The sequence below is a fragment of the Fulvia fulva genome, chromosome 4 (assembly GCF_020509005.1).
Source record: "Fulvia fulva chromosome 4, complete sequence".
Taxonomy (NCBI): domain Eukaryota; kingdom Fungi; phylum Ascomycota; class Dothideomycetes; order Mycosphaerellales; family Mycosphaerellaceae; genus Fulvia; species Fulvia fulva.
Genome location: NC_063015.1, coordinates 412,330 through 545,989, shown reverse-complemented (window position 1 = coordinate 545,989; position 133,660 = coordinate 412,330). Strand labels below are relative to the sequence as shown.

The window sequence follows — 133,660 nt, the reverse complement described above, 5'->3', positions numbered from 1 at the left end:
GACCGTATCTAGGCACTCCTAGATACGTAGGAGGGGGAAGCCGTTTTTAGTAGTTACGGCGTTTAGGGCGCGATAGTCGATATATATACGCTACTAGCCGTCTAGCTTAGGGACAAAGAGGACTAGGGATCCCTAGGGTAAGGACGAGACCTTAATTAGTCCGCGATTAAGGAGTATCTAGATCTAGCGAGCCTGTTCTCGAAGCTAACCCGGGTTTAGACGGTATACGGGCTAGTTAATAGGTCGAGCGTTACTAGTAGGGATAGTATAGTCGAAAGCTCTCTTCCGTAGGAGTCTAGCCGGGAGCTAAGCTCTCTAGATCTCTAGGAAGAGATTAATAAACGTCTAGAAGACCTAGTTACCTACCTATAGTAGCTAAGACTCGTCGTCTAGGTCCCCTACTATAGCTCTAAGGCGTTCGTATGCCTTATCTAAGCCGTGTTCCTCGAAGTCGATGTTAAGTAGAGTATCGTCGGGGAGTTACCTAAGCGAGTAGAAGAGCTAGGGTCCTTCGTATCGTATAGCGAAGTCTACTAAATATATAGAGTTGAACATTTCTAGCTCGCCTTCGTCGTCCTTTAGGTCGAACACCTTAGAGTACGACCTAATCGTATAGTACCGGCTACGCCGGTCCCGTAGTCTAGTAGAGCTAGACTACTAGTTTACGTTAGGGTTGACTTCCTAGAACTACTTAAGGCCTAGGATAAGGTCAAATCCTTCTATATCGATAACTCTAGCGGGGACTATGTCCTACTAGGTGCTAATCTAATATAGTAGAAGGACACCCTAAGTAGAAATAATCTTCTTACCGTTTAGGAGGACGATCCTTACTAGCGGTAAGTCCCTAAAAAGCGATCGGGGGAGTTACTTCGATTTTCGGGCTAAGAGGTATACTTTAGAAGCTACGTAGTCTAGGGTAACCTTAGCCCGAACCTAATTAGGTCCTAGGCGGGCATCGATAGTAAAGAGCCCTCCGCCTATCGCTATTAGCCTCTCTATCGTATAGTCGACCTCCTCTTTAGTCTCCGACTCGGGTTCTTTAGATAAAGACAATACTCTATCCTCTTCTACTTATGTCTACTAAGCCTTACCCTTAGTAGCTAGGGTCGTCCTATCCTAGTAGGATTCTCTAGGTAGGGGTATAGAGGCGTCTAATAATCCTAAGTACGTCTACCTCGATCGAGACGTCTTAGACTCTATTTTTTTAGCTTAGAGTAGTCGCGCGCGAAGGGACCTGTCTTACTATAGTTATAGCATTCGTCTAAGCGCCCGGAGGGGCCTCTACGATTGCCTCGCCCGCGTCTACGTCCGCCGCGGCCTCTACCGCGGCCTCTACCGCGCGCCGAGCTACCTAAGTCGCTCCGGAGAGCTATAAAGGCTTTAGTATCCCCGTCTACGAACTTCTCGACGGCTAATATTATTACGGCTAGCTTCTAGTCTCTTCCGCGGCTAAGATAGAGTCGCTAGTCGGCTATAATAGCCTACTAGAAGTAGACGCGGATATTCGTATTAGTCGCTCGGAAGTTACGATTGTCTAGTTTAGCTAGTATATCGGGCTTTAGGCCGGCTAAAAACTTACGTAGGTAGGTAAAGTTATCTAGTAGGGGAGTTATACGGCTCCTAGTTAGCCTAAGCGACCTAATAAAGGTCCTAATACTCCTGGTTTAACGGGTAGTCTCCTACTTACGCTAGATCTACTCCTAATAGTCTAGGTCGACTATAAAGTTAGAGATCTACGTAATTATATCGTCGAAATCGCCGTGCCTAAGATAAGGGGGTTTTAGGCGCGTTTCTTCGATAGCTTTAAACTATAACTAGTTAAAGTCGCTACTAACGAAGCTACTAACGAGCTCTAGTTTCTCTAGGTCGGAAAGGCGTCGTTTAATAATCTATTTCTTATTTAGGCTAATCTAGGCTCTAATAGACGATATCTAGTTAATGTACTCGTCGTTCTAAGCGTTAGACTTTAGAACAGGGGGATCCCCTATCCTAGGCGCCTTACCTCTACTAGCTAGCTCGTTATATAGGCCAAAGTTATCTTCGTCTAGGTAGTCCGCCCTATCTATCTCCGCGTCGCTATCGCGGTTAGGGCGGCGGTACGACCGAGTAGCTAGGGGTATAGCCTAAGTAGCCCTAAAGGTGTCGTTTAGGCTAGTAGGCTAAGCCGCGTAGTTATTGCCTAGGGCGCGACTATAGGCTAGGCCCTCTCCGACTAGATAAGTAGCGAAACCTTACTAATCCGGTAGGTAATAACCGCCTTAATTAGGGTGTTAGTTAGTATCCTCTATACTAAAGGTTTAAGTAGCCCGCCCCGTTTATAGGAGCTAAGATAAGGTTAGTAAGGTTACCTCGCTTAGCTTTAGTACTAAGGTCCGACTAAGGCGTAAGTTGGAGACTTATAGCTTAGGAGATTTTCTTATAGGCTAATTTAACCTAATAGAAAGGCTGAAAGAAAGGGAAGCTACTAGATGTGAGAACCTTGGCGAGTGTGAATCTGAGATACAGAAAAGCTACCTGAGAAAACTCTAAATACAAAGCTGAGCGCCAAGCCGGCGGTGTGTTCGGATAAGAACGTCACACGACACCACTACCCTCTCGCCCTGCTACATCTTCACGCCAACTTGCTCCCGAATGCTTGTCACCAAGGCAAGCGAGCTCCAGCACCATGGCCAGAAGTCATCCTCATCGATGACGTCTCTGAATAGCCACCGCCAATCGCCGCTGTCCTTGTCCACAACCCAACGCCATTCCTCGACCTTCTTAGGACCTTTGCTTCCAGGCGTCATGTACCGCAGCCACAGTGGGTTACCGTCTCCATCCACGTTGCCTCTGAAGATGCGTTTCTTTGCAAGTGCTGGCTCGACCTCGAAAGCGACCATGGCGGCAAGAAGGTGAGCAGCGTAGCTCGGATTGCTCTGGAACACCCCAATGTCGGTCCACTTGGGATAGTAGGCCTTGCCATGCTTCAGCTTGTAGACAAGGTCTTCTGCAGCCATCTTGCGAGGAATGCTGTCCTGTCGAGTAGCTGCGAACCACTTCTCGAAGTCTGCGACGTCTGTGGCGAAGTCGACGTTCTCGATGAGCTCGAACATGATATCGTCCTGCATCTGGCTGATCTGATACTTGTCGGCGATGCTCCAGGCTGACACAGCGTTCTCGAGATTGCTCCAGTTGATTATTGGAAGCTCGGCTTTGAGCATCCAGACCGTGAGAATCTTCCACGCCTCCAAGTCGTCCTCAGGAAGATGCAACTCTCCGGCTAGGTCCTCCGCAAATCCACGAGTGAGGGCACCTATGAAGAAGCGAGATGTACGGCATAGAATGCTTTGGGCGATGAATACGGTCGTGATGTTGGGCTCTGATCCGATGCAGATTTTGATGAGCCGGTCGTTCTGCATGGACTGGAAGATGTCCTCCATCATGTCGTCTTGTGGTTGCATCTTGGGAGTTGGTGTTGCGGCGGTATTGGTTGGGATGTTGATGTTGTCTGAGACGAAGTCTGCGTTGCTAGCTTCCTGGGGATTTCGCTGTTGTATCGGTGGATGTGGCGAGGAGGATGGAAGTGAGGGTGAGGAGTGATGGGTTTATACCGTGAGTGGAAACAACACATCAAAGTGTCGTGCGTTACATTCTAGTCAACATGACATTAGTGAATCTCCAAGTCAATACCATTCACTGCCATTCACTGCCGGTCACGCCGGGTCACCATCCATTCACCTGTCAATCATCTCGCCGCCGACAACTCACATCCCATCTCCTCCACCATAAATGCGATCAATCACGCGGTCATCTTTCTTGGTCCTTTCGAGCCAGCAGTCATGTACCGTAGCCAGAGCGGCTTGCCCTCCGCGTCACCGTCCGTCCTCATCGCTCGGTCTTTCAAGTCGCTGTTCTGGCCCACCTCGATGCTCGCAGCCAGGATGTCCGCCGCGAAATCGTTCTCGCCCTGAAGGTACTTGAGGTCGCACCAAGGAATGTTTCCAATCATGACCTCGATCATCAAGCGCTCCGCATACATCTTTCGGGGCATCGTGCCAGTGATGATCTGCTCGAAGCGGTCCTTGGAATCTGCCGTCCAATAGTAATACACTACAGCACTGTCCACAAGCTCGGCCATGACATCGTCCTGAAACTGGTTGATTTGGTACTTGTCACCAATGTATCAGGCCTTGGTGAGGTCTTCTTGAGTGCACTCGGCGAGGGGAAGTTTGTGTTGCATGACCCATGAGATCAACACTTTCCAGCCTCTGATGTCGTCGTCTCTGAGGAAGATCTTGCCTTCACGTCCCTCCGGGAACTTTGGGTTCAGGGCTCCTTTGAAGTAGTCTGAAGTCCGCAGGAGAGTGCTCTGCTGGATATTTATTGGTGTCGTCTCTGAGGCGATGTAGAGCTCAATCATACGGTCACCCTGCAGTGAGGCGAAAATCCCCTCCATGCTGGTCGATGCTGATGTCATGTTGATGTCGTGGTGCTGCCTTAAGTTGGCACTGTTTTATGAGGTGATAGACGCGAGTCTGTGGATATGGACGATTGTCGGTCGGGCTGCGTGAAAGTAGCGAGAGATGGTGCAGAGAACTCCAGAAAGGTGCCGAGCCGTGATATATACTTCCATCGGGGGTGTTATAGATTAGTGAAGATGTGGTGTCGTGAGGCAACAACGCGGCCAGTGAAGAGTACGACGTACAAGTCATTCACACGTAGGTGAACAGAAGACATCCGGGGAAAGGCTCCTTGTGGATTCACTTCCATCATCGAGAATGAATATGCCTGGTGAACGGCTTCAGTGCGCCTTGCAGTCGTGTTGATATAACAGAGCCTGCATAGCTAGCAGAGCTTGAACGTCTTTTAAAGAGTAGACTACTTGGAAGCGGCCTCATCGACCCAGCTGTTCCCCGGATGGACTTCTGGGGCCACGCGTCCAGAAAGCAGGCTCCGGAATGTAGCTACACTCGATACCTCTCGCTGCGAGGAGCTCACAATCGCGGGGTGCCTCTTCATTAGTGTAGAAATATTCATGAGCAGGAGTTTGTCGCGCTTTAAAGTCCGTCATGGACGAAACTGAGACCAACTATCAGCAACATACCTAAGACAAAGCCGTCCAAGACAAAGCCTTGAAATTGTCCTTCACGGTAATGTCATGAGACAGAACTGGGCATGGTCTCCAAGTTGCACTCGAGTGTAAACATGACGAGTAGGAAGGACAGGGCGTTCGTGATTGGGGAGGGAGGTCGTATCGATCTGGGATCAAAGTTCGGTCGGGCGACAAACGTCGTCCCAGTCTCGCATCATTATCGTTATATCGAGCAGCCCACCTATTGGAGAGGCCGCTGTGCAGTCGAAGCATTCAGCCCTGTCATATAAACTCCACCCCCTGAAGCGCGATAAACCTATGATCAGTTCCCGGTCTGCGACATGCTGCTATACCACTGCCCACTCTCATACCGCGCCCAACCCCACTCATGCATCTTCCTTGGCCCCTTGGTCTCCTTCGTCATGTATCTCAGCCACAGCGGCTTTTCCTCCTCATCCGCGTCAGTCGGGATGTATTTCTGCACCAACAACGAATTCTCCTCGACCGCAATCGCTGCCTCCAATATATCTCTAGCATAATCGTTGTCTCCTTGGAACGCCGCAAGATCGTTCCACGACATGCCCTGTCCCGCTCCATCCTTAACCCTGATCATCAACAACTCCGCAATCCACTTCCTTGGTAGCGAATCCGGCGTCGTGTGCACGAGAACCTCCTCGTGGTCCTTTGGCGACCAGATAGCGTTGAGACCGACCTCGATCAGCTCGGAAATTAGGTCGTCTTGGAGCTGGGTGATCTGGTACTTGTCGGCGAGATACCATGCGGTGACGAGATCTTCGTTGCTGCAGTCTTGAATAGGAACTTCGCCGTTGATCATCCAAAAGTTGAGCACTTTCCATGGGGTGAGGGAGTCTTCGGGGAAGGAGATGGCGCCTTCGAAGCCTTCTTTCATGCTCTTGCGTTTGAGGGCGCCGCGGAAGAAGTTGAAGGTTTTGATCAGGATGCTCTCTGGAACGAGGAGCGGAGTCGTGAGGTCGCCGATGCAGAGCTTGATTTGACGGTCGTTCTGCATTGCGGTCAAGGTACCGTGCATGTCGAGTTGGGACGCCATGATGTGTGGTTCTTGTCGGTGGTGTGAGTTTGCTGCTTTACCGCGGAAAAGGGGTAAAACCTACGCCAGCAAAGGTGGTGGTCAACAATTGCTCGGCCGGGATCATGCCGAGGATATATAAATTCATGGTGGGTGCAGATATAATAACACTTCACGTTCTTTTGTATCGTCGCAGCAGCAGCATTCGAAGTAAATGAATGGTTCAACAAGCCAATCGCATGTCCAAGTGGCAACATCGGCCCTCTGTCGGCTCGACCTTCATTTGCAGTGGAGGTGGAAGACTTGGAGCCAAGACGCACGAGAGCCTGTGTCTCGCTCGACCTGCAGTCGTACGCGAGACTGAGACCTATCATCAGCAACATATCCAAGACAGCCCCGTCTAATGCAGGTCTCCTTAATCGACGTACTATGAGACCAAGTTGTATTCAAATGCAGGCATAACGAGAAGCAAGGACAGGAGGTTCGACCCAGAAGAAAAGGAATGTCGCACCGATCTCGAATTGAAGTCCATGCCAGAGCAAGAGTGCCGGTCAATTTCATGGCACCGTATCGATTGAAATATCGTATGAGCCGCATCCATGACAGTCGTCGTCGCGAACGCATCGGGAGACGGAACACATGTACCACATCAGCCTCGTCTGCTACGAGCCATAGTCTACTCTTGCCCCATCTCATTCACTCAGTCCCGGTCTCGCGCGTACCTCCCATGCCAACCCCCATCCTCATAACTCGTCCAGCCCCACGACCTCATCTTCTTCGACCCCATATCCCCAGCCATATACCGCAACCAAAGCGGTTTCCCTTCCTCATCTCCATCACACGCAATCGAACCCAGGCGCAGCAGAGTCTCGTTCGAGCCCATGGTATACCGCCGCAGCCAGCAGGTCCGCCGCGTACTCTTCTTCAGCTTGGGACACTTTGAGATCCTGCCACCCGATGCGAGAGCTTTCTTCTTCATCCATCATCTTGCGCATCAACATCTCCGCGTACACTTCCGGGGCAAGGCGCCCGCACGAGTATGCCTGAGAAGTTCCATGTATTTCTCAGCAGTGTCGACGGCTGCGAGGGCGTGTAGGAGAAGGGAGAACATGATATCGTCTTGCAATTGGGTAATGCTCATGTAGTCGGCCAAATACCAGGCCTTGAGAAGATCAGCATCGTCGCAGTCCTCGTAAGGTGGCAGTCCGCGTTCAGTCATCCAGAAGGTCAGAATCTTCCAGGCAGTCACGTCGTCATCTGGCTTGTGGATGACGCCGTCAGACTCCTTGAAGCCGCGTTGAAGAAGGCCGCGGAAGTAATCGGAAGTGCGGAGGAGGACGCTCTCGGGCATCTTAAGCGGGTTTGGATCGGTGCCAATGTAGATTTCAATCATGCGGTCGTTCTGCTTGGAGGCAAACACGGAGTGCATGTCGACTTCGGCTGGTATCGGAGCCATTTCGAATTTCGGTGGCTCGGGTAGGATTTACTGGAGGGAGGTCCTAGAAAGAGGCTCGCTGCTGTTTGGCGGTGCGTTGATGGTTCGTAAGAAGTGAGCTGTCTGTGGAAAGGGCTGCAGCAAAGGGAATTGTAGTGGCCAAGAGATGTGCTTCTCGGGCGGGTAACTGATGATGGTTCCCAGAGAAGATGTGCAGCGAGAGAATACAACTCACGCGCAGGCGTGTCTCGCTTGACATTAGACATGCATGAAGCTAAGATATATCAGCGGCGGACGTCAGACAAAGCCTTCCCAGACAATATCCTTGTCGGACTTCAAGTCGGCATCTTGCACTTATCGCAAACAAAGTCAAAGTCTTCAGCGCTTGCCAGCTCAGGGGTGATGCCATGGCACATAGTATGTTGCCACACATCACACACACCACAAGCGACCTGCGGGGCCCCATCGTTCAAATTCCTTCCTTGAGCCCCACAAACAGTGCAGTCGAATTCGAAGTCACTTTGGCTGGAGCCGATCGTGAGCAGCTGCGCACTCTTGGTGCTTTGCGGTTCGATCAGGTCGAGTAGGACCTTCATTCTCTGAGCAGAGCACTCGAGCACGGACTTGATGTCGTGGTCGACCTTTGCGTTCTTTTTCTTGCGTCCATCGAAGCTGACTTTGTCGCTTCTGGCCTTGACACCGGTCTCGATTGCGGCTCTGAGGCTTGTGAGGTCGCCAACGAGTAGTCCTGACTTCCAGAGAGATCGTAATAGGCTCTCTGTGAGCAGACTAACCTTGGCGTTGTCAGACGCATTTGTGTTCATCGCAGCATGGGGAGCATATGTAGTCTCCAGCACATGTCTAGTGATGAAATATGACGGTGTATTGGTCCCTAGCAGCGGCTGGAAGAGCATCTCGTTGAAGGTGGCTTGCAGATTCGAGGCCAAGAATGGCTTGATCGGCAGAACGAATTGCTGGAAAACAGGTAGCGATAGCGGCCGAATGAACTCGGTGAAGATGGAGAACAGCTCCGAAGCGTCCACGAGGAGTGCTGGCGCCACGGAAGCAAACCGTGTGAGTACTGTCAGGAATCTCTGTCGCAACCGTATCGACTCCTGTCCGCCGAATGCTTCGATGGTGTGTCCGCTGCTTTGCTGCTCCGACAACTCATCCTCGCTATCTTCTGCATCCTCTTCATCGCCAGAGCCAACCTCAGACTTGCGACTCTTGGTCAAAGGTGCTGTTGCGGATCTCGATCTCCGTATCTTCCCTTCTTCGCTGCCAGGGGCATCCGAGTCGCTGTCAAAGTAATCGCCATACTGACTGTTGTCGATGTCCAGCTTTTGACGCTTCGCAGCGGGCTCCTCTTTTTGCTTCTTGGGCGGCTTTGGCTCGGCTCTCCAGATTTCAGGAAACATGTTCATGCTCGTCTTGCTGCCATCAGCCATTACAGCTCGCATGATCTTTCTTTGGTTGTTGCGTCCATGTCCAATCGTGGACAAGTATTGGCCCAGCATTGTCTCCGAGAAGTCCACGTCTTGCTTTTCCTTCGAAGCTACATGCGCCTCCAGATCTTTCTGCAACACATCCAGCATTTGGTCAAGCCAAACTTTCCACCTTTCCCATCTTGCTTTGTGCTTGACACTGCAGTTGAATGCCCAGCCTACTACTGCCCAGAAATCTTCGGCGTTGTTCCAGAGAGATTGTGCTTCTGCATACTTGCTCCTTATCTGCCCAGGTCTTTCCCCTTCATCATCACTTGCGACATCTGAATTCCGAGTTCGTGATCGTTTCGATCGCTCGCTTTGCGCTCGTCCTTTGGTGAAGTGAAAGGCATTCTTCAAGTCGACGTCCTCTGGATTCGTGGTCCTGCTTAGTTGCCGCAAATACCTCACGGCATCATTCGAGGCAGCCTTGTTCTCTGACTTGATGGTCTTCGTGTTGAAGGTGGGGTGCACCGTCAATGTGGACTCGAGTGCGAGATGTTGTGGTGGCGGTACGCGTGAGACCGCGTTCGTTTCCAGACCAGTCTCCAGCAATCTCGACTGCAATGCTATGGCTTGCGAGTAGAGGCCTTCTTCCAGCGAGATAGCAGTTACATCAAGCATATATCGTGGGAGACCTCTCACTGTCCGCTCGACTCGGGGTTTGACAGCAGGTTGTGATGCCGGCGGAGTCGGGAACATGTTTAGAGGCGCTTCATCGACATGTATCTCTATGCCACCGTTCGACTTGCGCTTCTTCGCAGGTGGAGGTGCTGTTCGTTGCTGGTTGTTGCTGATGGACTGAAGTGGCTTTCTCGGCGTGGTGTTGTTCTTGGAGATGGAGTGTTTTGTGTCAGCCGGCTGAGTCTCTGCTAGTGGTCGCGATCCTCGTTTCGGCGGCATGGCTGGTGGTGGGTGAATGGATGTTGCTGTGCATTGTTAAGAAACAGAGAGAAGACGCGAGCGCGTCGATGATGTAGCGCGTTTTGGGGTCAGTCGTACATTGATGAGCATCAATCAATATTCAGTGGAGCCAGGCTTGCCGAGGAATCCGCCGACGAGGAGTTCCCTCTTATCGTCCTCCATCTTTCACTCACAAATCGACAATCTTCAGCTCCATCGCGATCATGCAGCCGCCTACCTGCAACGACTTGTCCGGGATGGCCGTCTCGCTGTCAACGTGATCAGTCGGCGATGATCTGCTGTGACATCTGGTCGATCCTGTCAGCTATGCGAATAATACGGCTCTCTCGATGCAGTCCGGAGACGCATGTCACCTCCAAGGCCAGCAGGCGCGTTCTGCACTTGCCAGCTTCGGACAAGCTGCTTATCGAGCTGCAACCTACTGACCACAGGCTGGGCTTGCATACTGGGCGCATATGGTAGGCAAGAAGTGATTCATGTACGCCCTCTCGCGTCATCTCCTCTCTTTTCGACTGCCCACCTTACTGACCACAGCCCACTGGTGGTGCTTCAGGCATTGGCGCAGGTGTGGTCAAGTCACTGGCAGAAGCTGGGATACAAGTCACAATCGCGGACTTGAATGCCGTCGCTGGCGATCAGTATGCAAAAGCGCTGGCCGCAGAGGGCCACGAGTATGTCTGTATCGATGTCACAGCGTGGAATAGCACTACTGACTACGAACAGTGTCGACTTTGTACATATGGACGTGACGAGCTGGGCGTCCCAACTGTCGGCGTTCAAGCACGCACTTCAGGTCTCTCTCACCAACAACATCGACATCGTAATCGCCTGTGCCGGCATAGCAGGCGCCAACATGCTCCAAGACGCTCCCTTCACGACCCCGACCACTTCAGAAGACCCTCAACCACCAAGCTTTCAACTCGCCATGATCAACGTTGATCTCGTAGGAGCAATGTACACAGCAACCCTCGCAGCCCACTACTGGCAGCAGAACCCACCCGCACCGGGAGCCGACAATGTCCTAATCTTGATCGCCTCAAACATCGCCTACTACGCCTCTCCGGGCTTCACAGGCTACGCAGCCTCCAAGTGGGGTGTACGCGGCATGTGGAAAGCTCTCCGCGCCACGCCGTAGTTTGAGAAACTGCTCAGAACGAATCTGCTGGCTCCACATATCGTGAGAAGTCCTATGACTGCTGGACTGCACCCGATCGTGGATGCGAATGGATTCAAGTTGGCGGAGATTTCGGATTGTGTAGAGTGTCTTATGCGGATGTGCTGCAACGAGGAGATCAGTGGACGGGCAGTGGAGGTCAATCCGGAAGGAAGCTGGTTCGATCTGTGTGATGATATGGAGGGTGGAGATGGTGTGAGAGTGTTTAATGAGCATCACGAGAAGGAGACGAAGCCGCTGTTTGAGTTCCTTGAGGCTCCGGACATCAGCATGACCTAGATCGAGAAGGAAGACCCTTCCGACGGCTAAAAGAATGTCCGACGGCTAAAAGAATGTATACGGCCCCGCTGCGATTCGAACGCAGGTCTCCTGAGCACAGTCCGTCGCTAATCGAGGGAGTGATGGGATTGTTTCGTGGATAGAAGAAAATGCCCGGAGGCATTTGCTTGTATGCACTAATCTCACATGTGTCAGGTATGCTACCGCTGCACTACAGGGCCTTTCGTTTCGTGACGGCGGATCAAGCACAGAATGCATGTATGTACCTTTACCAACCCTGTCTGATGGTATTGAAGTCGTTGACAGTTGCATCTTCGCATGTCCTCCATCGTGGCCCGTGCGTCGGCTTGTGATCAACCATATCCGACAGTCGTCCTTGCCTTGCGTCCAGCGCCATATGATATGGAAGTACATAACAGCCTCGCTAGTATCTTCCAACACAACGTGGTCCCATGGTGCAGCGGTCAGCACATCTGGCACATATGAGGAGAGGCTGCTGGTTTGTACCGGCAACCTGCGAGTTCAGGCTCACTCCGTTTATTGCACTTCCCCTCGCTGGGACTGTGGTCAGAGGACCTGCGTTCGAGTCGCAGTGGGGTCGGTCATTTGATTTTTGCTCTCGTGTTGTACTTGCTTGTTCGTCGTGCGATCCCTGTGTCGTGGAAGCGATCGAGGATGCAGGCAGCGGGTGCGTTATGGTCACGGCTAAGGAATTCGAGACGGTCCTTTGCCTTCGCTATCGTTGTGACTTGCTCTCGAGTGGGCTTGGTAAGCCTTACGTGATGTTCGAATGTTTTGGACTGTTTTGAATGTTCTGTCTGACCGAGCGAGGCAGATCTGTGTGTGTAATGGCCGGGTTTTCCTGGAATGTGTGTATCTGAGCAGACGTTGTCGACAACGACCTCATCGTCAAAGAACTCAAAGATGTGATACCACCATCATTTGATGATCGCTATCTATCAGTATAATGAGCAGAAATGATCGACTCAAGTCTCAAGATGACCACGTTGTCGGCATCCCATGACTTTTGCTGGCACGCTACCTCAACACTAGCTGCCTGAGGCACATCATTATGGAGACAAGAAAGACCACTCTCTCAGACCACAAAGAAGTCGGAACAAACCAGAACAGCACGAGAAGCATTCAGATGCATGTATCGTCCATGTCTCGAGGTGCGGTTACTGAACCTTTGCCCGACCGGCATGCCTCTCTGCTCTACATAGCCTCGGAGCCGACTCCGTCTGATCAAGATCTACTGCCTGCCCGGCGGAATGACAGGTGGGCATCCAGGCTGTGCCGGAGGACTTCCAATGACTTGTGCTACTCGCTTCTTAACCACAGGCTCTGGAGCCGGCTCAGGCATACGCTTCGTTGGCGGCGGAGGTGGTGCACATCCCGGTAGTGCTGGAGGGCACCCAACTTGTGCTTCTGGCTCAGCGGCTGGAGCAGCCACGGCTGGTAGTCACGTTAGATGAGTACACTGTGATGTGGTTAAAGATGGTGTTCATACCGAATGCTGCAAGAGCTGCTAGAAGAGTGAAGGTGACTGAGCGCATTGTGCGTTGTGTGATGTTTCCAGAACGTACGATCTTAAGGTGTGTGCGATGTGATGAGAAGATAGAACCTACCGTATTCTTCGCGAAGGGATTATGGTTGCGATATGTACAAGATCGAAGATTGAAGATCAGCACCGGCGCGCTGACGATGAGCAAGGCCAAGCGTGGGAATGCATGCAGTCGCGAGACTGCTGACCATACATGTGTGACAACAAAGCCGATCTGAAAACCAGAGCAGTATGGTAGCGTGCGATGGACATCTGCTTGTCAGTCTGGAAGGACTCCCCCCAAGGTCGCCACCAGCAATTGGTTGCAGTCCTCATCACGGCATGCGAGATGATCTTATCTGATCCCTATTGAGGTGTCGATCTGCAACCTCGGTGTTGGTGGCGGCCACTATCGTCATCGCATGTTGCATCTTAGCGTGGGCAGAGCTGTTGTTGGTGTGCTGATGATGTGGGAGAAGCTGCCAAGGTGTTTCGTAGCGAAGCCGGCGAAGTCTTGGGCTAAAGATCATTGGCTGCGGCCCATCCCGTTGTCACATCTTGGCAGAAGGTGTAAGTGAAGGACTTGCCTCTTTCATGTGCTCGTACTGCGTTCAATATGCATCGGACATACATCAAGCCTATCGCTGATGACAGAGCTACATCTTCATACCCATATCGAGTAGGAACCAAGGCAGCGGCACGATTACGGCCGATGAACAAGCTCATGGGCCCACATGAAGCTACCATGCAAAGCTCGGCACACAATGGAAGCATGAATTGTGAGCTACATATCTAGCCATGATTGCGGCGTTCCCAACAATACGCCTACTATGACGGTTCAACCGTGGATCCAGTTGTAGTCCTGGGTGAGGTGGTGAGTTCATCTCACCATCCATCGCCGTGAGCAGTTTTCTAACTGTTCTTGCAGGCCGAGTGGTTATGGCGCTGTAAGTTGATGCTTCTGGCTTCAAGTCACTGGCAATGCTAATGTCTATCCAGAGTTTCAGGCAGTGAAAACTGTGCCGATTTGGTTCTACTAGTGGTGTGTAGTCACTGCAAACTGTGTTCTCCTGATCACAATTAATGCCTTTCGAAGGGTAAAACCGCGGTAAGCATTGATTCCATTGATTATCATTCTCAATCAAGTGTTCGGTGACTGATTATCTTCCAGTGGGTTCGAGTCCCGTGAGTACTCTCCAAAGCGTTAATCCGTTGATGGCGTTGTTCTAACATCTGCCAGACCCTCATCAACATAAGCTTGAGGCTTTCTTTTTTTGCCATTTTGTCGGACTTCACCCTCCAAGTTCAACGCATGTGACAGTCAAGGCTTTGATATCCTTTTGTCCATCTCTGCGGACTTCACGACGACCACTGTGACTTGTGCTAATATGTATATGTCTTGCTGTGAGTATGTTAAGTGCTGCTTGAGGTCGACATGTGCTGTAGCGTGGTGTAGCTTTTTCTTTGTGTTCTACCTGGGAGCAGAATGTCCGTGAACACACGAGGGAGCTGACTAGGCGTTGAGCTACCGTGATCACGCACCTCTCCAGGTATCAAGGCAATGAATCTTCCAGACGTTATGGCGTGGAGCTGATCTGGCATGTACTCGCAATGAGCCCGGAGTACATGGACCGGCTACCAATTTCGCTGAAGGTTAAGTCCTCCTTATGTCCTCGAGTCATGATAATGCCAAAGTCATCTTGGAAGATTCACGAAGTGGTATCAGCCATTGTATTGACCTACCAACTTCACATCTGGGCCACCTCCTTGCTCGGGTTGACCCAATGATGAGGCCTCCCTCCCCCAATGCAGCATATATTTGAATTGTAGAAGACGCTGCCTAAGCTGGCACAACTGCTTCTCTTCCCAGTCTGTGACTGCGAGACATCCCAAGGTGGCGCAAGACAAAGTGCCATACCAAAGGAAGCGATAATGATCGTGGTTTGGCAGGTCGTCATGTTGAATGTCTGGAAACAGATTGAGGTTGTGCTGGGCTGGACGACGAGAGAAAGATCGTGGGAGGTGAATAAGAACATGCTAGACATAGGTTCGTACTTACGTTAGAAGATCTGAGCGTGTGCGTCTTCGAAGGCGTGGCACAATCGACAGATTGGTCCGACCTGTGGGTATGGACATCATCTCGACGGTCAGTGTCGCGGCCGTGTACAGTGACTGGATCATCACTGGCCCTCAGCGAACGCTCGGAGGCCTGATTCATGGTACATCGACTAATCATCTCTGCCGAACTGCGTGGCCACGGCTGACAGAGCACTCGGCTTGCCTCCAATCCGAAAGCAGCATGCAGGATATCCCATGAATAGGGTGCATCTCGCGCCAAGATGGAGCCTGGCGCTCAATCAGTACATCACTCTCCTGAGTAGCACAGCAGTACCACCGTGCCTACGATGCCATGGCATATAAAAAGTGCTGCTGCAACGTCAGACATCTCTACTGAGTGTGACTCCAGGGAAGATGCAGCCGCGGGTGGCAGACATCAGTCTCGCGTGGGACTGCATAGTGCTGAGTTCCTGGTCCCTTCCAAGGCGTATGCGGTGTTTCCAGCTGTAGTACCATCACCATGCAGTGGTATTTTCCAACGTTTTGTGTCCATGAGTGACACATCCTCAATCATGCTCACGACATCTTGTCACGATTTGACAGACTACGCGGTATATATGTGCACCTCTTACACCCATCCATAAGCAGCCTGTCGTGCTTAGTGTGAGGGTACTGCGCCGTGGTGGCTCTCCTGTGTGAGCCGTGAATGCCGAATTCCGGTCGTTGGTAAACATCATATCCTAAGCCAGCCATCGACGACTCCGGCATACTCTGGAGAGGTCGATGATATGCGGATGATCCTGAGTGCAGAAGAAGTCGCGAACTCGAAGTCGTGCGTCCGGGGAGTCACGAAAGCATCCTCTTTCCCATCGCAAACTCTTCATCCACATCTCCACCACCACAGTTTTTCTGCGCCTGCAAGGTCCTCTCGCATGGATCGATCTGCGCCTAGACCACGGACGAGGTCAGCAGCGCGTCCAGCCACAGTCGGAACAGGTAGGCAAGCGAGTTCTTATCGCATGTGGGCAACAGGGAAGCACAATTTCCTCTGCTATCGCTGCATCGCTTCCATTGCTCTTCCACTATTCGCTGTCTCTCCTGCACAGATCTGTACTGCTATCCCAGCGTTCCCAATATCGACAGCATCATTCACAGCCGTATCAACACCACAGCCTGTCCCGGGAGGAATACCGTACCACCCACCAGAGCTAGTGGTTGCATCATCTGATAGCCCGAGACATCACCAGCGGGGTCACGACTGATCACGAGGAGCGGATTGAAATCTGACACCGGTCCCTCAGAGCTTTCGAGCTCCCATCGCTCTACAGGATGGCCATGTACGAACGTCGCTCCTCGATGGAGGCTTTCGAACGAGCCTCGCGGACGCAGTCACCGTCTGGATCTGAACGACGAAAGCTTTCCTTCAACCCGCTTGGAGAATGGACGCCCGAAGTCGTGCATCACGATCCGCCAGTAGGAGCATTCGAGGTCAGCAAGGGCAAGAGGATAGCACAAGTCGCGATCGCTTCGGTATACTGCTTGTTCGCGGCTGGGGTAGTGTTCGGCTTTGCTGCGATCAAGCCGGTCCTGATCGAAGAGGGCGTCTACAAGGACAAATGCACAAAACACGAGCTGGAAGACAATGTCTACGTCTGCTACGAGCAAGAGCTACGACTCAACCTCATGTTCGCCATTGCGGCAGTCAGCACGAACGTATGCGCTTTACCGGTAGGGACGGTGCTGGACAGATATGGACCTCGAGTCGCGAGCATCATTGGCTGTGTATTCCTCTTCGTAGGTGCACTGCTTCTTGCGTTCGCTGCACAGATTCCTGGCGATGCCTACATACCCGGCTACCTCTTCCTCGCGCTCGGCGGACCATTCGTCTTCATCTCATCCTTTCAGCTGAGCAACACCTTCCCGAAGCACTCAGGCCTCATCCTCGCCTTACTGACTGGAGCCTTCGATACTAGCAGTGCCGTCTTCCTGGTATACCGCCTCATCTACCAAGGCACGAGCGGCTCCTTTACGATCCGGAAGTTCTTCCTACTCTACCTCATCGTCCCAGCCTTCATCCTCGTCATGCAGATCTTCATCATGCCCGCAAAATCCTACAAGAGCGTTGGCGAACTTGTCAAGCAAGCTGAAGATGACGCGCAGGATGTGCACGATTCCGACGAGGACATCCAGGATGAGGTGCAGCGACGGGGACTCCAGAATGCTCGCCGGGAACATCGGGAGAGTGTTGTTTCCGAGATCTCAGAGTTGTTGGGCTCGAAAAAGGCAGATCAGCACGTTCAGCAAGAAGAGGAAAAGGTCAAGAAGAGTGGTGTTTGGGGTGCGATGCATGGGAAGACGGCGACTCAGCAGATTCTCAGTCCGTGGTGGGTCTTGATCACCATTTTCACTATGGTGCAGATGTTGCGGATCAACTACTTTGTGGCCACCATCAGGACTCAGTACACCGATATGCTAGGGTCTGTGCACAAGGCGAAGCAAGTGAACGAGTTCTTCGATGTTGCACTACCTCTTGGTGGAGTCATCGCAGTACCTTTCATCGGGCTTGTCTTGGACCATACGAGCACGCCCTTCGTGCTTGTACTGCTGGTATCCGTCGCTACCGCTATCGGCATATTCGGTGTCATACCCGAGATGTGGGCATCTTACATGAACATCATCCTCTTCGTCATCTACCGACCATTCTACTACACCGCGGTGTCCGACTACAGCGCCAAAGTGTTTGGCTTCGTCACATTTGGCAAGGTCTACGGCCTCATCATCTGTGTTGCTGGACTCTTCAACTTCGCGCAAGCAGGCCTGGATGCGCTCACGCACAAAGCGTTCCACAACAATCCGATCCCGACCAACATCATCCTACTGACTGTGGCCTTCGTCGTCGGCATCGCGCTCGTTGGGTACGTGTGGCGAAAGAGTATCACTCTGCAAGAAGACAAGATCAAGGAAGAGGCGGATGAAGCCAGAGAAGTGCTCATGCCAGGTGCAAATGGCACACAAGTGAACAGGCCGCACGGACACGAGACGTATGGCACGGCATGATTGCTTGAGCGAGATTTTGCACAAATTGTACAACTTTGGGTAAGGGGAAAATGAGTGTGGTTGCCATTCTGGCATTGCACAGCGTGGTGTTACTGAGCATTTGACTGGTGTTGGATGCATGGGAGTATTGATTGCTGAGAGTGGTTACAGTATCACAGCAACATGTGTAATGATTGAGATTGCTGGTGGTCGGCAGGTCTGAATCGAGATTGTCAAGATGAGCTTGCGCTGACATCGATCTTACAGACACAGCACTCCTGGATCAGACTGAGATCACAGTCGCAGCACTTTATACACATCGACCTCATGGCCAAGTCAACCTTTTACAATCAAACAACGGACTGCTCTCCGCTGCCTGTTCGTTTCAGACCCACGTGCAGCGGCTGTGGCGGCGTTAGCGAGATCCGCTTTGCCCAATCATGTCCTGGCTTTCTCACGACGCGCCCTGACTCCAAACACGACTCTTTTCTTTCTATTGTCGGACAGCTATTGTCGTACTTCATACGCGCCCGCGCAAACACTCTCTACTGGCTGAGAACACCCGCAGCATGTCGGCAGGAGGCTTCCGGACGACTTCAAACCTGGTTGCGTGCTGGTCCGTGTCGCTGCTTGCTGGCCCGAGACCTCACACAAGCGTATCGAGTCGCCTGCGACACTCTATACTCAACATGCCATTTTCTAGGCCCGGCGGAGCACGATGAGGAATAGCGATGTCTGGCTGTCCATGCGCCACACGATGGGCTCCGCACCTTCTTCACCGTTTCGCGAAGTCCACCCAAGACCCGCTCTTAGGCGCGACTCGCTGGAAATACTTCTTCACGAAATGACCACGTGATACACACGCCATGCTCTGCCATACTGCGAAATATCGTATACAACCACGCGGCTCTGGCGCGGTCGCCATTCTTCGCGCATTTACGGCGACCTTCTTTGTGTGTCGTGTGCTTGGTGGCGATCGGGACTGAGGTGGGCTTTGACTTCTTGTATATACCCCATTGTCATCTTTCCATTGTCCCTCTATTGTTCACTGCGGGGGCCGCAATAACGCTCATTGTACCCATTGTCGGCACTCAAGGATATAGCAGGCACGACCGCGCGACTTCTATTCCATTCTGCATCCGTTCAACTACATCCAACAAGACAGCAACTTCACGAGCAACCTTCCATACCTCATCTCTGAACTCCTGGCCGGCCCAGCTTCACGAGCGGATCCTTCGTCACCTACGCTGTCTTTTAACCACACACCGAAGCAGGACTTCTCCAAGTACATGCCCAGTAGCAGCAACACACCAACAGCTACAACCACCACCCATATGCACACCGCATCCACCACGAGCACACGGCACACATCAATCATGTCTTCCTTCAGCAAGGTCATCGCACTTGCTGCGCTCATCTGCACTCTCGCTCCTTCCGCCACAGCACACAGCTGGATTGAGGAGTACCAGGTCATCAACGCCAACGGTTCTTACTGCGGTGCACGTGGCTATTCGCGAGGATACGTTCCACGTACAGACCCCACGTTCACAGGCAACAGTGACATGTGGATGCTTCCTTCGCTTGAGGCACGAAATGACGACGGCACTGCCCGTACACGAATCAACTCGACCGACTCTCTCTGCCACCCGTCGCAGCGAACCCCAACTTACACCTCGGCATACCCTAAACTCAAGGTCTCTCCAGGCGACTACGTTGCCATGAAGTACCTTGAGAACGGCCACGTTACACTTCCATGGAACATCACAGGCAAGCCATTCGGTGGTGGCACAATCTTCGTCTTCGGCACCACTCAACCATCCGATGACGAGAAGATTGCCGATGTCATGAAGTGGAACACCGAGGGCACTGGCGGTAACAAGAAGGGTTTCCTCATGACCGCACAAAACTACGACGACGGTCGATGCCACCAGCTCAACTGCGGTGACATCTCCCAAGAGCGTCAAAGGCTTGAGCCCAACCACGTCGCCGACCAGCCAACTTCCGGCGTCGAGGACTGGTGTGAGACCGATCTCAAGATCCCCGAGACCGTCAAACCAGGCTCCCTCACCACCTACTGGGTCTGGCAGTGGCCTACCAACCCCAACGAGGACTGCAACACCCCAGCCGGCAAAGACGAGTACTACACGACTTGCGCCGACTTCGACGTTGTCGCAGACAACTCAGCCGCCGAGGCTCCTTTCAGCGTCGGCGCCGGTGGCAACCCGCGATCTGTCGCCGTCTCCAACTACAAATCCCGCACGGCCTACACCGTTTCGCCGACTGCGGTCCTCCAGGAGCACAACACCGTCGTTGGAGGCTCCATGCCCACTGTCAACCCTGCCTTCGTCAGCGCTTGCTCCGTCCAAGCCTCCGTCATCAAAGCCGGCAACCTCGGCGTCTGGCCAGAGGTCTACGTCCCGAATTCCTGCGACGTTCCCACCTCCTTCGGCACACCCGCCGCTTCGGCTTGGAAGGACTCCGTCAAGAGCGCGTATGCTTCATACACTGCTGGCTCATCATCGGCCTACAGCTCCGCCTTCGCCGCTGCTGGAATCCCAGTCCCGAGCCGAACCCCCTGGAACGCCCAGGCAAGCAGGACCGGCACGCAGGTCCAGCCTACTGCCGCCCCTAACGCTTCGCCGGCTCCTACCGGCTCAGGCAACGCCCCGGCTCCAAGCGCCCCCGTCGCCACGGCTCCTTATGCTAACAGCACAAGTCCCGCTGGCTCTGAGGCGCCTGCTGTTCAAGTCACGACAATTACGACCGTTCTCGTCATCACTTCGACCCTTCCGGCTGGGCAGCCGGTTCCTTCTGCGTCCGCGTATGCATCCGCGCCGAGCAGCGAGACACCGAGCACCTTTGCGACCGCGCCTGCTGGCGTCTCTCCTTCATCATACGAGGGTTCGCTTCCAATGCCAGCGACGACACCAATCGCATCTGCTTCCGCACCTGCACCAGCGCCTGCTGACACCAACGGCATCCCGACCATCTCGACTAAGGCTGCGTCTGCTTCGAATTACAGACGCCATGCTAGGGATGTTAGGCGCTAAAGCTTGAATGGGGTCTCTTCTTCCTCTTTGATAGATGGCATAGACAGGACTTGATCGCAGGTAGATCTGAGTCTTTGTATGACTTTTACGGCTGTTTGGATGTTGGCATAGCATAAGCAGGAAGGGGCACTTTTAGCGGCAGCTTTTGGTTTTCATTTGGATACCCATATAGAGCAACTTATGCATACGGACTTTGGGATTGCAATTTTGAACTTCACTTCTCCTTTCCAGCTTCCTACCTATACTCTTCACAATCACGTTTCAGCTCCAATACCCGCCCTTGGCTCATGCTGACGTCTCATCTGAAATGTTTCGTTCTGGTATCTCAAACTATCCTCTTAACACAATGCACTCCAATCCTATCGTACCGTTACACCACCAAACGCCAACGCTAATTCATCTCACTTTGACCCCTTCTGCTTCTTGTTGCTCTCCTCGTTACCCTCGGCCTTCGCTGTACCAGCACTTCCCTGCATTTGCTCTGCAGTCGAGCCCTCCGACGCATCACCCGCACCATCTGAACCCGGCTCAGACTCAGGTTCGGCCTTTATAGAAATAGCCCAAGCTCGAATTTGTCGCTGGAGAGGCGACTTCACAGTGCTGTTGCCCGCCTTCTCCTTCGCATTGGCCTTCACCTTCGGACTAACCAGCTTGATCACTTTCATCGGCCGTGTGTCAGGCTCAGCTTCTATGATGTACTTGATCGAACTCTTCTCTTTGCCGCGAGCGTACTTCACTTGGTCTTTAGCTTGCGCTTCGTCCAATATGTCAGTCGCATCGCTGTCGTCATCGCGGTTTTCGAAAGCCGAGTCTGGTCTTGGTGTCTCAGGCGACTGATCGTTCACCGCTGACACCCTCTCCTTTCCCTTGCCTTTCTAAGCCGCGGGAGGAGCGTCCTTTGTTGCCAGCTCGTTGCTGGCTTCGGCCTTTGTGTCTTCACTTTCGCGCTCGGCTTCGCCTTCGTCCTTGGCTGCTTGGGCGCTCTCTGCCATTTCCACATCTTCTGTTGCTGATGGCTCGGCAGCAGTGTTGGCAACCACCGGCGCTGGCGATTTCGGAGGTGTGCTGGTCTGCTGTGCGGCTGCTTCCGAGGCGAGTCTATCGATCGCCGAAGGTTGCGCACTCTCCACGCTGTCCACCTGCATTTCATCGTCGGCTTCGTCTTCGGCGCCAGCTTCACTTTGATCGCTGGCCGCTGGCTCGGCCTTTGCGGTCAAAGATCCGGGAGGTGCGGGAGATTTGCTTGCCTTCGCAGCTAGTATGCTCTCGCCGACAGCAGCATTCGCCTCGAGTGGATCATCTGCCGTACCGTCCAACTGCATCGCGCCTCCATTCTCCTCATCATCTGCATCGCCATCCAGACTTCGCGAATCATCATCTACTGGCGTGTTGGCACCGCTGTCGTCTGTCGGTCCGTGTGGGTTGATATGATCCATGATGCCTCGTCTTCTCGGCCGTCCTGGCTGTCGCTTCACGCCGTTCGCCTCAGCCATCTCTTCGTCATCGCTCTCGTCTATCTCGTTGTCTCCTGTTCGGTTTCGATCCCACATTCGTTGATTTATTCTTCGATCCTTGCTGGCCTCTGCATCGTCTTCCTCATCGTCCAGTCGATCTTCTTGTTCTTCGAACGTCTCCGGCTCGCCGTCTGGGCCTGCGTTGTGCATGCCGAGCGGCTCGCGAGGGACGTCGTGCATCTGCACACTCGGTGCGTGAGGCGATGTGCGCTTGAGGTTCTCCAGGACCTGAGTCTTGATCTTGTCCAGATATTCGAACGAGTTGGCGTTGTCCATATTACTAGGCTTGACATCCAGCTCGAAATCGGGAGAGTAGTATTCGTAGTAATCCGTGAAGGGAAGGTCGGGACCCATCTCTACACCCACAAGCTGACCAGTCTCGTATGCCCAAGTACGTGCGACGTTGCGCATCGTGTAGCCACCTCCGCCGAGGATCAGAGTAGGCTTGCCGAAGGACTTGACGTAGTTGACGCAGTTTGCGTGACCGCGCATACTCAGGTTGAAGCAGCCGAGTCTGTCTCCAGATAAAGAGTCACCACCGCACTGTAGCACGACAGCCGTGGGTTGATAGTATTCCATGACCCAGCCGATGGTGGGCTCGAAGATGGTCTTGTAGCTGTTGTCGTCGATGCCGTCACGAAGTGGGAAGTTGACAGCGTAGTTCTTGCCCGCGCCCACACCGATGTCTCGAAGTTCGCCAGTTCCGGGGAAGTACTCGCCGTATTTGTGGAAGGAGACGGTCATGACGCGATCGGTCGAGTAGAATGCTTCTTCAACACCATCTCCGTGGTGGACGTCGATGTCGATGTAGAGGACGCGAGGGTGGAATCGGAGCAGCTCGAGTATGCCGAGGACGATGTCTACGATATGTTAGTATGGGATTGAGAAAGTGGTGTCAATTGGAAGTAGGTACCATTGATGTAGCAGAACCCTGAGGCTTCGCTCTTCTTCGCGTGATGCAGACCACCAGCCCAGTTGATCGCGACATCGCACTTGCCACGGTTGAGTCTCGCAGCACCCTCCATACTGCCACCGGCACTGATGCCGCAGAACTCGAACAGTCCATCGAAGACAGGACAATCGTCTCCTACGTTGTAGCGACCCTGCTCCTTCATAAAGCTGTCCATGTTGTCCGGTGTCACGCGCTGCAGGAAGTCGACATACTCGTCGGTGTGGAATTGTGTCATCTCGTACTTTGACGCGGGCTTAGCGCGGTAAATTTCGAGCTTCTTGTATAGTCCGTAGTTCATGATCAGGCTGTGGGCCATTCGTATGCGATGTGGTTTCATTGGATGTCCGGCATTGTATGCGTAGTTTCCCACATCTGAATCGTAGAAGTAGGCCACCTTCTTGGGTTGCGACGGCGCAGCATTGGTCCCGGTCCCAGGGGCATCGAGGGGCGTGAAGCCACCCTTGGATGCCATAGCGGGTGGTCGTACGTGGGAGAGGAATGCAGCTCTTGCTATGGTCGCGTGTCGCCAAAGATCTGGCTGGTCGCAACACGTGTCGCAAGGGTGCTCCTGAGGCAGGAGGGGTGCGAATGGGTGGCTTGGTCAGGTCTCCAGCATGGATGCCACGATCGTATGTGCGCGCGATGTGGACAGTGCAGGTGGTTGCTTCGACTGCGTGGTGGATGCAGTAGAAAGAACAGTGCACATGTAGAGGCAGGAACGGCTCGGCGCACCTTCCTCTGACGCAACATGCAGGGACCGTGCGGTCGGAGCTTGGCGTGGATCTTCCGAGCTCTAGCAGCAGCTGCAGTCCGTTGGTGATGTCGCGTTGCCATCTGCCTGCACTTTATCACCACCATCACCTTCAACATCTCACTTCGCCGCTGCCACCTTCTTCTACCCCGCGATAGGACCTGCATCGTATCAGTACTCCCACGACGACTCGACATCCTCGACGGCGACAGACAGCGAACACCGAACGAGCAAGCACCACACGTGCATCAACAGCCACTTCCACATCTCTCGCCATGGACCGCTTATCGAGAATGCTTGCCGCCGCTCAGGGCATGGGCGGTGGAGGCGGAGCCCCTGCACAGGTAAGACGCATCTCTCTGCCGCGGACAATACACTGGTACAACACCATATCTGGACTGGAATCTGGCCATCGTCACGCCGGTCATGGATGCGCGTGAACGTGATGCGCGTGAGCGTGATGCTTGCTTTAGGGGCATAGGCGTATGGCTGCAGGGCGAACTGAGAAATACACCCAGGCATCGACGCAGGCGATTGCAGACTTGCCTGCAGATATGTCAGTGGCTGAGGAAGAAAACCCGTGGTCCTCCACCGTGGCTCAACCACTTACTCGATCAAGAGGGCGCTCCCTTCGCCCATCCTTCAGGCACATGTCCCCGGCCCGCATGGCCACAGACCTGCTGTGACTGCTGCATTCACGATACGAAACGAGACTGCGTGCATCGCGTACTCATGTTCGGCAGTAAAGTATGTTTTGCAGTCGTGCCCATGCGTCCATGAGCACACTACCGGCCACATGCCCAGCCCACCTGCAGGTCTTTCTCCATGTCTCGCTAACCGCACAATACCGTGCTCCGCGAAGCCGCAAGTCGAGGTTGCCATGCGGGTTGCTTTGCTCCCACTTCATTTCATCCGGGATGCAGGACCGCTTGGACCAGGATCACTGTTCGTGGTCGCCGGCTAACTCGTCTTTGTTTTAGGACACCAACATCATCGACAACGCCGAAACAGTCTACATCTCCTCACTCGCCCTCCTCAAGATGCTGCGACACGGCCGAGCAGGTGTGCCTATGGAAGTCATGGGTCTGATGTTGGGAGAGTTCGTGGATGATTACACAGTGCGCGTGGTAGACGTGTTCGCCATGCCGCAGTCAGGTACCGGCGTGTCAGTCGAAGCAGTGGATCCAGTCTTCCAGACCAAGATGATGGACATGTTACGGCAGACGGGCAGGTGAGGATAATACATCCTATGCTGGCATATGCTTCATACTGACCTCTTTCAGACCAGAGACAGTCGTCGGCTGGTACCACTCACATCCCGGATTTGGCTGTTGGCTCTCTAGCGTCGATATCAACACCCAGCAGTCCTTCGAACAGCTCACACCGCGCGCCGTGGCCGTAGTCATCGATCCCATCCAATCCGTCAAGGGCAAGGTCGTGATCGATGCCTTCCGCCTCATCAACCCACAAACCCTCATGCTTGGCCAAGAGCCTCGCCAAACCACCTCCAACCTCGGACACCTCAACAAGCCCAGCATACAAGCACTCATCCACGGTCTCAACCGACACTACTACAGCATCGGCATTGGCTATCGGAAGTCTGCACTCGAGGAGGGCATGCTGATGAACTTGCACAAGACTGTGTGGACAGAGGCTCTGACTATGCCAGACTTTGCAACAGAAGGACAGCGGAATGAGGCCAATCTGAAGAAGCTGGTGTCATTGGCGGAGGGCTACGAGAAGAGAGTCAAGGAGGAGACCGAGCTCACCAAGGAGCAGCTGCGGACACGATATGTCGGCAAGGTCGACCCGAAGAAGCACATCGAGACGGTTGGACAAGAGCTGATCGAGGACAACATCGTGTCTGTGAGCAGGCAGATGATCGACAAGGAGGCCTCCGTCCCGGCAGCATCTTCGGACGGCTTGGACAACGGCAAGGCGAATGGTGCGTCGAATGGTCATGCATCGGGCGGTGATGCGATGGACGAGGATCTGTAGAAATGGAAAGCGGGAAGAAACAGGCGCACAAAATTTGCGCACTTACGAATAACCATTATGCTTTCGATGTGCATAGCCGCGGCGCCTGGCGCCGAAGAAGACATGAGCCATGCGTATGATAGCATAGCCTGTACTATTGAGAATGAGATACTACATTGACCTCCAGCTCAGCCGGCTTTGTGCCTGCATTTGTTAATCTGGAGCTGTTTGTTGGGTTTGACTTGATGCTCTGATACTGGACGTGCTGGAGAGGAAGTTTTGACCACATGGCTTTGTCAACGCTCGCCGATATGGTTACATTGGCTGGCGCTGAAGAAGGAGATGTCGTAGAGATGGGAGGGATGTGGTGAGCCTTTGTGAGGTATGAAGATTTCACTTGGCGGTGTTGAGGCTGGAGAGTGGGTAGGATGATTTCAAGGGCTCGATGTGTTCTTTCGAGGCAGCCGCGACATTTCTTGCCACGCCTGTTCAATGCCCATACAACAACAAGAGATTAGAGATGAGACGTCGTTACGGATCAACACTGCAGCGGCATTTCTCTTGGTTGAGAATTGAGCTGACCGGCGTAGGGAGAAGAATTCAAAAAGCCCTCGATCGCAGGCACTGCAAAATTGAAGTAATTGGAAGTTGGGAGAGATTGCGAGGTTGAAGAGGGTATGTTGCAGGGATTGTTCTGGTCGTCTATGGAGATGGCTAACTTGGACCTGCTCGTCTTTTGGTGCGCTAGTCAAGAGGAGGAACGAAGCATCCAGGTTTCCAACTGGTAGTCTGGTCCCCCTTCAGTCTTCGGGACCCAAGTTCATTGCACACAATGTTCAGCGCTGGTTGCATAACGCTGAATACGTCCTTGTGATCTTCCAAGGACCCATTCGCCGCGTCGCCATTCTTCTTGTCGGAGTAGTGGCGACAGAGACCCCGACATGCCAGCGAGAACCTTTCGGCAGGGATGGCATCGATCAACTGCTCAGCACACTTGAAATCGCCGCGTGTCATGAGGAACCAGGCTTTGTAGGCGAACAAGTCGACCAGCTGATACCCTTCGGCATGGTCGCCATATTTCAAGTACTCCAGAGCCGTGATGGGGTCTCTGAAATCGAGCTGGAGATCGAGGATCTGGCTCCACATCAGTGATCAACTTGGCCATAGTTGCGTCCATGAACTCGCTGGCCTTGATCCGTTGTCCGAAACGAGACATAAGTTTGGGACAGCAAGCGCGTACATGCGCAAGGCGACCCAATCGCCAAGTGTTCGTCTGCGGCAACCTTGATTGTTGTGGGCGCTCTGGCCTTGCTGTGGAGCGTTCATGTCGCGGCTGGATAATTGTGAACAGCGAGCATGTTGCCAAGACCAACAGCCAGGAGCACATGCCCAAAGTCTGGGGCTGCTTTGTTCTTTTCCACCCATCACCATGACTGCTCCTGTTCTTGCCGCATTTAACATGGCAGTTTGGTGCTGGAGCCATTGAGATGGACATATTGAGACGAATTTGGATACCTTTGGTTCAGGAGCCAGTTGTCGATGGTGCGATTTTATACTACAATACAACCCGTGCCCTTGATTTACATGCTGAATGCGACGTTCTAATCGATCCAGTCGCAATCTTCCATCATGAACATCTCCATGTGATCTTTCAAAGAGCCACTTGATGGCTCATCTTGCTCGTTATGCCTATAGTGGTAGCACAGATAAATGCAAGCTCGATGGAAGCGTTCAGTGGGAACACCGTTCAAAAGATGGGACGTCGCCGCGTATCGACCCGTCACTATGCAGAACCATGCCTTGTATGCCACGACGTCTCCCAACTCGTGGTTGACTTTTAGACCGGGCGGGAAACAGGCAATGTCCCAGGACTTGTCGTCGAGCGCAAATATGGTTTCCATGACCACGTTCACGAAGCCTCGAGCTTGGATGCGGTAGCCAAATTTCCAGCACTCCATCAAATGAGCCAGGCGCTTTTTGGGCTCGAATCCGAGGACTGGAAACTGGCCGCACTTGATCCAGTGCAAGAAAGCAATGAGGGCGGGCTCATTGGCTGGATCGACGGTATACCGGTACAAGTCGCCAGTTATGCGGGTGCCGATTGCAAAGTGTTGTTTCATATGAGACTGCGGTACGTGTAACGGCAACGTGATGGTCTTCGTCGGTCGGAGAGCGTGGTTGATGTGAAGTAGAACAGGGATGCCAGAGGTTATTGCGCTATTAATGGTCAGGTTTGTCGGGTATCAGGGACAATTACCAAGCCTCACAATCTCATCTCAACCATGGAGAACTTTGCCTCAGCTTCTCTAGTGCTCGAAGCGTTAGAGGAGCTTGCTAAGGCAGCAGCGTCATCGGCTGTTGTAACATTGTCTTGGTACAAATCGTCGGCTTGCGCTGTATGAAAGGACATGGGTTCGCTCGTGGCAGTGGCTGGGCTCAGGGGCTGAGGGCTTGTTGTGATCTTTGGAAGGTTGTTCATGCCTGTGGTCGCGGTCGTAGCTTTTGGTTGGAAGTAGAGACCTCAGTGGAGAAGAAGGAAAGCAGAAGTTAAAGTATGGCGTCGCTGACCTCTGTCTCAGTTTGCCACACTGCGTATCCGTAGGAAGAGCCATACCCGTGGATCAGGCCTTCGCCACTTAGGCAGAGACTGAAACTGCCTGACCATAGCGTGAACCGCTCCAGCACAAAGCGGAATGGCTCCTCGGATGGCTTGACATGGACCTGCGTAGGCTCAACATGGCATATCGGAGGCATGCTATGGTCGTTCATGCATTGATATGTTGCAAAGTCATCGAGGTCTTTTCCGTCATAATCCCGTGAGCGCTGGTGATCTGAGGTGCACCATATTTCTGGCACTGTATTATAGTGAGCACAAGCCTGCAGAGCCATAATAGGCTGGAAACAGCCAAGGTCTACAGACGTGTGTTTCTCAACAACTATGACCCGAAGACACAGCTCTCTGCCAAACTAGCGTGGATAGAGAGCATGTTGCCAAGCTCAACAACCAGGCGCACCTGAGTTGAACTGCCAGGTTCTTCAAGCCGTCCTTTGTTTGCTTCCTTCCCGTCATCCTGGTTCGGGTTGCTCCAGAATCACTACCATGACGGCTTGGTGCGCTATTCTAGCCTTGCTGCGAAGCCTTCACTGCGGACGATAGAGTTCCTAGGATCGATACCGTGGCTGATAAGTCGGCACAAGGATTGTTTGCCTGGTGGCTGAAGTCGTACAGTATAGCGTGGCAGGCTGTCAGTAGCATACCGGCATCGCTTCTAGCTTGTGGACATCACGTTGTCGGCTCGTGGCATCGTCGTTAATCAAGCTCGATGTGGCAGTCTCATGCGAGGCTTCGTTGACATGGTTGATGCTGCAGGCATAAATAGGGCTCGGAGTTCGTCTTGTTTGAAGTCTTCAGACCACGAAACCCAGACACTCTCGCCAAGATGAAGACCACTCTATTCAGCCTCCTGATGTCAGCCACCCTGACCGTCGCCGCCCCAGTGTCTCAAGTCGATGATGAGCGAGTGGGAACATATCTTCCAGGAGTAGGCCCTGCTCCCAGCTTCCGTGGTAATGCGTGCTGACTTGTTGTTGCAGATATGCCACACTGCTGGTGTCGATGAGCAGACTTGTCTCTACAGCGTAATCGGAGGAGGTCCAAATGCTGCGGTTGGTCGAGCTGAATGTGATCCCGCTGCGAGGGTCAGACACCACGTCCCTCTAGTTGTCGACGCTCAAGCTGATAGCAACAGTGCTCCATCGATGGTGGTCAGTGCACCTACTACCTCGACCCGCATGGACAGCGATATGCGAACTGTGTTTGAGATGTACTTGTGCAGTGCATACGAGGTGCAGCGCCTGCCTGAGCAGTTAAGACCGTTCATGAAGTGTCCAGACCAAGTATGCAGATGACTAGTAATGCCAAAGTACGAATCTCGAAGCGTGCCACATCGCATTCCAGAATCCTGGCAGTCAAGTCGTACAGCGCTGCGAACAAAGAGGGCACAAGACGTGGCCTGCCGTACTTCTAAGCAACAAGGTGATGTCGTGTACACGGTCTTGTTTCAGGCTCGACATATGGCTATGGCTCACGCCACTCCCTCGTCCTAGCGCACTTCGTCGTCAACGCAGCTCACCCATGAAGTGCTTCATACTCCTATCGCTCACCACCCTGGCGTCGGGAAAGATGTTCGACTACTACGAAGGCGTACTCGTGATCCAGCATTAGCGTTTAAGCAGCTGCTAATGTCCTTGCAGAGATGTCGAACCTCAGATCAGACCTGCGAATGGGGAGATATCGGCGTGACACGCTGGGATTGCGATCCGAATGCTTTGGTGCGTGCTCTCTCTCGCCGGATGCGAAGCGAATGCTGATGATCGTTGCTAGTGCTCCGATGGATGTTCGAGGTGTACGGTCTATCGTGGAGACGGCAACACTGGGATGGCGAACTGTGTGAAGCCGGCCTGTGAAGAGCTGAAGTAGTGCGTTGTGAAGGTCCGTCGAGGCATGCTGCTTTGTTGAGCCGCTGGGCGACGGGATTGCTCGCTGATATCGCAAAGTGAGGTGCAAATAAAGTCAGGACTAGGCGAAGTGAAGTGCAAATGCAGAGGCACATTGCGGGCTGAGAGGTCGTGCCTATCTCTTGCGTTGCTGGCTGTCGCCCTCACTTCAAGTCAGCAAATATCTTGCAGCTATGCTATCGTGAATACTTCATACTGCACAAACAACAGCAACCACATCATCACTCTTTTAACGATCGACACCCACCAGTACCAAGAACAACCAAAACATCACTCACCATGAACTTCATCCTCCTCATCGTCTCCATGGCCACTCTGGCTCTTGCCAGCCCACCAGACTGGTACTACGGCGTGAGTCGCTCTTCTCACACTGCATGTTCCTGCTCTCTACTGATGCACGACAGAAATGCAACGTCGAGAAGCAGACCTGCGAGTGGGGCGACATTGGCGTGACTCAGTGGGACTGCGATCCTAATGCTCTGGTCAGTATTGACAGGCCAGACGCCTGTCGTTGTTGTGAGGCTCAGCTGACTTTAACTCCAGTGCTCCGATGATTGCAACAAGTGCACCATCCACCGTGGAAAGGGGAACTCGAACTTGGCCAACTGCCAGTGGCCTAAGTGCTGAGGTTGCGATGGGGCTGTGGTGAGAGACCGGCTCTGGATGCATTCGGGGGGTTCTTGAAGCTCGTGGAGATCCGGCTGGCTGGCAGTCTTATTCGAAGCACGACTGCGGACATCGGTGTCATGAAGTTCTGCTGCCCATAGCTCCCAGTTCTTGTCAATGGTCAGTAGTGAGAATGAAACATCTTGCTGAACTTTTGGTGCGTCGACCGAACGGGCTTGTCATTGTGCAGCTCACATCAGGTATATCGCATCGCAACTGGAACTACTTCCTCTTTTCGCCCAGCCGGGCCTCATCTCGAGACCATCATCGATGCATCCGTGCCATCCTTGCGCCAAGTTTCATCCCATGCATGTCTCGCTTTCGCCCAAAGAAGCCGAAAGTCAGGATATCTATCGTCCACCCTTGTTCTTCTTCTCAGCCTCCTTCATGACCTTCTTGACAATCTTCTGCTCCTCAATCAAGAAAGCACGAGTGACACGGTCCTTGACGCAGTTGGCGCAGCGCGAGCCACCGTATGATCGGGAGACGGACTTCTTTGGCTTGGAGATCTGAGCGTACTCGCGTGGGCGGAGGGCTGGGACCTAAGGACACATGACATGTCAGTATATCCTGTTCAGCTACTTTCTCGCAAAGGAGCGGTGTTTTCGCTGAAGCTAGGATTGCGTTGCCGCTGCAGCTGTGAGGCCGCGTGTATCAACCATTGCCTTGCGGCGCTGAGATATGGTGGAGGAGAACTCTCGCTCCGGGTGTGGTATGTGTGCACATCTTTCTGTGGGATGGACGTACGCCTGCCAACTTGGTGCCGCAGTCACCGCATTTTGGGGCAGTACCCTTCTTCTTGATGTGGAGGTATCGCAGCTCGCCACCTGGAGTCTTGACCACGCGGACCTTGTTGCTCTTGGTGTTGTATGGCTGTCGGCGCCTCTATTTCAAGAAATCAGTCCCTTGTTCCACTCGCTCTTTCCCTCCCGGTCGCATGTCGCAGGATCGCACGTACGTAGGTGAGTCTGTTGGAGCCCATTGTGTCGGTGTCGTCGGGTCGTTGCTGTCGTTGGGTGCTGGGTGTTGGCGCTCGCCGTCGATGAGGTCGAATCTGAATACAATCGCCAAATTTGGTGGTTCGCTCTTGCCAAGCGAAAAATGCGGGAAAGTGCCAGTCGACCAATCAAAGTCGAGGCTATGCGGTCCGAGCCGCCGGCATGAGTCGCGCTTGCCTGTATCGCGAAGCTTGAACTTTGAAGCAAAACGGAAGAAACGCCACAGGCACTCGCTCGTCCATCACCACGACGGCGCAGGCCACAGCGCATTGCAGACCGCGACATCACGACTTCGAGGAGATTGTCGTGGCAGGAACGACCGCGTCGCAGTGCACCTTCGGCTAGCTCGGCGCCCAGCCGTAGCAAAACATATTTCACCAGCACATCGATCCCCACGAGACCATGTCTGGACGACCACCCCCACCGCCCGGATGGGCTCCACCATCGCCGCCAGGAGCTCCTCCCGGACTGTCAGCACCTCCTCCACCCCCAGGCTTCAAAGCAGACCCTCAGGCCGCCAAGCTGCAGGAAAAGAAGCAGAAATGGCTTCGACAGCAGAGACAGCGGTTCGCCGAGAAGCGCAGAGGAGGGTTTGTGGAAACACAGAAGGCTGATATGCCGCCGGAGCATCTGCGCAAAATCGTGAGGGATATTGGAGATGTGTCGCAGAAGAAGTTCAGCGCAGACAAGAGAAGTTATCTTGGAGCCTTGAAGTTCATGCCGCATGCCGTGTTGAAGTTGCTGGAGAATATGCCAATGCCGTGGGAGAGCAGCCGCGAGGTGAAGGTGCTATACCACGTCAACGGATGTTTGACACTGGTGAACGAGATTCCTCGAGTCATCGAGCCTGTGTTCCATGCGCAATGGGCAACAATGTGGGTTGTCATGAGACGAGAGAAAAGCGACAGACGGCATTTCAAGCGTATGCGGTTTCCACCTTTCGATGACGAGGAGCCACCACTTTCTTGGAGCGAGAACATTGAGGACGTTGAGCCTCTGGAGCCGATTCAGATGGAGTTGGACGAAGAGGAAGATGAGGCAGTTTACGAGTGGTTCTACGATCACCGACCACTATCAGACACAAGCCACGTCAATGGGCCGAGCTACAAGGACTGGAACCTGTCATTACCACAGATGGCCACACTCCACAGACTGAGCAATCCTCTACTGTCAGATATCAACGACCGCAACTACTTCCACCTTTTCGATATGCCAGCCTTTGCCACCGCGAAGGCACTGAACGTGGCGATACCTGGTGGGCCACGATTCGAGCCGTTGTACAAGGATATCGACCCGAACGATGAGGACTTTGGCGAGTTCAACGCGATCGACCGAATCATCTTCCGAGCACCGATCCGAACAGAATACCGAGTCGCATTCCCATACCTATACAACAGCTTGCCGCGAAGCGTGAAGCTTGGTGTGTACAGCTCGCCGCAGAACGTGTATGTGAAGACGGAGGACCCCAATCTACCACCCTTCTACTTTGACCCGGTGATCAACCCAATTTCCTCCCGATCGGTAGCGCCGAAGAACCTCACAGTCAGCCACGAAGACGAGATCTTTGGACCTGGCAGCAATGAGGAGCCAGATGAGGAGGAAGGAGGATTCAGCTTGCCTGGCGAAGTTGAGCCATTCTTTGAAGATCACAATCTATACAACGATGATACTGCGTCTGCCATCGCACTGTGGTGGGCGCCATACCCATTCGACAGGAGATCAGGCAAGATGGTCAGAGCACAAGACGTACCATTGGTCAAGCAGTGGTATCTCGAGCACGTACCCCAAGGGCAGCCTGTGAAGGTGCGGGTGTCTTACCAGAAGCTGCTTAAGACTTACGTTCTGAACGAGCTGCACAAGAAGCCACCGAAGGCGCAGAACAAGCAGAACCTGTGTCGCAGCTTGAAGACTACCAAGTTCTTCCAGCAGACAACGATCGACTGGGTCGAGGCTGGTCTGCAAGTGTGCAGGCAAGGTTTCAACATGTTGAACTTGCTCATCCACCGCAAGAACTTGACCTATCTCCACCTTGACTACAACTTCAACTTGAAGCCAATCAAGACCCTGACCACCAAGGAGCGCAAGAAGTCGCGGTTCGGAAACGCATTCCATCTGATGCGTGAGATCCTGCGCTTGACGAAGCTCATCGTCGATGCCCAAGTTCAGTACCGACTGGGTAACATCGATGCGTTCCAGCTCGCTGATGGTATCCTCTACGCCTTCAACCACGTCGGTCAGCTCACTGGTATGTACCGATACAAGTACAAGCTCATGCATCAAATCCGATCTTGCAAGGATTTGAAGCACTTGATCTACTACCGATTCAACTCCGGCCCGGTCGGCAAGGGTCCTGGTTGCGGCTTCTGGGCTCCAGCCTGGAGAGTGTGGTTGTTCTTCCTGCGCGGCATCATTCCTTTGCTCGAGCGATGGCTCGGCAACTTGCTCAGCAGACAGTTCGAAGGTCGTCATTCCAAGGGTGTAGCCAAGACTGTCACCAAGCAGCGTGTGGAATCACACTTCGATCTTGAGCTGCGTGCTTCGGTCATGGCTGACCTGATGGACATGATGCCCGAAGGTATTAAGCAAAGCAAGGTCAACACCGTCTTGCAGCATCTGTCAGAGGCATGGCGATGCTGGAAGTCCAACATCCCGTGGAAGGTGCCTGGTCTTCCAAAGCCGATCGAGGACATCATCCTTCGCTACGTCAAATCGAAGGCTGACTGGTGGGTGTCTGTCGCGCATTACAACAGAGAGCGCATCAGGCGAGGAGCGACAGTCGACAAGACTGTTGCGAAGAAGAACTTGGGTCGTCTCACCAGACTGTGGTTGAAGGCTGAGCAAGAGCGCCAGCACAACTACCTCAAGGACGGTCCATATGTCAGCACAGAAGAAGGTGTCGCCATCTTCACGACAGCTGTGCACTGGCTGGAGAGCCGCAAGTTCCAGCCAATACCGTTCCCCTCTGTCAGCTACAAGCATGACACCAAGATCTTGATCTTGGCGCTTGAGCGACTTCGCGAGGCATACTCAGTCAAGGGTCGTCTCAACCAGAGCCAGCGTGAGGAGCTGGCCCTCATTGAGCAGGCATACGACAGCCCTGGCACAACGCTCGCACGTATCAAGCGCTTCCTGCTGACCCAGCGATCCTTCAAGGAGGTTGGCATCGACATGAATGACAACTACAGTTCCATCAACCCGGTGTACGACATTGAGCCAATCGAGAAGATCACCGATGCTTACCTTGACCAGTATTTGTGGTACCAAGCAGATCAGCGACGACTCTTCCCGGCCTGGATCAAGCCCTCAGACTCCGAAGTGCCACCCCTCCTCACCTACAAGTGGGCGCAAGGTATCAACAACCTTTCGAATGTGTGGAGTGTCGACGAAGGCGAGTGCAATGTCATGCTCGAGACAAGACTGGACAAGGTCTATGAGAAGATGGACATCACTCTGCTCAACAGACTTCTCAGATTGATCATGGACCACAACTTGGCGGATTACATCTCGTCCAAGAACAATGTGCAGCTTAACTACAAGGACATGAACCACACCAACGCATACGGTATGATTCGTGGTCTACAATTCAGCGCCTTCGTCTTCCAGTACTACGGTCTGATTATCGATCTGCTCCTCCTTGGTCTGCAACGTGCCTCCGAGATGGCTGGTCCTCCCAATGCGCCGAACGACTTTTTGCAATACAAGGATCGAGCGACCGAGTCGAAGCACCCCATCCGACTGTACACCAGATACATCGACAAGATCTGGATCTTCTTCAGGTTCAGCGCCGATGATACGAGAGATCTCATCCAGCGTTTCCTGACCGAGCAACCAGATCCGAACTTTGAGAACGTGATCGGCTACAAGAATAAGAAGTGCTGGCCACGTGACTCTCGCATGAGGCTGATGCGCCACGATGTCAACCTTGGTCGTGCCGTTTTCTGGGACATGAAGAATAGACTGCCCCGAAGCATCACTACCGTTGAGTGGGATGACACTTTCGCTAGCGTCTACAGCAGGGACAACCCGAACTTGCTGTTCGCCATGAACGGCTTCGAGGTCCGCATTTTGCCAAAGTGCAGGAACATGAACGACGAGTTTCCAACCAAGGACTCTGTGTGGGCCCTTGTCGACAACGCGACCAAGGAGAGGACTGCGCACGCTTTCTTGCAGGTCACCGAGGAGGACATCGCCAAGTTCAACAACCGCATTCGACAGATCTTGATGAGCTCTGGCAGCACAACCTTGTGAGTAGCCCCCCTTACTACGTGGAGTATAGCTAACATCAAGCAGTACGAAAATCGCAAATAAGTGGAACACCACTTTGATCGCTCTCTTCACATACTACCGCGAAGCCGCGGTCAGTACCGTGAATCTGCTCGACACTATTGTCAAATGCGAGACCAAGATTCAGACTCGTGTCAAGATCGGTCTCAACTCGAAGATGCCTTCTCGCTTCCCACCAGCTGTGTTCTACACACCGAAGGAACTTGGTGGCCTCGGTATGATCTCAGGATCTCACATCCTCATCCCGGCCTCGGACAAGCGATGGAGCAAGCAGACCGACAGTGGTGTTTCCCACTTCCGCGCTGGTATGAGCCACGACGAAGAGACACTGATTCCCAACATCTTCCGTTACATCATCCCTTGGGAGGCAGAGTTCATCGACTCGCAGCGTGTCTGGACCGAATACTCGCAGAAGCGGTTGGAGGCCAATCAGCAGAATCGAAGACTAACCCTCGAGGACCTGGAAGACTCCTGGGACCGCGGTCTGCCACGAATCAATACTCTGTTCCAGAAAGATAGATCAACATTGTCTTTCGACAAGGGCTTCCGAGCACGAACCGAGTTCAAGCTGTACCAGCACATGAAGAGCAACCCATTCTGGTGGACATCTCAGCGACATGATGGCAAGCTGTGGAACTTGAACAGTTACAGAACCGACGTCATCCAGGCGCTCGGTGGTGTCGAGACGATCCTGGAGCATACCCTCTTCAAGGCGACCGCCTTCCCCTCTTGGGAGGGACTGTTCTGGGAGAAAGCCAGCGGTTTCGAAGAGTCGATGAAATTCAAGAAGCTCACTAACGCCCAACGTTCTGGTCTGAACCAAATCCCTAATCGTCGTTTCACTCTCTGGTGGAGTCCTACGATCAACCGAGCCAACGTCTACGTTGGTTTCCAGGTTCAGCTCGACCTGACTGGTATCTTCTTGCACGGAAAGATTCCTACACTCAAGATCTCACTGATCCAGATCTTCCGTGCTCACTTGTGGCAGAAGATCCACGAGTCTGTGGTGATGGATCTTTGCCAGGTCTTCGACCAGGAGCTCGAAGCACTCGGTATCGAGACTGTCCAGAAGGAGACCATTCATCCTCGTAAGAGTTACAAGATGAACTCTTCTTGCGCTGACATCCTGCTTTTTGCTTCGCACAAGTGGAGTGTAAGCAACCCAAGCTTGCTTTACGACACCAAGGACAACATGGGCTTGACGACCACCAACAAGTTCTGGGTTGACGTCCAGCTGAGATATGGTGACTACGATTCTCACGACATCGAGCGCTACGTTCGTGCCAAGTACCTGGACTACACGACCGACAGCATGTCAATCTACCCATCGGCCACTGGTCTCATGATCGGTGTTGACTTGGCCTACAACTTGTACTCGGCTTACGGACAGTACTTCCCTGGTCTCAAGCAGCTCGTGCAGCAGGCGATGGCCAAGATCATGAAGGCCAACCCAGCGCTGTATGTACTTCGCGAGCGTATTCGCAAGGGTCTGCAGCTGTACGCCTCGGAGAGCAACCAGGAGTTCTTGAATTCTCAGAACTACTCCGAGCTATTCAGCAACCAGATCCAACTCTTCATCGATGACACGAATGTCTACCGTGTTACTATCCACAAGACGTTCGAAGGTAACTTGACGACCAAGCCCATCAACGGAGCCATCTTCATCTTCAACCCACGCACAGGACAGCTGTTCCTCAAGATCATCCATACAAGCGTGTGGGCTGGACAGAAGCGTCTTGGTCAGTTGGCCAAATGGAAGACTGCAGAAGAAGTCGCAGCACTCATTCGATCGTTGCCCGTCGAAGAGCAGCCAAAGCAACTCATCGTCACCAGAAAGGGTCTGCTTGATCCGCTCGAGGTGCACCTGCTTGACTTCCCGAACATCAGCATTCGTGCTTCGGAGCTGCAGCTACCATTCCAGGCAGCCATGAAGGTCGAGAAGCTAGGAGACATGATCTTGCGTGCTACCGAGCCTCAGATGGTGCTCTTCAACCTGTACGATGAGTGGCTCAAGAGCATCTCGTCTTACACGGCTTTCTCGCGTCTCATCTTGATACTGCGTGCGCTGCACGTCAATCAGGACAAGACAAAGCTGTTGCTGCGACCAGACAAGACCGTCATCACGCAAGAGCACCACATCTGGCCAACGTTGTCTGATGACGACTGGGTCAAGGTCGAGGTGCAGCTGCGTGACCTCATCTTGAACGACTACGGCAAGAAGAACAACGTCAACACCTCGTCTTTGACCAACAGCGAGATTCGCGACATCATCCTGGGTATGGAGATTAGCGCGCCAAGCATGCAGAGACAGCAAGCTGCCGAGATCGAGAAGCAGCAACAGGACCAACAACAGCTCACTGCTGTCACCACAAAGACGCAGAACGTGCAAGGAGAAGACATGATCGTCACGACCACGTCTGCGTATGAACAACAGAGCTTCGCTTCGAAGACGGAGTGGCGGACACGAGCCATCGCCACCAGCAATCTGCGAACAAGAGCAAACAATATCTACATCTCATCGGAGGACATCCGCGATGACGAAGACCACTTCACCTACGTCATGCCGAAGAACATTTTGAAGCGCTTCATTGCTGTTGCAGATCTGCGTGTGCAAGTGGCAGGCTACCTCTATGGTGTCAGTCCGCCCGACAATAAGCAGGTGAAGGAAGTCAAGTGCATTGTCATGATCCCACAAGTCGGCAGCACGCGCGACATCCAGCTGCCTAGGAACCTGCCCGAAAATGAGATGCTCAACGGTCTCGAATCTCTTGGTGTCATTCACACATCTGCTGGCAACGAGACAAATTACATGACGGCACAAGATGTCACCACACATGCCAAGCTGATGGCTGCTCACTCGACTTGGGACAGGAAGACAGTCACGATGACTGTCAACTTCACACCAGGATCAGTATCGCTTTCTGCTTGGTCGCTGACGCCACAAGGATACCAGTGGGGTGCCGAGAACAAAGACCTCTCATCAGACCAGCCAGCTGGCTTCACCACAAGCCTTGGCGAGAAGAGTCAGCTCTTGCTGTCCGACAAGATCCGCGGCTACTTCCTTGTGCCAGAAGACGAGAGGTGGAATTGGAGTTTCATGGGCTCAGGATTTGGAGACCGCGAGAAGGGACGAGTCTATGTCCAGGTTGGCGTACCACGACGATTCTACGATGATGTGCACAGACCGGTGCATTTCCAAAACTTTGCCGAGTTGGAGGACGTTTGGGTGGATCGCAGTGATAACTTGGCATAAGCTCGCTAGGCTTTTGACTGCCATGAGAACAGGAGGTAGAGGTTGGGCTTTTTGAGATGCATCAGCGAAGGGCGTTAGGCGCAATATGGTCGCACGCATGTCATGAGGAAAACGGGCGCGAGCGTGGGTTGTGTGAATACTGTATTCGGAAGGAAGTGTAGCATACATATCCGCGAAGCTGCCTTGGTTCTCCAAGCCCTTTCAGGGAGGTCGTCGTGTTCATAAGTGGTGATGTCTCCTCGCGCGCTCGCTGTTTACACCAACACCCGTACGCTCAACACCTGCAGAAATCGGTCCGTCACAGCCTCATATTGTCGCCTGGCCCTTTCGAACGGCCTACGAGTTACCACAGAATCCCAGTCTTCAACGACAGTGGTTAGCGGCCCAAAGGCTTTCTCGGTCTCATGCTTGAGACATTCGATTGAGTGGCTTGATACAGAGCACGCCACCCACCAGACAAAGACATTGTCTACAAAAGACATTGTGCCTCGAACTCAAAGGAACCTTCGGTCTACTTCGAGGGTACCTTCAAGATGCTGTCACTCTGGGTAAAGCGACGGAGTTGAGACTGGCTAGACAAGGCGGTGGGTATCATATGCTGAGCATACAAAGTGTCCACCGTGCGCTCCAGCATCTAACCTTTCACACTTCAACATTTTCGACCCATCATCGCACTCCCGTACCTCTTCGAAAGACCAGAAATTAATCCACGGGGCGGTAAGTTCCAGCTCCAGCCCACAAGATCAGATGGTGGCGGCAGTCCCAGTTCTCCCATGGAAGTGTAAGATTTGCTTGTCCATGGCGGAAGAAGGCCGCTTGCTGTGCTCTGTTTGTGGCTCAAGTCAGAGACACGGCGAAACCACCCGAACGATGGCATTGTCGCAGACCACCATGAGCATCAAGTTTACCATGTTCCAGGAGCTGGACAACTATCATCAGGCCTTCGAACGTGCCAGATGTTTCGAAGATGACGATGAGTTCTTTCCGGGACCTCTTGAGGAGACTCGTGTCACACAGGTCACGGCTGGCGCGAGCAAAAGCTTGAATGGCGATGCCGCTCCTTTCACGCCTAATGGGCTCTTCCATCATCGAGAAGAGATACAACGGTCTTTTGAGCAGTGTTAAGGTGACTTGAAGCAGGGATGGCTAGGACCAACCCCGATTTATCGTACAGTTCCGACTGATCACGGACAGTATACACACCATTGCCTTCCTTCAGCATCTGACTGATCAGTAAGCAACATCCAGAGCACCTCATGAGTATCTTGTCTTGATCGCAAAGCTGAGCGATCTCTGAGGACATGAGGACAAAGCGATTCGCACATCATTACAATTGCATTGTCTTGGAATGATGTATGATGTCAAGCATTTCCCAGGCATTCCTCGCACTAGACGATGGCATTGAACATGCAGTGAATCAAGATGCAATGGCGTTGAAGGGCTAGAATAACACCGCGTGTGTTGTACGGTATCTATATAAAGGGCTCGGCGGGGCCCAAAGCACGTTGGTCCTTCACTCACCATCAAACTACTCCTGCACCGGAAGACCCCTGACCCTCCCGACCAAGACACAAGATCGGAACAACAGAATCGACAAACACAAACCGTAGCCATGCTCCACTGCTGCTACTGCGGGAGTTGGGCAGAGCTCGCGGACTCGTGCGCTATCTGCTACCACACTCCGACCAAGAGCTGTTCATGCTTCAAGATTCCACACCAGGAAGCTTCTAAGAGCCAGAGCGAGGTAAGCTCCTCTCAAGACGTACAATCGAGCTCAACTGTAGCAGAGTCAAGCTCCAGTGCAGCAGAGTCGACCTTTGCTGCAACCACAGGCGAGAGTAGACTCAGTGACGAGATGGAGAAGTATCGTCAGGCGCTCGAGCGGGCTCGATCGTTTGAAGACGATGATGAGTTCTTCCCTGGTCCACTTGAGGCCATCAAACCTACCCATCTGACAACACCAGACCGCCCAACCGGCGGTTCTCTCTTCACACCGCCTGCGGGCCCGAGGAAATGGAGGGAGTCACGCACGAAATCTGCTGCGATTCCGATCATGCAGCCTCCAGATGCGAAGAATGGTCAAGCAAAGGGCGGCGACACCGGTCTTAAGCCTCCTCCGCAGGCTAGGTTTTGGTGGAAGGCTCCTTTTCCTGAGGACAAGAATGATGAGGCCTACCCTTACGATGGGAATTGGTAAGTCCTCCGTTTTCTTATGGATGACTGATGTTCGATAGATGCGTTGATCAACAGGGGCACGAGTGGATTGATCATGAGCGAGCCTAAACATCTGCACTCCGCTGTACAGGTGGCGGCTGGCCTTCTCGGACAGTCCCTGGCTGGAATACGGGAGTTTGTGGGAGAGGCAAGTAGGAATTGCATGGACTGTCAAGATGTGTTCACTGAATCTGTAGATCTATGCCAATTGATGGCATTGGCCAAATATCTTGCTGACTCACAGCGAATACTCTCATATGACCAAAACATTTGAATCCTGTCTCGCGGTATCGTCTTTCCTCATCCGAATGTGCTCTCGCCGAGACGCCTAGCTTGTGATGCCCTCATTGTGATCGTGCCACCTCTTGTTAAGCTGTCCGTTGTCCCATTGGTAGCTCCCAGTCGATTGGGGACACAGCCGATATAACGTCTCGCTCGGTGGAATCTTCCATATCTGACGGGATATTGGCGCGAACAAGGGCTGTAGGCAACCAGCCGAGGAATAATCTGGTAAGCAGAACAGTGTTCAGTCATATCAAGACGTCGCAAGGCTGTAAGCCGCCATAGTGCTGTGTCCCTCATTGTGTCTCAGAGAAGAGCCAGACATCAGTAGACGGCTCCATCAATGTTGGTACAACCCTGGGCACTCTCGATGTCTCAACAGATTTATGTTATCTGTGATGCTCCCGTGTCGCTTTACAGTGTTGTAGGTGTCCATGAAGATCACACCAATTCGCGGATAAGGCCTGTGGTTGATCCAGGACCAGGGAGCGCGAGCAACCATAGTAAAGCCGACATGGCATGTTTCGGCTCCTAAGGCCGGTCATGGCATATTATATCGGCCTCTAAGGCCGATGGATACCAAGGTGAAGTTGTAAAACGCAGCAGGGACGTCGTTGAAGTGGCCAGGAAGTGCCATAGTCTCCACAGCCTACCGAAGAAATGCACGCATCAATCGTTATCTTCGCCCTTGCCTCTTCGACTACGACTGCTTTCGCAGCACAGGTACGCCATCTTCTCACCACAAGCACTTGGATCAGCGCACACTGACTCTTGAACAGTGCAAAGATGGCGATAGATTCGTAGCGAACTGCTGCTGGGGCGGCGACGGAGGTCCTGATTGGGCCACGGCCAACATCGAAGCGTGTGGAAGATAGCTCCACGGCAGTGGTGTATCATGGGCATGCGAAAGCCCTTGCGATGATGACGAGAAGCCGAATTGGTGTTCTGAGGCTGGAGTAACACACGCGGAATGCCTAAGTTGTGCTGAGGTTCTGATCGTTGAGGAGAATAAGGCTGACTTTTCGGGAGAATGCAGACTGCTGCGATACCAGTACTAAGAAGGGTATTGGATGTCCAAAGAACTGAGAGACGATGTTGCTTAGGGACGAAGTTGCTTGAACGTGAAAGGTGGATGTTGTCATGGAGAGGAAGAGCTGCTACTCGGTCCTGTGCGCCCGTGGTGTATTCATGCTCTTTCGAGGCTTTTAGACCGTGACGTTGTATCCGTCTTTGTGTGTGCCGTCGTGGTCGTAAGTTGTACAATTTACAGAGCTGGATGATTGCATCTTGCCATCTGGGTATGTCTTCGAACGATCAGCATGTTTGTAGGTAGCTTCGCATGTGCCAATCGTTGTAGACTGACCTTCATATATGCTGCGTTGTTGTCGAAGTCCGATGGAACTCAAGGTGCTTTGTGGAGATTATAGCTCAAGCACCAGGCATGGCCCCTGACTGTGCTCTTGGAGCCATCTCCAGGTAAGCCTCAAGATCCGGCGATGGCGAGCAACGCTCATGATATGCGGAGACCTTGGTTGCTTGCTGCTACCTTGCAGTAAGATTCGTGACGCAGCTTATGTCCTGACACCCTTCTAGACAAGGCAGCTTCACGCCATCGCGGCTACTCAACAAATGAATTACAATCGATCATGTGCCTGCCTTCGCATCAGGAGGGAGTTCCGTACTTAGTACTGCGAATAGTTCCCATGCGGTGCTCCTAGCACCGCATCGGGAGATCTGAAGTACTATGTAATCCTCCAGTGTCGGCATATGCTTTCGACGGGATGCAGTTTGGAACCAATGTCCACTCTCGTTTACCATCAGCAGTTAAATGATTCGACGCCACCAAGGCCGCAGACGAGGTGTGCGACCTCAGCACTTCCTCTGACCCCAGCTCGCCGATCTGACCCCATCATTTGGCGACACTTTAATTAACCCTTTTACTACTACAACTTTACATTGCGCTTTGAAGACCCCCTAGCATCTTTGTTCTCCGCGCACTCGAGCTGGCAACGAGTAGGAGGGGGGGGGGTCTGTGAGCCGCAGCATTCGCCGCATTCATGCAGCCCATATGTTGAGGCGAATCTGATAGAAAATCAGCGGCGTGTTGTACGTTTGTATATTATCTCAAGCCACCACGACCATAGCCTTTGCCCTTGCGCAACATATTGCCTGTCACACCCAGCTAGGTAAGTAAGCGGCTGATCTATGCCGCTAGTCTAAGGAGAAAGTGATCAGCCTTCTCCGCGCTCCACACGGAATGATCGGCACTCTTGAGCTTCTGAACTCTAAACTTGTTGGAATCTGCCTCGGACTCCAGGTCAGGAAGAAATTGTACAGTTCTAACTGGTTAATGGACTTCTCGTGGATCCGTCATCGACGGCAACATGCGCGGCGGTTTGACCTTAATCTCGCTAGGGCTAACGTATCGTCAAGATCCCACCGGAAAAGGAGCACCAAACTGCCTCTGGAGATGGCCTTCCTGATGCTGACGTGCGTCACATTTGCTTGATGGTCAGAAGTGTCTCCAGGTACTTTCGAGCGACCTATGAAAGTCTTCAAGATGCCTCGGAGGCCACTAACGGTTGCCATGCCGTGTGAAGTCGTATATGTAGAAGCCATAAGCTCTTCCCGCATGCGAGCCCACGCACGCCAGTTCAAGCCACCTTCCACCTTTTCCTTCTGCCACAAGGCTTGATACCACCAACATGAGATTCTCGACATCGTCTGCGCTCATGGGCGCGCTGCCTTTGGCGGCTGCTTTCCCTTTGGAGTTCATTGAGAAATTCCAGAGTGATCCAGAGATGCAGGCCCGCGCGAGCCAACTCATCGGCAAGCGACAGGCTGGTGCTGATGCAGCTACTGGCCTTTTCGAGGCCATTCCGACCTTCGATGCGTCGAAGCAGCTCATCGATGTTGGTCCTGGCAGTGGACACGAATGGGTAGCGCCAGGCCCAAACGACCTGCGCGGCGTGTGCCCGGGTCTGAATGCCTTTGCCAACCAGTAAGCAGACTTCAGAAGAACCTAATCCAGCAGACAATGCTAACGACATCTCAGCGGCTTCTTGCCACACAACGGGTACGCAACTGTTCAGCAGTACATCGATGCCACCATGGAGGTCGTCGGCATGGGCGCTGACCTTGCTGCCTTCCTCGCAATCCTTGGTGCCCTGATCGACTCCGGCGATTTAATGGCATGGTCGATGGGCGGTACTCCAGGTCCAGGTATTGGCGGGCTTCTCGCCTCCAAGGGCAATGGTCTCATCGGTTCCCACAACAAGTACGAGAACGATGTCAGCCCAACCCGACCAGACTTGTACGAGTCCGGCAACAACTACATTACCCAAGCTTCGCAATTTCAAGACATGATCAACGCATCGCCAGGTGGTTTCGTCACCCTCGACAGTCTTGCTGAATACCGATCTCAACGATTCGATCGACAAGTCGCCAACAACCCATACTTCTTCAACGGCCCCTTCCCCGGTCTCTTGGTGCAACCTGCTGCGTTCGCCTTCATCTACCGATTCATGGCCAACCATTCGGCCGAGGACCCTATTGGAACACTGTCATATGACACCGTCGCATCGTGGTTTGGTATTGCTGGCGAGAACGGTGCCTACACTGCGCCATTCGGCTACGAGCGAATCCCAGAGAACTGGTACCGCCGCTCCACTACCGCGCCATACACAATCCCGTACTTCCTCGGCGATGTCCTCAACTTCGCTGCACTGCACCCAAAGTTCCTCGACATTGGTGGAAACCTCGATGGCAAGACCAACAACTTCGCGGGAGTCAACGTTGAGGATCTTTCTGGCGGACTCTTCAACAGCGCCGATCTTCTCAAGGGCAACAACCTTGGCTGCTTCGCTTTCCAGACTGCTGCTCAGGTCAAGGCTGATCTGCTCCTTGACAACGTCCTTGGCACGCTCCAGGATACTATCGGCAGCATCGTTACGCAGCTTAGCTGCCCGCAGCTCGAAGCTATCGATGAGGCACAATTGGAGCGGTTCCCAGGCTACCGGAAGTCCCCGTTCTTGAAGAGCAGAGCACTCAGGAAGAATGGCGAGGTTGAGTAGATAGCTGTAAGCTTCATCGCTGTGCATCAAGGCACGCAAATATGACTTGTAATGATGTATGATATCCCAGACAAGCTGCCATCAATGACGAGCTTTGTGATATTGGCTTCTCGTCCTCCTTCCTAACACTCTCTCCGAAGCTCTTTCCCCATACTCTTCTCCGATGCCCTCTACCAGATTCTTTCACCAATATCGTTGGTGGCATGAAGGCCTTCCTAGTGCAATCAAGCCTGAACTTGATGATATTGGACTACTGCAACGATGAAGAGAAGTTCGTTGGAGGTGGCAAACTTTGCCACTGACAACCCCGAGACGAGGACAACACGCGAACGTTGCACGCCACATCTTGTGTACCGGCTGCGTACTCCACAGACCGTATTTATCGATATGAGTTGGCTGCCTTGGGGTCAGATACAGTTAAAGCCAAAGTCGCTGTACCACTCTCCCAGTAACAACAACAACACACATCTCCAACATGGACTTCGACCGGCCTGTTCCACGGAGATCGCAGAGACGCACACAAGGACTACTATCCGAAGGCCTGCAAGGATCGTTGCGCAGAGGAGCTACCGTGAATGAGGAGCGAGCACATGGCTGCGACATACTGGCAGAAGGCCGTATTATGCGAGAGAACGAGAGTAACGAGCGCAAGGCAACGAGAGCAGCCAGGTTGGCAGCCATACCACCACTTCCAACAACGCCAGAACACCTCAGAGAGACGATCGATGAAGATGACCTCTGCCCCATCTGTCAACAACTACTGCATCAGCCTGTCAAGACGACCTGCAACCACACGGTAAGTGAGTGGAGTAGAAGCCATCGGTCGATCCAGATATGCCAGCTGCAGCCCATACTCAGCAGTGTCTGCGGAGGATTCCTCCGACCCCCGTGGCGTTCAAGCATGGCTAACATCCTTCTGTTGGACAGATGTGCAAATCATGCATGCATGGCACACTGGACAGACGTCTCCGTGACATCACAGATGAGCATCGTCGATGTCGACGAGGAGCCAGTAGCGTTCGACGCAGTAGCAGGCCTGGAAGCAAAATGCCCAATGTGTCGACAGCAGACATCAGCAGCCCTCGACGCCGCCCGAGGCAACCATCTTGACACAGCGTACCCACGCACAGCAAGGAGAAGACGCGTAGAAGAGGAAAACGACACCCTCAGTGAAGGCCGCGAAGGAGGGATCCAGACAATGACCGTCTACATCGGCAACAGGCACCACCAGATCGAAGCCTCCGACGCCAACCAGCACGACTGGACCTTCTTCGTCAGACCCAGCCGCCCAGAAATGATCGAAGAAGTCCACATCGATCTCCACCCTACCTTCAACCCGCCTCGCATCATCCGCGGTCGTCCCCCGTACGACATCCGCCGCCTAGGTTGGGGCACATTCACCATCACCGCGAACGTGATGCTCAAGGCCGGATACAGCTGGCTATCTGGCGACGCGATCGACTCTCCAGACGGCGCCAAGAAGGGCACGTTGCCGCTGGAGTGGACTCTGGACTTTTCGGGCTTTGGTGGCAAGGGCAGTATGGATGGCAGCACAAATGACTGATGTTTCCCAGCCTCCAACGATCCAACTCCTCAGACAACGGATCGACGATGCCCTCAGCAACCCCAGCAACGAGCATCCTTTTAAGGAAAGCGAGATCCGCTCAGAACTGGCACACTCTGCAGCCCTCTATGTCTTGTGGGTACTTCGTGCTGCTGAGAATCTCAATAATGCCATCGTTACAGAAGCAAGGAGCAAACATATCACGATCGAGGGCTTGCCCGGAGTGCTATTTCTCAGGGTCTTCGATGTTGTAGAGCTCAGTAGGATTTCGCCGCAGAGTGCAAAGTACTATACCGTCGCTATCATGCACAAGATACGGGACATTAGAGAGCGGATTGAGGGGTTGAAGCAGAGGACTTTTGTGGGTGAAGTGGTGAAGGAGACTGAGGGAGGGTATGGAGCATGATAGTAAGAGGACAACGTGAAGAGTGTAGGATACTGAACAGGAACGGATGAAGTGGAGGTGAGTTTGCTTTGCTATGGAAATGTCCAGTCCAGCAGTAGCATTAACGAGAGTAACGCTTTGGACATAGCCCTGTGCTGGAGGAAGCACTGCATACAAGACGGGCTCACCTCGTAGCAGGTGTAATCATACCTCCTATCCTGGTGCTCTGTCGCTCTGCAACGATGTTTGCTCTTGAGTACCCGAGTACTCAGAATCATCCAGCTACGGCCGGCCGATGGCCTCAATATCCATTCTCGTTACAGACGACCAACGGGCTCGGTTCCAAGCTGCTCGCCTCTGCTTAGTAGCATGCCACCAATCGTAAGAGGTGGCGGCTGCCTCAAACGCCGCTTCGAACCACTCCTTACGCCGCATACCACGCATCCGAACCATGTCATGCACACCAATACGGCCTCGACTAGTGCGTTGTACTCTCCGGGGATGCCCAACGGGATGCCAAGGAGGCAAAGGTAGCGCCCGCTCTTGTGTACCGATGACCTCCTGAGCATTGTTGATGCAGATCATGCAAGCATCGTAGCGCTTGATGAGTGCATTATCCATGGCACGGCTGGGCAGAAGACATTCCAGCTTGATAACTGGGCCAATCACTCCCTCGGGTAAGTTGGCGTTGCATCGCATGCGGAAGAGGAAGGGGAGATGATCTCGAGTAATCCATGGGCCTGGCCCTGGCTGCCCGGGCATGCGTCTTGTGTTCTTGTTCCCGATCAAGCATAGCCAAGGGTGATCGAGTGCACGAGCGAAAGTTGGTGTTGGATCCTTCTTGACTGGCGCCATGAAATGGTCTACATCCGCGAAGCCTTTTACCTGTCAGCAATTGCCGTACGTATATCGTGTCTCGTATACTCACGGATCAGCTCGTTGCCCTCGAATCGCGTCTCCAAGCATTCGTCGCAGTAGAGGAACGGATAATGGCGTGTCCCGAAAGGTGACCGAGCAAAGCACTTTCTGCAGATATCGTCAACCTGTGGTAAGGCGTCAATGTCGACGAAAAGGCGCAATGGCCATAGTAGTATCCGCCCCTTTCCTCCATCCTGGCAGTATCGTACCAGCTCGTCGTTGGCTCGAAGTCGACGGAGTTGGGTGTGCTCGGCCTGACGCGGGTGATAGACCGTTGTAGCGTCCACTTGCGCTGGGTCTGTACCGATGGCCTGGAATAGTGTGCTGTACGTGGCGGTCAAGTCGGTGATACCTAGCTGCGCTAAAGAGGTGGCGCTAGGCCTGTCCATGTTGGTACGGCCCTCGATTGTCATCAGACAACCTGAGATGGTGAGAGGCTCGTTGGCGAATGCTGGAAGTTGTGGAAAGCCGCCAATCTGCCTGAGAATTATGAGGATAACTTCGACGTTGATCGCAATGAGCGTGTCGACGATGTGGATGTAGCCGCCCTCGATTGCAGCTGATGCAAAATGCACCTGGTCTTCGAGACTCATGTCTTCCACGATCTGTTCAAGGATCTCGATGGGCAAGGTGCCCAACTTCGGCGGGAGAAGCTGCTCCGTGGAGGTGGAGGTTCGTAACATGGGGGAGCTGGGCATGGTAACGCTGCTCCTGTCGCTGCGCTTCGCGTTCTTAGCGCGCTTGTTGTTTCCACCAGCTGTCGTATTACCCTTCCTCTTCCTGCTAGGAGCCATGGCGAGTGTGATGCCTGCGAGGTAGTATGGAAATGAAAGTCGAGTGAGAAATTCAAGTAGTTTGACGCAGCAATACTTTGGACTTCGGCTCACGGAACTGCGGCGAACGCGTTCTTGGTGCCACCGCTGGCATGAAAAGTCTTGGCATATCACAGGCTTTCCGCATATGGCGGTGTCAGACAGCAGTGCAAAAAGCAAAACTTGACAATCCTGCTACAGGATATGATCAGCAAAGCTCCGCATGGAACGCGATCGACTGTAGAAAAGTGCACGATGGCCACCTATGCGGCACGCATTTCCACAAAAGCAATATATTTGTTTGGCACAAAGCATTACGACCAAAACACGAAAGAGCGCGTCTATGTGGCGCGTTTGAAAAGCCATAACGTCGAAGTGGGAGCGCCAGTGACATTGGAAGCTATCTGCAGCTTCAATGAGATATACGCTAACCCAACACACTGGCAACCTGCCATGCTTGCATTGGGTCTCTACGCGGATTTGTGAGCTGACACGCGTCTTGCAAAAAAGAAGATCGTTATGATTGATGCTCTCTGTCGTGATTTATGCTGTCTGTTGTGATTGATGCCAGCCTGTAGACTGGACTCTGCGCTCATTGCGTGATCGCCAAAGCTCCAAGCTCTCATGACCTGAAACAGTGAAAGTGTTACTCCTGTCGTGGATCGAACTCACAGCACATACGTTCAAATCGCAAAAGGAGAGGTCCTTTCCCCGTAGGGGCGCCGTGGGACTGGTTTCTGTGGTTCAGATACCGGCGCTTTCCCAAGGCCCTGAGGGCAACACTATTAATAATAATTAGTAGTGTAATACCAGGAACTTGTCGGGGTGGGTTAGCAAGACCCACCCCGACAAAATCAGCAACAGTTTGAGGGAATATATACCTTAACCACAAATAAGCTTAGCTGTGCTTACTAGTGGTCCGTACAGCATTCTCTCGCCCTCCATCTGCTTCCTCACATATCGACTGGAGCTTCCAGGTAGAGAGGTCTTCATACTGGCTCTACTCTATCTACAGTGCTTACCACTCTTGAGGCTTTGTTGTGGAGAAAGCCTTCGTCCCATCGATGCGCGTTTGGTGAGACAGTTGTACTGCAGCTGTGCTGTCTACAGAGCACTTGTACCTCGTATGACCACCTTGCTGCACGCCTTCATCAAGCTCAAGCCAGTGTCTGCACCCAGATCAGCCACATCCATGTTCCTTGAGTATTGGAGAGGATGGAACCACGCGTCTTGATCGTTGACAGATGCGTCATGTCCTTCGGCTTCGGCGAAGCAAACAAGAAGATTCGCGCAGCTTTGTTGTTCTGCAAACTTGATGGCCGTCTATGATCTGACAGCTGGTATAGAGCGACAATCAACTTCCGCAGAGGTGCGGCAAGAGCTCCAGGACAGACACAAGCTCTCAAGATGGTATGCTGGCAGTCACCTATATACGAGTCGATTCGCCACACCATCTATCCCTCAAGCTCTATTGACTCCAATCGCCGCCACCTCGAATATTATGCACCATTGACACCGCCTTCTGATCCTTATCCTTCGCCCTTCCCGGTCAAGTGTAACGACCCTCTGCGCTCCATCTAATGGTTTCACCCGCCATCGAACTTGGATCAACGCTCGAGCTTGTGATGCGGTTGACGGTCTAGCCGGAGCTGTGACGTGTAAGAGGAGGATGGAGGCTGAGAACGGACAACGCGGAGCCTACATGAGGAAGAGCAGAGAAATACATAGACGTCAGTGCCAGCAAGGGGCGGGCTGGCAGCGAAAGGAGCTGGCATGGAATGGCAAAGGGCTTGGGCGTTGACGATGGCACAAGTCGATACATATCTCATCCTCCGCACGCGATGCGATGCGTGGTGGATTTGTGAAGCACAGGTCAGTAGACAACATGGCATTGGCTCAAGTGTGTGAAGATTGTCCAAACAGCCTCGAGGCAGGAAAGGTGTCTCGTTAGACGCGTCCTGACCGTGGCCGACTCTGTATCCAACAGACCTTTGAGTAGCAGCTACATAGTGTCATTAAGCGTAGCGACCGAGCGCTAGCCACACCGGAGTACGAGCTTGCGAGTACGTAGGTGAGGCGTCAGCGAGGGAGTGAAGCTCTATACCAGCCCTCAACTAGCCTTGGCGCCCGCTCTGATTGGTCAACTTTCGAGCTCTAGGGTCACGTGACCTATCGCACTGTGCCTGTTGGCGAACTCGCAAACATATACTCGTCGCTAACGCCTATGTCGTCGTATAATAAGCACTGTACGTCGGGTAGCGGTAGCGTGGATCGCACGCTACTTTGCAGTCTAGAAGGGTTGGTAGAGAGCTCCACTCCGCTACGCTTACCTTTGGAGGTTCACAACCGCCAACAGCACATTTTACTGTATCTTCATAGCTAGCTCGTCGATCGGATGCTGGAAGCAGAGCCATCTTCACCTTCACCTGCCGGTGGCTGGGCCTCAGCTTGCTTCAACGCTCTCTTGACTGTGCCAGAGTATTTGAATTGCCCAGGTTACTCTCACCGCATGATCTGCATTGACTCAACTCAACCGCGCGTCCTCCTGCTCTTGGTTCTGTCAAACACGCGTCCTTGAGCTCACCGGACATCACGCAGGTAAGCAATCGCAGTGGTCGCATGTATGTCCTCTTCTCTGCCGTCGAACCTGCAAAGGATGAGCACCAGTCAGCCAAAGTATGGGAAATCTCATCAACAAATGTTCAACCATCGTTCCGAAGCACAATTAGGGGCCGTTGTATTTGCAGCAGCGTAGCACGAGGCTACTCTGTTGGTGGAAGTGGATTCGTGGGTGGTCATCATTGCTCGGGAGTCTCTGCTATGCGAGACAAGTGAGAGTCACCATGGTAGCTTGTTATAAGTATTTCTCGCACTGAAGATCTTGGTCAGTCCGGTTCATGCATCTAAGAGTGGAGCAAAGATCATGTTGGTGCATTTCAGCTGATCAGATACTGAATTTTCCCTCATCTGCGGCGTGGGAGCCGCGTCGAGCTTGGAATGGGTAGCAGTAGTTGTCATCACCGCAGCGAAGGCTCCTAATTGCTCTAGAGAAGGGAGGTCTCACCGTTGATGTGTACTGTGGCCGCGATAGTAAGACGCAGCAGCCGGTGCTGTTGACGCAGATCGTTGCCGTTGCGTGAAGGCGACGAGTTGTATCGAACCAAATCGATGTGAGGGAGCATGGGGGTTTCGCGAAAGTGATATTTACTATTGTGACACGATGTAGCGTCACTTTAAGGATCTACAGACGCGTTTCGAACGATAGGGCGCGCAGCGTAACGGCTGCCAAGGATCATACGCAGAGAACTTCAACAGCCACAACAACGAAGAACATGCATGCATTCATGGCGACTGCCTTGCTATCAACGATATCTTCGAAGTATCTCTGTGTATGAGGCGCTACGCGCCAGAAAAATCCTGCTTCCTCTACTTCTTGTTGATGCCGAAGACCAGCGCCGCCAGCTTCTCCTTCATGGCCCGAAGGCACTTCTTCATCTTCTCCTTCTTCGTGAGTGGTTGTGCTACATACAGTCAGTAAGAGTTCACAGCATACGAAGAGTGCAGTGTACTTACGTCGTGGTGGTGGTGGTGGTGGTGGTGGTGGTGGTGGTGGTGGTGGTGGTGCGATTGGGGTTGCGCGTTGGCCTCGCGACCAAAGGCGCGCCATCTGCGCTTCGTTGCCGTGTCTCAGCATCATTGTTGATTCTGCGCTATGGCGATGTCGGTCAGGGGCTCTTGAGGGACTAGCAGGTAGTATCGTACCCTGAGCTGCCTGGAAGATTTGCGCTGTACGCGCCGTGCGATGCCATGGTTGTTGTGGTGGGGAGTCGTTCTTTGCGATGATGGCTGGTTGCTGCGGTGGATAGAGAGTGGTGGCGATGGTATGTTGGACAACAGCATGGAACGGTCAGGCGATTCAAATATATTGCAAAAGCTACAATACGCCAGAGGAGGTCTATTGTTGACCATACTTCACTCAGAGCACAGCGAAAGTGAGGTATGGTCGAAGCCATTGTCATGAGCGCTCCTCCAAGGCTACAATGCCACAAGACAATAGCTTCTGAGGAGATGAGATGCGCTGTAGACTGTTTGGGCATTCATGTATTGTCTGAAGCGAGAGCATTGCACTTCGCTGTGCTACGGATCACCCTGCCCCCTCATCTCTGGCAAGAACATCGTAGCATTATCCGGCCGATTGACTTCTTTGCTCAGCCTGTCAAGATCATCAATGACTCCTGGCTTTCCCAAAACTTCTCGAGCCGCCTTCTGCAAGGATAGCAGTCTGCCATGCCAGTATTTGATCTTCACATCCTTACTTTTCAGGTGCTTCTCCATAGCTGTGATTTGATCGCCCTGCTCGGCAATAATATCGTCTTTACTTTTCACCTTGATGTTTCCAGCCAGATAGTCAAGATTGGCGCCCTCGTCGTGATTACCTTGCCCTTGAGCCGATTTCTCCACTACGAACATGTCAGTACGGATTTCCTGGGCAGTGATCTTGGTGGAGCATACTTCAGATGCTGGTCACGGAGGCGTCGTTGAGAAGAATATTGGATAGATGAAGATTTGGCGCACTTTAGAGACAAGAGCAATGTTTGCTGCTCCTCTGAAGCCATCTGGTGTGAGGTTCATCTTCTTGGGCTTCGATATCTGAGTACTGCCAAAGCAGCAGCAAACACTGCTTTGGCACCTCTTGCAGACCGTAGAGATGGAACCTCGAACATGGCAGGTGAGCTCTGCTAAGATCTCTCAGACGATCCGGCATCGAGATAAGCTCACGTGGAGAAATTTTCCCACGCAATCACATGTTTCGTTGCGATATGATCTGCTGCGACCTGCGCAGCTAGCGGTGTGATCCCAACATCCATGTGTCACAGGGAATGTTTTTCCAACAATGTGGAGTCGTTGCTGTCGAAGTCCCGTGGTGCCCTTCTCTTCTGCTCGTTAACGCGTCAAAGGTCGCGGCGAGATACTCAGCACGGTAACGAGGTATCCAGCGTTCCACAGCTCGTGCTACCTCCGAAGAGGCTGTATTATTCGCGTTGCCGTCACTGCATCCTATATCGCGGTCCGATCTCTACTCTCTGCTCCCCAGTAATGCAGACATGCTGTTCGTGCAATCTTAAGCAGGGGTACTGCAAACCTGCTGGGCTGCTGTTTCCGTGTTGTCGCCGTGTACCTCAAGATACAGTTGTCGAGTGTGTTATCCGCGAACCATCAGCATGATAGCCATGAAGTCCTCCAACTCCAGAGGGCTCCCCTCCAAGGCAGCACGCGAGTCCGGCCCCGGGCTGGATCGCAACAACCATCTTCAAGATCTCCCTGTGACGTGAAGATGGTTGCCTCGAAGGATTCAAGCAGACGAGGGGATACTTGATGCCTTGCAATCTAGTAGCCTTATTCTCAAGCCGCCTTTGTAGGACTCCTACCAGTGCCACTACCCTTGATATCAACGGGCTCTTGCCCATCATTCGCCCCTTGCGACCAGTGCTCCTCCTTGGGCCTCCTGCGGGTGGTCCTCTTCTTGATAGCCATGGTCTCTCGCCCAGCAAGTACCTCCATGCAGCGTATGCTCTCCCCGGCTGCCCATACCCCATTCTGTTTCCTGTCCAGACTGCACGACAGTTTTGTTGATCTTGGCTCATTCCCTCATGCCATAGACCGTTGTGGCAAATATTATTTCCCACACGCGTTGTCCTATTCCATCTCTTGCTTTATTCATACTCCATCCTCTTCGCTCAGTATATCTTGTCGTTGGTGAACACGTTTGTCTACATGATGCATGATGCACGGATGCCTCAGGAAGTGAGTGGGTCGGGCGTTGTTTGGGGCGCAGGGGCCTGCAGCAACTTGCATATCTAAATCCGCGTCTAGATTCAAGCCTCATCCGCGCCCACACCACGACATCCCACAAACATGGATCTCACAGACGACATGGCGCAGGCTCTCATGGCGGCAGGGCGTGGCACTGATATTAGGGATATCAGTCTTCCGACTCGCACCAGGATGCACGTGGAGATGGGCGACAGCACATCAGACAGCGATGGCGATCACAAGCCAACACGGGATCGCAAGCAAACACCTGACAGCGACATCCCACCACATGTGCCTGTGGGTATGACCGCTGGATACCATGTCTCGCCTCATTCCCTCTTGAGCATCATGACAGCCCGGAAGACTTGAAGGCCAAGCTGATCGAGCGTGGCGCTAAGATCGAGGCTCTTGCAGGCTCTAACTATCGCAACTACAACGGTGAGTGGTAGCAGTGACAATGGATTGGCGCAGGTGCCTCACTCCATGTCAAGTATCAGTCCTCCAGACTGAGCCTTCTGTTACTCGAGCAGCACTGACATCTTCTTGCTCGTAGGTGTCGGCTGGAAGCTCAATTCCCAGGGCCACAAGGAACCCACCACTGTCAAAGGTCGCATCGTCATCGACACATTCGGCTTCAATCGCTTCAACCCGCATCAGGCTATCTACCTCACACCACTCCACGCTCGCGGGGATTACACGGCTGCTTCAGCACCAGGTATCATGCCACCCCCAGGTATGACGGCCGCCATGTTCGCCAACACTATCAGGATCTCGGATGGCAAGAACCAAATCTTCAGCAACCCAGTCGACTACGATGACGGAGGAATGCCCGCTGATGGCTTCTTCGAAGAGGAGCAGCAGGCCAAGACCCGACCACCACTGTCGGATGAGCACAAGGTGCTTTGCGTACCCCTTGTCCGCGGCTACGCCCTGAAAGAGAAGATCTGGCTCAACTTCTTCGTCAACTCTGTGCAGGACATCACTTTCTCCGAACAAGCTTTCGAAGCCCTCGTACTGCCAAAGAACCAGGTAAGTTCCGAAGAGAGAGCCACATTGCCAAATTGAAAATGTGCGCACTATTTATGGCTCAGTACCAATGAGCCACATGGCGTTGAGCATGGCTAACGTTTTTTGATATGCAGAAGGAGCTTTTGCTTGGCTTCACAACCACAAAGAAGGACAGCAGAGACCAGTTCGACGATGTGATCGCTGGAAAGGGCAAGGTATGGTACCCAGAACACACATGGCTCTTGAGTAATACTGACGCACTGTGTTCCGGCAGGGCATGATCATCTTGCTCTGCGGTCCACCTGGTGTTGGCAAGACCTTGACTGCGGAGAGTGTTGCGGAGGAGATGCGTGTGCCGGTACGTCCTACATCGATGCGAACTTGCAGAGCCAAGCTGACATTTGCCTCTTCCAGCTGTACATGCTGGCTGCAGGCGACCTGGGTCTCCACTCGCGCACGATCGAGGCGAAGCTTGAAGGTCCGTGTCCTGCTTTCGCTCGTACACACAAGTGCGGACCACTCGAAATGTCATGGAGTTGCTAACATTCTTCTCCGCCAGGTTTCCTCGAAATGTGCACCAGATGGAACGCAATTCTCCTCATCGACGAAGCAGACGTCTTCCTGGAGCAACGCAACCTCCACGAGCTCGAGAGAAACAAGCTGGTCTCCATCTTCCTCCGTGTGCTCGAGTACTACGAAGGCATCATGTTCCTGACCACGAACCGTGTCCAGACACTTGATGCGGCGTTTCAGAGTCGTATTCACATCAGTCTGGAGTACGCGGAGCTGGACGGAAAAGCGCGCCGCGCTATCTGGAACACATTCCTCGACAAGCACAACAGCAGAGGTGGCAGTGCTGTGGGTGGAGGAGATGCCGTAGGGGCAGAGAAGCCCGCCGCGCTCGCTCATACCATGAGTGAGGCCGACATGCGACGCCTCGCATCGCTGGAGCTCAACGGCCGGCAGATCAAGAACGTGCTGAAGGTGGCGCAGATGCTGGCCAGTCTGAAGGGTCAAGCTCTGGGATATGGTCATGTTGATGCTGCCATGGAGGGTACACAGTACCTCTACAAGGCGTCTCAGGCCAGCGATCAGTCGAAGAGTAGCCTCTTCGGTTAGGCTTCTCGTCATAAATTCGGTGTTTGGCGTTTGGCGTTTAGCGTAGCACAGCACAGCACAGCACAGCATAGCGAAGGCGTTATGGCAGTGCATCAGTAGCTTCTCCGCACGAGGCTTTGGCTTCGCTCCACATAGTGTAGCTGTCAACATATCCCAAGTCCATGTTGTCGGTATCGCACTTCCGAGCTTCCCGTGCAAACAAAACCATCGCAAAGTCTTCTGTGCAGGTCTCAAACATACCATACACAGCAATCGCGAAGAAACAACACGATGGAGCTTCCACAGAGACCAAACAACAACCGAGGCCGTGCGCGAAAATGTTTGTGCATTGGTCTGCCAATGCTGGTCGTGGCCTTGCTTCTTGTCATCATCGTTCCTACTGCAGTGATCCTCAAGAAAGACCATGACGGCTCAATCGGCTTGCCCGCGACAGTTCTTCTTCCATTGTACTTGTATCCGACCGACGACGCCTGGGAGCCGTTGTACAAGGCGTAAGTCCAACCCTGCAGGTGTCCAGACACAAACGCAAGTGCTGACTTCGTCCCAGCATCGAGAAAGCGCCCAAGCTCAACTTCACCGTCATCGTAAACCCCAACAACGGCCCAGGCGGCATGACCGATCTGATGCACTTCAAGCCAGCACTGCAGAAGCCCGCCGCTTTTCCAAACGTCCAGACCATCGGATACGTTCCCACGGAGAACGGTACCAGAGCTACGACTGCGGTTCAACGAGACGTCCTGCAGTATTCGGTCTGGTCGAACATGCCGCTTAACTGCACGCTGAATGGCATTTTCTTCGATGAGACGCCGTATGTGAGGGGCAATCAGACTGAGGATTATCTTACTATCATCAATGGCTGGGCGAAGGGGGCGAATGGCATAGAGAGTCCCAAGACGGTGAGTACGTTTGAACCTGTAATTGATGTTGCTGACGCATCTGCAGATCATCCACAAGCCAGCTGGTATTCCAGATTATGGTTCTCCCCTGGACGCCGTTACAGTCTTTGAAGATCCATACTCGGCACTGGGAAGCTTTCTGAATGCGAACGCCCCAGCGTCTCCTGCTCGCGGTCTCTGCAGCTTCATGATCAACTCAGTGCCTGAATCAGCCAGCATGACAGATCTCGTGAAGGCGCTTAGTAAGCGTGGCAAGTATCTCTTCGCCACCGACTTGGCAGAAACAGATGGCAAGAGCTTCGGTGGGAGGTGGGAGGAGTTCGTTGACGCAATGGAGGAGACGGCTTGAGGAGTGAAAGGTACTTGGTAGTGGTAATAGTGGTAATGTAAGCTGAATTCAGGAGGTGGAGGTGAGATGTGGCGCAGGGAGGCTCGGGACGAAGGCCGGTGTGGCGGGGCAGTACCAAATAATGCATACCAGACAAAGCGGGAGGAGGAGCTTGTCGGCGATATTACAGCCACTAATGGAATGATAACATCATGATTCTTGGTATCGACATCCCGTTGTCGAGCGTGCAGCTTGGTGACACTGGTGTTGGATGATCGATATTTGATGCTTGACCTTCGATATTGATGCCCTATTGATGAGACATTGCTTAGGATTGTGCCGGATCTACATCAGGGACGACTTCGCCACCAGCAAGTATGCGCCGCCTATCACGAGTGTTCAGAAGCAGAACGAAGTCGAGGAGCGAAGACCAAGATGGCAACCAGACCTCTCGGCCGCAGAGTAATGGCAGCCACCACGCCAGGACCGCCAGCAACAAGACGCCCCAGTCCACAATCATCGTCCCCCTCTACATCCACCCATCAAAACAATCCACATGGGAACCCCTCTACACCGCCATCGTCAAACACCCCCATCTGAACCTCCTCATAATCCTCAACCCCAACTCCGGCCCCGGCAAACCTCCCTGGTGGCCAAACAAAGACTACCTCCGCGAACTGCCGCTGCTCAACTCACGTCCCAACGTCACCACAGTTGGATACGTCAGGATCGACTACTGCCATCGAGACATCCATGAGGTCCTGTACGACATTCAAGGATACAGCGAATGGCCGAAGGACACCACCGAGGAAGGGATCTACGTGAAGGGCATCTTTTTCGATGAGACGCCGGAACGGTACTCCGCGGATGCTGATATGTATATGCAGCGGCTTAGTGATTGGGCAAGGAATAGTGAGGGGATACGGGGTGATAGACTGGTCATTCATAATCCTGGCACGATGCCGGATGAGGCGTTGAGTAGCTCGCGGCCGGACGTGGTTTGTGTTTTTGAGGATCGATACGACCAGTTACGCTTTGGAGCGGTTGAGAGGGAGGAGGCGTGTTATATGGTACATGCTGTGCCGAAGGATGAGATTTGGAGGGCGGCGAAAGTGGTGAGGGGGAGGGCGAAGTATGTGTTCCTGACGCAGGCGGAGGAGAGGATTTATGAGGATTTTGGGGAGAGTTGGGAGGAGTTTGTGGAGGCTATGGCGATTGCTTGATTAATTCGAGTTGTATGAGATGACTGATACTTTACAATCTTTAATATTCACGCAGCCCCGAATTTAATGAGATGTAACAATACATGAGACGATAGTAGTGTGTAAACATCTTCCACTGCTATCGACAGCCATGTGGACGCCTGGCTGAGTTAGTCCTGATCACAAATACTGGCGTCAATTGTTAACTTGTCTGCGGCACTTCTGATAAGGAGGCAAGCGTTGCCGTGACGAGCGACTACAGAGTTGGGAGCACCGACAGATGGAATGTCGCCGCCGTCGACCTTGAGGAAGAAGTCGGCAGTCGGCAGAGCAGACCTTGAGAATATCTTGTCGGCAGCAAAAAGTCAGAAGGAAGTCAATCATTTGCGCCATTAGACACATCATGCTCTGCGTTCCTTACCGCTATCCTACATATCCATCATATCAATGTACCACTGACACACCAGCACGGCAGCTCCTCCGCAGCCAGATCTCGTTCGATCACAACGGGAAACGGCAGGTAGAAGCCAATAAAACGAAAGATGAGCCTGCTGAAAGCATCAACATGGAAGCATTGGGACGCAGTACCGACGATGCACGAAGCGAAGCGATGCCAAGAGAGCACGAATGTGAACGAAATGACAGCTGAGGCAGGTACATGGTTATCGGTCCATTCCATCTGGGAGTTGCTGACATGCGTGTATCACTTACCAAGCGCAGGACAGTGATTCATGCGACTGCCTCCTGAGACAAGCCTTTTTGTCTCCGATGATCTATTGTCTCAAAGATCTACGGCTTTATGGTTGCTCTGCTGCCTGAACGGGAACTTAAGTATATCGCATCAATCAAGGCTTCATGCCACCTGAAGAGCGATGTTGAGCTCTGGATGCTGAATGGGACGCGGGAGCTGCCGTCAATGCATTGTTCGATGGAGCGCTTCACTCGAGCATGTGAACGCGACAAAGCTAACAATGGTTTGACGCACCATAATTAACTTCAAGCTCACTTTAGCAGTAAACATAAGACACCTTACGGTATATACTCTCACATCTAGGCGCGCAACACTTGGCATCATTTCATCGAGCAATCAATACCAGCAGTCAACATGCCGAAGGAACCAAGACTCACCATCGCGCAACCTAACCGCAAGAGCCCAATGGCACCACCAAGTATTACCAAAACTACCTTCACCTGCTGCGTATGCCAGGAGGACCATCAAGAAGTCGAACCTGTCAAGATCCAGGGCGACTTTCTCTGCAAGCAATGCTTCGACGACGGCATCAAACCACAATTCTTCCGAGCAGCCGCCAACGAGGCCGACTATCCAGTCCGCTGGGGCGGCAAGGCTGTGGACATCGCGCCTCTTCGACACCATTTCGACAGAGCATTCCTCAAGGCCTGGACGTATAAGACGAAAGAATACTCGACACCAGGCAATGAGCGTCTGTACTGCGCCGGCACGGCATCCTCGCAGCCATGTGGCGCATTTCTTGGTCCACAAGCCAAGCATCGCTCGACGAAGAAGTGCGGCATCTGTCAGTATTACACCTGTGTCGACTGCAAAGCCAGCTTCGGCTCCAATCCTCTCAACCACACATGCAGCGAGCCAGCCCAAGCAACAGACCCGTTCGATGACTTAGAGCGAGGCAAGGAATATCAGAAGTGCCCTGGTTGCAATACGCCAGTCGAGCTACAGGATGGATGTAATCACATCACCTGCCAGATGGGGAATTACGACACCCACTTCTGCTTTCTCTGCGGTGCACAAGCAACTCATGAGGATGGACATTGGGCAGTCGGAAAGCCTTGCCCCCTTTACAACAGACCGGGCGAGGCGAACGCACAGTATGACGCAGTTCAGGATGAGGACGAGGATGAGATGTTGCACGTTGAAGCGACCCTTGACCTGATCGAAGAGGCCATTGCTGATTTGGACGCCAACAACGACACCGACACAGACTCACCAGAAGTCAAGCTCCGGCGCAGTGACAGACGCTGGATTGTGGCGCTTAGTCGCACCCTTTCTGACGAGCATGAAGAGGCTGTGGCAGCTGGCCAAGAACCACATGCTGGAACTCAGGCGGTAATGTCTCTGCTGAAGTCGCTGAAAAAGATGGTTGGGCACTACACTATTCACCTCGAGCAAGATGAGATAATGCGGGACGTGAAGCAGGAGATCTTGAACGCTGTGACAGCAGCATCTGCCGCCCAGCTTACTGCGATTCCGGAAGTGGACTACACTCGCTACCAACGCCTCCGTCTCGTCGTTGTTACTGTCACAGCAGCTACTAGGGGTGAGGACATGGCGGCGATCGCGGCGGCGAGGCTGGCCGAATTTTGAACGGCGAACATCAACGCGAGGCATGGGGAAACGAAAACTGGAACTTGGAGGTCTCCAGCATAATAGTATAAACATTGGCTGAAGGACGCAACGCTTATGGGCATGAACATGAATACAACGGGAATTGAGACTTGGCGGCTGAATTGATGACTAGAATGGGAGGTCAAACGGCTTGTTTTGTGGCGTGATGTGATGCATAGGGTAGCTACGTACTATTCAGAATGTTTTGTTGGGATATGGCTTGGCTCCTCCCGTATTGCTGGATTCGTGCAATGGAACGCGTCAAAAGTTGCGAGAGGCGGTACAGAGGAGCTCACGCATAGGAGAGCTTCGATTGCGCTGCACGGGATCAAGTTCCTGTCTTGCCTGTCTGCTCGTCTCGTTGCTCTGCAAGCGACTTTGATCTGATCAGGATCCAATGTCGAGCCTAGCACTCATTTCCTCTGCTACGAATGATTGATTCTTACAGTCGACGCTGTTCGTGAATGTTGCAGAGAATGCACTATGCGCAAAGCAGGGATGAAACCATTCACTCGCGCACGTGAACGCGCAGCGCAAAGTTTGGTCAAAGCTTCAATCCTGACTTTGAGTTTTCCTCTTGTTACACTCAACACAACAAATCTTCGAATGTGGTTTCTTCCCTGCAGAGAACACCCGCACTTGCCACCAGTTTCTCGCTCGCTTGTTTGCCTATTGGTCGCACTTGTTACCAGTCTCTTGCAGTTCCATCCCACTGACGACGAACACAAACATGCCTGGACATCCGAAGCTCACACTCTCACGACGCCATGACCCCCTCTCTCGACCAAGAGCGAAGCCGTCGTTTACCTGCGACGTGTCTACGGACGAAATCCAAAACGAGACGCCAATCACGATCCATGACGGCACCGTCTGTCGAGGATGCTTCGACACCGGCATCAAACCGCAGTTCGAACAGGCAGCATCCAGCGAATTCCACCATCCAGTCAGATGGGGCGCAAAGACTATCGAGATCGATAGGACCATACGTCGCTTCTTTACCAAGGCCTTCCTCGAGCTGTGGAGTAGAAAGACCAAAGAGTATGCCACACCACTGAGCGAGCGCCTCTACTGTGTCGGCGCCGAGAGCACGAGTACACCAGACAGTTGCGGTGTCTTTCTCGGCATCAAGGAGAAGCACCGTATCACCAAGACCTGTCCGAGCTGCAATGCACACACATGCCCCGAATGCGAGGTCAGCTTCACCTCGAGTCCGCAGCAGCACATCTGCTTGCCGGCGCCAGAAGAACCCACGGACCCTTTCGAAGGCCTGGAACGTGGCCGTGCATACCAGAAGTGCCCATCTTGCGGCGTAGCTGTCGAGCTGCAAGACGGATGCAACCATATCGCCTGCGTGGGCAACTGCAATACGCACTTCTGCTGTAAGTCTAAAGGGTCGATGAACGCACCGCGAGGCACAGCAAACTTTCAGTGCATGTGTCATGGTGCTGGATCAGTTATCTGCTACCCGATAAAACTTCAAGATAGATACTAATGCGAGTTCAGTTCTATGTGGAGAGCCTGCGACACGCGAGGATGGACATTGGCAATCTGGCAAGCCGTGTCCTCTCTACAATCGAGCTGGCGATGCCAATGCACAATACGATCATGGCGCCCAGGCGATGGCTGATCTTCAGGCCCTCACTCGTTCTATAGTCGATGAGGTCAATGCCGAGCTGGCTGGGGTCGAGTCGCAAGACATCGACCCGGCTGAACTCAAGCTTCGACGCCGTGACAGAGAGTTCCTCTTCGCGCTCTCGCAGAACATCAAGGGTCGAAAGAGTTTGGCGCAACATGAGGGTCAGGAGCCTCTTGCAGGAGACGACAAGGTGCTCGCCTTGCTTCCGTCGATGTCGGTCCTCGTTAGCTACTATACACTTGCACTTGAGCAGGATGAGCCTTTGCGAGAACGTCGACAGAGCTTTCTCAATGCCACTCTCCCGCTTCTTGAACAGAGCCTTCAGGATCTTGGCGCAGAGGCATACGATCGATATCCTGGATTGCAGATGATCATTACTAGTATCATGAAGGCTATGAATGGGGAGGGTTTCGCCACCCATGCGGCGGAGAGATTGGCGAATGAGTATTTTTGAAGGAACGTTCTCGACCAGTTAGGGTTTCAAGTGCAAAATCATGGCTATGGTACGGAGACAAAGGCGTTGTTGTGCAGACACCTTTTGCGGCGGGCGTGAGGGACTACATAAGGGCCACAAACGGTGAGATTACGGAATGAATACATAAAGTAGGCACACCATTCGTCTGTGAAAATGAAACCGCATCACGGACGAGGCGAGGACTTCTAGCGGTAGATAGCATTGTGTGGTGATCAGTTGAATTGTAAGCATAGTGAATTCATAACAACCGTTGCTTTTGCATCAACCGTTGATTAACCTCAACCAGTGGTGAACATCAACCCATTGTGTGCAAACTACCATTGCAATGGCATCAGTTGCTCGTCTACGGCTTATATGGCTAACCACCATGTCGCATACTGCGTTCAGAACCTGTCGTAGTTCTCGAATTGCGACAGCGAAGTTGAGCAAGACTTTGCTGTCCAACAGCTGTTTTCGCCAACGCCTATCTTGATGGCACGAAGCGTCCGTTGTTATGTATGACCCGCGAACATGTCATCGAAGTATTCACCTTTGTGAGACTGCGACGGCGAAGTTGAGCAGGACCGAGTTGTACTGTGCATCTAATTCTATCGATATTGCTCAAGAAACTGGACAGGAAGAATGCCTGAACCTGGCTTGGGTGCTCATCCGCATTGATCACGAGATCAACGAGGTGCAATCTGTGAAGCCAGAAACTGTCTCTGAGTCGATGCCGAGCAAGCTGAGCTTTTGCATTGCTGCTGAAAATTTCAAGATCCAGGTCGCTGGAAACAATGTCAGCGAGATCAATCACAATCATACCATGTGCCGCTTACCTGAGTCTTTGCCGAAGTCTGTGAAAGCCTGACCGCACTCGGTGGTGGCATTAGAGAGATTCACATCTGAAGCAAAGCTGTGCACACCCCACGGCTCTTTCTGCGATTGTGTCTGGGTGTAATAGTGGTTATCCCACACGGTAGGATCGGAGTCTTGGGGAGCTGACATTGTAATAGTCAGTACGAAAACCGGACAGCGAAACGAGATAGCAACAACTCACATCCTGGTGGTATCCCATTGGCGTCCTCAGTGAAGCTGATCGACACAGTACGCGCCCCCATCAACGCTGCCAACTCCCTCGGACTGATCCCCTTCTGGCCCCAAAGCTGAATCAACGAGTCATAATCACTTCCCTGTCCAAATGCCGCAGGTAATGTCCCCTGCGGTGCCGCCTGGTTCGAATCCTTCCTGCCCACGACCGCCCTAACCGTTGGTCCGCCACGACAACTCTTGATTCCCACCGCACCCGCAAATTGCACAAGGTCAGCCGCACCTACGCCTTGGCCTTTGTACTTCTGGTAGAATGGCAGGAGGTATGGATCCCGATAATTCTCTTTCATGGGCGCCTCAGTGTTGCGGGAGATCTCGTCGTCGTTCAACAGCAAGGAGCCGTCAGCGCCACCTGAGGCTGGAGCGTATTGGGAGTTTGAGGAAGAGTAGCCCGCAGCGTCGTGGAAAGCAAAACGAATCGCGGACCGGGCGAAGTCGTTGCAGCCGGAGAAGTCGGATTTCAGCTGAGAGGCAACTTGAGACCAGATTTGAGGACAGGAGCCACTTGATCCGCTCGTGGGATCGTTCTTATCCTCTGAGACGGCTGAGTTCCGCTCAGCTACAGCGGCTGCGTCGACCAGAAAAGAGGAGATGATCACGGCTGCAATGCCTGCTTGGAGGAGAGTCGACGCCACTGTGAGAGATAAGACCGATGTACCTGTGAACGTCAAAAAATGCTCAACGTCAGAACGCGACAAGCATGCCAGAAAGCTCTAAAACTGACAAGAGGAAGAAAGCCACGACTACATGAGCACAATAAAGCCCATAAGCTGATCTGACTGCACGAAGTCCTGACTACATAGCAATAAGCACATACTTGCCACCACCATGTGCCGACATCCGCATGCTCACCGCAGGAACAGCGGAGAATTTCTACCATTTAGAAGTGTCGCTGCCGAGGACTCCCATGTTCTGCACCGAACGCACGACTCGCCATGCAGCAACACCAGTGAAGTTCGAAAATCCGCAAGAATAAGCTTCGAGATGTCCGGAGCTAAGCATCTCGACACGGCTCGATTGGGAAGGAGAATAAGCTTTTCGGATCGGAGAATCGAGGGGCTTGAGTGAATTTGAGTGGCTGGCGCTATGTATAGGCGTGTGGCGCGTATAGGGCGACGAAGCAGGGGCGTGGTGATGACATGGAAGTGCAAAGCTCTGCGCTTCATTCTCCTGACATTGGTGTACGTAGTCCGACCAGGTTGTGGTGTAGAGAGCGCCGACTTTTCCGCCAGAGGAAACGATGAATGAACTTATGACATGCTTTATATCCTGCAAGGCTGCAAAGGAACTGTGTCTGACGTAAGTGCCCAGGTCGTGGTGTATAGTTCGCCGATTCTTCCGCCCTCGTACTCTCGGAACGAACACGTGAAACGCATGATTAAGCGTAACGACCGACGAGCGCTAGCCATCCACCGTAGCGACGTGTGAGCTTGCGAACACTCGAGCGTAGGTAGTGGCGTCAGCGAGGAGGGAGTGGAGCTCTATCACCAGCCCTCAACTAGCCTTGACGCCCGCTCTGATTGGTCAACTCTGAAGTTTTAGGGTCACGTGAATCAAGTTTGGTGTTACGTGTTCGCGCTGTGCCTGTTGGCGAACTCGCAAGAAACATATACTCGTGTTGTTTATGCATCTATTGTCGCAACAAATCGATCACGATCACGGGTAGCGTAGCGCTACCATCAAGGAAGCCGGAAAGGGGTGGTATAGAGCTCCACTCCGCTACGCTTACCCTGGGAGGTTCACAACCGCCAACAGCACACTTTATCTTGCAAGCACCACGTCCGTCGTATGGCAATATGGCAATATGATACTCAGCGTCGAGTCACCAGCATACGTGGTTTGCAGCGCCTCGTGCTTTCGATCCGAACTTTCCACCACATCAGAGCTTCGCCGAAGTTCTCTGCCTTGATGTAGAAGCTGTTGAATAGGTGGTGGTGGCAAGCGCTTCCGACTAGAGATATCGAAAGTAGGCTCGTAAGCTCCTCGCCATCTGCAAAGTGGTAGCAGCTCAAGGTGCTCGGAAACGGGTAGATCTCCCGTTGCGTTGACTCACTGGTCGCGAAGCGTTCTCGGTCTTCTTCTCGGTTGCCTTCGCACGTGCGGGTATGCCTGGTGCAAGAACAGCCTCGTGAAGGCAGTATAGCCGGGAGGCAGCCCTCGCTGAATGCCGGCGATTTGGGAGAGGCAATCGAAGAGAAGTGCTGGTGGACAGCCTGTTGGAGTGCTCGCTGCGAAGTCGTTGTCATCTGCCGAGTTCGTCGTGACCTTTTCCAGACGGTTAGGACCACGATAAAACGATGTTCGAAAGGTGAGTCAGCAGGTGCGAAGGCCCTTACTGTAGAGAAGGGCCGACATCTCGGACCACAGCTTGATGAGATTCCAGTAGCCGACGGCGAAGTCCGTACGTTCCCATTGCAATACGGCAATCCATGTCCGAAGGCCTGCCCAGAATGATTCGCTTTGGACATCCCAAAAGAACGCATGCAAGTGTCTGTATTACTCAGGAGTCCTTGATCCAGTTCTTCGAATCAACATGATCCACAAGCAAAAGTTCCTCTCCCAGACCGCCCCTCGGCATCTCTCGCAGAGTCCTGCCTCGCAGTCCTTTGCCAGCAGCAACATGTGAGTGCACCGCACTCCAAAGATCAGCAGGCTTGATCCGTTCGCTCGGTTCCATCTGCAGGCAGTCCTCGACCAGCTCTCGCATCTCTGTCGGATAGTATGCCTCCACATCGGCATAGTAAGAACCAGAGTGCAGTCCGGAAGAAGTGTCGAGAGGATCAGTATAAGGTCTCGGTAAACCTTCATTCTGATCGAAGCGCCAGGGTGGAATCTTCAGCGGATCTTCCAAGTTCACTAGACAGAGCATTACCCTACCAAGGCTCCAGATATCGCTGCTAGCCGTTGGAGGATACCGCATCGCATAGTCTTCCGGATCATACTCTTCTGGAAAATCGTCCTCGTAACCTTCAAAAGGCGCGTACTCTTCCATTTCGGGTGCTCTCCATCCTTCCGTGCCTCTTGTTACCGCACCTTCAACATCCTCTTTCAGCACACAACATCCAAAATCTCCCATCTTCGCAACGGGGATCTGTGGCCAGAACGTCTCATCGGGATCTGCCAGGAAGACGTTGTCAGGTTTGATGTCTCGATGGACGAATGGGGTGAAGTTCTCCTTAAGAGGCGCCTGGCTTCCTGGCAGGTAGCCTTTGTGCATTAGGCATACGGCAGATGCCAGGGCCTCGAAGATAGACCACAATACCCGGACCGGTATGCGGCCTTGGACCGGAGCACCGTTACTGTCAAGGAGAGTGCTGACTTTTTGGTATCGCTTCAGCCAATCTCCCAATGAGCCACGCGGGCAGTATTCCAGATAGATATTGTAGATCTGGCGTTCTTCGTACACGACATAGCTCCTCGTTTCAACAACGTTGAACGACTCCGGCAAGAGGTTGACCGACTTCGGTAGCGCATACTCCCTTGGCAAGCGATTGTTGACATCAGCGCGCCAGTATTCCGAGCTGTTCCACTGGCCACCGCCCTTGCGGCCAAGATCCACGGATTTGATGACAGTCTTGTCGACTGGGCGTCCAAGGGCGTCCACCTTGACCCAGAGAGTTGCTTTGCCGAATCCACCGGATCCGATCTCGCCGAGGGCGTTCCAGGATCCTTCGATACCGCTCTTTTCGGAGTCGAAGCTGGATGGGTCATCGAGGGACGCGGCAACATCAATTGTGCCACTGACATACTCGACGAGAGCAGGCATTCTGTCCCACACAGGGCCCAGGCCGTGGCGACCGATCAGCTGTCCGATGACGGTGACTCGCCTTGCAACATCGTTTTGGCCGAAGAGATGATTCTGAGCATACCTTACCACTCTCTGACAGTTCTCATGTTCTCCGAGGCGAGCTAACACTCCATTAGCTGTCATCCGTCTCACGAATCCTGTCAGGGAGGAACTTACCCATAAACTCCCCCCTCTGCTGAATCTCAGCATAGAACACCTCCACATCTGGTGCATCCTCCCACACTACATCCCGCTCACTGACCACGGCATTCATTATCTCAAAGAACAACCTGGGATCCTTCTCCTCGTCGCTTCGGAGTCTGTCTAGTTGCTTGGCAGCATATTGCAGGCATGCCTCGCTGACGTCGCCATATTCCTTGAGGTCTTTGTAGTATTGATCAATAGCCCCCTCTCTGGCGGCACGTTCAGATCCGGTGTCAGGTTCCTCTGCATCTTCACGCCCAGGTGGTTGGTTGTCAGAAGGGTCGTCCAAGTCGCGCTCAACAATATCTTCAGTATCTCCAGTGGGACTGTCGGCGTTCAGCTGTGCATGCTCCTCATCCCGTGCCCTTGCCGGTGATGCGCTCTGGCCTGGTGCATTCGTATCACCACCTCTTTCGACGCCAGGCTCTGCATTGAAGTCGTCAAGTCCACTATCATTGTCGTTCAAGTCAAGTTCATCTTCCTCCTCGCCACCCCCTTCGCGGCGTACGACATCATCTTCTGTAATCTTTGGCATCTCGCTCCTTTCGTCGTCACTGGCTGGAGGCGTAGGCTTCGGATCTTGAGTTCCATTCTCATCGTCGTTACCTTCATCGTCACTCGCCAAAGGCGTGAGATTCGGATCCCCTTTGCCCTCATCATCGTCGCTGCTATCGCTGTTGCCGTTGTCAGGATCGCCTGCTCCTGCTGCTGTGCCTCCACCCTGTGCTGTAACGGTGTCGCGTTCGGGTGCTTCAGCATCGCCAGTGTTTTGCTCGATGCCTTCTTGATTCGGTGCAGGAGCATCCTGGATGTCTTCTGCAAGCTCATCCTCAGGATCTGACTCGTCCTCGTCCCCATCCTCGTCAGCCTTCTTCCTCTGACGTGGCGGCAAATCCGCCCGATCCTTCGGTCTCGCCTTCCGGTCCCTCTTCTCCTCATCACTCCCATCATCACCTCCATCACCAGCCGCCTGTTCTCCCGTCGCAGCAACCTTCCGCAATCCACCTCGTGTCCTCCCTCCCTTCCCAGCCCCTCCACTAACCTCAGCCTTCCCTCCTCCTGCCGCCACCCTAGCAGCCTTCTGCCTCCTCGTCTCCACATCCTCCATCTCATGCGCCTTCCTCTTCTTATCACTCGCATCATGGTCCCAATGCAAGTATCTTCCTTTCTCTTCCTCAAACGCCTCCATCAGCCACTTCGTCTCTTCAATTTCCCGTGCCTGCTTCTTGACCAGGTTTCTGGTGTGCTCCCGACTCCCTACCCGGTCCAAACACTCGCCCTGCGCACACTCCAGAACGAGAAGCTCACCCTGCATCTGTCTTTTATGATCAAGCACATCCTGAAGGGTCTTGTTGACATTAGCATACAGGCGGTCTTGCTTGCTGCAGTATCTCGCGAACGAGTCCTGATTCTGGCTGTTGCGGAGCTCTCGCTGGCGGCGCAGGAACTTTGTGTGATGAGATCGCGTCAATGCCATTGACGTGACCACAGCTCTCAAGATCGCCAGGTACTCTCTTTTGTTGCGTAGTGTATCCCAGTATCTGCGGGTGAGTTGATGAAGTGCAATGTCGGTGATGCCTGGTGGGTTCGGTACTTCACTTCGCTCCCACTTTAACAACAGCTGCCAATTTTCCTTCTCGGCGGATGCCATGGTGTTGTTCGTTTGCTGAATTTGGCACGCTCGGGCAGCATTGTTAGTGTCGCAGTAACGATGTACGCGCTGAAGGGTTCTTTGTTCTCTGCGAAGCCGGAAAGGGGTGTTGTTCTTTGTGCGGCGTTGCTGTTGGAGGGCGATAAAGAACATATGCAGATAAGTTGAGCTTTAAGCTTACGATCTGGTGAGGCGGTGGTGTGTGGTCTTTGTCTTGCCGTTTTACCCAACAGGCGCGCCTCATTACAATAGCTGTGCTTGCGCATTAAGTGCACAGCATGAATTCTCTTCCTCGAGAGGCCGGGGGCGAAAATCTTGCTCGGCTCACCCGTGTCACGCGAAGGTCACAGCACACTATTATTGATACAATTCCGAATGAAACACTCGCTGTCATTTGACTTACTTGTCGGAGCTAGCTAGTTTTTAAGCGCTCCTCTCTGGTGCAGCAGCAGTAGCACAATTGTGCAGTCGAAGCAGGCCAGCGGGCCCGCTTACAGTCAGTAAAAGCATGTAGAGAAGCACTGGACTTAGCTCGTCAATCCGTCCTTTCCAGTCCCAAGTCCTGTCCTTCCCAAGTTCCCATCGTTCCGTTAACGCCGATGTGTGTAACGGTCGCATCTCGACCGTGCTGTGTGCGCAAAATGGGTCCGTTTTTTACACAAGTCAGTATGTAATCTTCCTCAAATTGTGCTTGTCTTGAGTGGCGATTGATTCTGACTTAGCTCGCTAAGAGTACACAGCGCCGGAGGCGGCTTGGGTATGGCCGAAAGTCTGAGTGGTTGATGCCTTTGCGCCACGGCGGTAGCGGGGACTGGCGGATTTCTTCTCCTCTGGTGTGAGGAAGTTGTCGCTGTAGGTGAGTTTGGCGCCAGCCTCGACTTTCGGGTTTGAATACCATCGTGATCCCGGGGGGTTATCGGCGTAGACGGGAGCCATGACGCCGTTGCTGTCTGGCAACGACTCAATAACCATGCCGTACTTCGCTTGGGTGGCCACGAGATCGGCAAAGCTGGCCTTCTCACCACGTCTCTCGCGCTCCAGGAACTTCTCGTACTCAGTGTTAATGAGCTCTTCAACGTTGCCGTTCGTGCTTCCATTGGGCGCGACTGGAGTCGGGCGCGGTGGCAGGCCTGGGATGCTAGGCAGACCGCTCATGCCTGGGAGCGGCATGTTGACGCGCTGAGGAAGTCCTGGTGGTGGGGCGCCGTAGCCTGACACTGGTGATGGTGAGTAGGCTGGCATACCCATGGGCATGCCTGGAGGTGGGTACATGCCCATTGGAAAGCCAGGGGGTGAGATGGACGGCGGAGTTTGGTATGGCGAAGCAGCGACTGGCGCGGAGAAGGGTGTTGGAAGAGCTGCAGCGCCGTTCATTGGCTTGAATGGCGGAGCTGCGTATGGCGATACGCTTGGTGCTGGTGGGGTCGAGGCAGCGGCCTGTGCGTCGGCAGCCTTCCAGGCCGCCATTTGGGCGAAGGAGACAGGCTCTGGCTGCTCCATCTCGTCGATGCCAGGAGCGAACTGCTTGGGTGGCTCTAGTCCGGCTTTCTTGGCAGCGCGAGCTGCTTTTGCAGCTGCTGCACGACGCTTGAGTTCCTCCTTGTCAACAGCGACTTTCTGCTTCTTTCTCGCTTGCTCAGCCTCTTCTTTGGCAGCCGCGGTGCCGCTCAGCGGGTTGCCGGTTCTGGCACGCCACTCGGACTCGATCTTGTTGTACTCCTTGATCACGAGAGAGGTGCGCTGATCAAGCATCGACTGCGGCACACCCTCCATGCCGAAGACTTCAGGAGTGAGGCCTTGGCGGTCGACGAGGGCGTTCGGGACGACCTCGAGGTTCTCCTTGTGCACCTGCTCCATGTGGACGCGCAGTCCGCCAGCCGTGTTAAGACGACGATTGCAGGTGCCGACGATACAGTGAAAGTGCTTGGCCTTTTGGTGGTCGTGGAGGATCTTGAGATCGTCGAAGTCGCGGTCGCAGTAGTAGCACCACGGGCGCGCCAGCAGCGACTCGAGCGACTCGCGTTCCTTGCGTTTCGGCGCCATGTTGCGCGATGTTGGTGGGTGGGTGGATGTGAGGGTTGGTGTGTGTTGATCACATGCAACCCCGATGTGGTATTGCGATGCGATGATTTCAGAGTTGTTGGCGAGTGTCGAGAAGCGAACTCGAAGCTGGAGATGCACGAAACCCGACAAGCTCACCCGCGGATCCGACCGCCGCACGGCTCCCCTGCAAGGTTCCTTGGCGCCGGCGAGGTGGTTGATCGCAGAGGGAGAGCTCCTTCACTTCTTGTGTATAGTGATATGCTACTGCGTATTTATGTCTCTCACGAGTGTGTAGCATTTATCCATGCACAGCACGTGCAGCTGTTCCCGGGCTACTGTCAACATGGCACTGTTGGTTAAAGAGCAATGCGTATTGGAAACCACAACGGATGCACAGCAATCATTCCTCATGTCAAAGCCGAGATTCAAAGAAGTGGCATGTGATAAGTCGTGGACTCGCCCTTCCATTCACCCCTGCAGCACGGGCAATGGCCTCACTGTCCGTGCCTCGCTGCTCTCCGGCCAGCAGAAACGAGACCAGTCGACACGAACAAAGACAGACAGCAAAAGGTGGCTGCGGTGTGATGGAGGAGATGGCACAGACAGCTTCAGTACAAACATTTAAATTCGATCTTGATCGATACCTGGAACGCTAAGTATGGCTCTCGATAACCTCGTGGTTCTGCAACGGCTATTTCAGAGGTAGGTCACAACGAAGATTGTGAAGTTCATAACCTCTACGATCTCCCTACAGACTAGCCAGACGATGTCATGTGCCGAGAGTCACATCTACATCCGGCGTCAGCGTGTCAAAGAACTTTGGCCCGAACAAAGAACAGCCGCCGATTGTTGGTCGAACACGACAATCCTTATTAGCGACATGGCCGATCGTACCATCGAACGCCGTTCCCGCCAAATCCCCTGCAGATGGAGAGCCCAAGGACGAAAAAAGCCCGTCTGAATGCCGAAAGGCAAACGAGATTGGATGCGAGACAGGCGGCGAAGAATAAAGAAGCAGCAGAACCCAAGGCAGGCGGAACGAAGCGCAAGGCCAAGGGCGAGGGCGGTAACAAGAAGAAGGCACCACGGCGTGGAAAGAACAATCAAGCTGAAGATCAAGCAGAGGAAGGGGACGGACGTGAAGAAGGACGGGATAATGGCCCGGGTGCTGCGGCTGAGCCTGCGAACAATGACGAACATCAGCCCGGAGAAGACGCAGCACAGATTGAGGATGACCCGGAAGATCAGCCTACAGAGCAAGACGTTGCGGACATGGTGGAGCCCTTAGGAGTAATGTCACGCCAGGAAAAAGAAGCAGATCTGGCCAGAAGTCGACTTGCTATTCGTGAACAATTGGCTGAGGGGTACAATCTTGAGGACAAAGATCACTTCTTGGACAGGTACAATCTTGTCAGCGCTTGGTTCCGCCATTTTGCTGCGGCTGGGCGATACTTGCGTGTGCCAGATCGCAGGCCGGCTCAAAGTGAGATTCTCGCCCATTTGGTTGCAAACAATCCTAGGAAAGCCCACATCATGCGAAGTTTCAATACCCGAAAGTCTTGGGCCACCCCACTGGCTAAGGAACAGATTTACATCCCTGATCTGCCGGTTTATGCGACTCAACAGCCTGTGGGCGCATACCCACGTCAGCTAGACGAGAGTCTCGACAATCTCAGAAATACTCGCTGGGCCACTTTTACTCCCAGACAGAGGAGAATGCACATTGCCGTGCGTTGGGGCGAGTTGGAGACGGATCTCTATCTCGGAACGCAGAATCCCAGTGCGGTCGTAGTGGCAATGATGAAGCAACACTATAAATGGGCCAGGCACCTAGCCGCTTCCGGACTGTACCACAGAAAGCCCCCTGTTTTCTATGGCGACGATCAGGATCTCGATGAGTATATGGCAACCCTTCGCAATGTAATGCACACGGGCAAGGGCGTCTTTTACTCAGCATGGTTGGCAGCCGCCAATAGTGTCGCGAAATCGGGAGACTACGAAGATCGACTCTTACAGAAGCGAATTCAATGTCTGGCTGGCGATCATACCCCTCTCGGCGAGGATCCTCCCGTACAATGCAGATGCGAGTTGGACAATGCCTCTGATCGAGCCTGGAGGCTGGCGTGGAAAATTGTGAACAGACAGATGGCTGTTCGAAATGCTTCCCGAGAAGATCAAATGCGTCTGACCGCTCTCGAAGATATGGCAGAGGAAGATCGCGAGCTGTACAATGAGTTGATTTGGCCTCCACTGTGGCAGCCTGACGTGGATCATTTCGATTATCTGGCTCTACTGCAACAAGCTGTGTTCGAGGCTCGTCGGTCCTACATTGTCCAGGCCTGGAATGCAGCTATCTTAGAAGCGAAAGACGCAGGCAATGTTGAGGATATTCCGAGACTTCAGCAAAATGCGAAGAAAGCCCAGACGCTGTACACCGACTACCGCTGCAGGTGGCGACCTCCGCGTGATGAGCCGCCTCCCGCGGTCAACTGCGACTCCCAGGCCCAAGCAGAGGAAATGGGCTTCGACGGCGGACGCAGCGGCATCAGCGGGACTTGGAAGTACAAAGGCGAGCTTGGAAAAGGCGCGTGGGGTCTCGTCAGCATTTGGGTGAAGTTTGATGCGGATGACCGTCCCGTTGACAGAGTTGCCATCAAGAAAGTCGACCTTGGACCCAAGCCAGATATTGGCGGCAAGCCAACTGAAGACCGGTGGGACGAGTCATGGAACTGGCTCGGCGACCCGAAGAGGCGTATACCAATTGACTACGGATTGGTGAAGCCGCTGAATGATCTTCCTGATTCGGAGAATGTGGTTCGAGTCGTTGGATACGGCGTCTATGATATGCGCCGCACTATTCAGATCTACCTGGAGTACTGCGAGCACGGGGATCTCGCCAAGCTCGTGCAGCAGTACGAAGAGCGTAGAAACGACCCCATCCACGCAGGCCGAAACGATCGTATCCCTATCAGGTATCTCTGGTCCATCTTCGAAGCTCTGGTTTCCGCAGCTTGCTTGATGAACCACGGCCAATTGCCCGATGGTCCACCAGCTCCCGCCACGGCTGGCTGGCAGGCTCTGATCCATCGGGACATCAAGCCCGCCAACATCTTCTTTGCCAAGCCCCACGCTACAAAGTGGCCCGGCATTCCCACCGCCAAACTCGGCGACTTCGGCCTGGGTGCCTTGCAAAGCGACCCAAATTCAGCCAGGCCTGGCGTCGGAAGCGAAGGCTTCCAAGCGCCCGAGCAATATTTCTACGCGGCCGAGGATCCACCACGCCCTGACCTCGATGGGAAAGCCGTCTCCCACAAAAGCGACATCTGGGCGATAGCCAAGAACATGATGAACCTCATCAACCTCCAATGGTGGCTCATTTGGGGCAAGTACAGCGAAAATTGGGAGCCGGAGCAGTTTCGCCGGTGGCGCATTTGGGGATGGAGTTGGGGTTGTTCCAGGAGGATAAGTTTATTCAGTGGGCGACGGCTTTGCCGGGTTGAGCTGGTGTTGTGCTGTGGAAAGAGACCAGACCGTCGTCTTCACATGCGGGCATGCGCTGCTTTGCTGACTGCGCCGATACGACTGTCGCTACGTACCGACACGCCAGTGTATTCAAGCAAAGGCAATGCTTCGATAACAGGACGAAGCGCTCGGCGGCGCTCAAGTTTGTCGCCAACTCGATCGCTTTACTTGCGAGCGCTGAACGGAAGAAAAAATTGACAGCTGATAGTACAAGATGGTTGAAGCAAGTGGAAGTGTGCATCTGTTTCAACTGACCATTCCATTTCATGACATTCTAGATAAAAGCAAAAAGCAATCAACGCCAAACGCGAAACGCGAAACGCAAAACGCCAAACGCCGTACGCCAAACGACCTACGCTAAATGCCAGCATGTTGCGTGAATTTCACCGATCTTCAATATATTTTGTCCTTGGAGATTCGTCTCACCAGCTCACCTAGCCCCATCTAGGCCGCAGCAGCAATCTCCGGCTCTGCAGGCTCAGCAGCAGAGATCATACGAAGGTAGATCTCATCAACCTGCGGAAACCTCGCCTTCATCTCATCACGGGCCTCACTTTTGAAAAAGACTACCCTTGGTCCGTGACGATCAAGGATGCGTCTAAGAGCGCGCCTCATCGCCTCATCGGGTTCAAGGTCGATAGTGTACGCAAAGAGCACGCGGAGTAGAGCAGCCACATACCGAGACATAGCAAAAGCCGAAGCAACCTTCTGTTCTCTCTCTCGAAGAGTGAGGCCTTCCCCCGGCGCGTTGCGAACCTCTTCGCTCAGCACCTTAATGATCTCATGGAGTTGTGCACGGTCTGCGCGGCGCCGGCGAATGTCTTCGTGGATGTCGCCCTCGTCGCCAACGCCGTGGTTGAGGTCCAGGTCGGCATCGTCGGCGATGTTTTGTAATGCTACCATCTCAAGGAAAGCAGGATCGCCGTGTGGTGCTCCGTCGTATTGGGCATTGTCGGATCCTTGGCGGCCGTAGAGTGGGCAGGGCTTGCCATACTGCCAGTGACCTGAGGTTCTGGTAGCCTCTTCTCCGCAGAGATAACAGAAGTGTGTACGGCATGAAAAGACGCGGCAAGTCATGTGGTTACAAGCTTCGCGGAGCTCGACTGGGACTTGGCATCCTGGACAGCGTTGGTAGTCGACTCCGCGAGTGAGGCCTGCGAAGGGATCGTCCTCTGGCTTTGCTTTTGCAGCGGAGCACGCATGAGTCGAAGAGGCGTCTGCTGGGAAGCTAGAAGCACAGCGAGCACAGCTTTGCGAGCCACAGGCTTGGCAGTCGATGATCGTCTTTGTCTTCTTCTTCTGACCTAGGAATTTGCCGCAGATCTCTGCGCCCTTGGAGCTTGGATCGGAGTTGACCTTGCCTTGACAGTACAGACGGTTTTGAAGTGGAGTTTTGTACTCTTTGAGTCTGGCCTTCCAAGCATCTTTGAAGTCCTTCGTGAAGCAGTGGCGGTAGCTTATGGGGTTGACTTCTTTGCCATCCCACATCACAGGGTATTGGGACTCGTCTGCCAGCGCAGCGTCGAATTGAGGTCTGACGCCGGAGTCGAAGCAGGAAACGCAGAGCTTGTGGTCGTGTATGATGAGCATGGCGTCGTCGGATATGGTCTCGAGACAGCAGCTACAGTTGAACTGCCAGTGGCCTGGTTGGTTGGGAAGTGCCGTTTGGCATGGTATGGACATTGATGCGCCCATAGTTGCGAATGTTCCTCTCTAGGTTGCTGAGAGTATGTGGATGTTGGTATCGGTGTTGGTTCTGGTGTTCTGCCGTGAGTTGTGAGTCGCACTGCAGGCTGTCAGTTCTTAGTGAAGGTCTGGAACGATTGCAAAGCAGTGATACTGGAACACGACGGGACAAGAGTAAAAGATCACCCTGGGCCTTTTATGGAGTCCTGATATTGCAACTTGATGTTATGTGTTCGTGAATCCCATTCACATCTTCAAGACAATGGCGTTGTTCCATTCACTTCAGGTCAAAGGTATTGAAGAGAGAAGACAATGAAATTAAATTGAGGCGTGGCCTGACTTGCCACATCCGCTGAGGTTCCTTGCCTGCGGAAAAGAAAATGGTGACAGACTAAGAGATATTGAGGCTAGCAGTGGCACTTCGTTCGTTGACTACAAGCGCCCCATCCTCCATACATATTTCGATGACATGGTGGCAGCAAAAGCTGTATATTGCTAGCTGATGCGATCCCGGGCACGGTCTGAGAGGGCAGGACGTGGGAGTGGCAGGTAACCTGGGCATTTATGGAGTGTGACATATCTTATCATTCAGATCTTGTGTGTGTGTGTGTGTGTGTGTGTGTGTGTGTGTGTGTGTGCGCAAGCGCTATTGTGTTCATATTCTATCTTACAAGTATACCCTTCCAATCATCAGCCAGCACCAGAAAAGTTGAGTACAGACAGCCCCCAATGCCCTCCCGCTGGCAAAGCAAAAACGCAGACCCGTGCCCCAATGCTATCATGTCCACGTCTGGGCCCGCGAACCTGTCGTCTCAGCCCAGAGCGAGAAGCATTTTCAAAACTCTCCATACAATGTCGGTGTTATTGCTTATGCGTCGTCGTCAGCCTCAGCCAATCTCTCAGCAGCGACCGTATTCATGTCTTCTCCACCTAGCCCCGCAAGGACGATGCGCATGATAGCGCTTACTCTTGGGTACCTATCCATTGTTCCTGGAGGCAGAATGATCAGGAATGTCCCCAATGGGAGGCCAGCCCCAGTAAGTAGAGTTCGCTTGTGCCCACGAGTCCGTTCGTCTTGTTCCAGATGAAGCGTGTACCAGCCGGACAAGACCTGCAAACCTGGAATGAGAGCCAACAAGGCTTGATAGTACGGCGCTTCCTGCTGCCCTGCTTCCTGGGCCTCTTGGTGTTCTCGCTCGAGCTGCACGCGGAGTTCCTCGAGCCAGCGCCTGTCGAGACGTCGCAGTCGTAGCTCTGGCGGGTCATCAGCGTGCGAAATGACGCCTTGTGTCTCTGCGTTGATCTCGACGAGCAGGGCCTCCATCACTGCGACTTCTTCAGCTGGAGGAGGAGCAGCTGCTTGGTGGTCGTACTGCGCGTTGCCTTCTCCGGCTCGGTTGTAGAGCGGGCATGGCCTACCTACCGTCCAATGTCCGCTGTCCCGGGTAGCTGGCTCGCCGCAAAGGAAGCAGAAGTGGGTGTTGCAATTGCCCATTGAACAGGTCATGTGGTTGCACCCGTCTCTAAGCTCAATTGCAACGTCGCAGACTGGACACCTTTGGTAGTCTCGGCCTCTTTCAAGTCCTTGGAACGGGTCGTCAACTGGCTCGTCCGCTGCCTCGGCACAGATGTGCTCACTTGGGTCAGCAGGGAAGCTGGTCTCGCAGTCCGCGCAGCTGTAGTACCCGCAGCAATTACACTTCTTCGCTAGGCGGTGCTTCGCCTTGGTGCCGAGGAAGAGGCCGCATGGTTCAGTATTGCTTGCGGAACCAGCACAGTAGACACGTTCTTTTGACGACGTTTCGTACTCTCTGACCCTCGCAGTCCAAGTCTCACGGAAGCTCTTGCTGAAGAACTTTTGGATGTCCTTATTCAGCTCAATGATTTTGCCGCCCCATTTGACCGGATACTGCGTTTCGCTTGCCGCAGCTTGTTCAAACTGCGGCTTGATACCCGTGTCGAAGCAATCCCGGCAGACGCTGTCGCCGTGGATTTCGATGGGATTTTGGTTGTTGAAGTCTGCCATGCAGGCATCGCAAGTGAACGTCGGCTTGTTGACGGGGCGAGAGAGTGGGTTCGGGCGCGACTGCTTCGAGATGGTGGACTTTGGTTGTTTTGGCATGGCTGCGGTTGTGTCGAAGAGGTTGTAGCTTACAAGTAATAGCGTGGAAAATGTACTCGGTTGCGGTCTGGAGGTTGCAGTTGTGAGTCGCAGAGGTAGTGCCTGATGCGAAGGAGAAGATATGATGGTAAGTGCTCAGGTGTACCAGTATATATACCGTGAGTGTCGTGTGTCTATCGTGAAGCTAGAGTTGAAGTCATTATGGCGCGTCAAGCCATTATTGGCTTTGTCGCTTTCACATGCTCGAGTGAATGGTGTACGAAACAATGCATTGGCGGCAGATTCCGCACGACATACCTGAGGCTGTACCATCGCTGTCAGTATAGCTAGAAGATCACGTTTATCGGGCCTTGTTGACTCTAAACCAAGCTCCAGAGTAATCATAGAGTGCCGTGAAGGTGAGACAGACCCAGCTTCAAAGGACAGACAGCCTTGTCTCAGCACGTAGCCGCTTGACCGACTGTTTTGCGCTTCGCGAGTGGCACACACATATCAGCAGGACGCAGAGCAGTCGTCTGCAAGCTCTTCACTGTCCTCAGCTATTACCCCTCCGCATGCACTACAGGCTTGGACTCTTCATGCCTCCGCGGTGACAAGCTTGCTTGGCGGAGCCTGCAACACCAGAGACCCGAAAGCAGCATCGGTCTGATTTAGGAAGTTGCTACTGCCTCATCTCCACTTCATGTAGCATTAGCACAGCGCCACAAGGTTCGCTTGTTGATGCTCCAGTACACTCATTTCTTCTTCTGTTACCTTTTCCTGCCGTCAGTCCTTGCGGTCGAATGTATCCAAGGCTGTTGATTGAGCAGCTACTGTGATGTCGTGTGCTATGTGTCACCGCTGCAGCGACCCGATGAAGAGCAAGGGCGAGGAGCGGTGGCCAGCGAGCAAAGCTTCAGCGGCGAAGCTACTACTGTACTGTAGTAATCGTCCGCTGCCATATCCCCTTGACAGTCTCCTTGTTCTCTACGACCGCAGTATCTTCTCAATGTCTACGTCGTGTTCCTCGGCCTTCTTCGCCGTCGCAATGCGAGGACAGTAACAATTTCTGTACGCCGTCTGCAATATGCTGGTCTGCCATATGAGCCGTGGACGAACGGCTGATGCTATTGCAATGGTTGATGTATATCAATGGTTGATGTATATCAATGGTTGATGTTGGCGAATAGTTGACGTTGATGAACCGCTGGCGCTGTTGCAATAGTTGTTTGCGAGCAATGGGTAATGTGCATAAATAGTCGATGTACACGAACGGTTGCCGCAGAATGAACGGTTGGTTCCTCAACGGTTCCGCCAGCGGGCGACAGTCCGAGGGCGCTGTCGGGGCTTTGCTTAGCGCACCGACTACTCTCACCCAATCACAGCATTGCATTGATCAAGTATGGCAAAATGGTGTCGACGTGAGGTGTCGACGTGAGCCATCATGTTCATATTCTCCATCGTCTTCGCTCAGATAACCTTCTTCAAGCGTTGCTTTATCTTCGTCTTCGGCATGGAGTCGTTCAAGCGCGGACCGAGAGAAGCTCCATCTTAGGCATGTTAAGAACATTGAACATTACATCCACTTCTCATGATCTATCTCTCAATCTATCTCCATTCCTCCATGCCACCCCACCCCCCCCCCCTCGCCTATATTTATTCAAACACCACCGCCCCATTGCTATAAACACTAACCCTCTCCTCCGCTCCACAGATCTGCTCCGCATTATTCGGACACGCCAATCTACACGCACTATCCACCACGCTCACCGCACTCGCCTTGTTCAACGCATTCCCGCAAAGACACTGCGTCGCATTCATCATGCCCGCAATCCTAGGCCCATTATCGTTACACGCATTCGTGCAATCCTCAATACTGTTCACCGCATCATCGAACATCGAATTCGGCAGCGCCGCAGGTGTCACCGGCTCCTGGTTCGTGAAGCAGCCGGCATATGTCATGTTGCCCGCGTAGACATTCGTGTTCGACAGCGCAGCCGTGCTGGGGATTGTCGACTGTGCCGGGTCCGGATACGGCGAATCTCCATTTTGTTGCCTCGGGTATCCAAAATCGTAAGCCCTCGCGTTATCGCCGTAGAAATTATCGATGAAGAGTCTCGCAAGCCCTGCGTCAGAGCCAAACATCTGCCCATTATCATGACTCGCATCCACCAGATCGACCGTATCGCAGTTCGCGCTCGCCGGGTCCGGGCAGCGGGCTGGGAACCACTGGTTAAAGTAGAAGAACCTCTCGTGCCTGTCGTTCCCGGTGGTATAAGGCGCACATCCATCGCCGCTAGAATGATCGCCGTGATCGCGGAGGGCGCGGGCGTAGGCAATTTGTTTCGAGTCGTAGTTGGACCTCACTGCTTCGATGCCTTGTTGTACGAGAGCAGCGCCGTAGGTCATGCCGCCTTTCCCGTAAGAGTCGTAGGAGGTGTAGCCAGAGCCGTATTCGTCGTAGGTCGTGCAGGGGGTGGTATTGAGAGGACGCTCGGGACTCAGCCAGGAGTAGGAGTTGGGATTTCCAACCCAGTACGTCACCGGCACCCTCGTGCCCAAATCGTCGCCCACAGCTGCATAGCGCTGCAGCATTTGTCCGCCCATGGAATGCCCTACGAGGACGATCTGATGCAAGTTCGGGAACGTGTCGGCGTCGTCGAAGTACTTGATGATCTGGTCGAGGACGTAGAAGGAGGAAGTATTGGTGGAGGTCCAGGGGTACTGGTTATTGGCGCCCTTGGACCATTGGGAGCCGGCCCAGACGAGGGCGCTGGTCGTGGAGCCTTGGCCGGCTGAGAGGCCGTCGGTCCAGGGGTAGCCGTGGGATTTGTCGTCGCCGTTGGTGAAGTAGGGGGTCATTATGGCGACGGTGTCGGGGTTGATGGTGGGGTCTTTGGCGGTGGCTTTGGAGAGGGCGTTTTTGGTCTGTGGGGAGGATGAGGTTAGTGGGTGGTGAAGGCAGGTGGGAGGCAACACGTACGTCTGTAAAGTATGCATCAGGATCACGAAGCAGTCCATGTATCGTAACAACAGCCCTCTGGACATTCTTCGGATCGATCCTTTGCCCACTACTCCCAAGTCCGTAGTAGTTGATCAATGTCAAATTCTCGTTCGCGCCGCTCTGGTCATTGATCTTGAAGTATGCCAACTCCGCGCCATCAACAGCAGGCAACGAAGCCGTGATCGTTTCTCCAGCAAACTGCTGCGCTGCGACGCCGAGCGCAAGCGACAGCACTGCTGTGCAATACATTATGTTGGTATCCGATCACCCGCAGTCGAGGAGTGTCGTCCAGCGAAGATTGTGGAGTAGAAGTATCCTAGGAAGCGAACGTCCAGCACAACTCAAACTCCAGAACGAACGTCGCGCTCGAGCAAAGCACGCAAGGTCTGGACGAAAGAGCTTGCTAGCAAAAACGATAGACAGAACCTCTCCCCAACAAATATCGAAAAAACAAACAAACATCCAATCCTCACAACAAAGCAGGTCCTTTTTACCCAATTGTACTCAACCCCTCCAGCCTGACCACACGTAAGGTACGTGGAGGTGGAGCCCATTGCAGCGTTTGCAAGCCACATTTTCTCAAAATCCGACCAGCGACGTCGTCAAGTTTCTATTCTGCCACCATTTGGTGGATAACAGGATCCGGTTCAATCTCGCGAGATGATTTATAGACCAGGGTATCACTTCGATACGCGTTTCGTGCGGGTAAGTCGGCCGCGGATAGATTGCGCGCGAGCCCGTCTTTATATCATGTGGCTGGGCCATGTGTAACGTGGGCGTGGCGTAGAGGAGAAAGCTGTCTCATGGTGCATCAAACCGTGTGCTCCAACTTCCAACATCCCGTAGCAGTGAAGATGTTGTGAAAAGGTCCAGTGCCAGCAACGACGTCACTGCCCTTGGAAGATCGTGCGCTTTCCGGGAGAGGTCCGTCAGAGAAGTGGTAGAAGGTCGGATAAAGTGACGATGTGGATGTCAGCTCGTATGTGCTCGTCCGAGTTGCCGGCATATCATACCGTACGAATGGTGCAATGACGATGTCAAGACACAAACAGTAGGAAGGGGGATGGAAAAGATCAAAAAGCTCACAAAGGCTAAACATACACAAGAAATCTACGCTCTGCCTATCGAAGAAGCGCAAACTCATGATGCTCGGGGCAAGGTCTTCTATGAGATTACACTGTGTTTCTCCTTTTGTAGTCGTACCCCCATTCCAGTCCAGTCAGCATTCATTCCAACACCACGCTCTCGCTTCGCTTCATCATCTATGACAGATTCCTGCTCATATCGCCTCGGATTCTGGCATAGTCGAGGAGACCCTCGATTTGTCCAACGGCCGACACGGCAATATCGCGATCCCAGAGCTTCTTCTGGGCAAAGTTCATGACGTCTGATGCGGAGATGGCACCGACTACTCGCTCGACCTCTTCTGGTGCGAGGCGGCGGCCGGTGGTGATGATTTGTCTGCCAATGTCCTCTGCGACGGAGGTGGTGCCGTCGAGGGAGAGGAGGATGCTGGCCTTGAGCTGCTGCTTGGCACGCTCGACTTCGGCCTCGGTGACGTGGAAAGATAGGCGGGACCATTCGCGGAGGGTGAAGTGGACAAGGTCGTCGATGCGGGTGACGGCGTCGGTTACGAGGTAGATACCCCAGAGACCAGTGTCGGAATATGATGTCGAGAAGGACATGAAGGAGTTGGCGAGCTTGTGGTCGTGGATGAAGGTTGAAAGCTTGGAGCCGAGGTATGGCGAGTTGCCCATGGAGCGGTCCCAGTTGCCCACGATGGCCTGTGTGACGAGCGCAGTGAAGTAGTCATCGTCCTTCCAGCTGACACCCTCAACTGCGATGGCAATGTTGGCGGTTGGCATTGTATCGTCTCTTATCCGGACCTCCGATCCAACAAAGTCTGGCTTGCTGTCAAGACCGCGCACGTAGGCGTTGTCCTGCGCGTTTGGGTTGCATGCTGGAATGTTGGAGAAGTACTTCTCGGCGAGCTGCACAAGCTGCTCGTGTGGCACACCACCGGCACCAACCAAGACCATGCGGTCTGCGGTGTAGTTGGTCTTGATGTAGTTCGCGAGGTCGTTGCGCGAGATGCTCTGGATGTTCTCCTTTGGTCCCAGGATGGTGCGGCCGAGTGCCTGGTTCTGGAAGGCGGTTGCGTGCAAGTGGTCGAAGACAACCTCTTCCAGCTGCTTGTCCACCTCTTCCTGCTCCCTGAGGATGACATCACGTTCGCGCTCGATGGCCGAGTTCTCGAGTTTGCTGTTCTGCAGGATGTCGGCGAGGATGTCGACGGTGTTGGGGACGTCGCTGTTGAAGCTCTTTGCGTAGTAGACGGTGTTCTCGCGGGACGTGTATGCGTTGAGGTGGCCTCCCATGTTCTCGATCTCGAGTTCGAGCTGGCTCTGGCTGCGGCGCTGGGTGCCCTTGAAGGCGAGATGCTCGAGGAAGTGGGCGGTTCCATTGGTCTTGTCGGTCTCGGCGCGCGAGCCAGCATCGATCCAGACGCCGACTGTCGATGTTTGCGCGAAGGGGGAGTGCTCGGTGGCGATCTATCGTGTTCATATCAGTCTTGTCCATCTCCTACAGGTGGTATCAGTCGTCAACGGCTACATACAGTGAAGCCGTTGCTCAAGGTAGTGCTCTCGGTGGTGGAGGCATGGCTAACAGGAGTTGCCAGAGCGCGTCGGGTGATGCTGGGCTTGACGGCGTTGATGGCGCGCTGGGCGCGGAGGCCTTGCTGCAGGCTCAGCGCAAGCCTTCGAGATGCCATGACCGGGTGGAGTGTGTGGGTGGGGAGGGTCTCGTTGCGATAGCTGCTGGCGATCTGGTGCTGTTGTCCTACACCTTCAAACTTCCGAGATCTGCCAAGCTTCGGGAGAGTGAGGAACAAGTTCGTCGAGGGAAGTAGTGGGACTGTATGCAACGATGGAACGAGACTCCACATATACAACCGCTACGAGAGCCTCACACGGGCGGCATGCTGTCTTGTTGAATCGGCGTATAGTAAGCATTCCTCTGTAGTGGTGTAGTCTGTATGTCATGTGGTACATCAAACCTCGAATGCCTCACTGCCAAAACGTGCTGCATCTCTCGCTCAAGGAACCAATCAAACGATTCACAAGGCTGACCAGTCGATCGTTTGGACCGAGGGAGTTATTCCCGGGTGCAGTTGGAGAGGTCATTGACGACAGCGAACATCCTCCTCCTCCTCCTCCTCCTCCTCACCTCGCTCACCTCGCTCACCACCCCCAAGGATTCCTCGCCATGGCCACCTCCTTCCGACCTTCGATCCTGCGCCAGGTAGCGGCAGCAGCAGCACCAGCGAAGCGCGCATACTCGACCCCCACCGTCCGATCTCAATTCAATGCGCAAACCCGACCGACATGGACCGCGCAACGAGCAGCCTTCCAGACCTCAGCGAGACGACCCATCCTCCCACCTCTGCCGCAGGTCATCAATGGCAATGTCAATGAACCTGCGAGAGTGCCGGAGCCGCATCCCTCGCATGGGAGCTACCACTGGACTATGGAGAGGTGGGCAATGCATAGCAACATGACTTTTGGTGGAAACATTGGCTGAGGATATGATACAACCAGACTCGTCTCCGCAGCCCTCATCCCAGTGACAATCGCCCCCTTCGCAGCAGGTGCCTTGAACCCTCTGCTAGATGGCACACTAATCGGCCTTACCCTTATCCACACATACATCGGCTTCCAGTATGCACAATACAAGACCGCACACTCGTAGTCTCTGTCTAACATCATCCGACAGATCCGTCATCATCGACTACATCCCCACATGGCGCGCCAAGACCTGGCGCAAAGTCTTCGAATGGGCCAACGTGCTCGCCCTCGTCGTGGTCGGCTGGGGTTACTACGAGTTTGAGACCAATGATGTCGGTCTGACGGCGGGTATTGCACGGATCTGGAGGGCGGGAGCGAATGCGCACGAGCTGGAGAAGCAGGCGGAGAAGAAGTTGGCGTAGATGAGGCAGGTTGAGACGAGTGGAAGCATGGACCCGATACCCTGGCCGAAATTCAGCGGCGGGGGGGTGTAACAGATGCGAGCTTCCAAAGGCGCTGGAGGGAAGGCCACGGCGGTGTCAGACTAGGTATACATGGTCATGCGAATGGCTGCTTCAATTGAGTGGGTTCTCTTTGTTGACGAGCAGATTTTCAGCGGTCCCCGTAGGCACAATGGCCCCCTGTGTTACACAAAGCCAGTGATCTGAGCACAGTGAGCTTCACTTTACGGATAGCAGCAGACCGCAATTTCCACGTCCAGTCACCGATACGCAACTCCTCTGTCCGTCGTCCTTGTGCCGGCAGTCATGGGAGCTGAGACGTAACCACGGACAACGCACGAGCCAGCAAGGCAATCCGCACGACGTTGACAGCCCGAGCCCCTGTGGTGAGGCTCGATCAGTTTACTGACAGATCACGACCCTCCGACCCTTCACCACGTTCTCTCTTCTCCTTCCCACCTATCTTCCTCCCTGTGATTTTCCTCCTTATACTCCAATATCCCCAACGTACCTCTCCTTGGTTTCTGTTTTTCGGTCAGCTTCTATATACTATACACAACACCAAAGTATATACACCGGAAAATCCTGAAATCGATGCGCTACCGAGTACACAGCAAGGATCAAGGATCTGAAAGAATCTCCCGCCAGCTTTCAGAGAAAGTCCATTACAGGAAGTACCCTCGCCAACGCCCGCTGCTGCCATCTCGCCCGACGCTGGCCAAGATACCGACACCCAGCAGGACCTCAACATGTTGCCGGCGGATATCACCCAGGCGTTTGCCGTGATCCAGCAGGACCTGATCAGCTTTCCTGCAAACATCACTCCTGCGTCTGCCACGATTTCTCCGACCTCCAGCACTTCCCTGACCCTTCGCAACTCCAGCACGGGCATGAGCTTGGGCAGTACAACCCTGGAACTCTTCCTTCGGCCCAGCCAGATCCCCAACAACAGTACATCCTGGTCGGAAGCTCAAAGTACACGACCTGGACATTAATGGCCTCGAGAAGATCACCGCGGCTCATGGCTCCGAGATTAGTACTCTCAAGAAGACTTCCGCGATTCATGGCTCTGACATCAACGGTCTCAAGACTGGCGTCAACACTCCATAGAAGATCACCACGGGCCATGGCTCAGACATCAATGGCCTGAAGACGACCACTGCGGCTCATGGCATCGACATCACTGGTCTTGAGAAAGTCGCTACGGCTCATGACGAGAAAGTCACCAAGCACTGACGCCATCCAACAGCACTGCCGCCGATGGTTTTTTCCTAGATATATATCCACACAACAATACCAGTATACACCGTCGACCACTACTCCCTCGTTCAAGGAGGATAAGAGTCGCACCAACTCCTTCGACATCTTAGGATGTCGCCGTCGCTTCCGCTCTGCCGCGGTCTGGATCAGCATCGAATCTCGGTGCGTTGGCTCCCAGGGAGAGAATGGCTAAAGATGCGCTAGATGACGATGTGATCGACGCATCTAACAAACGCCACTCAACCAACGAAGGCGTCAGCACCGCCGCCGCCGCCGATGCACTCCAGGCCAAAGACCGTTGACCTCTACTATTGCGTCTCCGGCTCCTCGCCTATGCACATCCCATCTGCTTCTCCTGATATGGAACCCATGTCCCAGGAGATGGCGGAGGCGACGATGAGCGACAATCATCGCCCAACACACCATGGAAGACGCCTGCCAAAGTCATCCACACACCTGCAACCTCTCATTCCGGGCATCGGTCTCAGAAGTTCAAAGATGCTTCACCTTCTGGCCTCGAGTTCGACCTCTCGGCTCCCTCTCCTCGCATGGACTGCAAGACTGCCATCAAGGTGGGAGATAAGCTACAGCCGCTGGAAGAGGAGCCGAGTCTGAGGACGAGGCTCCTTGGCCGGTCAAGCCGATGCCTTCAGTGGCTGCTCAAGCAGAGTCTCAGTAAATGACAGCCATTTCAAGAAGACGTCAATGTTCAGTTGTACAACCTGCGTACCTCAAAGCGCGAGAAACAACAGGCCCGTATCGAGAAAGCAAAGATTCTCTTGCTTAGCACGGTTGGGCCTTCTACGCGCGATGTCGCTTCGACCAAGGACACTCCTCACGAAACTCCGGAGAGATCAAGAAACTTTGTTGCATGTCGGACTCACAGGCACTGGATTACTACTTGACTGGGTTCGAAAACCTGACCTGGGACGGCGTACGAAACTCGTCAGCAACTGCAGGACTCTGCAGCGAAACACCTCGTTCTCAAGGCACAACTCCGTTCATTCACATGCAATGCAAACGCATGGCCCGCGACCATCATCGATGCCACCGCCTACCACGGAATCTGCAAGGGCGCTCCGAGGCCTCCGTCGGAAGTCAGGACCAACAGAAGATAGAGAAGACGGACAGTGGCGGCCACACAGACTTGAGACGTCCAACGTCTTCAATGAACTCACGCCTATACGACCACTCTCTGCACCATGATCGCGAAGCGAACGTAAGGACCAATGCAGCCTTGGGCGAGTAGGATGTACGGCCGACTTCGTTGTCTCGACATCCCAGCTACATATCGTCGTTTATCTTTGCTGCGGCGGCTTCATTGCCCGCCTGCTTTGGGTTCTGCACACTTGGTTCGATATATACACAACACCAAATCAGTATACACGGTTAGCTTTGCTCGCTGATAGAGCATTTGAAGTACTTCGTTCAACCTCTGTTCGACATTCTTGCCACCTACGCCGCCGTAAGGCCACCTTCTCAGCGGCATATCAGACTTGTGAAGGCCTTCGCCAATGCTCATCAATGGCATTGTTCGCAATTGGATACCCGGTCCTGCACCAAGGTACAACAAAGGCGAATGAACTTCATCATGGCAATTCACTTCTAACAATGACCTTGTCGGTGAAGGAGGACCACGACACAATGTGTTATGTGTTCTTGGTTCCCATAAAATGGCAACTCTTCTCTCTGCCTGCAGAGGTTTCCAGTGTTCCGACAATCGCATCTCTTTACAGCCTACTGCTCAGTCTACTGATCAGAATACGCTGCTACTAGAAAGTCATCAAGACCATCGACAGAGGCTTCCAACGACAATATGCAGAACACTTTCAACGCCACGCCTCAAAGTCAACCTGCTGGTCGGGTTGACACACCACCAGAGTCCCGGACGACGAACACCGTCCAAAATGCTGCCCAATGGCTTCGTCAACGAGGCCGCGACGATGACAACTTCGATGGCAGACAATGGTGGGAGGAGTCAGATTCGGAGTCTGACCAAGAAGAAAGCCCATGTCGATCGCCAATCGTGGCAACATCAGAGCCAACTTCTCCAAAGCCGTCGATACGATCCCCTGACGATGACCTCGATGTTGCACCAGTCCAACCTCAGCCTGCACAGTATCCAACACGGAACGATTCTCGTTACTGGCAGAAGTATCGGGCGAACATGATGTACGAGGCCGACCCCGAAGAACCCACTCAAGAAGCCTCCGTACACTACCCTCATGATGCCCTGACCATCAATTCAGTCGAGTCGCAACCCGATCACAGCCCACCACACAGTAATCCCGGTTACTGGAAAGAGTATTGGTCGAACGAGGCTTACTGGGAATCTTACCAACATCTTAGCATTAAGCCATCGCCGCTCAAGATTGTTAAGAAAGAGAAGCCAGTATCAGGAGAAGCTGAGCCGTCTTCAGAGCCGCCAGTACTGAAAGTTGACAAGCCACTTCCAGCCTTGCCCGACATGCGGGTTACTGGAGTGATGGCCAACGGTGTCAAGATCATCAGCCTTGCCGAAGCTCAAGCACAGCTCAAGGCAAGGGTTGATAACGCGCCTGCGATTGACGGCATACAAGCTCAGCGTCCCATCAAAGTCAATGTCACGCCACCAGCTCCAGCTCGACGAAGACGAATTCTCGGGCTCAGCAAGCTCACTGCATCAAGTGCATCGAGCAGTGGCACTTCGAACACAGCTTCGAATACTCACAAGACAACTCCAACTGCTCCAGTCCCTGCACCTCCTACATCCCAAGCACCTATACGAGTAGTAGGCGATCCGAGGAGAGACACGCTTTGGACCGACTTCATGCCATCACCAACTCGTCCGCCACCTCCGCCTCCGACAGATGAGCGGAAGTGCCCCTGCCCAGAACACCGAGCAGAGCGAGCTGCGGCATACACCATCCCTCGAAAGCCAGTGCCGTCCGAGCATTCCGAGATGTCAGAACCTCTGCACAGTCCATCGGTTCAATACGAAATCGACCGACTCCAGGACCGTGTTCAGCTCACCTACGACCCGGACGACGACTACGACCGAGAACCCGTCATTGACACCTTTGTCCGTGCTGGTCATACCAGCCTCCACATCAAGGAGCGGGTTGACCCGCACACGATGGCATCGCACTACGGTAGGGAAGAGCGGCTCGATGGCGACGAGAACGTGGAAAGGGCTAAGGCCAAGATGCACGCATATCACGAGGCGAGGAGACTGGGCGTCGAGCCTTCGCCGACGACCGACTTCCGATAGCGATGAACGATGTGTCCCGAACGGAGACTGAGACTGTTCTGATGGGCCTGGAACATGAGCAGCGCTTCTGTTGATACAATATTGTGAGTAACATACTTGACTTGATTGTGACATTCTTCAATGATACTTATCCTTCAATTTTTTCGCTCCCGAGTCCCTCTGCCTCTTTCCCGCGCTCTGAACACTTCCATAGTGACGAACGGCGTACATCTTTTACTGTAGTTGTGTTTCGGTAAACAGGATGCTTGCTGCTAGATTTAAGCCAATCTCAGACTTCTCTCACGGTGAGTGGCTCAATCGTGCCTTTGATCAGCGTGACCGGGTTGCTGCTGAGCGCTTCGCAATTGTACAACAGAGCACATCGCGCGATCCTGTTGGCGGGCTGCAGCTAGGCATAGAAACTATGAGCTCTACGAAGTATGATCACGCCGTCATTATATCCTTGACGGTTAAGTAGAGTCCTTACTGTGAAAGGCACACTGTAGGGCAAAGCTTCCCGCAGCAATTTGGTGCGGGCACGTTGAAGTTAATCTATCACATACACGTTGCAAATCAGAATATCCATACATGACAATCTAATCTCAAAGCAAACCCCTGAACTCCTAACGCTAGCCGCCAGCCCCTTTAGATACCTCGTCCTGGCATCAACCCATAGCTCCAAATAGCACGTCGTCGATGTCTGGAATAGGTCGTGGGCAGTGTGTCGAACTCCTAAACCTGTGGGCGAGCTACAGTAAATGGAGTAGCAGCCCTACTCATCTCTTCGTAGATCACGTCTACCTCCGGAAACCGAGCATGCATCCTTTCACTCGTGGCCTGCCTCCTCGCAACCATCTGTGGTGCGATTTCATTCAACCTTCGCACATCATTCGACCGCTCCCCCTCATCGGAGTCAACGCGAATGGTGTAAACGAAGGTCGTGTCTCGGAGGATGTGCACAAGTGACTCCATGGCTCGAGCATCTCGTAACTGCTCCATGCGAGCTTATGCGGTGATATCTCGGCTGCGCATGATCTGGTCGATCTCAACTCGCAATTGATCGCCCACTCTGTGAAGGTCTGATAGCGTGGCGCGACGCTGACGGTATTCGTCAGGTACGGCCAGCGCTCTCGCAAGGAAGTCATGCGGTAATGCCGGGAAGAAACCAGGTGGAAGCACAACCGGCTCAACTCTTGGAGGTCGATTCGGCATTTGTGGATACAGAGGGCAAGGGGCGTTACGTACCCAATGGCCTTGCCCGAGTTTGGCCTTTTGCGTATGCGGGCGGTCGGTAGGAGCCCGAGTTTAGTGGTGGTAGTGGTGGCGGTGGCGCTGCCATGATGCTCTAGCCCCTCTCGAGCTAAGGGCGTGTGCGAGATGTTCGACGTTTACTGGCTTGTGCGCTGTGTTCTGTCTTGCTTTGCGATTGGTGATCTGTTGTAAGCGGGTAGAAATCGAGATACGGAAGACTCAGGATAAGAGACAAACTCGCCGGGCTTTGATGGCGGCCAGTGTGATTCATCGAGTGTTATGTGCTGACAATGCATTCCACATGCGCGGGCAGGGACCTGAACCATTCACTTCAGCTCGACAATGCTTTTGGGCACTCGCTGGAGTTGCAGATTTGAGTATACGACTCGCATATACAGTTTTCGAGCTGACGGACAATAGCGAGGGGCTTACCCGTTAGCTGCGAAGTCTCGGAGTGAGAAAGTGCTCGGATGCGAAGTGTCTCGTGCTTCGCGTTGGTGGCGTGTGTTGTTTAAGACAGGTCCGTGATAATTCTCACTCTGCGCCAGTGGCTGCCATTCAGCGAAGAGTTTGGTAATCTCTGGCGCGACATGACCGGCAATCGCATATATTAAACGTTCCGTTGCCATCTTTTGCGGTGCTCTGTCCCAAATTCGTCCCATCTTATCCTATACTCCCGTCGATGATCCTTCTGCTCTCTTGAGGGCCATACTGATATTTCGCAGACTATCATCATGTATACACATCGCCGTATTGAGTGCCAGACGAGCACCAGCGACCAACACATTGTCCTGCCCAGGTTCGTGGTCGGAAGTTCTAGATTTGGCTATCGGATTCACAATCGCATTGTGTCGCTTGTCAACAAAGCATTGCCCGGCACACAATACCTTGTCATCTTTGTACAAAGGCAATGACACTGGCTTTAGTCTTGGCATGCTTTTAAATATGCCTCCAATCTCGCAACCTCTGGTCTTTTCCTGTTCGTGTCATTCCAGCAGGTCTCCCCACAGCCTATCGTTTTTGAAATCCAATCCTGGTGATTGCATAACTTCCATCTTCGAAGACGAACAGAACTCTGGACTTTCACCGCGTCCGCCACATTACCGCTTCCGCCGCCAACATGCGAACGACCATGCGGACTAATGACGCTTCGCGACAATCTTCAACCAGGGTGGGAGCCTCAGACTCAAGGTCTGGTCCTTCTAGGAGGGCGTCCACTTCGAATGCACAGCCTGGAGCTGTTGCTGGAGCTCGCGCCGCCTACACAAGGCCTGCACGACCAACGCCCATCTACGGGCCACCGCCACCGATGCGCACAGAATCTGCGCTAAGTAAGATGTACGAGAGGACCGTCAAAGCAAAGGACACCGTCCGAGACAAATGCTCCACGAAAGCAGGCTCGGTCATGCCTGTCGTCAACAATCTTGGTAAGAAGGCGTCCAGAGCTGCAAGCAATGCTCGGGCCTCTGTTAACGATTTCATCAGAGCTAACAGACGACGCAGACCTCATGGATACAACCAGAGCATGATCGGCGGTCAAGAATCTACCAGGATCGCAACCGCCGATGCTATTGCTCTCCAGAACATCGAGACCGTACCAGTCTTTGTGGCTCGAGATCGGCCTGCTGTAGACGGCTTTGCCGTTGCTAACTCTTCAGCGAACCAACCTGCTACACAATCCCAACAAAATGCAACAGAGACTGTCCGAGAGCTTCGCGTCAACGAGACAGCTCTTGCTGCACTCGAAGGTAGACCCGACCCATTCAGCCAAGTGCCCCGTCGCGGTCTAGTCAACACCATCGACAGGGCTAGGATGCGAAGAGAGGTCAACATCCCTAGACGTCAAGCACCACCGCCAAGCCCTCCGTTGCCGCTTTATAAGGAACATCCAACGCCAACGCCGACTTACAGATCCTGCTTCTCTTCTGGTCGGCCCTCGTGCAAAGACGTCACTTTCGAGAACAACCACGACAGAAGAGTGACGCTGTGGGATATGGCGGCTCCGGCACCCGACAAGACACCGGATCAGTCACCAACGGATACAATGACGGAGGCCACAGTAGCGGCCGTAGCGGGTCCATCCAGACCAGTCGCCACTGAGCTCGTCAATCCGCGAGCGATCAACCTCGATAAGCCTGTTCCAGACTCTCCAGAGAGCAGTTTCGAGTGGCCGTCTGGGATGATCCCTCTCACTATCGCAGTGCAGGAGAAGATCGTAACAAAGGAAGCAGCTGCCGCGGTCAAGGCAGACAATCCGCACGGCAAGCACCTCGTGCCAGCACCAGCGGGGTACCAGCCTCGTTGAAAGTTCAGGCTTTGCGAGAGGATGCGATCACTTGATGTAAGACAATAAGTTCGGCGAAAAGTCCTTTGATAGTGGCGTTCGGGCGTTAAGGTGTTTGAGAGTTTTGGGAGGAGTTTTGATAGACATGTACGAATATAAGTTATCCTGTAACATACCGTCCATCCACATGTATTCGGTTCCACGTGTACTTTTGAATCAGATGGTCCATTTGCGTTAGTCTGCCCTGCTGTTCCGTCCGGCGTGAGATCAAGTGTGCTCCCGGCGCGCATAATGCAGTCCGAAATCTTTCCTGGAGCATCTTAATTCGCTTTGTTTGTCGGTGTTATTGCTTTTGTCTAACAGTCTAAACACCCTCGGTCGACAACGTACGCGCGATGTCGTGATGACCATTCCGAAGGGCCAATGTAGCTGGGCTCTCGGGCTCGAGTATGTTTCGCTCCTCTACGGGAACGGTAGCGCTCGGTAATGGTGCTCCATACTTCAGGAACAAGGACGATATGGGCTCCGGCTTCCACTTGACCCAGTCATCGTTAGGATGAACTGCAGCGCCGGCATTCGCGCGAGCACCAGCCTCTAACAATTTTTCCACCACTCCTATATGCCCTTGATCGGCAGCGGCACCTAATGCTGACCCATATTTGCCAGCTCGTATGTTGACATCAGCGCCTTCTTCCAGCAGTCTAGAGACTGTGCTCATATCACCAAGAAAAGCTGCCGCTTCCAAAGCAGTACCATAGATCCCGCCGACACGATTCAGCTGCGATCCATGCTGTAGAAGAAGTTCCAGCATCTCCGTATAGTCCTCAGGCTGAGCAAGGCTGACGCACCACTCTACAGGCATTCCGCCTCGTGCGCAAGTAGCCTGCAGTGCACACCCAAGTCTTCCCCCAGGAGCATCTGGACTAGCACCACTTGCGAGAAGAAGCTTCACGATGTCTGGACTACCAAACGCCGCTGCAGCGGCGACTGGACTCCCGAACTCTCCACCGGAGGCGTTAGAATCCGCTCCATGCTCCAGAAGAAAGGTCACAGCTTCCAGTTGGGCGGCTCGTTTGTTGCTCATCTGTTCTCCCGTTCTGAGTCCCAGTTTGTCCGGGACACTACCATACAACACCGACGATATCGTGGCCTGAAGTGCACACCCGAACTCTGAAGGCGCCGCATTGACATTTGCTCCGCCTGTGATTAGCAAGATCAAAAGATCATAGTGGCCAGAATGCGCAGCCGATTGAAGAGGGGTCATGGATCTCGATCTCTCCTCAATGTCATGACTGCTGCCTAGAGCTGCTGATAGTTCCGCTTGGTCTCCTTTCATGACTGGATCATGTAGTGCAGAAGATTGCTGTGGGTACTGCATTGAAGAAGACGGCAGTATCTGATAGCTGTATTCCAAGATCTGGGCTGTAGTGTGCAGGAGGCGTTCAGTCAGAGAGAAGTCGACTTTAGAAGCAAGCGAAAGCAACAGCAGTCGCAAGGTGAACCCGATCAAAGTGGACGGCTGTGAGTCATCGTTAATACAGAACGAGCAGACAGGCCGCGGGGGCTCGTATTAAGAATCATCAACACGGTTTGGCTCGATGGTGTTGATGCACGCTTTAGTGTAATCCACCGGCTTCCTACAAACGGTAAGCGTTGGGATTTCACAGCTGGACAAAGGCTTCCGCAAGTAAGTCTCCAGAATTGGAAGAGGTTACATCCGGTTGACGAAGAACGACTTTGGAGCATCTAGCCACAAATGAGCCACAGACTTACCATCAAGGCATTCTCGAAGGCGTGGACAGACGTTGAGTGAAATCCAGCCACATCGTAGCAGGAGAATGCCTGGTGGGCGTCCTTGTGCTCCGACCTTGTTCAGAAACGTTGCTCGATGACAATGGCTTGTCCTCAAGACCAAGAAGTGGTGCGCTCTTTGTTCCACCGCATCGCCTCCAATTACTTCAAACCTCCTGCTGTTCCAAGTCTTGCGTCTGCATACCGCTCCACCTGTTCCAACCAAGCGTACTGTCCGAGACTCAATTCTGGTAATTGAGATTCGATCATTCTTGAGCCAACACAGGAGTCGCGAGTAGTATCACCAGTCAGAATCCCGAGCTCCCCCAAGCCCAATACATCTTCGCTCCAGGCAAAAGCCCGCATGGCGTCCTCAAGCTGTCCCAGCTACAGCAGAGGCAACTCGTTCCACAACCAGCCAGCACCTCGAGCAGAGTCCATTGCAATGGCAGCACAAGCTTACCTCGCCCATCAAAGCGCCCTCGCCGAAGGCCAGTTCATCGACATCGGCATGCGAAAGTCTCGCTCCGTTCGTGAAGTCGTCAGTGGCGGCATCAGCGCAGGTAAGGACTTCTGCAAGACTAACACCCTTCCCAAGAAGCCTGAGGCAGGACCTCCCGAGACGATCTCTGCACTTCCGGTAGCCGAGAAAGCTCCAAAGATCGCACCTCCTCGTCCAGCTCGAGACCCGGGCTGGTTTGGAGTCCCTGGCGAGCCTGTTCGTCAAGGATCGCAGGATAGTAATTGTACTATCACGCCGGAGGCGTGGCTTAGGAATAGAACGCCTCGGGCGGGAGAGGTGATGCCAAGTGATCCGGAGGCATATCGTAGAAACTTTGAGCTCAGAGATCAGGATGGGTTATTTTGAGAAATCCCAAGGCCCTAAGGACTGTGTGTAAGTCGCCGGTGAGGACCTGGGAGTGCGAGATCGGTGACCAAAGGGCAGGTCCTACTGGTCAATATCGAACTCCTCAGCTCGATGTAGCTAGTCCATAATGTAGATATCAATCCAGACATCCGAGACGTGCTGTCGATCGTCGCTCACGTATCAATCTCGATGTTTTCTCTTTGTGTTCGGAGGAGCCAGACTTTATAGCAGCAGGCGGGTGTATATTCGAACGATAGACCATGGGCTCCTGCTCCTCGTTCCATAATATTCGGTCGTCCGGGAACCCTGCAAAGCTGTGCCCGTATGACGTCTCATTCATAGCCATATCGAAGGCTTCTTCAATTCTCACTCCCCAAGCCCAGCAATCGGCGGATTCGCCGCCTTGGCAATCTTATAAATCCCCTTCCTCGCCGCCTTAACCTCCACAGCCTTACCCATCAAGCCCGCCTCAACCTTCTGCGATTCATGCGTACTCTGCAACTTCGTAATAAGCTGCTGCATGAAAAGGCACACAAAAATCCCGGAATCCTTATCATGCGGCTGCTGCGGCGTATCTGGAACATCCAAGAACTTCAACGGCTTGTCCAGAAAGCTAGAGATCCGCTTCGTGACACGTTCTGCGAGCGCGTGGTTTCGGTTCGTGTGAGGGTCGTAGTGGCAGGCTAGTTGGTCTTGCGAAGAGATGAGGAGGAATGACCAATGGCCGGCGTGCGAGCGGAGGGGGATGAGGACGTGGATTGTGCTTTGGAAGTCGGGAAGGGTTGCTTTCATGGCTGGGGTGATTTCGGAGTCGTTGATGAGGAAGTAGCACCGTACCGGGCGCATTAGGACGTATTTGGTGTTGCCTTGGATCAGGTCGTATTCGAGGTGTTCTTGCCAGAATTCGATGACGTTCTCGGTGATGGCTTCGCTCTTGATTGTGCTCATGTCATGGTAGGATAGTCGGACGGTGTATTCGCGCATTGCAAGCGTGCTACTTTTGATCGAGCTACTGCTGGACTCTGTTGTGGCACTCTTGGTTCGGAACATCTTGAACAGTGATGATGTCTTTCTCGTCTTCGGACGCTCTGTAGGCTTTCTTTCCATGATGCTTTCCGGCTGTATCGTATCAGGGAGGATATCCATAGATTGACTTCGCGAACAGGATGAGCGTGAGTATTCACTAGAGCGGACATCGATGGAATGACCGTGTGAGTACGTCGAGCGTGTGTATTCACTCGTACTTCGTCGATCAGACGGATGCTGCGGCATAAGATGTGCATATGCTTGATCTTGTGATATAGCAGCAAGCTTGACCTGGCCTGGTGACACTGATGGTGTATGTCGTACCGGTGAGCATGGCAGAGGTACAGTGTGAGGCGAGCCCGGAGCCACACTGAAGTGCCTGTCGCCTGGCAGCTCGTGTACGAAAGCTGTGCGGCGTAGTCGCAATGGTTGCGGGTAAAGTCCTGGTGCGGCTGGAACGGACGAAGTGTGTGCTTGGTGCGCGTGTGCGGATGGTAGATCTGCTCTGCCAGAGATGTGACGGGCACCTTGCCCTTCTTGAAAAGTGACAGGACCTTGATGCGGGTCTACTCCGAGATATGCCTGTGGCGTGGCTGGTGAAGTCAGCACTGGAATTGAGGAATAAATTGCTCGATCAGAGAAGGATCGGAGTTGGAGAGGTCTTCCACGTGCGGCACTCTGACTTGCATTCGGGAACACCTGGTAGTGACGATTTGGATGGCCCCTTGCAATCTCTCCTGATACTTTCGTCACCAGCACGGGTACGCTTCGAGATGCTTTGAAAGACCCAGCATCTGCATCTGGACTGACACAGCGCCACGTGCCACGTTCGCCGGCATCACTTGCGGCTGCACTGATCGATCCGCTGAGGGCGCTTGAAGATCTGGCATGCTCTTGTCGAGAAAGTTCTGGTGTAGAGAAAGAAACTGCTTCAAGTGCAGAGTCCAAAGACTTTTCCAGTGGCGTGACGGGAGAGTGGTTGCCAAGTTTGGAGTCCGCTCGTGAGATCTGCGCTGGACTGAGCCTTTCAAAACGTGGCAAGTAGTTCTTTCTTTCTTCCTCTGGGATCATGCCTTCAAAGAACTCTGCTCGGATGTTGTTGCCTTGAAGTTCTAGCATACGAGCCATAAGTGCCAAAGACTCGTAGCTTTGCTCGTGAGACTTGCCAAGTACTCTGCGTCTACCGCGTAAGGCGTATTCTCCATAGCGGTAAGCTTTGTCCAAGTCACCAAGTCTGATATAGGTCTGACCCAGAAAATGTGCAATCTCGCTGATCTGCAGTCGCCTATCATCGTCCAGTATGGCGTTCTTTGGAGCATTGCCAAGCACACTCAGGAGGGCTGCCTCAGCCTCAGCGGGATCGTCGGTGTGGAACGCACAGACTCCAAGCATTCGTCGCAGGTCCCAGGTATTGCATAGCGCTTGCTGCTTCTCTGTGAGGTCTTTGGTCATGGTCAGCGCTTCACGCAGGTAGGCCGCAGCGCCTTCATAATCGTTTCCATTGAATGTGAGGCGTCCTTTTTCCAGCGCTTGTCGCGCTGCTTCAACGAAGAAGTCGTCTTCTCCATCCATATCGTCGTCAGGTAGAAGGTGATCAGACTCTAGGTTCGACAGTGTGAGTACACTTTCGCTACCCTTGTATGTCGTTCCGTCCATGTGTTGCATCCGTTCGCCCGCCTGGATGGATTACGTAGAACTCAGGTCGCCACCAGCCACGGAAGATGGTGCAGTTGCATTGTCGATCAGATCGATATCTTTCATCCACTGCCGTATCTTGCCTTTGCGTTGGGTAGAGTTCTCGCCGGCAGATATGTCGCTCGGGGCACCGAGTGAGGTCGCATGTGGCTCCATGGATGGCCTGCCGAAACAATGCCGGTCAGTCACGGAATTGGTTGAATCAGATTTCCAACTATGCCGACTCGCCTCCGTTTGGTCAGGTTTGGCCCATGTTCCTGGCTGGGCTCTTTTCCGTTATTTCCACGAGCAAATGCTAACTTATATATTGTGTGACCACGATGGCATGAAGATACGTGTGCAGAAGGCAGACTGGACGACTCTCAGCTGGGCATAAGAGAGGCCTAGGGCTATTCCGTGTCGATCGCCATGCCTGCAGGAGCCATGTCGTTCGCGGCCGCCCTCTCGCCGTTGACTGGTTAAGACACGCACGCGGTGCTTTTGCTCAGGCGGCGAGAGTGTTGCCATGACACTTCCAAAATAGCCAATGTCGTCCACTGCTCCGCCGTCCTACCTGGACACGTTCTTCATCAAATTGTGCATAGCTCTCCAACGCAGACGGGTGGGTGTGAGACGACAGCACGGCTCCAGGGTGCAAATTGAAGACGACCGTTCAAGCTTTGATTGCTCGATTTGATCGGGTGATCAAAGCCTGACCACTCTGGGCATCGAAGCTCACTGGCGACGCTCGGGCCCTGTCGTACATGGAACATGTGCAGGTAAGTAAGCATGTCAAGGATAGATGTGTATGAACAAGCCGCGCTGCGGGTCTGCGACGACTGCTCGATGGAAGTAAAAGCGTGTGGATGAGGGGAAGAGGACGACCGAATGCAGCGATTCGTCGCCCTTTCACCAGCTTCCACTCGCGCGTGAGCACATTCGACCAATGAACTATCCATGTCTCTCGGCACCGATCGTCCCGACTTCAGCTCACCTTCAGCTCAGCCATTGACCACTCCACGTTCGCAATGTAGTCCATCGATGTCACATACAATGCTCACTCACAAAGACCCTCGTAGCCCACTCAGCGCTTCCTTTACCACAACTCGCATCAACAAGACCACATTCGTAGTCGAAGAGGACGATGCCTTTGGCGAACACCCCCTCATCTATGTAAAGCTCCACCCAACACTTCCTCTGCTCATAACCTCGGATACAGGCGGTGATGAGCCTAGCGAGCGCAACAAGCACGCCGCTTGCATTCACCTGCGAGAGTATCTCGAGAAGTACCCTGTGCCATGCAACAATAATTCTCCGCTCAACCCGGGAGGCGCCAGGAAGTACATCATAATCGTTACACATTGCCACTATGACCATCTCGGAGGCGTCTCGCAGTTCCTCCAAGGCGGCACAACCGAGATCATCGCCTGCGCCGCCGGACGAGACTTCATCGAGTCAGATGTGGAAACCCACGGCCTCTTCAGATTCGTCGACAAAGTAACTCCTTACTTCAACGTAACGCACTGGGCACAGTCGTTCGAGAAGCTGAAGTATCCCATCCCCCACGAAGATGATGACAAACTCGATGAAAAGACTACCGACCTCGGCATAACAATCCTCCACACACCAGGCCACACTCCCGACGAACTCGCCTGGTACGACCACGCCGAAATGCACCTCTACGTCGGCGACAGCTTCCACGAAGAACTCGGCAACGAACGCATGCCTATCGTCTGGCCGAGCGAGGGTAACATGATTGAATGGGCGTTCTCCATGCAGAAGCTGAAGACGTTCATCAAGGCTGAGAATTCCCATGCCGAAAGGCCTACTTCGAGTGGTAGCGATTCGGGCTTTGAGAAAGTGGCGAGGCGAGTGAAGGTTGGCTGTGGACATCAGACGCATTCGGCTGATGCGGAAGAGCTGATGGAGAGGCTGGAACGATTGTGGTGGAAGGTGTTGACGGGAGAGGTGCCGGCGGGCAAGAAGGAGGTTTGGAGGAACGATGCGACGTTTACGTGGAGAGAGGAGAATGTCGTATCTGGAATGTCGTTTCGTGGCCCGGCGCGGTTGGTCGACGAGGCGAGGAAATTCTTCTTGAACGGCGAGAGGAGCAACGGAGAGCACAGCGCTGGATTTGTGTAGATAGCACAGCCTTCTAGCGCGCGCTATGGCGGCATCTATTCACATGCAGGCCCGCCCAACCCAGCTTCTCCCCCCTCCCCTTCCACCTCCCTTCACCCCTTCTCCCCATCCCTCAACGACGCACAAAGCGCCACTCCCGACCCCTCGCCACCTCCTGCGCCACCTGGCTAGCCAGGTGCTGGTAGCACCTCGGCGCCCTCAAATTGAAGCCGACGCGCTCCAACTCCACCAGCAGCGGCACGAGCGCCGCAGCCACGTCCCGATGTCGCCCTTCACTTTTGGCCGAAAGTCGGCCACGACCACGACTTGGACCTGCTTGTGCAGGCAGATTTCGAGCGCCTCGGCGCAGATGGGGTCTTCCATGCGGAGGAGACCGCCGTGCTCAGTGCCGTGGATGTCGCGGCGGGTGGCGATGCCGTTGAAGGCGAGGGTGTAGATGATGTCGCGGAGCTCGCGCGGGAGAGAGAGGAAGGTGGTTTTTTTGGCCTTTTTGGCCTTCTTGGCCATTGTGGTGGGTGGTGTGGTGTGGTCGTGGTCGTGGTTGTGTGGTGGACTTCAAGGGGGGTGTTAGCGCGTTGTGTAGACCGTATGGTATGGTTACTGTGATGAAGGACTCACTGTCTCTCTGTGGCCTTGTGGCGGTGAAGAGGAGAGGAAGGTGAAAGAAGGACGAATTTGGTTGAGGAAGTGAGGTAAACGCTGCTAGATCGGTTATGTAAGTATGATGAGCTACTATAAGGGTGCTTGCAAGCATTGTGCGCTCAGTGTGACGGCCATCAAGCTTGTTCATCTGGAAACAGTCTCCTTCAAGGCTCTTGTGGGTATAATGCAACGATATGAACACTCTCGTATCGCCAAAGCAACGTGATAATGACCGAGCGGCTGTGAATGAGATGTTGCAGCACATTGATGCTTCGTAAAATCGGAGAAGGAGTCAACGCGTACGACGCGTCTGTTCCGGACTGCCAAGCACTTCCGCACGGTGATTTGCCATGGCCAAAAACAGATATATCTATACATAGTGACCATATACTGCTCCAATACTCGTATCCTGCAGTGATGTATATGATTTACCATACATCTCAAACCGTAGCATACTTTTAGAGGAAAGTCGAAATGGTGTCTTGGCGGACATGTGAAAGCTGTAAGCCTAGCAGAGACTGTCCCTCGAGCCGACATGGTGACTGTCAAAAAGTCAAAAGAAGAGACGACCATAGTCCCAGTCAGAGAAGAAGAGACGACGTCAGCTAAGTTGACGTCGACGGCTTCTTCCCTGCCCACGACTACAGCCGTCGAGGGGCACACAAATTCGATCAATTTATGAAGCTAATGGTAAGCTTCGAAACGCCGGAGAAGTCCCAAGCTGATCGCGTAATTCTGCTTCTATCGTCACTGCCAAGGTGGTAGAATTTGATCATACAGCGTTTGTGGAAGACTCTTGCACTGTTCGCCTGCACTCTCCGAACTTGTACAACCACATGGTTCTTTAAGCAAAAAAGCGCGATCATTGAAGCGAGGTTTATGGAAAAGCGACCGATCATATGACTCAACTCGAGCCGCGAGGGCACGAGCAGGTTAGCAAACAAAAAGACGACCACAGTCGGAGGCCGCTAAAAAAGCGAATCACATCAGCCAAGTTGACGTGATTTCCTTATTGGACGCCCACGACGGCAGTCGTCGAAAGCTTGCCAACTCTGATCGCATCAACTAGCTAGATTTGTCTCCGCCCTCGGCGGTGTGGTCCAAGCTTGCAGTGCAAGGATCGCGATTGCACGCTGTCCTTGTGGCCATCAGGAGCAAACGCTGGGGACGCGTCACCTCACTACTAATGTTCCCACACTGTCTTTACAAAATGTTCCAAGTCGTCCAGTAAGACCTCCGGTTGTTCGAGCGCGGCGAAGTGGCCTCCCTGATCGTGCTGGCGGTACCATACCAACTTGCCTGTAGTCTCTACCCAAGCCCTGCGGATGTCAGCCTATTATCCCTCGCCTGTTCTGTTCAGAGCGCGCCTCAAGCAGTACTCACCTCGGAACAGGCGCAATCTCCTTCGGACACCAGCTGAACCCTAGCGGTTTGCCGATGTACCACTTCGGATTCTCATGCGCGCCAATGACGCCCGGTGTGAACAGTTGACGGTACGGCCAGAAGGAGGTGGAGATAGTGTTTGTGAGCCAGTAGAGAGTTGCGTCTGCGAGTATCGTCTTCAGGGGTAATGGTCCGTCGGACCAATCGAGCATCTTCTCGCCAATCCAAGCTAAGAGAGCCATCGGATTCGTAGAGAGGACGAGACCGATCGTGCTAGGCTTGGTGGCATGTTCGAGAGCGTAAGCACTACCGAGCTTATGGAACCATTCCGCCCGCTTGAGACCTTCTCGTTCGAGTTCGTTGTAGAAGGAAGCATCGATGCTGCCGGGATCAGGCATGATGCAGAAGTTCAGGTGGACGGCTTTGGCACGAGGATGAACACCGCCGAGTACTCGAGCGACTTTACTGCCGACGTCGCCGCCTTGAACGACGTAGCCCTTGTCGCCAAAGCTGAGCTGGACCATAAGGTTGTCGAAGATTTGGGCGCAGTCTTCGAGGCGGAAATCCTTGTCGAGTGGAGGAGCGGGGGAGTAGCCGTGGCCTGGGAGAGAGGGGACGATGAGGTGGTAGGGCAGTGTTGCGGGTGTGTACTTCTTTCTGATGAGGTTCAGGAGAGGAAGGAATTCCAGAAAGCTGCCTGGCCAGCCATGCAGCATCAAAATCGGGATGGCATCTACGTTCGTGGAGAAGAGAGCGACGAAGTGCATCGTGAAGTCTGTGCCATCGTGGTTGATGTTGGACGTGTAGTTGGGGAAATTATTGATCTCGTTGTCGAGCTGTCTGCTATAAATCTGTCAGGTCAGCAGAATGTGCAGAAGTATGGATGCAATTTACCAGTCAAACTCGAGCCATGCTTCTTTCGCCTCCTGCAACCACTGCCTCGTAATACCATAGCGTCGATCCTGCAGACCATTCTCGTAGGTGGCAGGACCAATCTTTGCGGCAGCAATCAATTCTTTGAGCTCGTCTGCCTGCGGTTTCGATATGCTAGGACTGTATGGAGCAGGCTGGATCAAAGCACCTGGGCATTCTTGGCCGTATGACCAGTACGAGTAGAGAGATGACGATGCCATGATGGATGGGCCCTGGTCAGCGAATACCAGACACCATGCTCTGGGACGTGGACTCGGTCTTATTCTCCATCGCAGCAATCTGGTCGCACAAAGTCATCGGTCAGCTTGGTAACGGATTTCCTGAACGGGAAGGGAAGAGCCAAAGCTCATATGCTCAGCTCGGCTGCTGTGTCATTGATCGATTACGTCGCGCTCGTTGCACGCTATTGGAAGTGATTGCAATGACGAGAGAGCAATGCGGTCGTGGAGCAGTATCACTTCTTCAACCTCGTACTCAACTTCCGAAAGAACCCTTCTTTGTGCTCCTTCTTGCTTCTAGTTGGTCTCTTGCTGCTGCTAGGACTGCCAGCAGAAGATTTGGCCGTACTTGAGTTATCTCCTTGACTCGTTGGTCTCAAGGCTCTCGTAGGCTTCGAGGGAGTGGATGGAGTTGAAGTCTCGTCCTCTTGAGCGGGTATTACCCCGGAGTCAGGCTCTGATTCAACATTCCCGCGCTCGTGCTCCTCGGTCAACGCAGGGAGTTCACGGGGCGACGTAGTCGCTCGTGGTGATTGAGCGATAGGCTGAGTCGGCGGTGTATCCTCATTACTGGCGGCAAGAGGTTCTTCACCGGCATAGACACGCGAGTTTGTGGCACTTCCTCTTTGTGTCGACTCTTGCTCCGCTACTCGAAGAAGCAGTTCCGGCGGCGGCCCATTGTCATCAACCTGACTCCAATTGACAGGAGCGGAATCATAAGCAGTCGATGTCTCGTGCGCATCGGATCTCACAACCCTGCTCGTCCGATCCGTCTGCTCACGCACTGCGTCTGCAGACCTAAAGACCAATCCAGGCGGTGGCCCATCATCGTCGACCTGGCTCCAGTTGGCAGGAGCCGTGTCATACCTAGTCGATTTTTGAACAGTAGTGGAGCTATGTCCATCGAACCGCATGACTCTGCTTATGCTGCCCGTTAGATCATGCGATGCATCCGTAGACCTGAAGACCAACTCAGGCGGCGGCCCATCATCATCAACCTGACTCCAGCTCATCGGAGCAGCATCATAGTCTTCCTCGGCATATTGCATGACGGTATTGATCGGCGTCTCTGGGGCAGTAGGCGCGGTGCCAGCGCTCGCTGTCGACGTCTCTTGTCCACTTTCCAGCATCAAATGTAGCGGCGGCCCATCATCATCAACCTGACTCCAGCCTTTCGGAGCAGCATCATAGTCCGTCTCTTCAACCTCATGCCAGCTTTGCTCACTCTCGCTCGAGTTCTTACTCGCCACCAAACCTTCCGATCCCGTCTCTTCTGTCCTTCCTGGCTGGCCTTGACGTTTCTGCGTCGCTGCCGGCTTAGAGTCAGGCGCATCATCCCATTGTGCAAGTCCCGCACCACGTGCCATCTCTTCTTGTGACGGAGAGTTCAATCTAGCCGCCGTCTGTATGTTTGCCGGCCGTATATTCTTGTAGAAGTTCGATGAAGTAGCCGGCTTCCCATCGTCAGGACCAGCTGGCTCATCCCACTGCACGACACCTCTAGCCGGGCCAAAGTCAACTCCCTCCACTTCCTCTTCACGCGCCGCCTTCGATGCTGCACCAGGTTTGAAATCAGGTGGATCATCCCACTGCGCCAGCGCCGCACCTGGACCGCTCCCATCCTCAGACCCAGCATCATTGTTTGCTTCGCTCAGATGCAACGAGAGCAGTGTTCCATGACTTTCGCCGACACTCGCAGCTGGTCTCGATGGCTGCGGTTCTGCTTGAGTTTCCCTCTTCAAGCCAGAAGAGAATAAATCATCACTATGCGCCAGCGCAAAGCTATGGTGCGGATCCTGACCCTCATCCGGGTCCGCATTCGGCTTATCGACAGGTTCAGGTTGATGTTGATGTTGATGTTCTGGTTCTGGTGGCCGCACCAGCTTCTTCGGCGAGTCCGGCGTTCTCAAGGACTGGAAGGATTTCGTTGTTGAATGTGCGGTCTGGTCTCTCCATGACGCCGGGGCCCATCGATTGACCTGGTCATCGGCCTTAGGTGCGTTGGTACATGCAAGGAGGGAGGGAACATCTGCGGTGGTGATCGCAGGCCGAACATCAAGACCTATCGATTGCTCAACTTGCGACAGAAGAGCGCCATCACTATCAGGATATCATAAATTAGAAATACATTCCCACAACACATCCTCAACACACATCTCCACACCCAACAACCCAAGGAAAAAGAAAAGCGGCAAGCTCACTTCTTCTTATAAACATCCCCCGTAATACTGATCTCATGCGCCTCATCCCTTCCACGCCCTTGCCTCTCCAGCTCTCTCACAAGCGGCAACACCTCCCGTCCAAAAGCCTCAATCTCCTCATCATAGTGCAAGAAAGCCGTCAAGATGATGTTGACGCCCAGACTCTTGAGCAGCACGATTCGCTCGGCAATCTGCTCCTTTGTACCGATCAACTTCGTTTTGAAGCCGTCGTTGTATTGTACCAGATCTTCAAACTTGCTGTTCGCCCACATGCCACTCTTGTTGCCGGTTGACGAGCCAGCGTTTTGGACTTGTTGTCGGAATCCCTCGACGGCTTCTGGGTCTGCCTTGCCCTGAATGTCTTGCAGGACGCGGATAGCTTCCTCCTCAGTCTCGCGGCAGATGACGAACGCGTTCAGTGCGAAGCCAACCTGGCCCTCACGGTTATTCTTCTTCGCACGCTCTTTCACATCGGCGATTTGGGTCTGGAAGCCCTCGAGGGTGTTGCCGTTCATGAAGTAGTAGTCGGAGACGGAGCCTGCGTTCTCTTTGGCGTCGTCGGAGTTTCCACCTTGAAATATTTCGGGGTATGGACGGCCTGGGAGGTTGAGGGGCTTGGGCTTGAGGGGGTAGTCGTGGAATTGGTAGAAGTCGCCGTTGTAGGTGAACTTTTCGTTGGTCCAGATGCCCTTCAGACAGGCGATGAATTCCTTGGAGCGGCGGTAACGCTCAGCATGGTCGAGCCACCACTGGCCGATGGATGCGAACTGTGCAGCAGGTCAGCAGTTGTGTCTAGTTTAGACGCATTGGAAACGACTTACCTCAGCTCGGAACCATCCCGACACAACATTGACGCAAACACGGCCGTCGCAGTAGTTATCAATCGAAGCTATCTGCTTGGCTGCGACTGCTGGGTTCCAAGGTCCCGGCAACAACGCAGCGATGACCTTCAATCGTTCGGTATTCATGAGCAGGGCTTGCGAGAACGACACCGGCTCGTGTTGGTTCTCAGCACCATAGCCCGCCATGAAACGAATCTGCGAAAGGGCATACTCGAAACCAAACTTCTCGGCGGTCCTTGCGTATGTGACGTTCGACTTCAGATCCCACCGGGTGTTCTGCTTAATCTTGCTGATGACGAGACCACCGGATACGTTTGGTACCCAGTACGCGAAACGAACACGTTCGGGGTCACTGTTCATCTCGTCGGCGTAGCTGAGATCATTGCTGCTACTTCCGACTGCTGCGTTTCCGATACCGTTGGGTACAACACCGGCTGGTGCTGGGGATTGAGCGCCGCTCTTCTCTCCGCCAACAGGAACAACGATTCTCCTGCCTCCGATTTGCCCCGTGCGCATGCGGTCGAGAGCGTCGTTGATGCCAGCAAGGCCGCCTTCTGCGATCTCGACCTCTGGAAGCTTCAAGCTACGAGCGATAAGCAGATCTTCGAGCCACGTGGAGATGGCCTCTCCAACTTGCGGTGCCTCGTGGAAGATCTTGATGGGGATCTGGTGGTGCACGACATTTGGACCGATGTTTTTGGGAAGGCCAGCCAGTCCCAGGAGGTGGCCGCGTGGACCTGAAGATGAAAGCGCGTCCTGAAGCGATGTTGCGGTGTCTTTGCCGTTGCAGTCAATGCCGAAGCGAAGTTTGCCGCCAGTGACGGCCTTGAGGATCTCGACAGCTCGCTTGTTGTCGTACTTGTCGACCAAGAAGTCTGCGCCGAGTTCAGACAGTCGAGCACCGCCCTTTGCAATATCTGCGATGCATGCAACCTTGAGACCTGCGTTCTTGGCAAGCTGGAGTGAGATCTGTCCGGTCATGCTGTTGGCGCCCCAGATTGCAAGCCATTCTCCAGGAATAGGCCGCTCGCTAACTGGAATACCATTAAAGATCTCGTTGTGAATGTCCTGCGGCACCTTGCTCCGTTCCAGAGTGCGTGTGAGTCTGAGGAGATCTGGACCTGCTGGTACAGATTGAAGGCTTGTGAAGTCGACACCGAAGCTGATGCCCAATGCGGTGACCGCTGCAACGTATGCCACACCAAGCGCGGCTCCCTCCTTGACCGTGACACCCGCAGGCACTCTTGTAACGTTGTAGTCTGTTGTAACGACGTACTCTTGATATGCCGCCTTTCTGACATCTCTGTAGTCGGTAGATGGTCCAAAGACAACGTCACCCTGCTTGACACGGCTGCTGTCTCGTGGTGCTCGTACAACGATACCCGCAAAGTCTCTGCCGTTGACCCAAGGGTAGCTGGGCTGGCTGAAGCCGTAATCTGCACCCTTCCAGTCCACTGGGTTCAAGCCAATGGCGAGAACTTGAACGAGGATCTCGCGATCTCCTTGAAGCTCTGGGATGCCTCTCGACTTCTCGAGAGAGTACTTCTGTCTGGGACCGTGTAGGAGGAGCAGGTCTTGCTGTGGTGCGTCGAGGCGAAGGAACTCATCGTCGCCGTTGATTGCATGCTTGACGCCATTGCTGTGGCCATTGGTATGGCCGTTGACTTGGCCGTTCAGGCCGCCATTGATTGCTGGAGTGGCATTGCCGCTGAGTGATGCGAAGCTCTTGCTCGTGGAAGAGCCGTTCGCTCTGCCACAGTTCTGGTCGGCCTTGAGCGACACGAAAGGCGAATTGCTATATGTAGAAGGCATTGTGAGGTAGTCTGCGGTGTAACCGACAGCGTGGACGCCAACAAACAGGACCAAGGCGGTGGTAATAAGGGCGAGCGGTGCAGGGTCGCGGATCCAGTGGATTATTCTATCCAGCCACCCTAGCTCGTGGTACATGGACGTCAACGGTTTTGTTGGGTCGGGAGAAGATGGAGGGTAGATCTAGCCAAACAGCGAGCGGCATCGCTGATGACGCTGCGCTCGATCGCCTCTTGGAGGTGTTGCTAGAGCGTGTACTCGCGCCAAACCCGGTCCCCATCGTGCTCGCAGGCACATCGCACGCAAACATATTCAATTGATCGCCGCGTTGCCTGCCCGAGGTCGATGTAGCTTGGAGTTTGCCGGACGTGAGACGGTCTAGCGCGCATGGCGTGCTTAACCCCGCCTGTGTCAACACACGCAGAGCGGAAGTCTATTGTGCGGCGACTGGACCTCATGTCTGCTGGGGAAATGTGCTCGATCACGTCTTAAACACCATCTTTGACGTGTTGTGCTGGCGTTGAACCATCGTTTGTTGTTCCACAGCCGTGCCACATTCGAGCGATCGATGTGAAGTCAGTCGTCGTGGCTCTCGGCGCTTGAGACCGACAACCCGTTAAACATGTTCGAAGTCAACGGGAACATGTTGCTTTTGAAGCCTCGTGGGGTCCTCGAGCACAGGCAGGCGTTCCTTGGTCCCGGAGGTCCATGATGTTTGAGAGGCTGTGGTGGTGAACTGTTGCAACCAGTTGCGGCGTATCGCCTGTCTCTTCATTCTCCCTCGGAGCCAAATTCGTCAGCGCCGCTGCTGCAACATCCATTGCATCGTCATAAAGGCATTTTTATGGCCTAGTGAGCCTGGATTGTGAGATTCAACGCTGTGACTGGATGCAACGATGTTGGTGCACTGAAAAGCGCGTTAAGCAGGAGCAAAGCAGAACTTCACGCGTCGCTGCCGGCCACAGATCTGCCGAGATCACTTTCACACTTGAGGCCCGTGAACATGACATTGCTTAGCGCGCCGTCGTGGTCAGCCAATCGCCAGAGGTGCTGCTATCGCGCTGTCAGCGTTCCTGACTGCTCGACTGCACGCAGTGCACGCAGTGCACGCAGGATCGTTTATCTCCGACACCTCGACTTTCCCTTCGCACAGCACAGCACGCTCGCGACGATAACGAAAGCATGGAGCTGGTGTAAGTGATGAGATACTGTGACTGTTCTGCGGTGCGTCAACCTTGAGAGTCACGCCATTCAGGCTGAAGCGAATGCGCATGCACAGCATTGCGGCTTGCCATCAGCCTGTCACAGTAACGACGTGGCCGAATGCAACTGTTTATTAGTACTGGACAGCTATCTTTGCGAAGGCCTTACCACAACTCAGGTCTCTGATCCACACGATTCCTGGCTATCTTTCGCGATCGAAAGCCTACGGGTATGGGCGAAGGAATGCCCGCGGCATATGATGAAGAGCATGGAAGCAAACATATAAATGGATTCAGGGCAGTTGCAAAGAACACAAGCTAGGGGGTAAGGTCATGGTTCCGGATCTACGTCGCTATCATAGGAGGGCCACAGTTGGTATGGCGTTACGGTGCGTGCAAGGGCCAGGAGGATTGCTCAAGGAGCCTGCTCGATCTGCATAATACATCGCGTGCAATAAGCGCCTTGGGCATGGTACTAGGACATGTAGTACATGATTTCCCGCTCAGTGCATTTGTACCCGGGTGCTGTTAATGTCAGGCGAAGCGCCTCCTGTAATGCCAAGGAATCGCCGTTCATGTATGTTCCGCGATCTATCAAGCGAGCTGTATTTGATGATCGATTGATTTGCGCTTCACATCAGACAATATCCACCATTCCTCCGCCAACCCATCTTCTACAAAGCTCCACCCAGTACCATCGCACGTTATCTGATCAATATGGCGCGCACAACTATCGCGGCACCACTCCAACAACAGCCGCGCCACTGCCACCTCCTCACCAAACTCTCCGCCGAACTCCGCAACAACATCTACGAGCTATGCCTGATCGACCCAGCACGCAACGATCACGGACCCGTATACATCGAACGCGATGCGGACGACCTAGACCAGATCCCGAAGCATTCTCTAGCTCTCCTCGCCACATGCCGCCAGATCTACCACGAGGCCGCAGGCCTCTTCTACAACAATCTTCACATCGGCTTCCTGACCCCTTGCGACTGTCGGACCTTTCTCGCCGACAATGGCAGTAAGCATGTCACAGCTATCAAGCAGCTTTCGGTCATGATTGGAAACTACGATCGGGGAAGCCAGGCGTTGGAGTTCGTTAAGATGCTGGCGCCAATGACGCAGCTGAAGAAGTTGACGTTCGATATTCAAGCGGGAGGTATCGATGAGGATGAGCCGCTGGATTCGATTCTTGGGGTGGTGGAGGAGCTGAAGCAGGGTATTGCGAGATTGCCAGCTGTTGAGGAGGTGTTGCTTGATACGTGGACTTTGCGGTATGAGGTTGTTATTGTGGGTGATACGCCGCAGAAGGCGAAACTAGATGCTATCAAGAATGCATTGGGCGCGGATGTTGTTGAGAGGGTCAAGATCAGGGGGCGATAGGCGGGTTTTGGAGCAGAAGTTGAGATGGAAGAAATGAGAATGGACGGAAGGAAGCGAAGCGCCTCTGATACTGACAATACAGAGACACCATGGTGCTGTCGTTACCCCTAGCGATAGAGAGCATAGGAGCTGGATCTTGTATCGCGAAACGACGGCATCATTACCGCTTTCCAGATCCACATCAACCTCAAGACACATGGGTGAGCGCACAAGAGGGGAGCATCGTGAAGAGGTTGTCCACATACATGCCGCGCACCTGCAATAACATTGTTGCATTTCTTGTGCGGTGAAATACTCCCATGTCCCTTATTGTGTCGGAAAATACTACCATGTCGCTTTATAGCAAAAGCCTACCGCTATGTCCCTATATTAGGTTAAGAAAGTACTCCTATAACCCTTATTGTGTTAGAAGGTACTGCTATAACCCTAGTATAACCTAAACTTACGATTCATAGACTTTTTTCAATCTCTCTTATATCTATAGTTATACTCTTTATAACTTATAATAAAACATACGTTTCTATATATATATATATTACATTCCGGTATCGCACAATAACCAGCGCTATCGCTAAGCACGACACATTCGAAAGCCCTTATCAAGGCCATTCTAACGATCTATAAAGCAGGCTACTGCCCCTAGAATCAAGGGAGTTCTACCTCATTTAATTTAAATAGCTTAAAGTTCTCTTCACCCTATTTCTTATTATATAGGAAGCTGTAGCCGTGCTATAGGTATATATAAGACGTAAAAGAGCCTAGTAAGGCACTATTAGACTCCGAGTCAGGGAGCCTATACTAATACCTTAGACAAGTAGGCGAGCTTACTAAGAAGAGTCGCTCTCCGGACATCGCGTTCGTATCGACTAACTGTTTATTCTAAGAGAGCCGCAGTGTCTTAGAAACCCCCTCTACTAAGAGAGTTACGCTATAGTGTCTTAGTACTAATACGATCCTTCGACTTTCCTCCCCTTCCCGGCGGATAGCTATCCTCTCCGCCATTAACCTCGCGTTCGTTTTATCCTATTTCGATCCGATCGCGTACGACCGAATACATCCTTTTACCTAAGGGTAGCTAACCTACCCCTTAACTTACAAAAAAATGGAGAACGAGACTAGGTTTATAAGAAAGAGAGTAGCACCTATTCTAATAAGAGAGAACTACGAAACATGGTTCAAGCTGATAAGAATATACCTAGTATTAAAGTAAGTTAACTAGGTCCTCGAAGACATTATTACGGACATTCCCGCTATAACCCTATCTATAGCGACACCCTCTATATTATCGGAGTCATCCCTTCCTTTAGATCAAGCGATAAGGAAGGCATCGTATAGACGGCACAATATAACGGCCCTATATAAGATGTATATCTGTCTGTCGACAGATAACTAAGAGATAATATACGAGATCCGGTATACGAAGGAGTTGTAGGAATGGGCTAAAGCCAAATATAAGAGAAGACTTCTCGCTACTAGAGGAAGTTTGCTTTAGCAATATACTAATTTCGTGATAACAGAGGACTAGTTAATAGATGACGCCTAGTAGGAGCTTAGCTCAATTATAAGGAGGGCTGTTTCAATCTCGCCTTAGTTCTAAGACATTAAGACTAAGGACAGAAAGATCTAGCAACTCTTAGTAGCTCTACTAGACTCATTTGGCTCAATTCGCGATACAATTGATGCCTAGGTAAATCTCTTACCACAAGACATTCTTACAATTCTTAGGGAGAAGCAAGAATTAATGATTTATTAAGGGATAGCTATGTTCGCTAAGAAGGGTTTCTAGGGCAAGCTTACGTACTATCTCTACGGTAGTGACCATTTTATAAGCAAGTGCCTACACCTTTCTGTAGCTCAGTAGGCTGTTAGGAACAAGGACAAACTAGCTAGGGTTACCTACCCTACTAAGAGACAACCGTCACCACCTCGTAGGAGGTCATCATCACCAAACCTTCGTGATGTCCTCAAGGTGATAACGGACCTTACAAAGCAGATGAAGGAGAGCCGCAAGCCAAAGGCCTCCTCTAGTAAGCCTGCAAGGGCCTATGCGACCTAGGAAGACGCATCAGACCCTGAGATACCATCAGAAGATGATGATGTTGATGAGGTTGCCCATTCCACTGTGGAAGCCAAAGGCAAGTACCCCTCGTCCGAGTGGTTGCTTGACTCTTATACATCATCACATATGACTAACTAAGATTCACTATTTAGGACACTGAAGCCTCTTCAAAAGAGGAAGTGGATCAAGGTTGGGGGTGGCTATCTACAAGCTACACATATAGGAAGTGCAGGAATAGGTGGTCCTTCTAGAAAGCAAATTGTCTTAGAAAATGTCCTGTTTGTTCCTGGCCTTAGAGTTAGTCTTGTTTCGTGGAATTAGTTCAGCTAACAGTTTGCTGTCCAACTACCCAGTTTCACCCTAAAATCCTTGTCTAGTAAACCCGTTGTCCAGACCAAACTTCGAGGAGGAGTACCGTTTATCTACTCGATCTCGGAAATTCTTAAGCTATAGTATGCTAGCATACTCTCTTAAGAACGTGACGGTACCGCTATGGCTAACACTGAGTCCGAAGATCAGTAGGAGCTATAGTATAGAAGATGTGCACACCTTAGCAAGGGACTGCTAAGAAACCTATATAGAGTCACTAACAAGAAAGATCCCATTCCTGTTCCTTCTGAACACCAGAATTGTAAGGTCTACTCCCTTGAAAATATGAGGAAGTTCAAAGGACCTGCTATAGAGAGGAAAGGGGAGAGGCTGGCCCTCATCTCCATTGACATCTATAGGCCTTTTTAGGGCGCAGTCTCTAGGCTAGGATATAAATATTGGCTTGAGATTGTAGACAACTTCTCTAGGAAGAAGTGGGTAATCCCTTTGAAGGCTAGGAGCGACGCTCCTACAGCCCTACGGGATTGGAAGGTCTAGGCAGAACGGTAGTTAAGGTGCTTTCTGTCTACGATCCGTAGTGATGGTACAAAGGAAATTCTCGCCTTGCTAAAAGAGTGGGAGAAGGAGTTTGGCACTCAGATGGACACAACTGATGCCTACAACTCTCTTCAAAATGGACTTGTGGAAAGGTCAATTCAAGCCTCTAAGAACATAGTCCGGGCTATGCTTGAAGACTCTAGCATGCTAGTTGATTTCTGGCCAGAAGCTTTGCAAGCACAGACTGTGATTAGAAACAGACTGCCTAATGGTCCGATCATTAATAGTATTGCTCTTTTACTAGAAGAAGCCTTTACTAGCCAAGTACCGTCAGTCGACCATTTCCGCGTCTAGGGATGCAAAGCTATGGTCTATATAGACCTAAGAGCCTAACCTTAAGGCTTGAGGAGAGACAAGTTAATAAACCGAGGAAAAGAAGCCGTGTTTGTGGGCTACTTAGAAAACACCACAAAACAATGGCTGTTCTAGGATCCCGACATAAAAGCAATAAAAGCGCATAGTCACGTCGACTGGTTTGAGAATGAGAAGGGGGGAGATATAGATCTTGGTATCACCTTCACTAACTAGCCGAGTCGAGCGCTACAGCGCAATCCTGTTAGGAGGAAGCCCTTTGGGGCGAAATTTTCCGATAGGGGATTATTAGAGACATCGTTACGAAGGCTAGGAGAAAATATTAAGGCGGTTTCAACACTGTCGAAGGCCGATAACGGTGGATCTATACAGAACCTACCCAAGTCATCAACACTATAGCAACCGCTGTTTGTGTAACTTCCCCCTCCCCTAAAGGACATTAGGGAATACTAGAAGTTTGGAGATCAGGGTACTCTAATAAAAGAAAAAGAAGATGTCGTTCAGTTCGACCCATCCGAACACCTAGCGCCACCTCAGGTTGTAGGCAATAAGAGGTCAAGGGGGGACGGAGATGATAACTCTGAAGAGTATAAGGCTAAACACTATAAGGCTCTTATCGCCTAGATGTTCTATCTAGACCCTACAATGAGCTGGGTAGAGGAGATTCTAAACGACGTAGAAGAACATGCATTTACTACTGTTAGGCAGGCTATAGCCTATCAGTAGGAAGTGCCAATCCTAAAGTCCTATAAGGTAGCCGTAGGAGACCCCGAATAGGGACATATATAGAGAGAGGCAATCGAGAACGAACTTATTGCCTTAGCAAGCAACAATACCTAGGAAGCAGTTGTACCGCTAAAGGGTACGAATCTAATTACTTCTAGGTGGGTCTTTGATGTGAATAATGCTTTTACCTAAAGTAGCCTTCTTGAAGACATCTATATAATCCCACCCCTAGGAGTTGAAGTACCTCTAAACATAGTGTTCAAGGTCCTACGAAGCCTTTATAGGCTTAAGTAAGCAGCTAGAGACTGGAACAAGCTCTATGTTACGAAGCTAGAGAAGATTAGATTTACCTAGTCCTAGGTAGATCTATGCCTACTTATCTATACGGATAGAGACCTTATAGTCCTTACCTATATAGATGACATACCTATTGCAGCTCCGAAGCTGTCAGATGTTCAGTAGTTTAAGGCTAAGCTTAGAAAAGTGTTTAAGATTAAAGATCTTAGTGAACCTACGAAGATCCTTAGAATAAGGATTACAAGAGACAGGTCTTAAGGCACTTTAAAGCTTGATCAAGGACACTATGTCTACGCTAACTTAGCCAAGATGAACATAGCTAGAGAGAAGGCTACGCTAACCTACTTACCTATAGAGAGCTACGAGCATTTAGTGCCTACGGCACCTATAGATGAGAGGTGCAACAAACAGGATTACTAGAGCCACAATGGTACCTAGATGTGGCCAATGACAATGACAAGGCCAGACTTAGCATTCCCCCTTAGAAGAATTAGCTCATTTGTTGCTGATCCCTCGTAGTAGTATATAAAGGCTTTAAAGAAGCTCTCCCGATACCTACGGTCGTACCCAGACCTAGGTCTTATATATAGAAAGGGAGGGGGCAATCTCTAGGGATACTCGGACTCTGACTACGCTATAGACAAAGTGGATAGAGTCTCAATTCTAGGATACGTGTGGTTCCTTTGTGGATCACCTGTGTCCTAGATGAGTAGGAAGCAGAAGTCTGTTGCAACATTAACAATAGAAGCTGAGTTTATAGCTATAAACGTAGCCGCAAAGCAGTCACAATTTCTTACTACTGTCCTTAGGGAAATGGGGTGCCCAGAACTAGTAGGAAAGAGCTCTTTCTAGCCGAGTATAAGGGCAAGCAAGGGCACTATTGACGAGCTAAGGCTAGTCAAGCTTATAGGTAACAACCAAGCCGCTTTGACACTTGTCAAAGATGCCTATGTATATAAAAGGTCAAAGCATATTGATGTTGTATATAACTATGTCAGACATCTCTAGTAGTAGAAGAAGATTATAGTAGACTACTGCTATATAAAGGACATAGCTACTAATAGGTTAACAAAGCCCCTTAATAGCTAGTAGTTCCAAAACTTTATAAGGTAGCTCGAGCTTACGTAAAGGGATTATAGGAGACTATGTGGCCTAAGTAGGAGTGTTAAGAACATACAGGCCGCAGGACAAGTATATAGGTGTAGGTGTGTCATATAACTAGATCACGTGACTAGGGTTTGCTAGCCTATAGGCTAGCAAACATCCGGACACCTAGTATCTACCTACACTAACACTAGCGATACTGTATATAGATACACGCTATCCTATTAGGTCCTTCTTCGTCTTTTGTATAATCCGCCGTCTTCTACTACTACGCAACTCGTACCTATTTAACAGCTACTATTAGGTAGGCTATAGCCTATTAGTAGGAAGTGCTAATCCTAAAGTCCTATAAGGTAGCCGTAGGAGACCCCGAATAGGGATATATATAGAAAGAGGCAATCGAGAACGAACGTATTGCCTTAGTAAGTAACAACACCTAGGAAGTAGATAGATAGATAGATATTTCATTAAGCTATTATAGTGCCCTTTAGCCTATATAGCTATACTATCTTGTTTTCGTATATATAGAGGGGAAACCGTATTAGTAAAAACCCCTCCTCCTTCCCGCCTATCTTTTCCCCCTCGTTATCGTCTTAGATTTCCCTTATTAAGGGTACGCTAGTATTATAGGCCTACCCTAATAACTACCCTATCTATAACCCCCCTAGCTTCCGCCTCTTGTCTATCTACTCCTCCGTCTCGCTAGCGAGGCTAAACTACTAGAGGTATCCCTACTATAGTATCTACCGAGAGATTCGGCGAATATTGCCTTTGTCCCTAATAATTGTTAAACAGGTACGAGTTGCGTAGTAGTGGAAGACGGCGGATTATACGAAAGACGAAGAAGGACCTAATAGGATAGCGTGTATCTATATATAGTATCGCCGGTGTTGGTGTAGGTGTTTTAGGAGGGACAGCTGTACTTAGGACTTGACTAGTAAGCCCTGATTACTAATCCCCCTAAGCACCTAATGTTGACCCTATGACCTGTATATTCTTAATATATCGTCTACGAATCCCGATACTAAGGTTTACGGAGAGGTGAGTAGGGGGATTAGATCAGACATAAATATTAGAAATAGGATAGGGGAGAGAGTAGATCCCTAAGGTATTCTAGCCTCTACCTTTACCGGGTCGGACGTAGACCTTCCTAGGACTAGGTATATCGTCCGTTCCTAGAGAAAGAAGTAGACGAACTTTATTACCTACTAGGGGATGCCTTTCTACTATAGGATATATATTAGCCTTTAGTATAAGACGTTGTCAAAGGCTCCTACGATATCGAGGGATAGTAAGTGTTGAGAACATACAGGCCGCAGGACAAGCATGTGGGTGTGGGTGTGTTATGTGACGAGATCACGTGATTAGGGTTTGCCAGCCCATAGGCTAGCAAACATCCGGACACCTAGCATCTACCTACACCAACACCGGCGATACTATATGTAGATACACGCTATCCCATTGGGTCCTTCTTCGTCTTTTGTGTGATCCGCCGTCTTCCACTGCTGCGCAACTCGTACCTGTTTAACAGGTTATGAGCCCGGGTTAGCAACTCGGTGTTTCACCCTCGACAAAGTCGTATTGGAGTTATTCCTCTTCAGAACCAAAGGAAGGCAGACTGGAGGCCGCACCCGCATTGCACAGGAAGCTACAGCCGTGCTGTAGGTACATATAAGACGTGAAAGAGCCTAGTGAGGCACTGTCAGACTCCGAGTCAGGGAGCCTGTGCCAATACCTCAGACAAGTGGGCGAGCTTACTGAGAAGAGTCGCTCTCCGGACATCGCGTTCGTATCGACTAACTGTTCATTCTAAGAGAGCCGCAGTGTCTCAGAAACCCCCTCTGCTGAGAGAGTTACGCTACAGTGTCTCAGCACCAACACTATCCTTACGACCGACTTTCCTCGCTTTCTAGTGGACAGCCATTCTCTCCACCATCAACCTCGCGTTTGGTTCACCTCCTATCGATCCAATCGCGTACGACCGAATACATCCTGTTACCTGAGGGCAGCCAACCTGTCCCTCAACTTACAAAAATAGAGAACGAGACTGGGTTCACAAGAAAGAGAGCAGCACCTCTTCTGACAAGAGAGAACCACGAAACATGGTTCAAGCTGATGAGAATACACCTGGTATCAAAGCAGGTTGACTGGGTCCTCGAGGACATCATTACGGACATTCCCGCTGCAACCCCAGCGACACCCTCTACATCATCGGAGTCATCCCTTCCTTTGGATCAAGCGATAAGGAAGGCATCGTACAGACGGCACAATGCAACGGCCCTGTATAAGATGTACATCTGTCTGTCGACAGATGACCAAGAGATGACATACGAGATCCGGCATGCGAAGGAGTTGTGGGAATGGGCTGAAGCCAAATATAAGAGAAGACTTCTCGCTACTGGAAGAAGTTTGCTTCAGCAATACACCAATTTCGTGATGACAGAGGACCAGTCAATAGATGACGCCTGGCAGGAGCTTAGCTCAATTGCAAGGAGGGCTGTTTCAATCTCGGCTCAGTTCCAAGACATCAAGACTGAGGACAGAAAGATCCAGCAACTCTTAGCAGCTCTGCCAGACTCATTTGGCTCAATTCGCGATGCAATTGATGCCCAGGTGAATCTCTCACCACAAGACATTCTTGCAATCCTTAGGGAGAAGCAAGAATCAATGATTCATCAAGGGACAGCCATGTTCGCTAAGAAGGGTTTCCAGGGCAAGCTCACGTGCCATCTCTGCAATGGTGACCATTTTATGAGCAAGTGCCCACACCTTTCTGCAGCTCAGCAGGCTGTTAGGAACAAGGACAAACCAGCTAGGGTTACCTACCCTGCTAAGAGACAACCGTCACCACCTCGTAGGAGGTCATCATCACCAAACCTTCGTGATGTCCTCAAGGTGATGACGGACCTTGCAAAGCAGATGAAGGAGAGCCGCAAGCCAAAGGCCTCCTCTAGTAAGCCTGCAAGGGCCCATGCGACCCAGGAAGACGCATCAGACTCTGAGATACCATCAGAAGATGATGATGTTGATGAGGTTGCCCATTCCACTGTAGAAGCCAAAGGCAAGTACCCCTCGTCCGAGTGGTTGCTTGACTCTTGTGCATCATCACATATGACTGACCAAGATTCACTATTCAGGACACTGAAGCCTCTTCAAAAGAGGAAGTGGATCAAGGTTGGGGGTGGCTATCTACAAGCTACACATATGGGAAGTGCAGTAATGGGTGGTCCTTCTAGAAAGCAAATTGTCTTAGAAAATGTCCTGTTTGTTCCTGGCCTTGGAGTTAGTCTTGTTTCGTGGAATCAGTTCAGCCAACAGTTTGCTGTCCAACCACCCAGTTTCACCCTAAAATCCTTGTCTGGTAAACCCGTTGTCCAGACCAAACTTCGAGGAGGAGTACCGTTTATCCACTCGATCTCGGAAATTCTTGAGCCACAGCATGCTGGCATACTCTCTCAAGAACGTGACGGTACCGCTATGGCTAACACTGAGTCCGAAGATCAGTGGGAGCTATGGCATAGAAGATGTGCACACCTTGGCAAGGGACTGCTAAGAAACCTGCATAGAGTCACTGACAAGAAAGATCCCATTCCTGTTCCTTCTGAACACCAGAATTGCAAGGTCTGCTCCCTTGCAAACATGAGGAAGTTCAAAGGACCTGCCACAGAGAGGAAAGGGGAGAGGCTGGCCCTCATCTCCATTGACATCTGTGGGCCTTTTCAGGGCGCAGTCTCTAGGCTAGGATACAAATATTGGCTTGAGATTGTAGACAACTTCTCTAGGAAGAAGTGGGTAATCCCTTTGAAGGCCAGGAGCGACGCTCCTGCAGCCCTACGGGATTGGAAGGTCCAGGCAGAACGGCAGTCAAGGTGCTTTCTGTCTGCGATCCGCAGTGATGGTGCAAAGGAAATTCTCGCCTTGCTAAAAGAGTGGGAGAAGGAGTTTGGCACTCAGATGGACACAACTGATGCCTACAACTCTCTTCAGAATGGACCTATAGAAAGGTCAATTCAAGCCTCTAAGAACACAGTCCGGGCTATGCTTGAAGACTCTGGCATGCCAGTTGAGTTCTGGCCAGAAGCTTTGCAAGCACAGACTGTGATCAGAAACAGACTGCCTAATGGTCCGATCATTGATGGTATTGCTCTTTTACTAGAAGAAGCCTTTACTGGCCAAGTACCGTCAGTCGACCATTTCCGCGTCTGGGGATGCAAAGCTGTGGTCTATATAGACCTAAGAGCCTAACCTCAAGGCTTGAGGAGAGACAAGTTGATGAACCGAGGAAAAGAAGCCGTGTTTGTGGGCTATTCAGAAAACACTACAAAACAATGGCTGTTCTAGGATCCCGACATGAAAGCTGTAAAAGCGCATAGTCACGTCGACTGGTTTGAGAATGAGAAGGGGGGAGATATGGATCTTGGTATCACCTTTACTAACCAGCCGAGTCGAGCGCCACAGCGCAATCCTGTTAGGAGGAAGCCCTTTGGGGCGAAATTTTCCGATAGGGGATTATCAGAAACACCGTTACGAAGGCTAGGAGAAAATATTGAGGCGGTTTCACCACTGTCGAAGGCCGATAACGGTGGATCTATACAGAACCTACCCGAGTCATCAACACCATAGCAACCGCTGTCTATGCAACTTCCCCCTCCCCTAAAGGACATTAGGGAATACCAGAAGTTTGGAGATCAGGGTACTCCAATAAAAGAAAAAGAAGATGTCGTTCAGTTCGACCCATCTAAACACCTAGCGCCACCTCAGGTTGCAGGCAACAAGAGGTCAAGGGGGGACGGAGATGATAACTCTGAAGAGCATGAGGCTAAACACCATAAGGCTCTTATCGCCCAGATGTTCCATCTAGACCCTACAATGAGCTGGGTAGAGGAGATTCTGAACGACGTGGAAGAATATGCATTTGCTGCTATTAGGTAGGCCATAGCCTATTAGCAGGAAGTGCCAATCCCAAAGTCCTATAAGGCAGCCGTAGGAGACCCCGAATGGGGACATATGTGGAGAGAGGCAATCGAGAACGAACTTATTGCCTTAGCAAGCAACAACACCTAGGAAGCAGTTGTACCGCCAAAGGGTGCGAATCTAATTACTTCTAGGTGGGTCTTTGATGTGAAAAGAATGATTAGTGGAGCTATTGAGAAGTTCAAGGCAAGACTAGTTGTAAGAGGGTTTTCACAGAAATATAGGGTTGACTTCGAAGAGACCTTTGCACCTACTGTTAGACATGATACTCTCCGAGTATTCATAGCAGTAGTGTGTAAGAGAGATCTCGAGATGCACCTAGTGGATGTGAATAATGCTTTTACCCAAAGTAGCCTCCTTGAAGACATCTACATAATCCCGCCCCTAGGAGTTGAAGCACCTCTAAATATAGTGTTTAAGGTCCTACGAAGCCTTTATAGGCTTAAGCAAGCAGCTAGAGACTGGAATAAGCTCTGTGTTACGAAGCTAGAGAAGATTAGATTTACCCAGTCCTAGGTAGATCTATGCCTACTTGTCTATACGGATAGAGACCTTATAGTCCTTACCTATGTGGATGACATACCCATTGCAGCTCCGAAGCTGTCAGATGTTCAGTGGTTTAAGGCTGAGCTTGGAAAAGTGTTTAAGATTAAAGATCTTAGTGAACCTACGAAGATCCTTGGAATGAGGATTACAAGAGACAGGTCCTAAGGCACTTTAAAGCTTGATCAAGGACACTATGTCCACGCTAACTTAGCCAAGATGAACATAGCTAGAGAGAAGGCTACGCCAACCTACTCACCTATAGAGAGCTACGAGCACTTAGTGCCTACGGCACCTATAGATGAGAGGTGCAACAAACAGGATTACTAGAGCCACAATGGTACCTAGATGTGGCCAATGACAATGACAAGGCCAGACTTAGCATTCCCCCTTGGAAGAATTAGCTCATATGTTGCTAATCCCTCGCAGCAGCATATAAAGGCTTTGAAGAAGCTCTCCCGATACCTGCGGTCGTACCCAGACCTAGGTCTTATGTATAGAAAGGGAGGGGGCAATCTCCAGGGATACTCGGACTCTGACTACGCTATAGACAAAGTGGATAGAGTCTCAATTCTGGGATACGTATAGTTCCTTTGTGGATCACCTGTGTCCTGGATGAGTAGGAAGCAGAAGTCTGTTACAACATCAACAATAGAAGCTGAGTTCATAGCTATAAACGCAGCCGCAAAGCAGTCACAATTTCTTGCTGCTGTCCTCAGGGAAATGGGGTGCCCAGAACTGGTGGGAAAGAGCTCTTTCCAGCCGAGTGTAAGGGCAAGCAGGGGCACTGTTGACGAGCTAAGGCCAGTCAAGCTCATAGGTGACAACCAAGCCGCTTTGACACTTGTTAAAGATGCCCATGTGCATAAAAGGTCAAAGCATATTGATGTTGTATATAACTATGTCAGATATCTCTAGTGGCAGAAGAAGATTGTAGTGGACTACTGCTATATAAAGGATATAGCTACTAATAGGTTAACAAAGCCCCTTAATGGCCAGCAGTTCCAAAACTTTGTGAGGCAGCTCCAGCTTACGTAAAGGGATTGTAGGAGACCATGTGGCCTGAGTGGGATTGTTGAGAACATACAGGCCGTAGGACAAGCATGTGGGTGTAGGTGTGTCATGTGACGAGATCACGTGATTAGGGTTTGCTAGCCCATAGGCTAGCAAACATCCGGACACCTAGCATCTACCTACACCAACACCGGCGATACTATATATAGATACACGCTATCCCATTAGGTCCTTCTTCGTCTTTTATGTGATCCGCCGTCTTCTACTACTACGTAACTCGTACCTATTTAATAGTAAGGACGCCGTTCGGTTCCTACCGTAGTAATAGAGGGTCTAAATTTGCTCCGTAATTAGCTCTATTACTATTAGTATCGATCGCTAGCTTCTTCCCCTATCACGGGCAGCCCGCGACCCCCTACTATAGCTACGTCGGCCCGGCTAAACCGCGGACCTTCCGTATTAAGTTAGCGCGGCTTAGCTTTACTTTATAACTTCGCCGCGCCTCGCGCTCCTCTTTCGTAGCTTCGTAGAATAACAACTATCTCGTTCGGACCCTATAATACGCGCGCCCTTATAGTTTGTTCTACTACCCTACCTAGATCGCGGATCTAGGTAAGGGACGCGTAATAATAGGAATAGACAGAACTGTAGAACTCGAGAACGCGTAGAGTCGTATTAGAACATAGAACACGGTAAGGCGTATAGCGCGTAGATACCTAGAGAACGTAACGTAGCGATATTATTAGTAGGTAGTCGCGCGCTCGTAGACAGTCAGGATATAGGCACCGTTACGCCTCCCCCGAACCTAGATAATATAACTTTATAAATAGCGAACGGCGGTATACTACCGCTACCTAAGCCTAAGGGCAAAAGTAAGTAGCGTACATCTCTTTTCCCCGACCTCTCCTCTTTCCCTTAGAGTTAGATATAGGACGATAACTAGCGGGTTATAGTAGACACCGGTGTTACGCTATAATAAGAGATCAATAAAGCTTACTAGAAGGCCTTCGAGCGAGAAGAAGGTAGTAAGATTGACTTTATAGAACTGTTCGAGTTCAAGCTCGAAGAGAACCTAGGCGGCGACCTAGACGAGGTGTATCTATTACTCGATAAGGTAGAACATATTCTCGTATCCGAATACTAGAATGTCACCCTAGACAACCTTACGACCCTTATATCCTAATACCCGAAGACTACCTACGACTTCCTACTATAAGTAGTCAATACGGCGATTACTAAGGGTAGACAACTCGATGTAATAGAGCGAGCTAACGACCTCTAGAACACCTAGTATACTACGCTATATACTGAATACGACCGCATCTATAAGATACTACGAAGTGAAGAGCTTGTTATATAGAAAATAGTAGTAGATCTTAAGAGTTAGAAGGATTACGACCTAGCTAAGTTATAAGAGCTAGAGAAGAAATATAAGGAAGCTAATAACCTATATAAGCAGTTTAGCGAGATCTACGAGAAGGAGAAGAAGAAGGCATAAGATGCTAAGGTAAAGAACTAGGCCCTATAACAAGAAGTCGATGACCTAAAGGCTCGGCTTGAGGTAGGAGACACTATATAGAACGGAGGTAGGGGCCGCTTAGGCCGCCGACCCTCTCGTTCCTGCCTACGCGAGACCTTACTCGAGTAGCTATTACGTAGGTATCGCGAAGCTACTAGTAGAGGTAGCGGTAGCGGTGGTAGTAATAACGATAGAGACGACTATAACCGTAGTAATAATAGCCGAGGACGTGATAACGACCGTCCGCGACTAGGACCTAATAATAGTCGTAACTCGAGAATACGTAATACCCGTACCTAGACACTACTAGTTAACCTTCTAGAACGTCTCTTTACTATTGACCGTACCCTTACTCGCGGTATAGAGATCGGCAAGGGTATACCTAACCCTAAGCACTTTAAGAACGATAATGACCCTAATTTCGATAGCTAGTATAGCAGTGTTCTCCTAAAGCTAACTATAGTAACCTTCCGTACTAAGGTAGATAGTCTACGCTTCGTATATAGGTAGACGTAAGGTGATCCTTAGCGAAGCATTAAGCCGAGGATCCCTATGCCTAGATAGTAGTCCTTTAACGAGTTCAAGACTAGAGAAGAGTCGTTAGATTAGATAATACGCTAATATAGTATACGTAATAAAGGAACTAAGGCTATAGTTAATATTACTACCTATAAGTAAGAACAAGGCGAAACCTTTATAGCCTTCTATATACGCTACTCGAAGTTACGCGCCTAGATGTTATAGACCGATAAGACCGAGCTTATACTGTTCCGTAACCGACTAAACCGCAAGTACTTTATTAAGACCTTCGGCGACCGCGAAGTCGACCGCCGCCTAGATAGTATATAAGACGTTATCGAGGAGTATACCGTACTAGACGAGAGCTTCTACGAGACAGATCGACTATACCCGTAGAAGGAGCGCCCCCGTAGTAATAGTAACTCGAACGGTAATAGCGGCTAGAATAACTAGAATAACGGTAACGTAGTTACTAGTACCGCTACCGGTATAGTAGGTGCCTTAGTATAGCGCCTACTACAGTACGCTAGTACTAAGAAGAAGGAGGATCTACCGACATATCTATAGAACCTGCCTACGCTTAACCGTAAGTAGCGCGAAGACCTTAAGAGGTAGGGTAAGTACTACCGCTACCGTATAGGTTCTTACGTATCGACTAACCCTAAATACCTAATATATAGGTACGATAGCGACTATCGCCTACCGCGTCTACGTAATACTACGCCGAATCCGAATGCGAACCTTAGTTCCCTAGCTGCCGATCCGTAGTAGAGAAATAGTACGACCGCTACCTAAGCGTAGTAGATAGCGGTCACCCGAACTTCCTAGGACAGAAAGAGTATAAGATTGAGAGACACAGAATACAAGAGACGGTAATAGACTATAGTAAGGAGCTTAAGATATCGGTATACGTACTAGATAAATAATAGCTAGCTATACACCCTTATATATTGTTACCCGTAATAATATAATATAGAAAGGCTCGAGGCCTTATAGATTCTACTTCTACCTCTCTCTTTCTCAACTAGAAATTTATACGTAAATATATAATACCCCTAATCCCTTTAACGTAAAGCCGACGACTAATACTAGGAGATAAAACGGCTACTACACGGCAGATTATACACGCGGCCCTTCTAGACGTAGTTATCGGCGATCATTACGAGCAAATGTTATACTACGTCACCGACCTCGAATATAATATCGTCTTTAGCCTACCGTAGCTTATAGCGTACAACCTAAACATCTTCTAGGAGATAGGCGAGGTGGCATTTAGATCGGATTACTGCTTTAGTTACTGTCTATAGAATAAGACATCGATAATAGTATAATCCCTAAACTATCGCGAGAAGAAGAAGCAGGCACTAGTACGGTACGGACTAGAGCCCTTTACTAGAGAAGTAGCGAGCTTTATAGTAGGAGGAGCGGAGCTAAACGTCTTATTATATGACCTAGAAGATATAGATGATGAAGAAGTGGACTGCTAGGGCGTTTCTTAACGCGCGTAGGGAATGTACGCGTACCGGCCTAGGGCTAAGTACTTCTACATCATACCTACTAGGCGTAAGAGCGACGACGGAGAGCTTAAGCTAAGTATAATAGATACTAATAATCTAGACCAATTCTTGAACAAGCAGTTCAATTACAAACCGAAGGAGAAGTTGCCGCCGATATACTACGATATTACGGACGCTTTCTTAGCTAAGGATTATAAAGGACTCCTACCTTACCGACTAGGCGTAGATTATAAGATTCACATTAAGCCTAATAGTCTATAAGAGCTACTATACCGTAAGCCCTACGGCCTAGCTAAGAAGGAGAACGAGGTAGTTAAGAAATAGCTAGACGAGTAAATATCTAAAGGGAAGGTACGGAAAGTAGGGCAAAAGACGAGCTAGTCTCCTATACTAGTGCTAGTAGTACGTAAGCCTAGAGGTAGGCTACGTGTTTATATCGACTATAGAGGATTGAATGCGATCACTATTAAGAACCGGTATCCAATTCCCTTAATATAAGAGACGCTTAACCGTATATACGGTAAGAAGTACTTTACGAAGCTAGACATTATAGTAGCCTTTAAAAAGTTACGGATAGCTAAAGGGCACGAGTAGTTAACGGCGTTTGCGACACGATACGGCATCTACGAGTGTCTAGTGCTGCCATTCGGCTTATATAACGGACTAGCATCGTTCTAATTATATATTAATAAGGTCTTATAAGAACACCTAGACGACTTTGTGTCGGCCTACCTAGATAACGTACTTATCTTTAGTAATACCTTAGAGGAGTATATTGAACACGTGCGGAAGGTTCTTACTAAGCTACGCGATATAGGACTTATAGTGGACATCGACAAAAGCGAATTCTACTAATAGAAGGTGAGGTATCTTAGGCTAATTATAACCCCTAACGGCATCGAGATAGACCCCGAGAAACTCGAATGTATTTAGACATAGGAAGCTCCTAAGAACGTGAAGGATGTCTAGGCCTTCCTTAGATTTGCTAACTTCTATAGGCGGTTTATCGAAGCATTTTCGCGTATAGCTACTCCTCTTACAAACCTGACTAAGTCGGACGGACTAAGCAATTATAAGAACAGAAGGATTCAATAGTCACTAGATTACTAACGAGCCTTTAACAATTTGAAAGCTGCGTTTAGTAAAGCCGGCATGCTCGTACATTATGTACTAGGTAGGGAAACGGTAGTAGAGACAGATTCTTTAGATTTTATGAACGCCGGCGTGCTTTCGTAGTATAACGAGAAGGGTGTGCTACATCCTATAGCCTTCTACTCGAAGAAGTTGAGTCTATAGGAGTGTAATTATGAAATCTATAACAAGGAACTGTTAGCTATTATTAAGGCTTTTAAGGAATAGAGACCCGAGCTCGCCTACGAAGTAGATAATAAGGACTTATAGCTAGTCAAGATTTATACCGACTATAAGAACCTAGAATACTTTATAAAGACAAAGTAGCTAAATTGGCGATAAGCGCGTTAGGCTAAGTTCTTATTACAGTTCAACTTCAAGATAATATACCGTCTAGGACTTCAAGGTACAAAGCTAGACAGCCTAACGAGACGTAGCTAGGACCTTCCGTAGGGGGTAAACGACCCTCGGAACTAGCATTAGTATTAGACATTACTACCTCCTAAGCGATTCCTTAAGATCGCCTTACTATAGGTAACAGTAGAAGATACGCCGGAAGAAGAGGAACTAGTATAGCTAGACCCTAAAGCTAAAGAGTTTATGCCTATAGAACGAGATACGCCTACTAAACAACCGGCGACGCGTAAAAGTCAACGGGAAGCCGAACTCGAGTATCGAATATCGACGGCGTACGTAACCGATAACGAGCTTAAGACCGCGATTAAGGACCTATAGAAAGACCGCACTTCTATACTACTATAGAGAGCGAAGATTCACCTAGTACACTATAAAGTAGATAGCGACCTACTATATATTCGAAATCAATACGACGGCTAGAGCTTATAGGTACCAAATGACTAAGCCTTATAGACTAGGATAATCAAGATAAACTATAACGCTCTAGTAGTAGGCTATCTAGGACGAGCTCGTACTTATAAACTCGTAGCACGTAAATTCTACTAGCCTAGATTAGCGAGATCCGTACGTAGATATACCGCGAATTGCCGTACCTAACGTATAACAAAATCTCTACACTCCTAGCCACTAGGATTATTATAGCCACTTCCTGTTCTAGATCGGCCTTAGAAACATATTGTAGTCGACTTCGTTATCGGACTCCTAGATAGCACTCTTAACGGCATAGTCTATAACAACATTATAACCGTTACTAATAGGCTTACTAAGGAAGTCGAGCTAATCCCTATTAGCGTAATGACAGTATAGAATACGGCAAGGCTTTTCCTTAAACATATGTTCTGTCGGCGCGGGTTTCCTAACACTATTACATTAGACCGTAGTAAGTAGTAGGTTACTACCTTCTAGAAGAAACACTATAAGATGCTCCGTATAAATCGTAAGCTAAGTTCTTTGTATCACCTAGAAACTAATAGACAGTCAGAACGTACTAACTAGGCGATAGAACAGTATCTTCGTATATTCACTAATAAGGCATAGGATGACTAGGTAGAATAGCTATGCCTTGCTTAGTTTGCGATCAATAATTACCTGTCCGAGACTACTAGTATGTCGCCGTTCTACGCTACCTTAGGCTATAACCCTAAGTTTATAGAGCGAGTTGACCTAAACGCTAGAAAGGAGGGAGGACTAACTACTCTCTAGCGACTAGATACGCGATTAGTAGAAACCTTTATACGTCGAATTTGCGAGCTTCATAAGCACCTTTAAGAGAATATACGAATGTTATAAGCTCTCTAAGTAGAAGTAGCAAACCGCTACCGAAGCATTCCTCTAGACTATAAGGTAGGTGATTAGGTGTATCTTAGCACTAAGAATATCCGTACGACTCGACTATCTAAGAAGCTAGATAGGAAATATGCCGGCCCTTACTAGATTACGGAAGTCATACCGGCTAGACTCTCTTATCGACTAAAACTATCAGACGCTCTAGTAGGACTTAATAACTACTTCTACACCTCACTACTATAACGAGCCGACCACCCCGATTTCCTACTACTTAAAGGGTAGCATCTGGCGCCGCTACTACCGATAACTATCGAACCTAACACTACCGAGGCTAATATAGTAGCCGATATAGTAGCAGCACCTACGTATACCTATATATACGAGGTGGGAAAGATCCTTAATATATATACCCGTAAGCGGGTAGGCAAGGTAAAGAAGGGGCATAAGCGTAAGGTAGATATATAGTATAAGGTGAAATAGGCTAGATATTAGAACGAGGAGGATAGTAAGACCTAGTAACCTATAGAGGACATACTTAAACACGCGGCCGCCGCTATTATAGACTTTCACTATAACCGGCCGGAGTTATCTACGCCTATAGGCTTCGTAGCTCTATCTAACTAGTCCCTACTAGCTACTAAGGTGCTCGGGCTCAATACGATCAGGGTCATTCCGAAAGACACCGTTACGAATAAGTCGCCTCGAGCCTTACCTCTAATAGAATCTACTCCGTATATGTTCGATACTCGAGTAGAGCCTATAGAGCCTATAATAATACCTAACTTTGGTTATAAGGATTATATACGAGTACTAGCCGAAGATAGACGTAGGTCTAGGGCAAGCTAGCTAACTAGGCAATATGTTTCTTAAAGGAAGCCGGTCGAGGATAGTCTTAATAGAGCGAATACGATGTTATCGGATAACGATAGGGCACTAGAGGATAATTAGGCGTTCGC

General features: G+C 52.1%; 50 protein-coding genes across 50 annotated transcripts; 24 read left to right on the top strand and 26 right to left on the bottom strand.

Moving 5' to 3' along the window:
- Window positions 1–2,603: 2,603 nt before the first annotated feature.
- CLAFUR5_04000 (uncharacterized protein) lies at window positions 2,604–3,440 on the bottom strand (the record flags this gene model as incomplete). The annotated part of the gene is made up of 1 exon (XM_047903148.1): window positions 2,604–3,440. One exon carries the CDS (start codon window positions 3,438–3,440, stop codon window positions 2,604–2,606), a length of 837 nt encoding a protein of 278 aa, XP_047761068.1.
- A 338-nt stretch (window positions 3,441–3,778) lies between these two features.
- On the bottom strand, window positions 3,779–4,456 carry CLAFUR5_03999 (uncharacterized protein; the record flags this gene model as incomplete). Its single annotated transcript, XM_047903147.1, has 2 exons — window positions 3,779–4,147; window positions 4,223–4,456. 2 exons carry the CDS (start codon window positions 4,454–4,456, stop codon window positions 3,779–3,781), a joined length of 603 nt encoding a protein of 200 aa, XP_047760807.1.
- Window positions 4,457–5,393: 937 nt separating this feature from the next.
- CLAFUR5_03998 (uncharacterized protein) lies at window positions 5,394–6,140 on the bottom strand (the record flags this gene model as incomplete). Its single annotated transcript, XM_047903146.1, has 1 exon — window positions 5,394–6,140. One exon carries the CDS (start codon window positions 6,138–6,140, stop codon window positions 5,394–5,396), a length of 747 nt encoding a protein of 248 aa, XP_047760808.1.
- A 973-nt stretch (window positions 6,141–7,113) lies between these two features.
- CLAFUR5_03997 (uncharacterized protein) lies at window positions 7,114–7,575 on the bottom strand (the record flags this gene model as incomplete). Its single annotated transcript, XM_047903145.1, has 1 exon — window positions 7,114–7,575. The coding sequence occupies one exon, from the start codon at window positions 7,573–7,575 to the stop codon at window positions 7,114–7,116; it is 462 nt and encodes a 153-aa protein (XP_047760801.1).
- Window positions 7,576–7,889: 314 nt separating this feature from the next.
- On the bottom strand, window positions 7,890–9,941 carry CLAFUR5_03996 (uncharacterized protein; the record flags this gene model as incomplete). Its single annotated transcript, XM_047903144.1, has 1 exon — window positions 7,890–9,941. The coding sequence occupies one exon, from the start codon at window positions 9,939–9,941 to the stop codon at window positions 7,890–7,892; it is 2,052 nt and encodes a 683-aa protein (XP_047760802.1).
- Window positions 9,942–10,308: 367 nt separating this feature from the next.
- On the top strand, window positions 10,309–11,097 carry CLAFUR5_03995 (5'-hydroxyaverantin dehydrogenase; the record flags this gene model as incomplete). The annotated part of the gene is made up of 3 exons (XM_047903143.1): window positions 10,309–10,440; window positions 10,497–10,633; window positions 10,686–11,097. The coding sequence occupies 3 exons, from the start codon at window positions 10,309–10,311 to the stop codon at window positions 11,095–11,097; spliced, it is 681 nt and encodes a 226-aa protein (XP_047760799.1).
- A 1,570-nt stretch (window positions 11,098–12,667) lies between these two features.
- On the bottom strand, window positions 12,668–12,971 carry CLAFUR5_03994 (uncharacterized protein; the record flags this gene model as incomplete). The annotated part of the gene is made up of 2 exons (XM_047903142.1): window positions 12,668–12,870; window positions 12,926–12,971. The coding sequence occupies 2 exons, from the start codon at window positions 12,969–12,971 to the stop codon at window positions 12,668–12,670; spliced, it is 249 nt and encodes an 82-aa protein (XP_047760800.1).
- A 3,374-nt stretch (window positions 12,972–16,345) lies between these two features.
- On the top strand, window positions 16,346–18,073 carry CLAFUR5_03993 (uncharacterized protein; the record flags this gene model as incomplete). Its single annotated transcript, XM_047903141.1, has 1 exon — window positions 16,346–18,073. The coding sequence occupies one exon, from the start codon at window positions 16,346–16,348 to the stop codon at window positions 18,071–18,073; it is 1,728 nt and encodes a 575-aa protein (XP_047760805.1).
- Window positions 18,074–19,386: 1,313 nt separating this feature from the next.
- Window positions 19,387–21,102, top strand: CLAFUR5_03992 (uncharacterized protein; the record flags this gene model as incomplete). Its single annotated transcript, XM_047903140.1, has 1 exon — window positions 19,387–21,102. The coding sequence occupies one exon, from the start codon at window positions 19,387–19,389 to the stop codon at window positions 21,100–21,102; it is 1,716 nt and encodes a 571-aa protein (XP_047760806.1).
- Window positions 21,103–21,977: 875 nt separating this feature from the next.
- On the bottom strand, window positions 21,978–24,040 carry CLAFUR5_03991 (Histone deacetylase RPD3; the record flags this gene model as incomplete). The annotated part of the gene is made up of 2 exons (XM_047903139.1): window positions 21,978–23,476; window positions 23,530–24,040. The coding sequence occupies 2 exons, from the start codon at window positions 24,038–24,040 to the stop codon at window positions 21,978–21,980; spliced, it is 2,010 nt and encodes a 669-aa protein (XP_047760803.1).
- A 705-nt stretch (window positions 24,041–24,745) lies between these two features.
- Window positions 24,746–26,317, top strand: CLAFUR5_03990 (26S proteasome regulatory subunit rpn11; the record flags this gene model as incomplete). The annotated part of the gene is made up of 3 exons (XM_047903138.1): window positions 24,746–25,066; window positions 25,300–25,550; window positions 25,603–26,317. 3 exons carry the CDS (start codon window positions 24,746–24,748, stop codon window positions 26,315–26,317), a joined length of 1,287 nt encoding a protein of 428 aa, XP_047760804.1.
- Window positions 26,318–27,040: 723 nt separating this feature from the next.
- CLAFUR5_03989 (uncharacterized protein) lies at window positions 27,041–27,442 on the bottom strand (the record flags this gene model as incomplete). The annotated part of the gene is made up of 1 exon (XM_047903137.1): window positions 27,041–27,442. One exon carries the CDS (start codon window positions 27,440–27,442, stop codon window positions 27,041–27,043), a length of 402 nt encoding a protein of 133 aa, XP_047760083.1.
- Window positions 27,443–27,897: 455 nt separating this feature from the next.
- Window positions 27,898–28,775, bottom strand: CLAFUR5_03988 (uncharacterized protein; the record flags this gene model as incomplete). Its single annotated transcript, XM_047903136.1, has 2 exons — window positions 27,898–28,513; window positions 28,564–28,775. 2 exons carry the CDS (start codon window positions 28,773–28,775, stop codon window positions 27,898–27,900), a joined length of 828 nt encoding a protein of 275 aa, XP_047760082.1.
- Window positions 28,776–29,736: 961 nt separating this feature from the next.
- Window positions 29,737–30,117, top strand: CLAFUR5_03987 (uncharacterized protein; the record flags this gene model as incomplete). Its single annotated transcript, XM_047903135.1, has 3 exons — window positions 29,737–29,838; window positions 29,891–29,962; window positions 30,046–30,117. 3 exons carry the CDS (start codon window positions 29,737–29,739, stop codon window positions 30,115–30,117), a joined length of 246 nt encoding a protein of 81 aa, XP_047760075.1.
- A 976-nt stretch (window positions 30,118–31,093) lies between these two features.
- CLAFUR5_03986 (Ecp10-3) lies at window positions 31,094–31,441 on the top strand (the record flags this gene model as incomplete). The annotated part of the gene is made up of 3 exons (XM_047903134.1): window positions 31,094–31,165; window positions 31,219–31,296; window positions 31,358–31,441. 3 exons carry the CDS (start codon window positions 31,094–31,096, stop codon window positions 31,439–31,441), a joined length of 234 nt encoding a protein of 77 aa, XP_047760074.1.
- Window positions 31,442–31,830: 389 nt separating this feature from the next.
- On the bottom strand, window positions 31,831–32,462 carry CLAFUR5_03985 (60S ribosomal protein L34-B; the record flags this gene model as incomplete). The annotated part of the gene is made up of 3 exons (XM_047903133.1): window positions 31,831–32,022; window positions 32,228–32,365; window positions 32,439–32,462. 3 exons carry the CDS (start codon window positions 32,460–32,462, stop codon window positions 31,831–31,833), a joined length of 354 nt encoding a protein of 117 aa, XP_047760077.1.
- Window positions 32,463–32,880: 418 nt separating this feature from the next.
- Window positions 32,881–40,015, top strand: CLAFUR5_03984 (Pre-mRNA-processing-splicing factor 8; the record flags this gene model as incomplete). The annotated part of the gene is made up of 2 exons (XM_047903132.1): window positions 32,881–36,722; window positions 36,769–40,015. The coding sequence occupies 2 exons, from the start codon at window positions 32,881–32,883 to the stop codon at window positions 40,013–40,015; spliced, it is 7,089 nt and encodes a 2,362-aa protein (XP_047760076.1).
- An 870-nt stretch (window positions 40,016–40,885) lies between these two features.
- On the top strand, window positions 40,886–41,140 carry CLAFUR5_03983 (uncharacterized protein; the record flags this gene model as incomplete). The annotated part of the gene is made up of 1 exon (XM_047903131.1): window positions 40,886–41,140. The coding sequence occupies one exon, from the start codon at window positions 40,886–40,888 to the stop codon at window positions 41,138–41,140; it is 255 nt and encodes an 84-aa protein (XP_047760079.1).
- Window positions 41,141–41,870: 730 nt separating this feature from the next.
- CLAFUR5_03982 (uncharacterized protein) lies at window positions 41,871–42,212 on the top strand (the record flags this gene model as incomplete). The annotated part of the gene is made up of 1 exon (XM_047903130.1): window positions 41,871–42,212. One exon carries the CDS (start codon window positions 41,871–41,873, stop codon window positions 42,210–42,212), a length of 342 nt encoding a protein of 113 aa, XP_047760078.1.
- A 3,004-nt stretch (window positions 42,213–45,216) lies between these two features.
- Window positions 45,217–46,584, top strand: CLAFUR5_03981 (Dothistromin biosynthesis peroxidase dotB; the record flags this gene model as incomplete). Its single annotated transcript, XM_047903129.1, has 2 exons — window positions 45,217–45,512; window positions 45,567–46,584. The coding sequence occupies 2 exons, from the start codon at window positions 45,217–45,219 to the stop codon at window positions 46,582–46,584; spliced, it is 1,314 nt and encodes a 437-aa protein (XP_047760081.1).
- Window positions 46,585–47,059: 475 nt separating this feature from the next.
- On the top strand, window positions 47,060–48,148 carry CLAFUR5_03980 (uncharacterized protein; the record flags this gene model as incomplete). Its single annotated transcript, XM_047903128.1, has 1 exon — window positions 47,060–48,148. One exon carries the CDS (start codon window positions 47,060–47,062, stop codon window positions 48,146–48,148), a length of 1,089 nt encoding a protein of 362 aa, XP_047760080.1.
- Window positions 48,149–48,815: 667 nt separating this feature from the next.
- Window positions 48,816–50,245, bottom strand: CLAFUR5_03979 (uncharacterized protein; the record flags this gene model as incomplete). The annotated part of the gene is made up of 2 exons (XM_047903127.1): window positions 48,816–49,411; window positions 49,462–50,245. 2 exons carry the CDS (start codon window positions 50,243–50,245, stop codon window positions 48,816–48,818), a joined length of 1,380 nt encoding a protein of 459 aa, XP_047760738.1.
- A 3,444-nt stretch (window positions 50,246–53,689) lies between these two features.
- Window positions 53,690–54,072, bottom strand: CLAFUR5_03978 (uncharacterized protein; the record flags this gene model as incomplete). The annotated part of the gene is made up of 3 exons (XM_047903126.1): window positions 53,690–53,784; window positions 53,837–53,973; window positions 54,026–54,072. 3 exons carry the CDS (start codon window positions 54,070–54,072, stop codon window positions 53,690–53,692), a joined length of 279 nt encoding a protein of 92 aa, XP_047760739.1.
- A 328-nt stretch (window positions 54,073–54,400) lies between these two features.
- Window positions 54,401–54,733, bottom strand: CLAFUR5_03977 (uncharacterized protein; the record flags this gene model as incomplete). The annotated part of the gene is made up of 1 exon (XM_047903125.1): window positions 54,401–54,733. One exon carries the CDS (start codon window positions 54,731–54,733, stop codon window positions 54,401–54,403), a length of 333 nt encoding a protein of 110 aa, XP_047760740.1.
- A 1,446-nt stretch (window positions 54,734–56,179) lies between these two features.
- CLAFUR5_03976 (uncharacterized protein) lies at window positions 56,180–58,204 on the top strand (the record flags this gene model as incomplete). The annotated part of the gene is made up of 7 exons (XM_047903124.1): window positions 56,180–56,378; window positions 56,441–56,515; window positions 56,631–57,106; window positions 57,220–57,300; window positions 57,360–57,443; window positions 57,500–57,563; window positions 57,645–58,204. The coding sequence occupies 7 exons, from the start codon at window positions 56,180–56,182 to the stop codon at window positions 58,202–58,204; spliced, it is 1,539 nt and encodes a 512-aa protein (XP_047760741.1).
- Window positions 58,205–58,474: 270 nt separating this feature from the next.
- CLAFUR5_03975 (uncharacterized protein) lies at window positions 58,475–59,449 on the top strand (the record flags this gene model as incomplete). The annotated part of the gene is made up of 3 exons (XM_047903123.1): window positions 58,475–58,695; window positions 58,752–59,100; window positions 59,147–59,449. 3 exons carry the CDS (start codon window positions 58,475–58,477, stop codon window positions 59,447–59,449), a joined length of 873 nt encoding a protein of 290 aa, XP_047760742.1.
- Window positions 59,450–59,805: 356 nt separating this feature from the next.
- Window positions 59,806–60,651, top strand: CLAFUR5_03974 (uncharacterized protein; the record flags this gene model as incomplete). The annotated part of the gene is made up of 1 exon (XM_047903122.1): window positions 59,806–60,651. The coding sequence occupies one exon, from the start codon at window positions 59,806–59,808 to the stop codon at window positions 60,649–60,651; it is 846 nt and encodes a 281-aa protein (XP_047760743.1).
- A 1,084-nt stretch (window positions 60,652–61,735) lies between these two features.
- Window positions 61,736–62,971, top strand: CLAFUR5_03973 (uncharacterized protein; the record flags this gene model as incomplete). Its single annotated transcript, XM_047903121.1, has 1 exon — window positions 61,736–62,971. One exon carries the CDS (start codon window positions 61,736–61,738, stop codon window positions 62,969–62,971), a length of 1,236 nt encoding a protein of 411 aa, XP_047760744.1.
- Window positions 62,972–63,722: 751 nt separating this feature from the next.
- CLAFUR5_03972 (uncharacterized protein) lies at window positions 63,723–65,082 on the top strand (the record flags this gene model as incomplete). Its single annotated transcript, XM_047903120.1, has 2 exons — window positions 63,723–64,371; window positions 64,496–65,082. The coding sequence occupies 2 exons, from the start codon at window positions 63,723–63,725 to the stop codon at window positions 65,080–65,082; spliced, it is 1,236 nt and encodes a 411-aa protein (XP_047760745.1).
- Window positions 65,083–65,760: 678 nt separating this feature from the next.
- Window positions 65,761–67,019, bottom strand: CLAFUR5_03971 (Versatile peroxidase VPL2; the record flags this gene model as incomplete). Its single annotated transcript, XM_047903119.1, has 4 exons — window positions 65,761–65,867; window positions 65,919–66,080; window positions 66,140–66,847; window positions 67,007–67,019. The coding sequence occupies 4 exons, from the start codon at window positions 67,017–67,019 to the stop codon at window positions 65,761–65,763; spliced, it is 990 nt and encodes a 329-aa protein (XP_047760746.1).
- A 1,670-nt stretch (window positions 67,020–68,689) lies between these two features.
- On the bottom strand, window positions 68,690–71,984 carry CLAFUR5_03970 (uncharacterized protein; the record flags this gene model as incomplete). Its single annotated transcript, XM_047903118.1, has 2 exons — window positions 68,690–70,098; window positions 70,154–71,984. The coding sequence occupies 2 exons, from the start codon at window positions 71,982–71,984 to the stop codon at window positions 68,690–68,692; spliced, it is 3,240 nt and encodes a 1,079-aa protein (XP_047760747.1).
- Window positions 71,985–72,557: 573 nt separating this feature from the next.
- On the bottom strand, window positions 72,558–73,874 carry CLAFUR5_03969 (BUB3-interacting and GLEBS motif-containing protein; the record flags this gene model as incomplete). The annotated part of the gene is made up of 1 exon (XM_047903117.1): window positions 72,558–73,874. One exon carries the CDS (start codon window positions 73,872–73,874, stop codon window positions 72,558–72,560), a length of 1,317 nt encoding a protein of 438 aa, XP_047761504.1.
- Window positions 73,875–74,801: 927 nt separating this feature from the next.
- On the top strand, window positions 74,802–77,618 carry CLAFUR5_03968 (G2-specific protein kinase fin1; the record flags this gene model as incomplete). Its single annotated transcript, XM_047903116.1, has 2 exons — window positions 74,802–77,316; window positions 77,605–77,618. 2 exons carry the CDS (start codon window positions 74,802–74,804, stop codon window positions 77,616–77,618), a joined length of 2,529 nt encoding a protein of 842 aa, XP_047761503.1.
- Window positions 77,619–77,840: 222 nt separating this feature from the next.
- Window positions 77,841–79,079, bottom strand: CLAFUR5_03967 (uncharacterized protein; the record flags this gene model as incomplete). Its single annotated transcript, XM_047903115.1, has 1 exon — window positions 77,841–79,079. One exon carries the CDS (start codon window positions 79,077–79,079, stop codon window positions 77,841–77,843), a length of 1,239 nt encoding a protein of 412 aa, XP_047761512.1.
- Window positions 79,080–79,950: 871 nt separating this feature from the next.
- CLAFUR5_03966 (uncharacterized protein) lies at window positions 79,951–81,204 on the bottom strand (the record flags this gene model as incomplete). The annotated part of the gene is made up of 1 exon (XM_047903114.1): window positions 79,951–81,204. The coding sequence occupies one exon, from the start codon at window positions 81,202–81,204 to the stop codon at window positions 79,951–79,953; it is 1,254 nt and encodes a 417-aa protein (XP_047761511.1).
- Window positions 81,205–82,839: 1,635 nt separating this feature from the next.
- Window positions 82,840–84,436, bottom strand: CLAFUR5_03965 (uncharacterized protein; the record flags this gene model as incomplete). Its single annotated transcript, XM_047903113.1, has 2 exons — window positions 82,840–84,111; window positions 84,167–84,436. 2 exons carry the CDS (start codon window positions 84,434–84,436, stop codon window positions 82,840–82,842), a joined length of 1,542 nt encoding a protein of 513 aa, XP_047761510.1.
- Window positions 84,437–85,449: 1,013 nt separating this feature from the next.
- On the bottom strand, window positions 85,450–86,960 carry CLAFUR5_03964 (Mitochondrial-processing peptidase subunit beta; the record flags this gene model as incomplete). The annotated part of the gene is made up of 2 exons (XM_047903112.1): window positions 85,450–86,739; window positions 86,805–86,960. 2 exons carry the CDS (start codon window positions 86,958–86,960, stop codon window positions 85,450–85,452), a joined length of 1,446 nt encoding a protein of 481 aa, XP_047761509.1.
- A 494-nt stretch (window positions 86,961–87,454) lies between these two features.
- On the top strand, window positions 87,455–88,175 carry CLAFUR5_03963 (Succinate dehydrogenase [ubiquinone] cytochrome b small subunit, mitochondrial; the record flags this gene model as incomplete). The annotated part of the gene is made up of 3 exons (XM_047903111.1): window positions 87,455–87,723; window positions 87,787–87,906; window positions 87,962–88,175. 3 exons carry the CDS (start codon window positions 87,455–87,457, stop codon window positions 88,173–88,175), a joined length of 603 nt encoding a protein of 200 aa, XP_047761508.1.
- A 788-nt stretch (window positions 88,176–88,963) lies between these two features.
- CLAFUR5_03962 (uncharacterized protein) lies at window positions 88,964–89,324 on the top strand (the record flags this gene model as incomplete). The annotated part of the gene is made up of 2 exons (XM_047903110.1): window positions 88,964–89,117; window positions 89,167–89,324. The coding sequence occupies 2 exons, from the start codon at window positions 88,964–88,966 to the stop codon at window positions 89,322–89,324; spliced, it is 312 nt and encodes a 103-aa protein (XP_047761507.1).
- A 1,966-nt stretch (window positions 89,325–91,290) lies between these two features.
- Window positions 91,291–92,724, top strand: CLAFUR5_03961 (uncharacterized protein; the record flags this gene model as incomplete). The annotated part of the gene is made up of 1 exon (XM_047903109.1): window positions 91,291–92,724. The coding sequence occupies one exon, from the start codon at window positions 91,291–91,293 to the stop codon at window positions 92,722–92,724; it is 1,434 nt and encodes a 477-aa protein (XP_047761506.1).
- Window positions 92,725–95,074: 2,350 nt separating this feature from the next.
- On the top strand, window positions 95,075–96,259 carry CLAFUR5_03960 (uncharacterized protein; the record flags this gene model as incomplete). Its single annotated transcript, XM_047903108.1, has 1 exon — window positions 95,075–96,259. The coding sequence occupies one exon, from the start codon at window positions 95,075–95,077 to the stop codon at window positions 96,257–96,259; it is 1,185 nt and encodes a 394-aa protein (XP_047761505.1).
- A 343-nt stretch (window positions 96,260–96,602) lies between these two features.
- On the bottom strand, window positions 96,603–97,574 carry CLAFUR5_03959 (Kinase D-interacting substrate; the record flags this gene model as incomplete). The annotated part of the gene is made up of 1 exon (XM_047903107.1): window positions 96,603–97,574. The coding sequence occupies one exon, from the start codon at window positions 97,572–97,574 to the stop codon at window positions 96,603–96,605; it is 972 nt and encodes a 323-aa protein (XP_047760679.1).
- Window positions 97,575–98,393: 819 nt separating this feature from the next.
- Window positions 98,394–98,897, top strand: CLAFUR5_03958 (uncharacterized protein; the record flags this gene model as incomplete). The annotated part of the gene is made up of 1 exon (XM_047903106.1): window positions 98,394–98,897. The coding sequence occupies one exon, from the start codon at window positions 98,394–98,396 to the stop codon at window positions 98,895–98,897; it is 504 nt and encodes a 167-aa protein (XP_047760680.1).
- Window positions 98,898–99,263: 366 nt separating this feature from the next.
- CLAFUR5_03957 (uncharacterized protein) lies at window positions 99,264–101,588 on the bottom strand (the record flags this gene model as incomplete). Its single annotated transcript, XM_047903105.1, has 1 exon — window positions 99,264–101,588. The coding sequence occupies one exon, from the start codon at window positions 101,586–101,588 to the stop codon at window positions 99,264–99,266; it is 2,325 nt and encodes a 774-aa protein (XP_047760677.1).
- A 966-nt stretch (window positions 101,589–102,554) lies between these two features.
- Window positions 102,555–103,739, top strand: CLAFUR5_03956 (uncharacterized protein; the record flags this gene model as incomplete). The annotated part of the gene is made up of 1 exon (XM_047903104.1): window positions 102,555–103,739. One exon carries the CDS (start codon window positions 102,555–102,557, stop codon window positions 103,737–103,739), a length of 1,185 nt encoding a protein of 394 aa, XP_047760678.1.
- Window positions 103,740–103,937: 198 nt separating this feature from the next.
- On the bottom strand, window positions 103,938–104,246 carry CLAFUR5_03955 (uncharacterized protein; the record flags this gene model as incomplete). The annotated part of the gene is made up of 1 exon (XM_047903103.1): window positions 103,938–104,246. One exon carries the CDS (start codon window positions 104,244–104,246, stop codon window positions 103,938–103,940), a length of 309 nt encoding a protein of 102 aa, XP_047760675.1.
- Window positions 104,247–105,564: 1,318 nt separating this feature from the next.
- Window positions 105,565–106,897, bottom strand: CLAFUR5_03954 (Putative epoxide hydrolase; the record flags this gene model as incomplete). The annotated part of the gene is made up of 3 exons (XM_047903102.1): window positions 105,565–105,700; window positions 105,765–106,607; window positions 106,659–106,897. 3 exons carry the CDS (start codon window positions 106,895–106,897, stop codon window positions 105,565–105,567), a joined length of 1,218 nt encoding a protein of 405 aa, XP_047760676.1.
- A 254-nt stretch (window positions 106,898–107,151) lies between these two features.
- On the bottom strand, window positions 107,152–108,551 carry CLAFUR5_03953 (uncharacterized protein; the record flags this gene model as incomplete). The annotated part of the gene is given in 2 exon segments (XM_047903101.1): window positions 107,152–108,504; window positions 108,522–108,551. 2 exon segments carry the CDS (start codon window positions 108,549–108,551, stop codon window positions 107,152–107,154), a joined length of 1,383 nt encoding a protein of 460 aa, XP_047760673.1.
- A 561-nt stretch (window positions 108,552–109,112) lies between these two features.
- CLAFUR5_03952 (FMNH(2)-dependent dimethylsulfone monooxygenase) lies at window positions 109,113–111,905 on the bottom strand (the record flags this gene model as incomplete). Its single annotated transcript, XM_047903100.1, has 2 exons — window positions 109,113–109,883; window positions 109,938–111,905. 2 exons carry the CDS (start codon window positions 111,903–111,905, stop codon window positions 109,113–109,115), a joined length of 2,739 nt encoding a protein of 912 aa, XP_047760674.1.
- A 1,781-nt stretch (window positions 111,906–113,686) lies between these two features.
- Window positions 113,687–114,358, top strand: CLAFUR5_03951 (uncharacterized protein; the record flags this gene model as incomplete). Its single annotated transcript, XM_047903099.1, has 1 exon — window positions 113,687–114,358. The coding sequence occupies one exon, from the start codon at window positions 113,687–113,689 to the stop codon at window positions 114,356–114,358; it is 672 nt and encodes a 223-aa protein (XP_047760671.1).
- Window positions 114,359–133,660: the final 19,302 nt, after the last annotated feature.